General features: G+C 47.8%; 31 non-coding genes across 31 annotated transcripts; all 31 read left to right on the forward strand.

Annotated features, from left to right (window-relative positions):
* The first annotated feature begins 1,199 nt into the window (after positions 1–1,199).
* Positions 1,200–1,272, forward strand: Trnar-ucg (transfer RNA arginine (anticodon UCG)). Its single transcript has one exon. It is a non-coding gene; the product is annotated as a tRNA-Arg (tRNA).
* Positions 1,273–14,309: 13,037 nt separating this feature from the next.
* Positions 14,310–14,382, forward strand: Trnar-ucg (transfer RNA arginine (anticodon UCG)). The gene has a single exon. It is a non-coding gene; the product is annotated as a tRNA-Arg (tRNA).
* Positions 14,383–24,702: 10,320 nt separating this feature from the next.
* On the forward strand, positions 24,703–24,775 carry Trnar-ucg (transfer RNA arginine (anticodon UCG)). The gene has a single exon. It is a non-coding gene; the product is annotated as a tRNA-Arg (tRNA).
* A 452-nt stretch (positions 24,776–25,227) lies between these two features.
* Trnak-cuu (transfer RNA lysine (anticodon CUU)) lies at positions 25,228–25,300 on the forward strand. The gene has a single exon. It is a non-coding gene; the product is annotated as a tRNA-Lys (tRNA).
* An 891-nt stretch (positions 25,301–26,191) lies between these two features.
* On the forward strand, positions 26,192–26,264 carry Trnar-ucg (transfer RNA arginine (anticodon UCG)). The gene has a single exon. It is a non-coding gene; the product is annotated as a tRNA-Arg (tRNA).
* A 1,417-nt stretch (positions 26,265–27,681) lies between these two features.
* Trnar-ucg (transfer RNA arginine (anticodon UCG)) lies at positions 27,682–27,754 on the forward strand. Its single transcript has one exon. It is a non-coding gene; the product is annotated as a tRNA-Arg (tRNA).
* A 1,434-nt stretch (positions 27,755–29,188) lies between these two features.
* Trnar-ucg (transfer RNA arginine (anticodon UCG)) lies at positions 29,189–29,261 on the forward strand. Its single transcript has one exon. It is a non-coding gene; the product is annotated as a tRNA-Arg (tRNA).
* Positions 29,262–39,814: 10,553 nt separating this feature from the next.
* On the forward strand, positions 39,815–39,887 carry Trnak-cuu (transfer RNA lysine (anticodon CUU)). The gene has a single exon. It is a non-coding gene; the product is annotated as a tRNA-Lys (tRNA).
* A 919-nt stretch (positions 39,888–40,806) lies between these two features.
* On the forward strand, positions 40,807–40,879 carry Trnar-ucg (transfer RNA arginine (anticodon UCG)). The gene has a single exon. It is a non-coding gene; the product is annotated as a tRNA-Arg (tRNA).
* Positions 40,880–42,327: 1,448 nt separating this feature from the next.
* Trnar-ucg (transfer RNA arginine (anticodon UCG)) lies at positions 42,328–42,400 on the forward strand. The gene has a single exon. It is a non-coding gene; the product is annotated as a tRNA-Arg (tRNA).
* A 4,967-nt stretch (positions 42,401–47,367) lies between these two features.
* Positions 47,368–47,440, forward strand: Trnak-cuu (transfer RNA lysine (anticodon CUU)). Its single transcript has one exon. It is a non-coding gene; the product is annotated as a tRNA-Lys (tRNA).
* A 904-nt stretch (positions 47,441–48,344) lies between these two features.
* On the forward strand, positions 48,345–48,417 carry Trnar-ucg (transfer RNA arginine (anticodon UCG)). The gene has a single exon. It is a non-coding gene; the product is annotated as a tRNA-Arg (tRNA).
* A 1,420-nt stretch (positions 48,418–49,837) lies between these two features.
* Trnar-ucg (transfer RNA arginine (anticodon UCG)) lies at positions 49,838–49,910 on the forward strand. The gene has a single exon. It is a non-coding gene; the product is annotated as a tRNA-Arg (tRNA).
* Positions 49,911–51,363: 1,453 nt separating this feature from the next.
* On the forward strand, positions 51,364–51,436 carry Trnar-ucg (transfer RNA arginine (anticodon UCG)). Its single transcript has one exon. It is a non-coding gene; the product is annotated as a tRNA-Arg (tRNA).
* A 451-nt stretch (positions 51,437–51,887) lies between these two features.
* On the forward strand, positions 51,888–51,960 carry Trnak-cuu (transfer RNA lysine (anticodon CUU)). The gene has a single exon. It is a non-coding gene; the product is annotated as a tRNA-Lys (tRNA).
* Positions 51,961–52,876: 916 nt separating this feature from the next.
* Positions 52,877–52,949, forward strand: Trnar-ucg (transfer RNA arginine (anticodon UCG)). Its single transcript has one exon. It is a non-coding gene; the product is annotated as a tRNA-Arg (tRNA).
* A 1,467-nt stretch (positions 52,950–54,416) lies between these two features.
* On the forward strand, positions 54,417–54,489 carry Trnar-ucg (transfer RNA arginine (anticodon UCG)). The gene has a single exon. It is a non-coding gene; the product is annotated as a tRNA-Arg (tRNA).
* A 1,461-nt stretch (positions 54,490–55,950) lies between these two features.
* Positions 55,951–56,023, forward strand: Trnar-ucg (transfer RNA arginine (anticodon UCG)). The gene has a single exon. It is a non-coding gene; the product is annotated as a tRNA-Arg (tRNA).
* Positions 56,024–56,474: 451 nt separating this feature from the next.
* Trnak-cuu (transfer RNA lysine (anticodon CUU)) lies at positions 56,475–56,547 on the forward strand. Its single transcript has one exon. It is a non-coding gene; the product is annotated as a tRNA-Lys (tRNA).
* A 916-nt stretch (positions 56,548–57,463) lies between these two features.
* On the forward strand, positions 57,464–57,536 carry Trnar-ucg (transfer RNA arginine (anticodon UCG)). Its single transcript has one exon. It is a non-coding gene; the product is annotated as a tRNA-Arg (tRNA).
* A 1,439-nt stretch (positions 57,537–58,975) lies between these two features.
* On the forward strand, positions 58,976–59,048 carry Trnar-ucg (transfer RNA arginine (anticodon UCG)). The gene has a single exon. It is a non-coding gene; the product is annotated as a tRNA-Arg (tRNA).
* Positions 59,049–60,504: 1,456 nt separating this feature from the next.
* On the forward strand, positions 60,505–60,577 carry Trnar-ucg (transfer RNA arginine (anticodon UCG)). Its single transcript has one exon. It is a non-coding gene; the product is annotated as a tRNA-Arg (tRNA).
* Positions 60,578–61,028: 451 nt separating this feature from the next.
* Trnak-cuu (transfer RNA lysine (anticodon CUU)) lies at positions 61,029–61,101 on the forward strand. Its single transcript has one exon. It is a non-coding gene; the product is annotated as a tRNA-Lys (tRNA).
* Positions 61,102–63,497: 2,396 nt separating this feature from the next.
* Trnar-ucg (transfer RNA arginine (anticodon UCG)) lies at positions 63,498–63,570 on the forward strand. Its single transcript has one exon. It is a non-coding gene; the product is annotated as a tRNA-Arg (tRNA).
* A 1,527-nt stretch (positions 63,571–65,097) lies between these two features.
* On the forward strand, positions 65,098–65,170 carry Trnar-ucg (transfer RNA arginine (anticodon UCG)). The gene has a single exon. It is a non-coding gene; the product is annotated as a tRNA-Arg (tRNA).
* A 2,038-nt stretch (positions 65,171–67,208) lies between these two features.
* On the forward strand, positions 67,209–67,281 carry Trnak-cuu (transfer RNA lysine (anticodon CUU)). Its single transcript has one exon. It is a non-coding gene; the product is annotated as a tRNA-Lys (tRNA).
* Positions 67,282–87,217: 19,936 nt separating this feature from the next.
* Positions 87,218–87,290, forward strand: Trnar-ucg (transfer RNA arginine (anticodon UCG)). Its single transcript has one exon. It is a non-coding gene; the product is annotated as a tRNA-Arg (tRNA).
* A 25,457-nt stretch (positions 87,291–112,747) lies between these two features.
* On the forward strand, positions 112,748–112,820 carry Trnar-ucg (transfer RNA arginine (anticodon UCG)). The gene has a single exon. It is a non-coding gene; the product is annotated as a tRNA-Arg (tRNA).
* A 17,241-nt stretch (positions 112,821–130,061) lies between these two features.
* Trnat-agu (transfer RNA threonine (anticodon AGU)) lies at positions 130,062–130,133 on the forward strand. The gene has a single exon. It is a non-coding gene; the product is annotated as a tRNA-Thr (tRNA).
* A 5,509-nt stretch (positions 130,134–135,642) lies between these two features.
* Trnak-cuu (transfer RNA lysine (anticodon CUU)) lies at positions 135,643–135,715 on the forward strand. Its single transcript has one exon. It is a non-coding gene; the product is annotated as a tRNA-Lys (tRNA).
* A 1,238-nt stretch (positions 135,716–136,953) lies between these two features.
* On the forward strand, positions 136,954–137,026 carry Trnat-agu (transfer RNA threonine (anticodon AGU)). Its single transcript has one exon. It is a non-coding gene; the product is annotated as a tRNA-Thr (tRNA).
* Positions 137,027–142,557: the final 5,531 nt, after the last annotated feature.

Genomic DNA, 142,557 nt, shown 5'->3' on the forward strand with positions numbered 1-142,557 from the left:
GATTGCGGGAATCGAACGGTCACGAATATGCGACGGACCGCCCCAACAGTGGTGACACTTTGGGGGGCGATGCCTCTCCTGTCGACAGCAATACGAGACTGCTCTACAGGAACCCCGTGGAATTTCGGAGATCTAATACTCACATTACAATTATTCTTTTCTTACTTATTTAGGAAGATTCGTTTATATGCACGGAAGACGTGTTTCTTTTATGTTTGAATCTCCCATAAAAGAGGAGGAGAAGATTTGTTCCTTCATGCTGCGGAAGACTCCAGCACCATCCAGTTTATTTTCACATATGCAGTCTTCCTTGGACGTTGTGATGAGTTACTCACATTCTCGCAGAAGAGTTAATTTCTTTAATCCCCACATGCAATATAGTGTTTTAACCAACTATCCAAATGCATACTGAAGAGCATTAAACTGTCTCACGAATATTATTTAATATAAACGGTGACTTTTTTTATGGCTGAGAAGCCGAGCCGATGAAGGCAATTTTGGCGAGCGTGAGGACGGGCTAGAAGGGGTGGATGGAGGCCCGAAAAAAAAAAGGGTATGATTCCTGCTTTGGGTGCAGGAGGTCCCGGGTTCAAATCCCGGACAGGCCCTACTTTTCACTAAAAAAAAAAGTGGTAGTGCACTGCCTAAGCAAACCAGGGGTCGTGAGTTCCATCCTCACAGGAGGAAGACGAATTTTGGAAATCAGTTGCGCGTCATGGCCGTATAGCAAACAGTATCTGTGATGACGAACAATTAGCGACAGGCGTTTTATTAATAATTACTCTCAGATGTGATTAAGGCGAATGGCGCAGATAAAGCATTTGCCAAAGCGGTACAGCATAAGGTGGGACGAGGCAGTCAGAATTACATTTTATAGATTTTTTCTCACAAATCTCTGAGCCTCTCGCGGTCGTCCTCGTCGTCGTCGTCGTCATCGTCGTCGCGGCCGCCGCTTCTGCAGTAGTAGCAAATTGCCATCGTAGCAAATGCGGCGAGGGACACCCTGCCATCGATTCCGAATGCTCAAAGTGTGTGGTCTTGTTTTCCTGTCTATGTTTGGTCGGTCTCGTAAGATGTTGAATGTAACGAATGGGTGGGAAAGAGTAAGGGGCAACGGCTGTCTGGAACGAAAACACAATTCCTCAGGGGGTGTGAGCGTTTCGAGATGAGTCGTATATAAGTTATAGTTGGTCGTCAGTGACCGTGTGGCCTAATGGATAAGGTGTCGGACTTCGGATCCGAAGATTGCAGGTTCGAATCCTGTCACGGTCGTGTTTTTCCAGTTCTGAAAAAGAAACATACCGTTTTAATGTAGCAATTGAGCAGTACGAAACCGTCTGAATGTTGCTGTTGACCATTTTGTGCTTGCAGATGGTGTTGAGCTTGAAACACACACAACAAGACCGGCGTTAACTAGCGAAATGGTCGGCAGAGTGCCCTCACCGCGAGTTTTGACTGGCACTGGCACATCTAAAACAACGTCGGAAAGAAACTCGTTCGGCTTTTGAGTCACATCAAGTATGTGTGTTAATTTTGACGCCGGTAGCTCTGCAGATTGTCATGCAATTCCTTTACCTCTCAGAAATGATTATGAAATAAAAGTGAAGTACGTGACGAGTGTGACGTTAGGAAAACATTAGGCAGCATGGAGAGATTCTGTATGGGACCAACCAACTGTGTGATCTGCTACCCAGCAGGTATCCAACGAGGCAGCACGGCTTGCTCAGTCGGTAGAGCATGAGACTCTTGATCACAGGGTCGTGGGTTCGAGCCCTACGCTGGGTGGAACGGAATTTTTTTCCGCTGCAGATTTAAATTACCGATTTTCTGATTAACGTGATGTAATGGAAATAGCAACTTTAAAATTTGCCTACGTCTCCATCAGTCGCAAGAAAACTCTATTTGAAGGTGAAGGTGATTTTGTAGACATGTGTGAAAGTCATGTTCTGAAGTGCAGGTGGTTTTGTTTGTAGAGAACATCGGCTACGTGTCAGATGTGTAGCCAAGCAGTAATGGGTCGCCATAGCTGCAAATATTAGTCGAAAATATTAAGTGTTGTCAGCTGAAGTCTGATGATTCAGACGACCGTACGGACGAAGTACGCAAAAGTTCCGCTAGGCCGCGCCTCCTTAGCTCAGTGGCACAGTTCCGCTTCCGACGCCGTGCCGTGTGGATGTGCCTAGTCTTCCGCTCCGCCGTGGCGTTACGTTTAGTGGGATATCGTTTGTTTACGTGTAGTGTTGTACCTTTAGTGAGTTTTTCTCCGTCGTTGTTTCGTTCCTTGTGTTACTTTCTGTGTGTATTTCAGTGTTTTTTGTGTAGCGGTTTAGACCGCGTTGTTTTTGAAAATGTAGTCTCAGGTTATTTCTCGTCAGGCTACAGTTAGTTTTGCTTTTGACAAGTCCTCCCGCCATGTGCAACCTAGTTCCCTTGAGATTCATGTTTGGTTAGTAGATATCTTTGGCATTCATTCCGATCAGATGCACACTGCTTATTTTGATACTGAACTCTATGTTTTCTTTGTTAAATTTATGGACCCCCTTCAGGTTGATAAAATTATTTCCAAATTTGGTCATCAGGTTCTCTTTCGGCATCGGGATGATTCTGTCAGTACCGTACTGCTTTCAAATGCTTCCATTACGTACACCAGTGTTCGTGTTTACAACCTTCCGCCGGAGGTGGATAATGTGTATCTTAAGGAGGGTTTACTCAAGTATGGTGATGTTAAGAGTATTCGCCTTGAACGCTGGTCCAGCCAACATCGCCTGCAGTGTTACAGTGGTATTCATTCCATCGAAATGCACGTGGAGCAGAATATTCCCTCGCACCTGCAGATCGGTGGATTTCGTGTCCATGTAACATATAGTGGTCATGTTGGCACCTGTTTTTTGTGCAATGAGAGCGGCCACGTGCGTACCAACTGTCCGCGGAGGGTTTTTGTGTTAAAAATTTCTCTCGAACAGCGTCGCAAGTTAACGGTCGCTGACCTCGTTGCCGGTGGTTCTGCTCTTGGTGTCGAACAGTCCAGTGGTAGTAGCGCCCCGCCGCAGGTTTTGCACGCCCCTGACACAGAATTCCCTCCTTTGCGTGCCAATTCTGATGTTGTTCCGTCTGTTCCTCAGGTGGGTGTGCCGCTTTTGAATAATAAACGGCGTCGCGCACAAGATGGAAATAGTACGGATGAGGATCTCCCCAAGATGCCCCAATCCGAGAGACCGACATCCTCCGAGCCACAGAGTAGTGTAGATGCTCCCTGTTCCCCTGAAGTAGCTGTTCCGGTAGCGGCTGCTGACGCCCCTCCGGCTTCCGACGCGGCTTCTCTCGAGTCGGCTCGTTGGTCGGGCCTGTTGGCGCCGCCTTCCGAACCGACTTCGTTGTCACAACAAGTTGAGTCGCAACAACTTCCTGCTTCGCTGCCCCACACCTCTGCCAGCGGAGCTGCTCCGCTTCCATCCAACTTTGCAGCTCCAGTCCTTCCTGCTCACGTTTCGCCTCCGTGTAGTCCATGTTTGCCGGAAGCTAGTATTGGTGTAGACCAGTCCGTTTCGTCGGATGTTTCCCCCGCGACCCGGGACCCTGACTGTGGACCGGCGCGGGTGGTGTCGGATACAGAACTTGACCCTCCTACGTCACCGGCGGCTGCCGCTTCCTTGCCCGTCAGCCGACGCAAGTTGCGCGTTCAGCCGAACGTCAATGCTGTTCGTAAAAAACCGAAACGTAAGGGATCCGCGGAAGGGGGTAGCAGTCCTCTTCCCTCGGATGCCTCCGTCTCCCCTGCTATGGACTGTGATGTTGATGCGTCGGTGTAGGTGATTTCTTCTCTCGCTTTTCCCTCCATGGTTCAAGCATACACCTTTCTTACCTTAAATATTGACCGTATTGAGTCCGACGTTTGCATTGCCTCTTTGCGGCAGTTTCTCTACGACTCCTGTGCGGACGTAGTATTTTTGCAGGAAGTATTGTTCTCTGATCTCTCTCTCCCTGGATTTCAAACTGTTTTTAATGTCGCACCGGAAAATTCGACAGGAACTGCTCTTTTCTTTCGAGAAGGTATTCCTGTTACTGACATTGAATTCCTTGACTCTGGCCGTGGGATTGGTTGTCGTCTTTTTGATCTCTGCCTAGTTGTTTTGTATGCCCCCTCTGGTTCGGGTCGCACTGTGGCTCGATCGCGCTTTTATAGGGAAGAGCTTATTTATCTTTTGCGCAGGAGCCCTCGGAGTCTCCTGCTCGGAGGCGATTTTAATTGTGTTTTACGCCCCGAAGACCAATCCCCCATTTTTATTTATTGCCGAGATTTACATGACTTGGTTCGTACGATGCACCTGCGTGATGTTTGGGAACACAAATATCCCACCCTGGTGAAATTTACGTTTTTTACCGCATCCTCATGCAGTAGACTCGACAGATTCTACTTCTCTGATTTTTTATGTGATAACATTCCTTCTGTCGATGTTATTCCTACTAGTTTTTCTGACCATTGTGCTTTTACTGCAACTGTAAATCTTAGTCACCAACCTGCAAAACTTTATCGTTCCCAGTGGATGTTAAATGTTTCCCACCTTGCCGACAGTGCCATTGATGAAGTTGTAAGTGCCGTGTGGGAGCGATGTCTTCGCTCTATCCCGCGTTACCCCTCCTTGCTCGTTTGGTGGACTGCGTTTGCCAAGCCCAAGATTCGTCAGACTTAGATTTTTTACTGTGCCGCAAGGGCGCGTGATTTTAAGAAGACGTATGAATTTTACTACTCTGACCTGCGTGAACTGTATGACGCGGCGGGTCCTTCTCCTCTGCGGATCCATGATGTTCGTCGTATTAAAGCAAAGCTCTTGACCCTCAAACGACGACAGTTGGATGGTCTGCGAGTAAAGTCGAAACCTCACTCTCTTGTTGAAGGTGAACTGACTTCTTTGTACCACCTGCTGCGGCATCAGACTCGACGTCGTCGCACCTTCATCCCTTCTCTTACGGTGGATGATGGACGACAGCTTATTGCACAGGAGGATATGACTCGTGCTCTTCATCAGTATTACGCTAGTCTCTATTCTGCCGATGATTCTGGTGCGTCACTTTCTGATGATGTCCTTGAGGATCTTCCTGCGACGATCACGCCTGACGCGAACGGCGACTTTCTCCGGGAGTTCCAGGTAGATGATGTTTTCGGTTTTATTGCTCGCCCTCCGTCCGGTAAATCGCCGGGTCCAGACGGCCTGCCTAAAGAATTTTATCTCCGTTTTTGGCCTCTTTTGGGTGGCACTTTTACGCAGATTTGAAATGAGATTGTCAGGGGGATGGATGTGCCAGCCGATTTTAAAGTAGGGAAAATTGTTTTAATAACGAAGTCCACTGGTCGTTTATCTGCTGCCAATCTTCGTCCGCTCACATTGCTGAACTTTGATTACAAGACAGCTGCTAGAGCGTTCAATAGTCGATTGTCTTCTCTGCTTCGGTCTGTGATTGGGGCACATCAATGTTGTTTTCCTGGTAGATCTATTCTGACCCCTGTAGCCGAATATCAGGATGTTGTCTCGGTTGCGGCGGTTACAAACGTTCATTGTGCCTTTGCTTTCCTCGATTTTTACAAGGCTTTTGATCACGTCAGTCATGTGTTTTTAAATCGTGTTTTAGATACAATAGGTTTTAACGCTTCATCACGTGGTGTTCTTGGTAATTTGTATAGGGGAATAACTGCTCGGGTGTCAGTCAATGGGCAGCTGACGCCGCCCATTGCTATCCGCCGAGGGGTACCTCAGGGTAGTCCACTCTCTATGTCTCTATTCATATTGTCCCTGGAACCGCTGCTTCGGACTCTTGCTTTCAAGCTTCAGGGTATGACCCTCTCTGGTGGGAAGCTCACGGTTAAGGCGTACGCGGACGATGTCGTTGTTCTCCTCCGTCAACGTGATGATATCACATTGTTGAAAGGGGCAGTTGATGCATACTGTTGTGTCTCTGGATCGCGTCTCAATCAGGGTAAATGTATGTTCCTTGATATTCGAGGTTTAGCGATGCTGGTGTCCCTTGGGCCACTTTTGTCGATCGCCATACGTCATTGGGGATTAGCATTGTTCGGTGTCCTATAAAAATGGCGGCTCTTAATTGGAAATATGTCACCGAGAAGATACAGGGGGCTCTGATGGTCCATGAGCAGCGCTCTGCTACCATTTAGCAAAAAGTCAGAATTTTAGACACGTACGTGTTATGTAAAGCCTATTATGTAGGTCAGCTGTTCCCACTTCCCATTATGGTGGCGAAAAGGTTGCGCCAATTGTGTAGCAGGTTTATATGGAAGGGTCATCTATTCAAGTTGCGTTACGAGATTATGACGAAACCACGTATCTCCGGAGGCTTGGGCCTCACTGACATTACTCGCAAGGCATTTGCCTTGTACGTCCGCCGTACGAGTCTCATTGTTACGCAAGAAGTGACTTCAATTACATCCAGACTTTTTACTGTTCTGCGTCCGAAGAGCCTTGCTCCACCTGTCGACGTTGGTCGCCTCAATTTTAAGTTGAAACACGTCCGGGAATTTTATATTGCGGTTTGTTACCTCGGTGACGTCTTCTTGTGACGACCGGTGCCAACGACCAAGAGCTTGATTGCCCGTTGTGAGGGGCTGGCTGGTCCCAATCCAGTCGAACTGGCGTCTCCATCAGTGTCCTAGAGGAACGTCTGGAAGAATGTTAGTCTGCCGATCCACTCAATGGCTGTGGCGTCCACATGGTGTAGGGTAGTTAATGGTTTGGTCCCCACCAACGTACGACTGCACCGTATTGGTCTTTCTGACACGGACAACTGCACTCGGTGTGGTCTCCTGGACACACTTGAGCATCGATTCACCTGCAGTGGGCACCTTGCTAATTGGCTTTGGCTCAGGAAACAACTGGCTTTTGTCACTAGGACTGCCGAAACCGCTTATAACATTGAAATCATCGTACGGACCGATTCTTCCTTTTATCCGTGAACGAAGCTCAATACCGTTATGTGGTTGCTTGGACACTTCGTACATTTTGTCAATAGTTGTCATGAAGAGGATGAACACCTAACGTTTCGGCAGTACATCCTTACTGCTTACTGGAACCGATTGCGCTTGCCAAGAGTCCGTAAAGATTTTACAAATATGCTTAGCCTGACATTTGAAAGGGAGGGTGTTGGCTAAGGTCGCCTGTGTGAGCCGATTTCTTTTATACTGTAGCTGGTTTTGCCGCCTTTATGTAAAATTATTCTCTACACCAGAACTGAAGTTTACGTGGACCTTTAGGGCGAACAAGAAAAACAAAAGTAAGACCAAGAACCGAGACAGTAGGGGAAAGTACGACGCCGTTGTACAGGTGCCATTCGGAAACAGTACGGTGGAATCATCGTGGCCAGGCCTTGGGATTCGACCCCTGCCCGCTTTGTTTCCGCAGGCCTGAATCTGATTGCCACCCCTAACTTTTAACAATGGCACACGAAAACGAAACAAAAAAAATGGTAAAAAAAGAAACAAAAGGGGCAGAGCATTTGTCTTGTACACCACGGGTCTAAAAAAAATATAAAGAATAAGAAATAAATCAACAAACAAACAAAAAAGACAAGAGAAAAAAAAGGGAAAAAGAAGTGGTAGAGCACTGGTCTAATAAACCAGGGGTCGTGAGAAAAAAAAATGGATAAGGCATCGGTCTCCTAAACCGGGGATTGTGGGTTCGAGTCCCATAATAATAAAAGAAAGTGGTAGAGCACTGGTGTAGTAAACCAGGGGTCGTAAGTTCCATCCTCAGGGAAATAAGACGGATTTTGGAAATCAGTTTCGCGTCGTGGGTTCGAGCCCTACGCTGGGCGGAACGGAATTTTTGTACGCTGCAGATGTAAATTACCGATTTTCTGATTAACGTGATGTAATGGAAATAGCAACTTTAAAATTTGCCTACGTCTCCATCAGTGATTTTGTAGACATGTGTGAAAGTCATGTTCTGAAGTGCAGGTGGTTTTGTTTGGAGAGAACATCGGCGACGTGTCAGATGTGTAGCCAAGCAGTAATGGGTCGCTATAGCGGCTAATATTAGTCGAAAATATTAAGTGTTGTCAGCTGAAGTCTGATGATTCAGACGACCGTACGGACGAAGTACTCAGAAGTTCCGCTACGCCGCGATTCTTTAGCTCAGTGGGCGCAGTCAGCCGGCAGCGGCCTTGGCGGGCGGACGAGGGTTGTTTTCGCACTCGCCTGTGGCGGTCGCGTGTTGTTTGGTGAGTGTGCGCATTGCTACGTAGTTTTATTGTGGCGTGATGAATTGCATTCGACTATAATGGATCAACGTATACGGAAAGACACGTTGAAATTGAGTTTTGACCCTCATTATGCACGACCCAAATCCTTTGAGGTTGAGTTATTTATTAGAGACGTCATGAAAATAACTATTGATGATATGATTGGCATTCACCTGTCTATCGTCAGCAGTACGGTGTACCTCAAATTGTTGAATCCCGAGAAATGCGAGCAGGTCGTTCAATCTTGTGGAGGAGTGTTGAAGTTCAACCATTCTGACGGCAATGTTGGTGATGTCAGAATTTCGCTTGCTGGTCTCGGAGTGAAAACTGTTCGCATATTTGAATTACCCTTTGAAATTTCCGCTGACCAGATTAATGCCAAATTGAGGGAATATGGAACAGTCATCAGCAATACGGCAGAAAAGTGGTAGACCATGCATATTTTCCCAGTGCTAAACGGTGTCCGTCAGGTGAAGATAGATATGTTAAAGCACATTCCGTCCTACATCACAGTGTGTGGCTACAGGGCCATAGTGATTTATGACGGGCAGCCTAGAACTTGTGCGGGATGTGGGTCCACAGAACTTATCCGTGCTCAGTGTGTCCAATGACGCGTGGCGCAAATACCGGCCGGTGAGCGTGAGTTGCGCGGCCCGACATCTACGTTGCCATTATCATACGTCGCCGCCGCTCGGGCTAATGTCACCTCGGAACCTAGTTTATATGTTTCGCTAGAGGGTTTGCACGCAGTGAACGAAGGCGCTACACCAATGGAAGCGAACGATGTACCGAATGTTCCTTTTTCACACACCCAGAAGGAGGGCAATACTCACTCTCAGATGGGGCACCCACCGGACACCGAAAGTATTCCGGCGGGCGTACCGGTTCGAGACGACAAGTCCGACGTGGACCGGATGGAGTCGAACGAGATGGCTGGCCACCAGCCCCCGCGGTCTCCCAAATCTCAGAAGAAACGCCGGCTAGCACATCAAGGGGCAGAAGCAAAGGCGCCAATATTGGGTGAAAAGGCGAACCACGCCAGACAGAAACTGACTGAAGTAACTGTCCCATCGTCGTCGGCAACCAGCAAAACGGCAAAAAAATCTCGGACAGACGAATCGGACACTGATCACGGACGATCGCCCTCAGGGGACCCTGCGGTGGCCGATTCATTGGATCCGAACCCTATGCCTGAATGTTCCAAGCTCTCGGATTGCGATATGAACGCAGACAAGTTCGTGTGCGATTGGTCAGATGACGTTGAAGAGGGTGGTCGGGAAGAAGATTTAGTACGGGATCGGCGCGGTATAGAGAATCCGTCATCAGAAGCTCAAGCAGGTGTGTCCCACCAGCAACACACGGCTACCGCCGGCGTCGGTGCAGTGGCTGATGACGCGGACATCTTTTAGATGATGTTCGCCACATCAATAGTAGGCATATTGTCACCTACACCTCTGTTCTCATGACGTCCTTGCAAGCTTACCGCATTGCGACATTGAACATCAATAACATCAGTAGCCCACTCAACTTAAAAAACCTTCAAGATTTTCTCTATACCGCTGATATTGATCTCATTATGCTGCAGGAAGTGACCAATATCAACCTTGACCGTATCACAGGTTACAATGCCGTCGTTAATCCTGGAAATGGTACTGAACTAGGGACCGCGATCATGGCTAAGGAAGGGATAGTGATGTCACATATCGAACGCCTGGCGAATAGCAGAGGTATAGCGACTACTATCGATACTACCAGATTTATTAATCTCTACGCCCCTTCCGGTTCTGGGAGACGACGACAGAGAGCAGAGTTTTTTAAAGATGGCATTGTGCCACTTTTCACACCACCTTCAGACCAACTTATATTCGCTGGTGATTTTTATCTGTGTATTCAGTCCCAAAGACCAGACACTAAATTTCAATCCGTCCGCCGAGCTTCGCGCCATCATTGAAGAGTTAAATTTAATAGACACATGGGAGCATAGACACGGTCACAGGCCCGGATTCACATTCGTTGCTGGTCACTCAGCTAGCCGCGTCGATAGAATCTACGCATCAGCAAATATGAGTGAACATGTTTTGCAGGCAGAGCTATGGCCGACTGTCTTTACAGATCATGTGGCATATTTATGTACCGTCAATTTAGCCAAACAAGGGACGTACAGGGCAAGGGGACATGGAAACTAAATGTAGCGCGTTTAACAGAACCCGAGTGTCACACAGTCTTCCGCAACACGTGGGCAGAATGCGAACGAAAGTTTCCCGCATACGACTCTACCATTACGTGGTGGGTAAAATGTGCAAAACCCGCCTTAACAAAAGCGATGAAGAATTATTCCAGAGATCGATGTGCCTGGCAGAAGCAAACCCTGGAATTCTACTTTCAGTGTTTAAGGGATTTATATCGAGAAGATGCAACGGTAATAGCAAATCGTATGCATATTAAACGAATACAGGCTACGATTTTAACCCTCAAAAGGAAACAATTGGAAGGCTGTAAAGTCAGGACACGTCTGCAAAACGCCGTACAGGACGAAACGACATCAATGTATCATGTTATTCGCGAACAGAAAAGGGGGCACAGAAAGATATTGACAGAACTGCACACTACAGATGGTCGACACTTACACCACCAGCGCAACATACGAGACGAGATTTATAAACATTTCACAGCACAGTTAACGGAACACCCGGTGGATATAGCGGCGCAGCAAGCCCTCATGGCACGCCGTTTTGCGACATTGAGCACGGAAGAAGCAGACGGCCTCGCTGCAGTAATAACTGACGATGAAGTAGCGGACGCCATTCGAGGGAGCCCACAGAATAAATCGCCTGGCCCCGACGGATTACCGGCCGAGTTTTATAGAACTTTTCGACACAATTTAGTTCCAAAGATGACCATGGTCTGTAATGATATCCTAAACGCTGGAGATGATATCCTAAGGGAATACTGTGAGGGCATAGTGGTATTGGTCCCCAAAACCCCAGCGGGCAAGACAGTCGACAATCTCCGACCGATTACATTACTTAATATGGATTATAAGATATTCGCGCGGGTCATGATGCAGCGATTCAGTACGGTACTCAGTACTGTCACGGGGGCCTATCAAACGAGCGTTGGGAAAACTAGAAACATCCAGCAGACGTTAAGCGAATATAGAGATATCATAGCTACAGCCGCCGCTTGTGACATCCGATGCGCTCTAGTCTCGCTAGATTTTGAAAAAGCATTCGATAAAGTCAGTCACTCATATCTTCTGTGCGTGATGGCAGCAATGAATTTTCCACGGAAAGTTATTGACACTGTTACACTCCTGCTGAGAAACGGAACATCCAAGATCTGTCTCAACGGACAACTAAGTAACCTATTTCCATCACTAGGTCGGTCCGACAAGGTTGCCCGATGTCAATGGCTTTGTTTGCAGTTGCTCTTGAACCCTTGCTGTTCTCCCTGACGCAAGACCTTCCGAGATTACGTATACATGGCCAGAAGATTGTCTTCCAGGCATTTGCGGATGACGTCAGTTTCGTGGTGACGAAAGTTGAAGACTTAGAACGCGCGTTTCAGCTGATAAACACTTATGAAGCCGCCTCAGGAGCGAAAGTCAACTGTAAAAAGTCTGTCGTTATGGCACTTGGTAGGGGACTAGAACTTGTCAATAGCCGTTCACTAAAAAGGATGGCAACTTTTAAATGTCTCGGCATTGAATACACGCGCAGCATCCGCTGCACGGCTGCTCTTAACTATAGGAGATTGTTGGCACAAATTCGGGCCGGCATACGGCAACATCATTTGCGAAATCTCAACGCCATACAAAGAGTGCTTTTAGTCAATACTTACATCGTTTCAAAAGTCAATTATGTCGCGCAAATCCTCCCAATACCAAAGGTCATAGCACAACGCATGCTTGCGGCGCTTGGCCACTTTGTCAGTAGGGGACAAATTTTCAAAGTCGCATTTGAAACCTTGACGCTCCCCATGGGAAAGGGCGGCTTCAATCTGACTGATGTTTACCACAAAGCGAAAGCATTATATATCAGCAACGTGTATAAACAATGGCAACGAACAACACATTCCTTAACGGCCCTTCTTCTCCATGAAATCGCACCAGCCAGCATGACGCCTCCTGTCAACGTAAGTCACATCCCGACTGCATTATGCCACTTTAGTAATTTTTTCCTAGACTACAGCTATGTTCAATGCACCATACCTGAGAATGATCTTTACAGGGTCAGAGCTCTTTACAGCTGCCTGACGGACAGTAAATCGCGGAACAGAATAGAAGTAAAGTATAAAGACTGCAATTGGGCAAAGATCTGGGAAAACATTCACGACGCACACTTACCATCGCAGGTGCGGTCTACGTGGTACATGGCGGTCAATAGGATCATACCGACAAATTCAAAGCTACACATGATTCACTTGTCCGACACTCCGAATTGCGTTCACTGTACTTTACTAGATACCATTGAACATCGCTTTCTATGCGACGATGTGAAGGACATCTGGATTCTCTTTGCGCGGAAGCTCTCAAGTATGCTGCGTACTCCACCTAGGATGATTACTCCAGCTGGACTCCTCACTCCCGATGCCGTTCCATACCCCCCCCCCCCCCCTCAAAACGACGAGCAGTCAATTGGCTTCAAGGTCAGACGGTGTATTATATATTATCGGCGCCAGAAAAAAATAAAGAAGACTGTTGGTTATACCTACTAACTCAACACCAGAAACTTCAACGAATAGACAAATATAGAGAAAAGTATGCGTCTTTCCTACTCCGAACATTAACGTAGAGAGATATTCATCCAGGGCGACGTCTGCAGTACGAAACTACTGCTGGATGGCCCCTTCAGAATTATAATGGCCGCAATTAGGATCCGGATTGCGGGAATCGAACGGTCACGAATATGCGACGGACCGCCCAGACAGTGGTGACACTTTGGGGGGCGATGCATCTCCTGTCGACAGCAATACGAGACTGCTCTACAGGAACACCGTGGAATTTCGGAGATCTAATACTCACATTACAATTATTCTTTTCTTACTTATTTAGGAAGATTCGTTTATATGCACGGAAGACGTGATTCTTTTATGTTTCAATCTCCCATAAAAGAGGAGGAGAAGATTTGTTCCTTCATGCTGCGGAAGACTCCAGCACCCTCCAGTTTATTTTCACATATGCAGTCTTCCTTGGACGTTGTGATGAGTTACTCACATTCTCGCAGAAGAGTTAATTTGTTTAATCCCCACATGCAATATAGTGTTTTAACCAACTATCCAAATGCATACAGAAGAGCATTAAACTGTCACACGAATATTATTTAATATAAACGGTGACTTTTTTTATGGCGGAGAAGCCGAGCCGATGAAGGTAATTTTGGCGAGCGTGAGGACGGGCTAGAAGGGGTGGATGGAGGCCCGAAAAAAAAAAAGAGTATGATTAATGCTTTGGGTGCAGGAGGTCCCGGGTTCAAATCCCGGACAGCCCCTACTTTTCACTAAAAAAAAAAAAAAGTGGTAGTGCACTGCCTAAGCAAACCAGGGGGCGTGAGTTCCATCCTCACGGGAGGAAGACGAATTTTGGAAATCAGTTGCGCGTCAATTGCTATAGCAAACAGTATCTGTGATGAGGAACAATTAGCGACAGGCGTTTTATTAATAATTACTCTCAGATGTGATTAAGGCGAATGGCGCAGATAAAGAATTTGCCAAAGCGGTACGGCATAAGGTGGGACGAGTCAGTCTGAATTACATTTTATAGATGTATTTCTGACAAATCTCAGAGCCTCTCGTCGTCGTCGTCGTCGTCGTCGCCGCTTCTGCAGAAGTAGCAAATGGCCATCGTAGCAAATGCGGCGAGGGACACCCTGCCATCGATTCAGAATGCGCAAAGTGTGTGGTCTTGTTTTCCTGTCTATGTCTGGTCGGTCTCGTAAGAGGTTGAATGTAACGAATGGGTGGGAAAGAGTAAGGGGCAGCGGCTGTGTGGAACGAAAACACAATTCCTCAGGGGCGTGAGCGTTTCGAGATGAGTCGTATATAAGTTGTACTTGGTCGTCAATGACCGTGTGGCCTAATGGATAAGGCGTCGGACTTCGGGTCCGAAGATTGCAGGTTCGAATCCTGTCACGGTCGTGTTTTTCCAGTTCTGAAAAAGAAACAACCCGTTTAAATGTAGCAATTGAGCAGTACGAAACCGTCTGAATGTTGCTGTTGACCATTCTGTGCTTGGAGATGGTCTTGAGCCTGAAACACACACAACAAGACCGGTGTTACCTAGCGAAATGGTCGGCAGAGTGCCCTCACCGCGAGTTTTGACTGGCACTTGCACATCTAAAACAACGTCGGAAAGTAACTCGTTCGGCTTTTGAGTCACATCAAGTATGTGTGTTAATTTTGGCGCCTCTAGCTCTGCAGATTGTCATGCAATTCCTTTAACTCTCAGAAATAATTATGAAATAAAAGGGAAGTACGTGACGAGTGTGACGTTAGGAAAACATTAGAAAGCATGGAGAGAATCTGTATGGGACCACCCAACCCAAACGAGTACTGTGTGATCTGCTACACAGCCGGTTTTTAACGAGGCAGCACGACTAGCTCAGTCGGTAGTGCATGAAACTCTTATTCACACGGTCGTGGGTTCGAGCCCTACGCTGGGCGGAACGGAATTTTTTTCCGCTGCAGATTTAAATTACCGATTTTCTGATTAACGTGATGTAATGGAAATAGCAACTTTAAAATTTGCCTACGTCTCCATCAGTCGCAAGAAAACTGTATTTGAAGGAGAAGGTGATTTTGTAGACATGTGTGAAAGTCATATTCTGAAGTGCAGGTGGTTTTGTTTGGAGAGAACATCGGCTACGTGTCAGATGTGTAGCCAAGCAGTAATGGGTCGCCATAGCTGCAAATATTAGTCGAAAATATGAAGTGTTGTCAGCTGAAGTCTGATGATTCAGACGACCGTACGGACGAAGTACGCAAAAGTGCCGCTAGGCGGCGCCTGTTTAGCTCAGTGGTAGAGCATTGATCTAGTAAACCAGGGGTCGTGAGTTCCATCCTCACAGGAGGAAGACGAATTTTGGAAATCAGTTGCGCGTCATGGCCGTATAGCAAACAGTATCTGTGATGACGAACAATTAGCGACTGACGTTTTATTGAGAATTACTCTCAGATGTGATTAAGGCGAATGGCGCAGATAAAGCATTTGCCAAAGCAGTACGGGATAAGGTGGGACGAGGCAGTCTGAATTACATTTTCTAGACGTATTTCTCACAAATCTCAGAGCCTCTCGCGGTCGTCGTCGTCGTCGTCGTTCCATCCTCACAGGAGGAATACGAATTTTGGAAATCAGTTGCGCGTCATGGCCGTATAGCAAACAGTATCTATGATGACGAACAATTAGCGACAGACGTTTTATTAAGAATTACTCTCAGATGTGATTAAGGCGAATGGCGCAGATAAAGCATTTGCCAAAGCAGTACGGCATAAGGTGGGACGAGGCAGTCTGAATTACATTTTATAGATGTATTTCTCACAAATCTCAGAGCCTCTCGCGGTCGTCGTCGTCGTCGTCGTCGTCGTCAACGCCGCCGCCGCCGCTTCTGCAGAAGTAGCAAATGGCCATCGTGGCAAATGCGGCGAGGGACACCCTGCCATCGATTCCGAATGCGCAAAATGTGTGGTCTTGTTTTCCTGTCTATGTTTGGTCGGTCTCGTAAGAGGTTGATGTAACGAATGGGTGGGAAAGAGTAAGGGGCAGCGGCTGTGTGGAACGAAAACACAATTCCTCAGGGGCGTGAGCGTTTCGAGATGAGTCGTATATAAGTTGTACTTGGTCGTCAGTGACCGTGTGGCCTAATGGATAAGGCGTCGGGCTTCGGATCCGAAGTTTGCAGGTTCGAATACTGTCACGGTCGTGTTCTTCCAGTTCTGAGAAAGAAACATACCGTTTTAATGTAGCAATTGAGCAGTACGAAACCGTCTGAATGTTGCTGTTGACCATTGTGTGCTTGGAGATGGTCTTGAGCCTGAAACACACACAACAAGACCGGTGTTAACTAGCGAAATGGTCGGCTGAGTGCCCTCACCGCGAGTTTTGACTGGCACTTGCACATCTAAAACAACGTCGGAAAGTTACTCGTTCGGCTTTTGAGTCACATCAGGTATGTGTGTTAATTTTGACGCCGCTACCTCTGCATATTGTCATGCAATTCCTTTACCTCTCAGAAATGATTATGAAATAAAAGTGAAGTACGTGACGAGTGTGACGTTAGGAAAACATTAGGCAGCATGGAGAGATTCTTATGGGACCTCCCAACGCAAACGAGTACAGTGTGATCTGCTACCCAGCAGGTATCCAACGAGGCAGCACGGCTAGCTCAGTCGGTAGAGCATGAGACTCTTATTCACAGGGTCGTGGGTTCGAGACCTGCTCTGGGCGGAACGGAATTTTTTTCCGCTGCAGATGTAAATTACAGATTTTCTGTTTAACGTGATGTAATGTAAATAGCAACTTTAAAATTTGCCTACGTCTCCATCAGTCGCAAGAAAACTGTATTTGAAGGTGAAGGTGATTTTGTAGACATGTGTGAAAGTCATATTCTGAAGTGCAGGTGGTTTTGTTTGGAGAGAAATCCGCTACGTGTCAGATGTGTAGCCAAGCAGTAATGGGTCGCCATAGCTGCAAATATTAGTCGAAAATATGTTGTCAGCTGAAGTCTGATGATTCAGACGACCTTACGGACGAAGTACGCAAAAGTGCCGCTAGGCGGCGCCTGTTTAGCTCAGTGGTAGAGCATTGGTCTAGTAAACCAGGGGTCGTGAGTTCCATCCTCACAGGGGAAGACGAATCTTGGAAATCAGTTGCGAATCGTGGCCATATGGCAAACAGTATCTCTGGTGAGGAACAATTAGCGACAGGCGTATTATTAAGAATTACTCTCAGATGTGATTAAGGCAAATGGCGCAGATAAAGCATTTGCCAAAGCAGTACGGCCACCATCTTCGGCGTAACTCGAGAGGGTTGCGCTCTTCGATATTATTGTCGTTAATATCGAAGTGCTAGGAGTTTCAGTGATCGCTGCAGCTTCCGTTGGTCCCAGCCGCCGCTGCCGCCGCCGCCGCCGGTCTCCCGCCGACGCCGGTTGCCGCCATCGTATCCGGTTCCTGCCGCTGCTGCTGTTGCCGACCGCCGCCGACGCCGCCGCCGCCGCCGCCGGCGCCGGCGCCGCAACTGGTTCCTGCCGCCGCTGCCGCTGCTCGCCGCCGACGCCGCCGCCGGTTCCTGCCGCCGCCGCCGGTTTGCACCGCCGCCGCCGCCGCCGCCGCCGCCGCCGCCACCGCCGCCGGTCTCCCGCCGACGCCGCCGCAGGTTGCCGCCACCGTATCCGGTTCCTGCCGCTGCTGCTTTTGCCGACCGCCGCCGCCGCCGCCGCCGCCGCCGCCGCCGCTCCCTGCCCGTCTTTCGTTCTGTCGTCTCTGCTTACGTCTTACCCTTCCTCTTCGTCAGTCTCTTGTCCTTGTCCTTTGACTGTCCCCTGTTATTTTCCCTCTTTTCCCCTCTCCCACTTATCCTCTCACCATGACAACCCCCACAACTACCGCCACTACCACTGCAATCGTGTACACGTCCCCCTCACTTGCTGCCACCACCATCACGTGGTGTGCTCAATCACCGCCTCCCCCATATATTCCCCCCCTCCTCACTCTTCCCACCCCCGCTCCTTTTGTTGCTCCCTCCCCTGTTCCTACCCCCCATGCCTCACGTGACCCATTCCCTCCCCTCCCACATGTAACTCATGCCACCCCCGCCAGGGTTGTTGCCCGTCGGGCCACCACCCACGCTACAGCATCATCATCGTCATCACCATCACCATCACCATCGCCCTCGCCATCGCCAGTGCCAACCACTGCCACTGCATCTTCTGTGGCGCCAGCTCCAGCTCCAGCGCCAGCACCAGCACCACCACCAGTGCCTGCACCGCCGGTGGGACCTGCCATCTCCCGCCATCTCCCGGTCGTCCCCATCCCCCACACCTCTTCCCATCCCTCTCCCGCTGTGAAACGTCCCAGCGGCACCCCAGCCTCTTCTGCTCCCAAGAAGTCGCAGGCTCTCCCCCCTCCAACCCCCCAGGATGCCATGGATACCACCACACCTGCCCTATCTACTCCCTCCTCTACCTCCCCCTCCTACAGGTACCTCCTTTCTCACCCTGATCCCTCTCTCCTGGAGGCCCGCAATCTTACCCTTCTCCTCCGCCAGCACTTCCCCGGAGCCCCGATCTCCCTTCTCACCCCCTGTCGGAACTCCGTCCTGATCACATCCCCCAGCCCCACCCTCCACTCCGACATCCTCTCCCGCATTCCCCTCACCCGGTTTGGTCCCCATGCCTCCCTTGCCCCTGCTCCCTCCCCCTCCTCATCCCGACAACCCCAGCCGCCCCGTCGCCCACCGACCCTCACTGCCGTGATCACTCGGCTTAGCCCGATGATCACGGAGGAGGAGGTGTTGGCGGAGCTGAAGGCCCATCCGTATCTAGAGGTTCGAGCTGTCCGCCGGATTCACAATCCAGCTGGCCCCACCCGCCTCATGCGGGTGTTCTCCGAGCATGCTCCCTCCATAGACCTCCTCCTCAAGGAGGGTGCCCTCCTTTTCAACCGCCGTTATAAGGTCGACCCCTCCCGCTCCCTTCCACAGTCCATCCGCTGCCAGAGGTGCTTGCGCTATAATGCACATCCTACATCTGAGTGCCGCGAGGCCCCCGTCTGCCCGCACTGCAAAGAAGCACACTTCCTCCGACAGTGCCCCAACCTTCAGTCCCCCCCCTCCTGTAACACCTGTAACCTCCAACACCCAACCTACTCCCAAAAGTGCAAGGCCCGACCCCCTCCCTCCGCTCCTGAACTCACTGTCCCTGTCCGCCCCTTGGATGCCCCCAACCCTCCCGGCAATTCCCTCCGTCCCCCCCCCCCCCCACAGCTGAGGACATCATCCGCTTTGTAACCGTTGTCCTTCAGAACATCCACCCCTTTCAGCGCCCCCACACCCTCCAGCAGATATCCCTTGCCGCCCGTTCCGTCTTCCAGCTCAACACTTACGCCACCTACTCCCATAACCAGGCCCATTTTACCTTCTCCCATCTCGACACCCTCGTCTAAATTCCCACTATGGCGCGACAGCAACGTATCCAGTTTAACAACATCCGTTCCCTTCCTGTCAACAAGAATCTCCTTATGCATACCCTCACCACCCACCGCGTGGATGCCTTCCTCCTAAACGAAACATTTCTCCAGCCCCACCATACTGTCCATACCTCGCCCTACCTCCTTCACCGCTCTGACAACCCCCTCCCGATAGCGCGTGGCGGAGTTGCCATTGGCCACCATCGCCAGATCCCTGTTCGGCTCCAACCCCTCCTTCCCAACCCCACGGAACACCTGATCCTTAGTCTATTCTTCTCCGGCCTCACCGTTACCTGCGCCACCATCTTTGTCCGCCCCTCTGCCCCTATTCCTTTTGACTTCCTTTCCCACATCGACCGTACCTTCTCCTCCTACGTGATTGCCGCAGATCTCAATATCCATAGTCGCTCCGCCACCCAGTTACGGCGGTGGCATCGGTTCCTCGCCACCATCCAAGGAGATGTCCTTCCTCTTCCCCAACACACCCGCCCTGAATCCAATACCACACCCGATGTCGTCCTAGCCTCCCCCAACCTCCTTGGCCGCATAGCGGTGGACGTCCTCGACCCTATTGGCAGTGACCATCTCCCTGTCCTTCTTACCATATCAGACGGTCGTCGCCCCCGTCCCGATCATCGCCTTGACCCTCCCCCCAAGTATGTCCATGATTACTCCCGTGCCGACTGGAATGCATACCGGGATACCCTTACTACCCGAGTCGATAGCCACCCCCTCACCTACCACCGCCCACATGACATAACCCATGCCGCATCCTTTCTCCAGCAGACCTTGTCTGAGGCCGTGGAGGCCCACATCCCTACCGTCGCCATCCACCCGCACCGTCCCACTTTACCCCCACAGGCCGTCCTCCTCCTTCGAGAATCCCGTCGTCTCTACCGTGCTTCCTCCACACGCGTGACCGGGACACACTACAACGCCACCGGCAACTCCAGAGACACATCCGGAACTTGCTCGCGGCTAAGAAACGCCGGGACTGGCGACAGACATGCACCCGTCTTAATGCTACCCTACCTATTAACTTGTCCAAATACTGGTCAGCCTTCCGCCGCCTTACTGGATCAAACCCCCCCCCCCCTTACTATCCTCTCCTTCATAATGACAATCCCTTTCCTGACAACCTTAGTAAGGCCAACCATTTTGCCTCCTACCTCACCAATGTCTTTACCATCCCTGACGATCCCCAGTTCGATTATTCCCTCTTCCCCGATGTCCGCGATCGAACTGACACCTCTATCCCTCCACTAGCTCCTGGCTTCCAGTACTTGGACAACATTACACACACTGAACTCAATAACCCTATAACTACTCAAGACATCATCGATATACTCCGCACCAAACGCAACACTGCTCCTGGTCACGACCGTGTTACTTACCGTCACCTCCGTGAAGCTCCCGCCCCCTTCCTCTCCACCCTGGCCAGGCTGTACAATGTGGTCTTGTCCACCGGCTTCTACCCCGACCTGTGGAAAACCTCCCGGATCCTGATGTTCCTCAAATCCGATAAACCACCTTCCGCTCTCTCCTCCTACCGTCCTATAAGCCTTACCTCGGTCTTCAGCAAGGTCCTGGAATCCATTCTAACCCGCCGCATCCACCAGCATCTCCACCGGCACCGCTTCCTTCCCTCCACCCAATGTGGCTTTCGACCATCCTTCTCTGCCGATGACATTCTCCTTCACCTCACTCACCTCCTCTCCGAACAACTCAACTCCCGTCGCTCCGCCATATTCCTCTCCCTTGACCTTGAACGCGCCTATGACCGTGTGTGGCATTCTGGTCTCCTCTTCAAGCTCCAAACCTTTGCTCTTCCTATTAACTACGTCCGTCTGATCGCCTCCTTCATTTCCCACCGCCCTTCCTATGTCACTATCCACAACACTGATTCCTACACCTTCTACCCCTCTGCCGGTGTGCCCCAAGGTTCCGTCCTTTCCCCTCTTCTTTACCTTCTTTATACGGCGGACATGCCTCCGCCTGCACCCCCCCTTCACCTTCTCCAGTACGCCGATGACACCGCCTTCCTTGCCCTTGCCCCCACCCTGCAACGCTCCCATCACCTTCTCCAATCCCATCTGGACCGGTTCACCTCTTGGTGCAACCAGTAGTTGCTCAAGGTCAATCCTTCCAAGACCCAGGCAATCATCGTAGGCAAAACCACCCCTTCCTTCCGTCTCCTTGATTTCTATCTTACCATTTATGGCCGTCCTATTAACCTCACACCCACCCTCAAGTACCTTGGCGTCACCCTTGACCGTCGCCTCTCCTGGACCCCTCATCTCCGGACAATCCAAGCCAAGGCACACTCCCGACTCCACCTCCTGAAGCTCCTTAGTTCCTTTCTGGCCGCACATGGGGTCTGGACCCCTCCACCGTCCTCCACACCTATAAATCTCTCATCCGCCCTATCCTCTGTTATGCCCATCCCGCCTGGATCTCTGCCCCGCCTACCTTTTACAAATCCCTTCAAATCCTTGAACGGCATGCACTCCGCCTCGCCTATCGCATCCGCCTCCCTTCCCCCACGCGGCTCCTCTATGACCTCATCCCCTTCCCACACCTCCTCCTCTTCCTCCAACGGATACGGATCCTCTACACCTCCCGCAAGCTTGATCCTCCCCACCCGCTTGTCTCTTCCATCCTCTCCCACCCCAACCCACTGCCGCGCCTGTACTCCTGTATCCCACCTGCTCTCCATCTTCACACTCTCCACACCCTCTCCCAAGATGGCTTCCGCCGACTCCCCCTCCCGGATGATGCCCTCCTCCCCTCCATCTACCCCTCCTACCAACTTTGAGCCTTGCCTTCCCCTCTCCTCTCATTTTCCTGTGGGCACCCTCTCTCCCTTCTCTCCCTCCCTCTCTCACTCCTTCCATCCTTACCTCCCCTCCCCCTCTCCCTCGGCTTCCACCCCCCTCTTTTCGTTTTCTCCCCTCCTCCTCCCTGGCATCCTATCTCCCCCTCCCTCCTTCCCTCCCACTGTTTTATCCCTTGGCAGGCCCCCAGCTTTTCGCTGTGGACAGTGCCCCTGCAGCGCTGAAGCCCATCTCCGCAGTGTCCGTGTCTTTCGTCCCGTCTGTACCTCGAGTGTTTCTTCGTTTTCTGCTCCACCGTTCACCTGTGCTAGTGTTCTCTGTTCCGTGCTGTGCTGCCCGTTTTTTTTTTTTTTTTTTTTTTTTTTTTTTAAACTGAAACAGTGCTGCGTCGGTGAACGACTTCAATTCTTTTTATTCTCTGTTGTCTTCTGCTTTTTGTCCTCCATGTCTGTGTTTTGAGATTATGTCTTCCTGTTTTTATCTCTTGTATGTTTCTTGTGGCCGAAGAGCGGCATATTAGGCCGCTGCCGGCCTACCTTTGTAGGTATAAAATGACAATAAAGAAAAAAAAAAGTACGGCATAAGGTAAGACGAGACAGTCTGAATTACATTTTATAGATGTATTTCTGACAAATCTCAGGGCCTCTCGTCGTCGTCGTCGTCGTCGCCGCCGCTTCTGCAGAAGTAGCAAATGGCCATCGCTGCAAATGTGGCAAGGGAAACCCTGCCATCGATTCAGAATGCGCAAAGTGTGTGGTCTTGTTTTCCTGTCTATGTCTGGTCGGTCTCGTAAGAGGTTGAATGTAACGAATGGGTGGGAAAGAGTAAGGGGCACGGCTGTGTGGAACGAAAACACAATTCCTCAGGGGCGTGAGCGTTTCGAGATGAGTCGTATTTAAGTTGTACTTGGTCGTCAATGACCGTGTGGCCTAATGGATAAGGCGTCGGACTTCCGATCCGAATCCTGTCACAGTCGTGCTTTTCCAGTTCTGAAAAAGAAACATACCGTTTTAATGTAGCAATTGAGCAGTACGAAACCGTCTGAATGTTGCTGTTGACCATTCTGTGCTTGGAGATGGTCTTGAGCCTGAAACACACACAACAAGACCGGTGTTACCTAGCGAAATGGTCGGCAGAGTGCCCTCACCGCGAGTTTTGACTGGCACTTGCACATCTAAAACAACGTCGGAAAGTAACTCGTTCGTCTTTTGAGTCACATCAAGTATGTGTGTTAATTTTGACGCCGCTAACTCTGCAGATTGTCATGCAATTCCTTTACCTCTCAGAAATGATTATGAAATAAAAATGAAGTACGTGACGAGTGTGACGTTAGGAAAACATTAGGCAGCATGGAGAGATTCTGTATGGGACCACCCAACCCAAACGAGTACAGTGTGATCTGCTACCCAGCAGGTATCCAACGAGGCAGCACGGCTAGCTCAGTCGGTAGCGCATGAGACTCTTATTCACAGGGTCGTGGGTTCGAGCCCTACGCTGGGCGGAACGGAATTTTTTTCCGCTGCAGATGTAAATTACCGATTTTCTGATTAACATGATGTAATGGAAATAGCAACTTTAAAATTTGCCTACGTCTCCATCAGTCGCAAGAAAACTGTATTTGAAGGTGAAGGTGATTTTGTAGACATGTGTGAAAGTCATGTTCTGAAGTGCAGGTGGTTTTGTTTGGAGAGAACATCGGCTACGTGTTAGATGTGTAGCCAAGCAGTAATGGGTCGCCATAGCTGCAAATATTAGTCGAAAATATGAAGTGTTGTCAGCTGAAGTCTGATGATTCAGACGACCGTACGGACGAAGTACGAAAAAGTGCCGCTAGGCGACGCCTGTTTAGCTCAGTGGTAGAGCATTGGTCTAGTAAACCAGGGTTCGTGAGTTCCATCCTCACAGGAGGAAGACGAATCTTGGAAATCAGTTGGCATCGTGGCCGTATAGCAAACAGTATCTGTGATGAGGAACAATTAGCGACAGACGTACTATTAAGAATTCCTCTCAGATGTGATTAAGGCGAATGGCGCAGATAAAGCATTTGCCAAAGCAGTACGGCATAAGGTGGGACGAGGCAGTCTGAATTAAATTTTATAGATGTATTTTTCACAAATCTCAGAGCCTGTCGTCGTCGTCTTCGTCGTCGTCGTCGTCGTCGTCGTCGTCGTCGTCGTCGTCGTCGTCGCCGCCGCTTCTGCAGAAGTAGCAAATGTTCAACGTAGCAAATGCGGCGAGGGACACCCTGCCATCGATTCCGAATGCGCAAAGTGTGTGGTCTTGTTTTCCTGTCTATGATTGGTCGGTCTCGTAAGAGGTTGAATGTAACGAATGGGTGGGAAAGAGTAAGGGGCAGCGGCTGTGTGGAACGAAAACACAATTCCTCAGGGGCGTGAGCGTTTCGAGATGAGTTGTATATAAGTTGTACTTAGACGTCAGCGACCGTGTAGCCTAATGGATAAGGCGTCGGACTTCGGATCCGAAGATTGCAGGTTCGAATCCTGTCACGATCGTGTATTTCCAATTCTGAAAAAGAAACATACCGTTTTAATGTAGCAATTGATCAGTACGAAACCGTCTGAATGTTGCTGTTGACCATTCTGTGCTTGGAGATGGTCTTGAGCCTGAAACACACACAACAAGACCGGTGTTAACTAGCGAAATGGTCGGCAGAGTGCCCTCACCGCGAGTTTTGACTGGCACTTGCACATCTAAAACAACGTCGGAAAGTAACTCGTTCGGCTTTTGAGTCACATCAAGTATGTGTGTTAATTTTGACGCCGCTAACTCTGCAGATTGTCATGCAATTCCTTTACCACTCAGAAATGATTATGAAATAAAAGTGAAGTACGTGACGAGTGTGACGTTAGGAAAACATTAGGCAGCATGGAGATATACTGTATGGGACCACCCAACCCAAACGAGTACAGTGTGATCTGCTACCCAGCAGGTATCCAACGAGGCAGCACGGCTAGCTCAGTCGGTAGAGCATGAGACTCTTATTCACAGGGTCGTGGGTTCGAGCCCAACGCTGGGCGGAATGGAATTTGTTTCCGCTGCAGATGTAAATCACCGATTTTCTGATTAACGTGATGTAATGGAAATAGCAACTTTAAAAATTGCCTACGTCTCCATCAGTCACAAGAAAACTGTATTTGAAGGTGAAGGTGATTTTGTAGACATGTGTGAAAGTCATGTTCTGAAGTGGAGGTTGTTTTGTTTGCAGAGAACATCGGCTACGTGTCAGATGTGTAGCCAAGCAGTAATGGGTCGCCATAGCTGCAAATATTAGTCGAAAATATGAAGTGTTGTCAGCTGAAGTCCGATGATTCAGACGACCGTACGGACGAAGTACGCAAAAGTGCCGCTAGGCGGCGCCTGTTTAGCTCAATGGTAGAGCATTGGTCTAGTAAACCAGGGTTCGTGAGTTCCATCCTCACAGGAAGAAGACGAATCTTGGAAATCAGTTGCGCATCGTGGACGTATAGCAAACAGTATCTGTGATGAGGAACAATTAGCGACAGGCGTATTATTAAGAATTACTCTCAGATGTGATTAAGGCGAATGGCGCAGATAAAGCATTTGCCTAAGTAGTACGGCATAAGGTGGGCCGAGCAATCTGAATTACATTTTATAGATGTATTTCTCACAAATCTCAGAGCCTGTCGTCGTCCCCGCCGCCGCTTCTGCAGAAGTAGCAAATGGCCATCGTAGCAAATGCGGCGAGGGACACCCTGCCATCGATTCCGAATGCGCAAAGTGTGTGGTCTTGTTTTCTTGTCTATGTTTGGTCGGTCTCGTAAGAGGTTGAATGTAACGAATGGGTGGGAAAGAGTAAGGGGCAGCGGCTGTGTGGAACAAAAACACAATTCCTCAGGGGCGTGAGCGTTTCGAGATCAGTTGTATATAAGTTGTACTTAGACGTCAGGGGCCGTGTAGCCTAATGGATAAGGCGTCGGACTTCGGATCCGAAGATTGCAGGTTCGAATCCTGTCACGATCATGTTTTTCCAATTCTGAAAAAGAAACATACCGTTTTAATGTAGCAATTGATCAGTACGAAACCGTCTGAATGTAGCTGTTGACCATTCTGTGCTTGGAGATGGTCTTGAGCCTGAAACACACACAACAAGACCGGTGTTAACTAGCGAAATGGTCGGCAGAGTGCCCTCACCGCAAGTTTTGACTGGCACTTGCACATCTAAAACAACCTCGGAAAGTAACTCGTTCGGCTTTTGAGTCACATCAAGTATGTGTGTTAATTTTGACGCCGCTAACTATGCAGATTGTCATGCAATTCCTTTACCTCTCAGAAATGATTATGAAATAAAAGTGAAGTACGTGACAAGTGTGACGTTAGGAAAACATTAGGATGCATGGAGAGATTCTGTATGGGACCACCCAACCCAAACGAGTACTGTGTGATCTGCTACCCAGCAGGTATCCAACGAGGCAGCACGGCTAGCGCAGTCGGTAGAGCATGAGACTCTTATTCACAGGGACGTGGGTTCGAGCCCTACGCTGGGCGGAACGGAATTTTTTTCCACTGCAGATGTAAATTACCGATTTTCTGATTAACGTGATGTAATGGAAATAGCAACTTTAAAATTTGCCTACGTCTCCATCAGTCGCAAGAAAACTGTATTTGAAGGTGAAGGTGATTTTGTAGACATGTGTGATAGTCATGTTCTGAAGTGCAGGTGGTTTTGTTTGGAGAGAACATCGGCTAAGTGTCAGATGTGTAGCCAAGCAGGAATGGGTCGCCATAGCTGCAAATATTAGTCGAAAATATGAAGTGTTGTCAGCTGAAGTCTGATGATTCAGACGACCGTACGGACGAAGTACGCAAAAGTGCCGCTAGGCGGCGCATGTTTAGCTCAGTGGTAGAGCATTGGTCTAGTAAACCAGGGTTTGTGAGTTCCATCCTCACAGGAGGAAGACGAATCTTGGAAATCAGTTGCGCATCGTGGCCGTATAGCAAACAGTATCTCTGATGAGGAACAATTAGCGACAGACGTATATTATTAAGAATTACTCTCAGATGTGATTAAGGCGAATGGCGCAGATAAGCATTTGCCAAAGCAGTACGGCATAAGGTGGGACGAGGCAGTCTGAATTACATTTTATAGATGTATTTCTCACAAATCTCAGAGCCTGTCGTCGTCGCCGTCGCCGCTTCTGCAGAAATAGCAAATGGCTATCGTAGCAAATGCTTCGAGGGACACCCTGCCATCGATTCCGAATGCGCAAGGTGTCTGGTCTTGTTTTCCTGTCTATGTTTGGTCGGTCTCGTAAGAGGTTGAATGTAACGAATGGGTGGGAAAGATTAAGGGGCACGTCTGTGTGGAACGAAAAGACAATTCCTCAGGGGCGTGAGCGTTTCGAGATGAGTCGTATATAAGTTGTACTTGGTCGTCAGTGACCGTGTGGCCTAATGGATAAGGCGTCGGACTTCGGATCCGAAGATTGCAGGTTCGAATCCTGTCACTGTCGTGTTTTTTTAGTTCTGATAAAGGAACATACCGTTTTAATGTAGCAATTGAGCATTACGAAACCGTCTGAATGTTGCTGTTGACCATTCTGTGCTTGGAGATGGTCTTTAGCCTGAAACACACACAACAAGACCGGTGTTAACTAGCGAAATGGTCGGCAGAGTGCCCTCGCCGCGAGTTTTGACTGGCACTTGCACATCTAAAACAACGTCGGAAAGTAGCTCGTTCGGCTTTTGAGTCACATCAAGTATGTGTGTTAATTTTGACGACGCTAACTCTGCAGATTGTCATGCAATTCCTTTACCTCTCAGAAATGATTATGAAATAAAAGTGAAGTACGTGACGAGTGTGACGTTAGGAAAACATTAGGCAGCATGGAGAGATACTGTATGGGACCACCCAAACCAAACGAGTACAGTGTGATCTGCTACCCAGCAGGTACCCAACGAGGCAGCACGTCCAGCTCAGTCGGTAGAGCATGAGGCTCTTATTCACAGGGTCGTGGGTTCTAGCCCTACGCTGGGCGGAACGGAATTTTTTTCCGCTGCAGATGTCAATTACCGATTTTCTGATTAACATGTTATAATGGAAATAGCAACTTTAAAATTTGCCTACGTCTCCATCAGTCGCAAGAAAACTGTATTTGAAGGTGAAGGTGATTTTGTAGACATGTGTGAAAGTCATGTTCTGAAGTGCAGGTGGTTTTGTTTGGAGAGAACATCAGCTATGTGTCAGATGTGTAGCCAAGCAGTAATGGGTCGCCATAGCTGCAAATATTAGTCGAAAATATGAAGTGTTGTCAGCTGAAGTCTGATGATTCAGACGACCGTGCGGACAAAGTACGCAAAAGTGCCGCTAGGCGGCGCCTGTTTAGCTCAGTGGTAGAGCATTGGTCTAGTAAACCAGGGGTCGTGAGTTCCATCCTCAGAGGAGGAAGACGAATCTTGGAAATCAGTTGCGCGTCATGGCCGTATAGCAAACAGTATCTGTGATGAGGAACAATTAGCGACAGGCGTATTATTAAGAATTACTCTCAGATGTGATTAAGGCGAATGGCGCAGATAAAGCATTTGCCAAAGCAGTACGGCATAAGGTGGGACGAGGCAGTCTGAATTACATTTTATAGATGTATTTCTCACAAGTCTCAGAGCCTGTCGTCGTCGTCGTCGTCGTCGCCGCCGCCGCCGCCGCTTCTGCAGAAGTAGCAAATGGCCATCGTAGCAAATGCGGCGAGGGACACCCTGCCATCGATTCCGAATGCGCCAAGTGTGTGGTCTTGTTTTCCTGTCTATGTTTGGTCGGTCTCGTAAGAGGTTGAATGTAACGAATGGGTGGGAAAGATTAAGGGGCACGGCTGTGTGGAACGAAAACACAATTCCTCAGGGGCGTGAGCGTTTCGAGATGAGTCGTATATAAGTTGTACTTGGTCGTCAGTTACCGTGTGGCCTAATGAATAAGGCGTCGGACTTCGAATCCGAAGATTGCAGGTTCGAATCCTGTCACGGTCGTGTTTTTTTAGTTCTGATAAAGGAACATACCGTTTTAATGTAGCAATTGAGCATTACGAAACCGTCTGAATGTTGCTGTTGACCATTCTGTGCTTGGAGATGGTCTTTAGCCTGAAACACACACAACAAGACCGGTGTTAACTAGCGAAATGGTCGGCAGAGTGCCCTCACCGCGAGTTTTGACTGGCACTTGCACATCTAAAACAACGTCGGAAAGTAGCTCGTTCGGCGTTTGAGTCACATCAAGTATGTGTGTTATTTTTGACGCCGCTAACTCTGCAGATTCTCATGCAATTCCTTTACCTCTCAGTAATGATTATGAAATAAAAGTGAAGTACGTGACGAGTGTGACGTTAGGAAAACATTAGGCAGCATGGAGAGATACTGTATGGGACCACCCAAACCAAACGAGTACAGTGTGATCTGCTACCCAGCAGGAATCCAACGAGGCAGCACGTCCAGCTCAGTCGGTAGAGCATGAGGCTCTTATTCACAGGGTCGTGGGTTTAGCCCTATGCTGGGCGGAACGGAATTTTTTTCCGCTGCAGATGTAAATTACCGAATTTCTGATTAACGTGATGTAATGTAAATAGCAACTTTAAAATTTGCCTACGTCTCCATCAGTCGCAAGAAAACTGTATTTGAAGGTGAAGGTGATTTTGTAGACATGTGTGAAAGTCATGTTCTGAAGTGCAGGTGGTTTTGTTTGGAGAGAACATCGGCTACGTGTCAGATGTGTAGCCAAGCAGTAATGGGTCGCCATAGCTGCAAATATTAGTCGAAAATATGAAGTGTTGTCAACTGAAGTCTGATGATTCAGACGACCGTAAGGACGAAGTACGCAAAAGTGCCGCTAGGCGGCGCATGTTTAGCTCAGTGGTAGAGCATTTGTCTAGTAAACCAGGGGTCGTGAGTTCCATCCTCAGAGGAGGAAGACGAATCCTGGAAATCAGTTGCGCGTCATGGCCGTATAGCAAACAGTATCTGTGATGAGGAACAATTAGCGACAGGCGTATTATTAAGAATTACTCTCAGATGTGATTAAGGCGAATGGCGCAGATAAAGCATTTGCCAAAGCAGTACGGCACGTACACCAGTTCTTCGGCGTAACTCGAGAGGGTTGCGCCCCTCGATATTATTGTCGTTAATTTCGAAGTGCTAGGAGTTTCAGTGATCGCTGCAGCTGCCGTCGTCCCGAGCCTTTGCCGCCGTTGGTCCCAGCCGCCGCTGCCGCCGCCGCCGGTTCCCACCGCCGCCGCCGCCGGTTGCCGCCATCGTATCCGGTTCCTGCCGCTGCTGCTGTTGCCGACCGCCGCCGACGCCGCCGCCGCCGCCGCCGGCGCCGCATCTGGTTCCTGCCGCCGCTGCCGCTGCTCGCCGCCGACGCCGCCGCCGTTTCCCGCCGCCGCCGCCGGTTCCCGCCGCCGCCGCCGCCGCCGCCGCCGCCGCCGCCGCCGGTCTCCCGCCGACGTCGCCGCCGGTTGCCGCCACCGTATCCGGTTCCTGCCGCTGCTGCTGTTGCCGACCGCCGCCGCCGCCGCCGCCGCCGCTCCCTGCCCGTCTTTCTTTCTGTCGTCTCTGCTTACGTCTTACCCTTCCTCTTCGTCAGTCTCTTGTCCTTGTCCTTTGACTGTCCCCTGTTCTTTTTCCTCTTTTCCCCTCTCCCACTTATCCTCTCACCATGACAACCCCCACAACTACCGCCACTACCACTGCAATCGTGTACACGTCCCCCTCACTTGCTGCCGCCACCATCACGTGGTGTGCTCAATCACCGCCTCCCCCATATATTCCCCCCCTCCTCACTCTTCCCACCCCCGCTCCTTTTGTTGCTCCCTCCCCTGTTCCTACCCCCCATGCCTCACGTGACCCATTCCCTCCCCTCCCACATGTGACTCATGCCACCCCCGCCAGGGTTGTTGCCCGTCGGGCCACCACCCACGCCACACCATCATCATCGTCATCACCATCACCATCACCATCGCCCTCGCCATCGCCAGTGCCAACCACTGCCACTGCATCTTCTGTGGCGCCAGCTCCAGCCCCAGCGCCAGCACCAGCACCACCACCAGTGCCTGCACCGCCGGTGGGACCTGCCGTCTCCCGCCATCTCCCGGTCGTCCCCATCCCCCACACCTCTTCCCGTCCCTCTCCCGCTGTGAAACGTCCCAGCGGCACCCCAGCCTCTTCTGCTCCCAAGAAGTCGCAGACTCTCCCCCCTCCGACCCCTCAGGATGCCATGGATACCACCTCACCTTCCCTATCTACTCCCTCCTCTACCTCCCCCTCCTACAGGTACCTCCTTTCTCACCCTGATCCCTCTCTCCTGGAGGCCCGCAATCTTACCCTTCTCCTCCGCCAGCACTTCCCCGGAGCCCCGATCTCCCTTCTCACCACCCGTCGGGACTCCGTCCTGATCACATCCCCCAGCCCCACCCTCCACTCCGACATCCTCTCTCGCATTCCCCTCACCCGGTTTGGTCCCCATGCCTCCCTTGCCCCTGCTCCCCCCCCCTCCTCATTCCGACAACCCCAGCCGCCCCGTCGCCCACCGACCCTCACTGCCGTGATCACTCGGCTTAGCCCGATGATCACGGAGGAGGAGGTGTTGGCGGAGCTGAAGGCCCATCCCTATCTAGAGGTTCGAGCTGTCCGCCGGATTCACAATCCAGCCGGCCCCACCCGCCTCATGCGGGTGTTCTCCGAGCATGCTCCCTCCATAGACCTCCTCCTCAAGGAGGGTGCCCTCCTTTTCAACCGCCGTTATAAGGTCGACCCCTCCCGCTCCCCTCCACAGTCCATCCGCTGCCAGAGGTGCTTGCGCTATAATGCACATCCTACATCTGAGTGCCGCGAGGCCCCCGTCTGCCCGCACTGCAAAGAAGCACACTTCCTCCGGCAGTGCCCCAACCTTCAGTCCCCCCCCTCCTGTAACACCTGTAACCTCCAACACCCAACCTACTCCCAAAAGTGCAAGGCCAGACCCCCTCCCTCCGCTCCTGAACTCACTGTCCCTGTCCGCCCCTTGGATGCCCCCACCCCTCCCGGCAATTCCCTCCGTCCCCCCCCCACAGCTGAGGACATCATCCGCTTTGTAACCGTTGTCCTTCAGAACATCCACCCCTTTCAGCGCCCCCACACCCTCCAGCAGATATCCCTTGCCGCCCGTTCTGTCTTCCAGCTCAACACTTACGCCACCTACTCCCATAACCAGGCCCATTTTACCTTCTCCCGTCTCGACACCCTCGTCTAAATTCCCACTATGGCGCGACAGCAACGTATCCTGTTTAACAACATCCGTTCCCTTCCTGTCAACAAGAATCTCCTTATGCATACCCTCACCACCCACTGCGTGGATGCCTTCCTCCTAAACGAAACATTTCTCCAGCCCCACCATACTGTCCATACCTCGCCCTACCTCCTTCACCGCTCTGACAACCCCCTCCCGATAGCGCGTGGCGGAGTTGCCATTGGCCACCATCGCCAGATCCCTGTTCGGCTCCAACCCCTCCTTCCCAACCCCACGGAACACCTGATCCTTAGTCTATTCTTCCCCGGCCTCACCGTTACCTGCGCCACCATCTATGTCCGCCCCTCTGCCCCTATTCCTTTTGACTTCCTTTCCCACATCGACCGTACCTTCTCCTCCTACGTGATTGCCGCAGATCTCAATATCCATAGTCGCTCCGCCACCCAGTTACGGCGGTGGCATCGGTTCCTCGCCACCATCCAAGGAGATGTCCTTCCTCTTCCCCAACACACCCGCCCTGAATCCAATACCACACCCGATGTCGTCCTAGCCTCCCCCAACCTCCTTGGCCGCATAGCGGTGGACGTCCTCGACCCTATTGGCAGTGACCATCTCCCTGTCCTTCTTACCATATCAGACGGTCGTCGCCCCCGTCCCGATCCTCGCCTTGACCCTCCCCCCAAGTATGTCCATGATTACTCCCGTGCCGACTGGAATGCATACCGGGATACCCTTACTACCCGAGTCGATAGCCACCCCCTCACCTACCACCGCCCACATGACATAACCCATGCCGCATCCTTTCTCCAGCAGACCTTGTCTGAGGCCGTGGAGGCCCACATCCCTACCGTCGCCATCCACCCGCACCGTCCCACTTTACCCCACAGGCCGTCCTCCTCCTTCGAGAATCCCGTCGTCTCTACCGTGCCTTCCTCCACACGCGTGACCGGGACACACTACAACGCCACCGGCAACTCCAGAGACACATCCGGAACTTGCTCGCGGCTAAGAAACGCCGGGACTGGCGACAGACATGCACCCGTCTTAATGCTACCTACCCATTAACTCGTCCAAATACTGGTCAGCCTTCCGCCGCCTTACTGGATCAAACCCCCCCCCCCCCCTTACTATCCTCTCCTTCATAATGACAATCCCTTTCCTGACAACCTTAGTAAGGCCAACCATTTTGCCTCCTACCTCACCGATGTCTTTACCATCCCTGACGATCCCCAGTTCGATTATTCCCTCTTCCCCGATGTCCGCGATCGAACTGACACCTCTATCCCTCCACTAGCTCCTGGTTTCCAGTACTTGGACAACATTACACACACTGAACTCAATAACCCTATAACTACTCAAGACATCATCGATATACTCCGCACCAAACGCAACACTGCTCCTGGTCACGACCGTGTTACTTACCGTCACCTCCGTGAAGCTCCCGCCCCCTTCCTCTCCACCCTGGCCAGGCTGTACAATGTGGTCTTGTCCACCGGCTTCTACCCCGACCTGTGGAAAACCTCCCGGATCCTGATGTTCCTCAAACCCGATAAACCACCTTCCGCTGTCTCCTCCTACCGTCCTATAAGCCTTACCTCGGTCTTCAGCAAGGTCCTGGAATCCATTCTAACCCGCCGCATCCACCAGCATCTCCACCGGCACCGCTTCCTTCCCTCCACCCAATGTGGCTTTCGACCATCCTTCTCTGCCGATGACCTTCTCCTTCACCTCACTCACCTCCTCTCCGAACAACTCAACTCCCGTCGCTCCGCCATATTCCTCTCCCTTGACCTTGAACGCGCCTATGACCGAGTGTGGCATTCTGGTCTCCTCTTCAAGCTCCAAACCTTTGCTCTTCCTATTAACTACGTCCGTCTGATCGCCTCCTTCATTTCCCACCGCCCTTCCTATGTCACTATCCACAACACTGTTTCCTACACCTTCTACCCCTCTGCCGGTGTGCCCCAAGGTTCCGTCCTTTCCCCTCTTCTTTACCTTCTTTATACGGCGGACATGCCTCCACCTGCACCCCCCCTTCACCTTCTCCAGTACGCCGATGACACCGCCTTCCTTGCCCTTGCCCCCACCCTGCAACGCTCCCAACACCTTCTCCAATCCCATCTTGACCGGTTCACCTCTTGGTGTAACCAGTGGTTGCTCAAGGTCAATCCTTCCAAGACCCAGGCAATCATCGTAGGCAAAACCACCCCTTCCTTCCGTCTCCTTGATTTCTATCTTACCATTTATGGCCGTCCTATTAACCTCACACCCACCCTCAAGTACCTTGGCGTCACCCTTGACCGTCGCCTCTCCTGGACCCCTCATCTCCGGACAATCCAAGCCAAGGCACGCTCCCGACTCCACCTCCTGAAGCTCCTTTCTGGCCGCACATGGGGTCTGGACCCCTCCACCGTCCTCCACACCTATAAATCTCTCATCCGCCCTATCCTCTGTTATGCCCATCCCGCCTGGATCTCTGCCCCGCCTACCTTTCACAAATCCCTTCAAATCCTTGAACGGCATGCACTCCGCCTCGCCTATCGCATCCGCCTCCCTTCCCCCACGCGGCTCCTCTATGACCTTATCCCCTTCCCACACCTCCTCCTCTTCCTCCAACGGATACGGATCCTCTACACCTCCCGCAAGCTTGATCCTCCCCACCCGCTTGTCTCTTCCATCCTCTCCCACTCCAACCCACTGCCGCGCCTGTACTCCTGTATCCCACCTGCTCTCCATCTTCACACTCTCCACACCCTCTCCCAAGGTGGCTTCCGCCGACTCCCCCTCCCGGATGATGCCCTCCTCCCCTCCATCTACCCCTCCTACCAACTTTGAGCCTTGTCTTCCCCTCTCCTCTCATTTTCCTGTGGGCACCCTCTCTCCCTTCTCTCCCTCCCTCTCTCCCTCCTTCCATCCTTCCTCCCCTCCACCTCTCCCTGGGCTTCCACCCCCCTCTTTTCGTTTTCTCCCCTCCTCCTCCCTGGCATCCTATCTCCCCCTCCCTCCTTCCCTCCCCCTGTTTTTTCCCTTGGCAGGCCCCCAGCTTTTCGGTGTGGACAGTGCCCCTGCTAGCGCCGAAGCCCATCTCCGCAGTGTCTGTGTCTTTCGTCCCGTCTGTGCCTCGAGTGTTTCTTCGTTTTCTGCTCCACCGTTCACCTGTGCTAGTGTTCTCTGTTCCGTGCTGTGCTGACCGTTTTTTTTTTTTTTTTTTTAAACTGAAACAGTGCTGCGTCGGTGAACGACTTCAATTCTTTTTATTCTCTGTTGTCTTCTGATTTTTGTCCTCCATGTCTGTGTTTTGAGATTATGTCTTCCTGTTTTTATCTCTTGTATGTTTCTTGTGGCCGAAGAGCGGCATATTAGGCCGCTGCCGGCCTACCTTTGTAGGTATAAAATGACAATAAAGGAAAAAAAAAAAAAAAAAACAGTACGGCATAAGGTGGGCCGAGGCAGTCTAAATTACATTTTATAGATGTATTTCTCACAAATCTCAGAGCCTGTCGTCGTCGTCGTCGTCGTCGTCGTCGCCGCCGCCGCCGCTTCTGCAGAAGTAGCAAATGGTCATCGTAGCAAATGCGGTGAGGGACACCCTGCCATCGATTCCGAATGCGCAAAGTGTGTGGTCTTGTTTTCCTGTCTATGTTTGGTCGGTCTCGTAAGAGGTTGAATGTAACTAATGGGTTGGAAAGAGTAAGGGGCAGCGGCTGTGTGGAACGAAAACACAATTCCTCAGGGGCGTAGTCGTTTCGAGATGAGTCGTATATAAGTTGTCATTGGTCGTCAGTGACCGTGTGGCCTAATGGATAAGGCGTCGGTCATCGGATCCGAAGATTGCAGGTTCGAATCCTGGCACGATCGTGTTTTTCCAGTTCTGAAAAAGAAACATACCGTTTTAATGTAGCAACTGAGCAGTACAAAACCGTCTGAATGTTGCTGTTGACCATTTTGTGCTTGTAGATGGTCTTGAACCTGAAACACACACAACAAGACCGGTGTTAACTAGCGAAATGGTCGGCAGAGTGCCCTTACCACGAGTTTTGACTGGCACTTGCACATCTAAAACAACGTCGGAAAGTAACTCGTTCGGCTTTTGAGTCACATCAAGTATGTGTGTTAATTTTGACGCCGCTAGCTCAACAGATTGTCATGCAATTCCTTTGCCTCTCAGAAATGATTATGAAATAATAGTGAAGTACGTGACGAGTGTGACGTTAGGAAAACATTAGGCAGCATGGAGAGATACTGTATGGGACCACCCAACTCAAACGAGTACAGTGTGATCTGCTACCCAGCAGGTATCCAACGAGGCAGCACGGCTAGCTCAGTCGGTAGAGCATGAGACTCTTATTCACAGGGTCGTGGGTTCGAGCCCTAAGCTGGGCGTAACGGAATTTTTTTCCGCTGCAGATTAAAATTACCGATTTTCTGATTAACGTGATGTAAGGGAAATAGCAACTTTAAAATTTGCCTACGTCTCCATCAGTCGCAAGAAAACTGTATTTGAAGCTGAAGGTGATTTTGTAGACATGTGTGAAACTCATGTTCCGAAGTGCAGGTGGTTTTGTTTGGAGAGAACATCGGCTACGTGTCAGATGTGTAGCCAAGCAGTAATGGGTCGCCATAGCTGCAAATATTAGTCGAAAATATGAAGTGTTGTCAGCTGAACTCTGATGAGTCAGACGACCGTGCGGACAAAGTACGCAAAAGTGCCGCTAGGCGGCGCCTGTCTAGCTCAGTGGTAGAGCATTGGTCTAGTAAACCAGGGTTCGTGAGTTCCATTCTCACAGGAGGAAGACGAATCTGGGAAATCAGTTGCGCATCGTGGCCGTATAGCAAACAGTATCTGTGATGAGGAACAATTAGCGACAGGCGTATTATTAAGAATTACTCTCAGATAGGATTAAGGCGAATGGCGCAGATAAAGCATTTGCCAAAGCATTACGGCATAAGGTGGGACGAGGCAGTCTGAATTACATTTTATAGATGCATTTCTCACAAACCTCAGAGCCTCTCGCGGTCGTCGCCGCCGCCGCTTCTGCATAAGTAGCAAATGGCCATCGTAGCAAATGCGGCGAGGGACACCCTGCCATCGATTCCGAATGCGCAAAATGTGTGGTCGGTCTCGTGAGAGGTTGAATGTAACGAATGGGTGGGAAAGAGTAAGGGGCAGCGGCTGTGTGGAACGAAAACACAATTCCTCAGGGGCGTGGTCGTTTCGAGATGAGTCGTATATAAGTTGTACTTGGTCGTCAGTTACCGTGTGGCCTAATGGATAAGGCGTCGGACTACGGATCCGAAGATTGCACGTTCGAATCCTGTCACGGTCGTGTTCTCCCAGTTCTGAAAAAGAAACATACCGTTTTAATGTAGCAATTGATCAGTACGAAACCGTCTGAATGTTGCTGTTGACTATTCTATGCTTGGAGATGGTCTTTAGCCTGAAACACACACAACAAGACCGGTGTTAACTAGCGAAATGGTCGGCAGAGTGCCCTCACCGCGAGTTTTGACTGGTACTTCCACATCTAAAACAACGTCGGAAAGTAACTCGTTCGGCTTTTGAGTCACATCAAGTATGTGTGTTAATTTTGACGCCGCTAACTCTGCAGATTGTCATGCAATTCCTTTACCTCTCAAAAATGATTATGAAATAAAAGTGAAGTACGTGACGAGTGTGACGTTAGGAAAACATTAGGCAGCATGGAGAGATTCTGTATGGGACCACCCAACTTAAATGAGTACAATGTGATCTGCTACCCAGCAGGTATCCAACGAGGCAGCACGGCTAGCTCAGTCGGTAGAGCATGAGACTCTTATTAACAGGTTCGTGGGTTCGAGCCCTACGCTGGGCGGAACGGAATTTTTTTCCGCTGCAGATGTAAATTACCGATTTTCTGATTAACGTGATGTAAGGGAAATAGCAACTTTAAAATTTGCCTACGTCTCCATCAGTCACAAGAGAACTGTATTTGAAGGTGAAGGTGATTTTGTAGACATGTGTGAAACTCATGTTCTGAAGTGCAGGTGGTTTTGTTTGGAGAGAACATCGGCTACGTGTCAGATGTGTAGCGAAGCAGTAATGGGTCGCCATAGCTGCAAATATTAGTCGAAAATATGAAGTGTTGTCAGCTGAAGTGTGATGAGTCAGACGACCGTGCGGACAAAGTACGCAAAAGTGCCGCTAGGCGGCGCCTGTCTAGCTCAGTGGTAGAGCATTGGTCTAGTAAACCAGGGTTCGTGAGTTCCATTCTCACAGGAGAAAGACGAATCTGGGAAATCAGTTGCGCATCGTGGCCGTATAGCAAACAGTATCTGTGATAAGTACCAATTAGCGACAGGCGTATTATTAAGAATTACTCTCAGATGTGATTAAGGCGAATGGCGCAGATAAAGCATTTGCCAAAGCAGTATGGCATAAGGTGGGACGAGGCAGTCTGAATTACATTCTATAGATGTACTTCTCACAAATCTCAGAGCCTCTCGCGGTCGTCGTCGTCGTCGTCGTCGTCGTCGTCGTTGTCGTCGTCGTCGCTTCTGCAGAAGTAGCAAATGGCCATTGTAGCAAATGCGGCGAGGGACACCCTGCCATCGATTCCGAATGCTCAAAGTGTGTGGTCTTGTTTTCCTGTCTATGTTTGGTCGGTCTCGTAAGTGGTTGAATGTAACGAATGGGCGGGAAAGAGTAAGGGGCAGCGGCTGTGTGGAACGAAAACACAATTCCTCAGGGGCGTGAGCGTTTCGTAATGAGTTGTATATAAGTTGTACTTGGTCGTCAGTGACGGTGTGGCCTAATGGATAAGGCGTCGGTCTTCGGATCCGAAGATTGCAGGTTCTAATCCTGTCACGGTCGTGTTTTTACCAGTTCTGAAAAACAAACATACCGTTTTAATGTAGCAATTGAGCAGTACGAAAACGTCTGAATGTTGCTGTTGACCATTCTGTGCTTGGAGATGGTCTTTAGCCTGAAACACACACAACAAGACCGGTGTTAACTAGCGAAATGGTCGGCAGAGTGCCCTCACCGCGAGTTTTGACTGGTACTTGCACATCTAAAACAACGTCGGAAAGTAACTCGTTCGGCTTTTGAGTCACATCAAGTATGTGTGTTAATTTTGACGCCGCAAGCTCTGCAGATTGTCATGCAATTCCTTTACCTCTCAGAAATGATTATGAAATAAAAGTGAAGAACGTGACGAGTGTGACGTTAGGAAAACATTAGGCAGCATGGAGAGATACTGTATGGGACCACCCAACCCAAACGAGTACAGTGTGATCTGCTTCCCAGCAGGTATCCAACGAGGCAGCACGGCTAGCTCAGTCGGTAGAGCATGAGACGCTTATTCACAGGGTCGTGGGTTCGAGCCCTACGCTGGGCGGAACGGAATTTTTTTCCGCTGCAGATGTAAATTACCGATTTTCTGATTAACGTGATGTAATGGAAATAGCAACTTTAAAATTTGCCTACGTCTCCATCAGTCGCAAGAAAACTGTATTTGAAGGTGAAGGTGATTTTGTAGACATGTGTGAAACTCATGTTCTGAAGTGCAGGTGGTTTTGTTTGGAGAGAACATCGGCTACGTGTCAGATGTGTAGCCAAGCAGTAATGGGTCGCCATAGCTGCAAATATTAGTCGAAAATATGAAGTGTTGTCAGCTGAAGTCTGATGATTCAGACGACCGTACGGACGAAGTACGCAAAAGTGCCACTAGGCTGCGCCTGTTTAGCTCAGTGGTAGAGCATTGGTCTAGTAAACCAGGGTTCGTGAGTTCCATCCTCACAGGAGGAAGACGAATCTGGGAAATCAGTTGCGCATCGTGGCCGTATAGCAAACTGTATCTCTGATGAGGAACAATTAGCGACAGGCGTATTATTAAGAATTACTCTCAGATGTGATTAAAGCGAATGGCGCAGATAAAGCATTTGCCAAAGCAGTACGGCATAAGGTGGGACGAGGCAGTTTGAATTACATTCTATAGATGTACTTCTCACAAATCTCAGAGCTACTCGCGGTCGTCGTCGTCGTCGTCGTCGTCGTCGTCGCCGCCGCCGCTTCTGCAGAAGTAGCAAATTGCCATTGTAGCAAATGCGGCGAGGGACACCCTGCCATCGATTCCGAATGCTCAAAGTGTGTCGTCTTGTTTTCCTGTCTATGTTTGGTCGGTCTCGTAAGTGGTTGAATGTAACGAATGGGCGGGAAAGAGTAAGGGGCAGCGGCTGTGTGGAACGAAAACACAATTCCTCAGGGGCGTGAGCGTTTCGTAATGAGTCGTATATAAGTTGTACTTGGTCGTCAGTGACGGTGTGGCCTAATGGATAAGGCGTCGGTCTTCGGATCCGAAGATTGCAGGTTCGAATCCTGTCACGGTCGTGTTTTTACCAGTTCTGAAAAACAAACATACCGTTTTAATGTAGCAATTGAGCAGTACGAAAACGTCTGAATGTTGCTGTTGACCATTCTGTGTTTGGAGATGGTCTTTAGCCTGAAACACACACAACAAGACCGGTGTTAACTAGCGAAATGGTCGGCAGAGTGCCCTCACCGCGAGTTTTGACTGGTACTTGCACATCTAAAACAACGTCGGAAAGTAACTCGTTCGGCTTTTGAGTCACATCAAGTATGTGTGTTAATTTTGACGCCGCAAGCTCTGCAGATTGTCATGCAATTCCTTTACCTCTCAGAAATGATTATGAAATAAAAGTGAAGAACGTGACGAGTGTGACGTTAGGAAAACATTAGGCAGCATGGAGAGATACTGTATGGGACCACCCAACCCAAACGAGTACAGTGTGATCTGCTACCCAGCAGGTATCCAACGAGGCAGCACGGTTAGCTCAGTTGGTAGAGCATGAGACTCTTATTCACAGGGGCGTGGGTTCTAGCCCTACGCTGGGCGGAACGGAATTTTTTTCCGCTGCAGATGTAAATTACCGATTTTCTGATTAACGTGATGTAATGGAAATAGCAACTTTAAAATTTGCCTACGTCTCCATCAGTCGCAAGAAAACTGTATTTGAAGGTGAAGGTGATTTTGTAGACATGTGTGAAACTCATGTTCTGAAGTGCAGGTGGTATTGTTTGGAGAGAACATCAGCTACGTGTCAGATGTGTAGCCAAGCAGTAATGGGTCGCTATAGCTGCAAATATTAGTCGAAAATATGAAGTGTTGTCAGCTGAAGTCTGATGGTTCAGACGACCGTGCGGACGAAGTACGCAAAAGTGCCGCTAGGCGGCGCCTGTTTAGCTCAGTGGTAGAGCATTGGTCTAGTAAACCAGGGTTCGTGAGTTCCATCCTCACAGGAGGAAGACGAATCTGGGAAATCAGTTGTGCATCGTGGCCGTATAGCAAACAGTATCTGTGATGAGGAACCATTAGCGACAGGCGTATTATTAAGAATTACTCTCAGATGTGATTAAGGCGAATGGCGCAGATAAAGCATTTGCCAAAGCAGTACGGCATAAGGTGGGACGAGGCAGTTTGAATTACATTCTATAGATGTATTTCTCACAAATCTCAGAGCCACTCGCGGTCGTCGTCGTCGTCGTCGTCGCCGCCGCCGCCGCCGCCGCCGCTTCTGCAGAAGTAGCAAATTGCCATTGTAGCAAATGCGGCGAGGGACACCCTGCCATCGATTCCGAATGCTCAAAGTGTGTCGTCTTGTTTTCCTGTCTATGTTTGGTCGGTCTCGTAAGAGGTTGAATGTAACGAATGGGCGGGAAAGAGTAAGGGGCAGCGGCTGTGTGGAACGAAAACACAATGCCTCAGGGGCGTGAGCTTTTCGAGATGACTCGTATATAAGTTGTACTTGGTCTTCAGTGACCGTGTGGCCTAATGGATAAGGCGTCGGACTTCGGATCCGAAGATTGCAGGATCGAATCCTGTCACGGTCGTGTTTTTCAAGTTCTGAAAAACAAACATACCGTTTTAATGTAGCAATTGAGCAGTACGAAACCGTCTGAATGTTGCTGTTGACCATTCTGTGCTTGGAGATGGTCTTGAGCCTGAAACACACACAACAAGACCGGTGTTACCTTGCGAAATGGTCGGCAGAGTGCCCTCACCGCGAGTTTTGACTGGCACCTGCACATCTAAAACAACGTCGGAAAGTAACTCGTTCGGCTTTTGAGTCACATCAAGTATGTGTGTTAATTTTGACGCCGCAAGCTCTGCAGATTGTCATGCAATTCCTTTACCTCTCAGAAATGATTATGAAATAAAAGTGAAGAACGTGACGAGTGTGACGTTAGGAAAACATTAGGCAGCATGGAGAGATACTGTATGGGACCACCCAACCCAAACGAGTACAGTGTGATCTGCTACCCAGCAGGTATCCAGCGAGGCAGCACGGTTAGCTCAGTTGGTAGAGCATGAGACTCTTATTCACAGGGGCGTGGGTTCTAGCCCTACGCTGGGCGGAACGGAATTTTTTTCCGCTGCAGATGTAAATTACCGATTTTCTGATTAACGTGATGTAATGAAAATAGCAACTTTAAAATTTGCCTACGTCTCCATCAGTCGCAAGAAAACTGTATTTGAAGGTGAAGGTGATTTTGTAGACATGTGTGAAACTCATGTTCTGAAGTGCAGGTGGTTTTGTTTGGAGAGAACATCAGCTAGGTGTCAGATGTGTAGCCAAGCAGTAATGGATCGCCATAGCTGCAAATATTAGTCGAAAATATGAAGTGTTGTCAGCTGAAGTCTGATGATTCAGACGACCGTGCGGACAAAGTACGCAAAAGTGCCGCTAGGCGGCGCCTGTTTAGCTCAGTGGTAGAGCATTGGTCTAGTAAACCAGGGTTCGTGAGTTCCATCCTCACAGGAGGAAGACGAATCTGGGAAATCAGTTGTGCATCGTGGCCGTATAGCAAACAGTATCTGTGATGAGGAACCATTAGCGACAGGCGTATTATTAAGAATTACTCTCAGATGTGATTAAGGCGAATGGCGCAGATAAAGCATTTGCCAAAGCAGTATGGCATAAGGTGGGACGAGGCAGTCTGAATTACATTCTGTAGATGTACTTCTCACAAATCTCAGAGCCTCTCGCGGTTGTCGTCGTCGTCGCTTCTGCAGAAGTAGCAAATGGCCATTGTAGCAAATGCGGCGAGGGACACCCTGCCATCGATTCCGAATGCTCAAAGTGTGTGGTCTTGTTTTCCTGTCTATGTTTGGTCGGTCTCGAAAGAGGTTGAATGTAACGAATGGGCGGGAAAGAATAAGGGGCAGCGGCTGTGTGGAACGAAAACACAATTCCTCAGGGGCGTGGTCGTTTCGAGATGAGTCGTATATAAGTTGTACTTGGTCGTCAGTGACCGTGTGGCGTAATGGATAAGGCGTCGGACTTCGGATCCGAAGATTGCAGTTTCGAATCCTGTCACGGGCGTGTTTTTCCAGTTCTGAAAAACAAACATACCGTTTTAATGTAGCAATTGAGCAGTACGAAACCGTCTGAATGTTGCTGTTGACTATTCTGTGCTTGGAGATGGTCTTTAGCCTGAAACACAACACAACAAGACCGGTGTTAACTAGCGAAATGGTCGGCAGAGTGCCCTCACCGCGAGTTTTGACTGGTACTTGCACATCTAAAACAACGTCGGAAAGTAGCTCGTTCGGCTTTTGAGTCACATCAAGTATGTGTGTTAATTTTGACGCCGCTAACTCTGCAGATTGTCATGCAATTCCTTTACCTCTCAGAAATGATTATGAAATAAAAGTGAAGTACGTGACGAGTGTGACGTTAGGAAAACATTAGGCAGCATGGAGAGATACTGTATGGGACCACCCAAACCAAACGAGTACAGTGTGATCTACTACCCAGCAGGTATCCAACGAGGCAGCACGGCCAGCTCAGTCGGTAGAGCATGAGGCTCTTATTCACAGGGTCGTGGGTTCGAGCCCTACGCTGGGCGGAACGGAATTTTTTTCCGCTGCAAATGTAAATTACCGATTTTCTGATTAACATGTTGTAATGGAAATAGCAACTTTAAAATTTGCCTACGTCTCCATCAGTCGCAAGAAAACTGTATTTGAAGGTGAAGGTGATTTTGTAGACATGTGTGAAACTCATGTTCTGAAGTGCAGGTGGTTTTGTTTGGAGAGAACATCAGCTAGGTGTCAGATGTGTAGCCAAGCAGTAATGGATCGCCATAGCTGCAAATATTAGTCGAAAATATGAAGTGTTGTCAGCTGAAGTCTGATGATTCAGACGACCGTGCGGACAAAGTACGCAAAAGTGCCGCTAGGCGGCGCCTGTTTAGCTCAGTGGTAGAGCATTGGTCTAGTAAACCAGGGTTCGTGAGTTCCATCCTCACAGGAGGAAGACGAATCTGGGAAATCAGTTGTGCATCGTGGCCGTATAGCAAACAGTATCTGTGATGAGGAACCATTAGCGACAGGCGTATTATTAAGAATTACTCTCAGATGTGATTAAGGCGACTGGCGCAGATAAAGCATTTGCCAAAGCAGTATGGCATAAGGTGGGACGAGGCAGTCTGAATTACATTCTATAGATGTACTTCTCACAAATCTCAGAGCCTCTCGCGGTCGTCGTCGTCGTCGCTTCTGCAGAAGTAGCAAATGGCCATTGTAGCAAATGCGGCGAGGGACACCCTGCCATCGATTCCGAATGCTCAAAGTGTGTGGTCTTGTTTTCCTGTCTATGTTTGGTCGGTCTCGAAAGAGGTTGAATGTAACGAATGGGCGGGAAAGAATAAGGGGCAGCGGCTGTGTGGAACGAAAACACAATTCCTCAGGGGCGTGGTCGTTTCGAGATGAGTCGTATATAAGTTGTACTTGGTCGTCAGTGACCGTGTGGCGTAATGGATAAGGCGTCGGACTTCGGATCCGAAGATTGCAGTTTCGAATCCTGTCACGGTCGTGTTTTTCCAGTTCTGAAAAACAAACATACCGTTTTAATGTAGCAATTGAGCAGTACGAAACCGTCTGAATGTTGCTGTTGACTATTCTGTGCTTGGAGATGGTCTTTAGCCTGAAACACAACACAACAAGACCGGTGTTAACTAGCGAAATGGTCGGCAGAGTGCCCTCACCGCGAGTTTTGACTGGTACTTGCACATCTAAAACAACGTCGGAAAGTAGCTCGTTCGGCTTTTGAGTCACATCAAGTATGTGTGTTAATTTTGACGCCGCTAACTCTGCAGATTGTCATGCAATTCCTTTACCTCTCAGAAATGATTATGAAATAAAAGTGAAGTACGTGACGAGTGTGACGTTAGGAAAACATTAGGCAGCATGGAGAGATACTGTATGGGACCACACAAACCAAACGAGTACAGTGTGATCTACTACCCAGCAGGTATCCAACGAGGCAGCACGGCCAGCTCAGTCGGTAGAGCATGAGGCTCTTATTCACAGGGTCGTGGGTTCTAGCCCTACGCTGGGCGGAACGGAATTTTTTTCCGCTGCAGATGTAAATTACCGATTTTCTGATTAACATGTTGTAATGGAAATAGCAACTTTAAAATTTGCCTACGTCTCCATCAGTCGCAAGAAAACTGTATTTGAAGGTGAAGGTGATTTTGTAGACATGTGTGAAACTCATGTTCTGAAGTGCAGGTGGTTTTGTTTGGAGAGAACATCGGCTACGTGTCAGATGTGTAGCCAAGCAGTAATGGGTCGCCATAGCTGCAAATATTAGTCGAAAATATGAAGTGTTGTCAGCTGAAGTCTGATGATTCAGACGACCGTACGGACGAAGTACGCAAAAGTGCCACTAGGCTGCGCCTGTTTAGCTCAGTGGTAGAGCATTGGTCTAGTAAACCAGGGTTCGTGAGTTCCATCCTCACAGGAGGAAGACGAATCTGGGAAATCAGTTGCGCATCGTGGCCGTATAGCAAACAGTATCTCTGATGAGGATCCATTAGCGACAGGCGTATTATTAAGAATTACTCTCAGATGTGATTAAAGCGAATGGCGCAGATAAAGCATTTGCCAAAGCAGTACGGCATAAGGTGGGACGAGGCAGTCTGAATTACATTCTATAGATGTACTTCTCACAAATCTCAGAGCCTCTCGCGGTCGTCGTCGTCGTCGTCGTCGTCGTCGTCGTCGTTGTCGTCGTCGTCGCTTCTGCAGAAGTAGCAAATGGCCATTGTAGCAAATGCGGCGAGGGACACCCTGCCATCGATTCCGAATGCTCAAAGTGTTTGGTCTTGTTTTCCTGTCTATGTTTGGTCGGTCTCGTAAGAGGTTGAATGTAACGAATGGGCGGGAAAGAATAAGGGGCAGCGGCTGTGTGGAACGAAAACACAATTCCTCAGGGGCGTGGTCGTTTCGAGATGAGTCGTATATAAGTTGTACTTGGTCGTCAGTGACCGTGTGGCCTAATGGATAAGGCGTCTGACTTCGGATCCGAAGATTGCAGTTTCGAATCCTGTCACGGTCGTGTTTTTCCAGTTCTGAAAAACAAACATACCGTTTTAATGTAGCAATTGAGCAGTACGAAACCGTCTGAATGTTGCTGTTGACTATTCTGTGCTTGGAGATGGTCTTTAGCCTGAAACACAACACAACAAGACCGGTGTTAACTAGCGAAATGGTCGGCAGAGTGCCCTAACCGCGAGTTTTGACTGGTACTTGCACATCTAAAACAACGTCGGAAAGTAACTCGTTCGGCTTTTGAGTCACATCTAGTATGTGTGTTAATTTTGACGCCGCAAGCTCTGCAGATTGTCATGCAATTCCTTTACCTCTCAGAAATGATTATGAAATAAAAGTGAAGAACGTGACGAGTGTGACGTTAGGAAAACATTAGGCAGCATGGAGAGATACTGTATGGGACTACCCAACCCAAACGAGTACAGTGTGATCTGCTTCCCAGCAGGTATCCAACGAGGCAGCACGGCTAGCTCAGTCGGTAGAGCATGAGACGCTTATTCACAGGGTCGTGGGTTCGAGCCCTACGCTGGGCGGAACGGAATTTTTTTCCGCTGCAGATGTAAATTACCGATTTTCTGATTAACGTGATGTAATGGAAATAGCAACTTTAAAATTTGCCTACGTCTCCATCAGTCGCAAGAAAACTGTATTTGAAGGTGAAGGTGATTTTGTAGACATGTGTGAAACTCATGTTCTGAAGTGCAGGTGGTTTTGTTTGGAGAGAACATCGGCTACGTGTCAGATGTGTAGCCAAGCAGTAATGGGTCGACATAGCTGCAAATATTAGTCGAAAATATGAAGTGTTGTCAGCTGAAGTCTGATGATTCAGACGACCGTACGGACGAAGTACGCAAAAGTGCCACTAGGCTGCGCCTGTTTAGCTCAGTGGTAGAGCATTGGTCTAGTAAACCAGGGTTCGTGAGTTCCATCCTCACAGGAGGAAGACGAATCTGGGAAATCAGTTGCGCATCGTGGCCGTATAGCAAACTGTATCTCTGATGAGGAACAATTAGCGACAGGCGTATTATTAAGAATTACTCTCAGATGTGATTAAAGCGAATGGCGCAGATAAAGCATTTGCCAAAGCAGTACGGCATAAGGTGGGACGAGGCAGTTTGAATTACATTCTATAGATGTACTTCTCACAAATCTCATAGCCACTCGCGGTCGTCGTCGTCGTCGCCGCCGCCGCTTCTGCAGAAGTAGCAAATTGCCATTGTAGCAAATGCGGCGAGGGACACCCTGCCATCGATTCCGAATGCTCAAAGTGTGTCGTCTTGTTTTCCTGTCTATGTTTGGTCGGTCTCGTAAGAGGTTGAATGTAACGAATGGGCGGGAAAGAGTAAGGGGCAGCGGCTGTGTGGAACGAAAACACAATGCCTCAGGGGCGTGAGCTTTTCGAGATGACTCGTATATAAGTTGTACTTGGTCGTCAGTGATCGTGTGGCCTAATGGATAAGGCGTCGGACTTCGGATCCGAAGATTGCAGGATCGAATCCTGTCACGGTCGTGTTTTTCAAGTTCTGAAAAACAAACATACCGTTTTAATGTAGCAATTGAGCAGTACGAAACCGTCTGAATGTTGCTGTTGACCATTCTGTGCTTGGAGATGGTCTTGAGCCTGAAACACACACAACAAGACCGGTGTTACCTTGCGAAATGGTCGGCAGAGTGCCCTCACCGCGAGTTTTGACTGGCACCTGCACATCTAAAACAACGTCGGAAAGTAACTCGTTCGGCTTTTGAGTCACATCAAGTATGTGTGTTAATTTTGACGCCGCAAGCTCTGCAGATTGTCATGCAATTCCTTTACCTCTCAGAAATGATTATGAAATAAAAGTGAAGAACGTGACGAGTGTGACGTTAGGAAAACATTAGGCAGCATGGAGAGATACTGTATGGGACCACCCAACCCAAACGAGTACAGTGTGATCTGCTACCCAGCAGGTATCCAACGAGGCAGCACGGTTAGCTCAGTTGGTAGAGCATGAGACTCTTATTCACAGGGGCGTGGGTTCTAGCCCTACGCTGGGCGGAACGGAATTTTTTTCCGCTGCAGATGTAAATTACCGATTTTCTGATTAACGTGATGTAATGGAAATAGCAACTTTAAAATTTGCCTACGTCTCCATCAGTCGCAAGAAAACTGTATTTGAAGGTGAAGGTGATTTTGTAGACATGTGTGAAACTCATGTTCTGAAGTGCAGGTGGTTTTGTTTGGAGAGAACATCAGCTAGGTGTCAGATGTGTAGCCAAGCAGTAATGGATCGCCATAGCTGCAAATATTAGTCGAAAATATGAAGTGTTGTCAGCTGAAGTCTGATGATTCAGACGACCGTGCGGACAAAGTACGCAAAAGTGCCGCTAGGCGGCGCCTGTTTAGCTCAGTGGTAGAGCATTGGTCTAGTAAACCAGGGTTCGTGAGTTCCATCCTCACAGGAGGAAGACGAATCTGGGAAATCAGTTGTGCTTCGTGGCCGTATAGCAAACAGTATCTGTGATGAGGAACCATTAGCGACAGGCGTATTATTAAGAATTACTCTCAGATGTGATTAAGGCGAATGGCGCAGATAAAGCATTTGCCAAAGCAGTATGGCATAAGGTGGGACGAGGCAGTCTGAATTACATTCTATAGATGTACTTCTCACAAATCTCAGAGCCTCTCGCGGTCGTCGTCGTCGTCGCTTCTGCAGAAGTAGCAAATGGCCATTGTAGCAAATGCGGCGAGGGACACCCTGCCATCGATTCCGAATGCTCAAAGTGTGTCGTCTTGTTTTCCTGTCTATGTTTGGTCGGTCTCGTAAGAGGTTGAATGTAACGAATGGGCGGGAAAGAGTAAGGGGCAGCGGCTGTGTGGAACGAAAACACAATGCCTCAGGGGCGTGAGCTTTTCGAGATGACTCGTATATAAGTTGTACTTGGTCGTCAGTGACCGTGTGGCCTAATGGATAAGGCGTCGGACTTCGGATCCGAAGATTGCAGGATCGAATCCTGTCATGGTCGTGTTTTTCAAGTTCTGAAAAACAAACATACCGTTTTAATGTAGCAATTGAGCAGTACGAAAACGTCTGAATGTTGCTGTTGACCATTCTGTGCTTGGAGATGGTCTTTAGCCTGAAACACACACAACAAGACCGGTGTTAACTAGCGAAATGGCCGGCAGAGTGCCCTCACCGCGAGTTTTGACTGGTACTTGCACATCTAAAACAACGTCGGAAAGTAACTCGTTCGGCTTTTGAGTCACATCAAGTATGTGTGTTAATTTTGACGCCGCAAGCTCTGCAGATTGTCATGCAATTCCTTTACCTCTCAGAAATGATTATGAAATAAAAGTGAAGAACGTGACGAGTGTGACGTTAGGAAAACATTAGGCAGCATGGAGAGATACTGTATGGGACCACCCAACCCAAACGAGTACAGTGTGATCTGCTACCCAGCAGGTATCCAACGAGGCAGCACGGTTAGCTCAGTTGGTAGAGCATGAGACTCTTATTCACAGGGGCGTGGGTTCTAGCCCTACGCTGGGCGGAACGGAATTTTTTTCCGCTGCAGATGTAAATTACCGATTTTCTGATTAACGTGATGTAATGGAAATAGCAACTTTACAATTTGCCTACGTCTCCATCAGTCGCAAGAAAACTGTATTTGAAGGTGAAGGTGATTTTGTAGACATGTGTGAAACTCATGTTCTGAAGTGCAGGTGGTTTTGTTTGGAGAGAACATCAGCTACGTGTCAGATGTGTAGCGAAGCAGTAATGGGTCGCCATAGCTGCAAATATTAGTCGAAAATATGAAGTGTTGTCAGCTGAAGTCTGATGATTCAGACGACCGTGCGGACAAAGTACGCAAAAGTGCCGCTAGGCGGCGCCTGTTTAGCTCAGTGGTAGAGCATTGGTCTAGTAAACCAGGGTTCGTGAGTTCCATCCTCACAGGAGGAAGACGAATCTGGGAAATCAGTTGTGCATCGTGGCCGTATAGCAAACAGTATCTGTGATGAGGAACCATTAGCGACAGGCGTATTATTAAGAATTACTCTCAGATGTGATTAAGGCGAATGGCGCAGATAAAGCATTTGCCAAAGCAGTACGGCATAAGGTGGGACGAGGCAGTTTGAATTACATTCTATAGATGTATTTCTCACAAATCTCAGAGCCACTCGCGGTCGTCGTCGTCGTCGTCGTCGTCGCCGCCGCCGTCGCCGCCGCCGCCGCTTCTGCAGAAGTAGCAAATTGCCATTGTAGCAAATGCGGCGAGGGACACCCTGCAATCGATTCCGAATGCTCAAAGTGTGTCGTCTTGTTTTCCTGTCTATGTTTGGTCGGTCTCGTAAGAGGTTGAATGTAACGAATGGGCGGGAAAGAGTAAGGGGCAGCGGCTGTGTGGAACGAAAACACAATTCCTCAGGGGCGTGAGCGTTTCGAGATGACTCGTATATAGGTTGTACTTGGTCGTCAGTGACCGTGTGGCCTAATGGATAAGGCGTCGGACTTCGGATCCGAAGATTGCAGGTTCGAATCCTGTCACGGTCGTGTTTTCCAGTCCTGAAAAAGAAACATACCGTTTTAATGTAGCAATTGAGCAGTACGAAACCGTCTGAATGTTGCTGTTGACCATTCTGTGCTTGGAGATGGTCTTTAGCCTGAAACACACACAACAAGACCGGTGTTAACTAGCGACATGGTCGGCAGAGTGCCCTCACCGCGAGTTTTGACTGGTACTTGCACATCTAAAACAACGTCGGAAAGTAACTCGTTCGGCTTTTGAGTCACATCAAGTATGTGTGTTAATTTTGACGCCGCAAGCTCTGCAGATTGTCATGCAATTCCTTTACCTCTCAGAAATGATTATGAAATAAAAGTGAAGAACGTGACGAGTGTGACGTTAGGAAAACATTAGGCAGCATGGAGAGATACTGTATGGGACCACCCAACCCAAACGAGTACAGTGTGATCTGCTGCCCAGCAGGTATCCAACGAGGCAGCACGGCTAGCTCAGTCGGTAGAGCATGAGACTCTTATTCACAGGGTCGTGGGTTCGAGCCCTTCGCTGGGCGGAACGGAATTTTTTTTTGCTGCAGATGTAAATTACCGATTTTCTGATTAACGTGATGTAATGGAAATAGCAACTTTAAAATTTGCCTACGTCTCCATCAGTCGCAAGAAAACTGTATTTGAAGGTGAAGGTGATTTTGTAGACATGTGTGAAACTCATGTTCTGAAGTGCAGGTGGTTTTGTTTGGAGAGAACATCAGCTACGTGTCAGATGTGTAGCCCAGCAGTAATGGGTCGCCATAGCTGCAAATATTAGTCGAAAATATGAAGTGTTGTCAGCTGAAGTCTGATGATTCAGACGACCGTGCGGACAAAGTACGCAAAAGTGCCGCTAGGCGGCGCCTGTTTAGCTCAGTGGTAGAGCATTGGTCTAGTAAACCAGGGTTCGTGAGTTCCATCCTCACAGGAGGAAGACGAATCTGGGAAATCAGTTGTGCATCGTGGCCGTATAGCAAACAGTATCTGTGATGAGGAACAATTAGCGACAGGCGTATTATTAAGAATTACTCTCAGATGTGATTAAGGCGAATGGCGCAGATAAAGCATTTGCCAAAGCAGTACGGCATAAGGTGGGACGAGGCAGTTTGAATTACATTCTATAGATGTATTTCTCACAAATCTCAGAGCCACTCGCGGTCGTCGTCGTCGTCGTCGTCGTCGTCGTCGCCGCCGCTTCTGCAGAAGTAGCAAATTGCCATTGTAGCAAATGCGGCGAGGGACACCCTGCCATCGATTCCGAATGCTCAAAGTGTGTCGTCTTGTTTTCCTGTCTATGTTTGGTCGGTCTCGAAAGAGGTTGAATGTAACGAATGGGTGGGAAAGAGTAAGGGGCAGCGGCTGTGTGGAACGAAAACACAATTCCTCAGGGGCGTGAGCGTTTCGAGATGACTCGTATATAAGTTGTACTTGGTCGTCAGTGACCGTGTGGCCTAATGGATAAGGCGTCGGACTTCGGATCCGAAGATTGCAGGTTCGAATCCTGTCACGGTCGTGTTTTCCAGTCCTGAAAAAGAAACATACCGTTTTAATGTAGCAATTGAGCAGTACGAAACCGTCTGAATGTTGCTGTTGACCATTCTGTGCTTGGAGATGGTCTTTAGCCTGAAACACACACAACAAGACCGGTGTTAACTAGCGAAATGGTCGGCAGAGTGCCCTCACCGCGAGTTTTGACTGGTACTTGCACATCTAAAACAACGTCGGAAAGTAACTCGTTCGGCTTTTGAGTCACATCAAGTATGTGTGTTAATTTTGACGCCGCAAGCTCTGCAGATTGTCATGCAATTCCTTTACCTCTCAGAAATGATTATGAAATAAAAGTGAAGAACGTGACGAGTGTGACGTTAGGAAAACATTAGGCAGCATGGAGAGATACTGTATGGGACCACCCAACCCAAACGAGTACAGTGTGATCTGCTACCCAGCAGGTATCCAACGAGGCAGCACGGTTAGCTCAGTTGGTAGAGCATGAGACTCTTATTCACAGGGGCGTGGGTTCTAGCCCTACGCTGGGCGGAACGGAATTTTTTTCCGCTGCAGATGTAAATTAAAGATTTTCTGATTAAGGTGATGTAATGGAAATAGCAACTTTAAAATTTGCCTACGTCTCCATCAGTCGCAAGAAAACTGTATTTGAAGGTGAAGGTGATTTTGTAGACATGTGTGAAACTCATGTTCTGAAGTGCAGGTGGTTTTGTTTGGAGAGAACATCAGCTACGTGTCAGATGTGTAGCGAAGCAGTAATGGGTCGCCATAGCTGCAAATATTAGTCGAAAATATGAAGTGTTGTCAGCTGAAGTCTGATGATTCAGACGACCGTGCGGACAAAGTACGCAAAAGTGCCGCTAGGCGGCGCCTGTTTAGCTCAGTGGTAGAGCATTGGTCTAGTAAACCAGGGTTCGTGAGTTCCATCCTCACAGGAGGAAGACGAATCTGGGAAATCAGGTTTGCATCGTGGCCGTATAGCAAACAGTATCTGTGATGAGGAACCATTAGCGACAGGCGTATTATTAAGAATTACTCTCAGATGTGATTAAGGCGAATGGCGCAGATAAAGCATTTGCCAAAGCAGTACGGCATAAGGTGGGACGAGGCAGTTTGAATTACATTCTATAGATGTATTTCTCACAAATCTCAGAGCCACTCGCGGTCGTCGTCGTCGTCGTCGTCGTCGTCGTCGTCGTCGTCGTCGTCGTCGTCGTCGCCGCCGCCGCTTCTGCAGAAGTAGCAAATTGCCATTGTAGCAAATGCGGCGAGGGACACCCTGCCATCGATTCCGAATGCTCAAAGTGTGTCGTCTTGTTTTCCTGTCTATGTTTGGTCGGTCTCGTAAGAGGTTGAATGTAACGAATGGGCGGGAAAGAGTAAGGGGCAGCGGCTGTGTGGAACGAAAACACAATGCCTCAGGGGCGTGAGCTTTTCGAGATGACTCGTATATAAGTTGTACTTGGTCGTCAGTGACCGTGTGGCCTAATGGATAAGGCGTCGGACTTCGGATCCGAAGATTGCAGGTTCGAATCCTGTCACGGTCGTGTTTTCCAGTCCTGAAAAAGAAACATACCGTTTTAATGTAGCAATTGAGCAGTACGAAACCGTCTGAATGTTGCTGTTGACCATTCTGTGCTTGGAGATGGTCTTTAGCCTGAAACACACACAACAAGACCGGTGTTAACTAGCGAAATGGTCGGCAGAGTGCCCTCACCGCGAGTTTTGACTGGTACTTGCACATCTAAAACAACGTCGGAAAGTAACTCGTTCGGCTTTTGAGTCACATCAAGTATGTGTGTTAATTTTGACGCCGCAAGCTCTGCAGATTGTCATGCAATTCCTTTACCTCTCAGAAATGATTATGAAATAAAAGTGAAGAACGTGACGAGTGTGACGTTAGGAAAACATTAGGCAGCATGGAGAGATACTGTATGGGACCACCCAACCCAAACGAGTACAGTGTGATCTGCTACCCAGCAGGTATCCAACGAGGCAGCACGGTTAGTTCAGTTGGTAGAGCATGAGACTCTTATTCACAGGGGCGTGGGTTCTAGCCCTACGCTGGGCGGAACGGAATTTTTTTCCGCTGCAGATGTAAATTACCGATTTTCTGATTAACGTGATGTAATGGAAATAGCAACTTTAAAATTTGCCTACGTCTCCATCAGTCGCAAGAAAACTGTATTTGAAGGTGAAGGTGATTTTGTAGACATGTGTGAAACTCATGTTCTGAAGTGCAGGTGGTTTTGTTTGGAGAGAACATCAGCTACGTGTCAGATGTGTAGCCAAGCAGTAATGGGTCGCCATAGCTGCAAATATTAGTCGAAAATATGAAGTGTTGTCAGCTGAAGTCTGATGATTCAGACGACCGTGCGGACAAAGTACGCAAAAGTGCCGCTAGGCGGCGCCTGTTTAGCTCAGTGGTAGAGCATTGGTCTAGTAAACCAGGGTTCGTGAGTTCCATCCTCACAGGAGGAAGACGAATCTGGGAAATCAGTTGTGCATCGTGGCCGTATAGCAAACAGTATCTGTGATGAGGAACAATTAGCGACAGGCGTATTATTAAGAATTACTCTCAGATGTGATTAAGGCGAATGGCGCAGATAAAGCATTTGCCAAAGCAGTACGGCATAAGGTGGGACGAGGCAGTTTGAATTACATTCTATAGATGTATTTCTCACAAATCTCAGAGCCACTCGCGGTCGTCGTCGTCGTCGTCGTCGTCGTCGTCGTCGTCGTCGCCGCCGCCGCCGCCGCCGCTTCTGCAGAAGTAGCAAATTGCCGTTGTAGCAAATGCGGCGAGGGACACCCTGCCATCGATTCCGAATGCTCAAAGTGTGTCGTCTTGTTTTCCTGTCTATGTTTGGTCGGTCTCGTAAGAGGTTGAATGTAACGAATGGGCGGGAAAGAGTAAGGGGCAGCGGCTGTGTGGAACGAAAACACAATTCCTCAGGGGCGTGAGCGTTGCGAGATGACTCGTATATAGGTTGTACTTGGTCGTCAGTGACCGTGTGGCCTAATGGATAAGGCGTCGGACTTCGGATCCGAAGATTGCAGGTTCGAATCCTGTCACGGTCGTGTTTTCCAGTCCTGAAAAAGAAACATACCGTTTTAATGTAGCAATTGAGCAGTACGAAACCGTCTGAATGTTGCTGTTGACCATTCTGTGCTTGGAGATGGTCTTTAGCCTGAAACACACACAACAAGACCGGTGTTAACTAGCGAAATGGTCGGCAGAGTGCCCTCACCGCGAGTTTTGACTGGTACTTGCACATCTAAAACAACGTCGGAAAGTAACTCGTTCGGCTTTTGAGTCACATCAAGTATGTGTGTTAATTTTGACGCCGCAAGCTCTGCAGATTGTCATGCAATTCCTTTACCTCTCAGAAATGATTATGAAATAAAAGTGAAGAACGTGACGAGTGTGACGTTAGGAAAACATTAGGCAGCATGGAGAGATACTGTATGGGACCACCCAACCCAAACGAGTACAGTGTGATCTGCTGCCCAGCAGGTATCCAACGAGGCAGCACGGCTAGCTCAGTCGGTAGAGCATGAGACTCTTATTCACAGGGTCGTGGGTTCGAGCCCTTCGCTGGGCGGAACGGAATTTTTTTTTGCTGCAGATGTAAATTACCGATTTTCTGATTAACGTGATGTAATGGAAATAGCAACTTTAAAATTTGCCTACGTCTCCATCAGTCGCAAGAAAACTGTATTTGAAGGTGAAGGTGATATTGTAGACATGTGTGAAAGTCATGTTGTGAAGTGCAGGTGGTTTTGTTTGGAGAGAACATCGGCCACGTGTCAGATGTGTGGCCAAGCAGTAATGGGTCGCCATAGCTGCAAATATTAGTCGAAAATATGAAGTGTTGTCAGCTGAAGTCTGATGATTCAGACGACCGTACGGACGAAGTACACAAAAGTGCCACTAGGCGGCGCCTGTTTAGCTCAGTGGTAGAGCATTGGTCTAGTAAACCAGGGTTCGTGAGTTCCATCCTCACAGGAGGAAGACGAATCTGGGAAATCAGTTGCGCATCGTGGCCGTATAGCAAACAGTATCTGTGATGAGGAACCATTAGCGACAGGCGTATTATTAAGAATTACTCTCAGATGTGATTAAGGCGAATGGCGCAGATAAAGCATTTGCCAAAGCAGTACTGCATAAGGTGGGACGAGGCAGTTTGAATTACATTCTATAGATATATTTCTCACAAATCTCAGAGCCACTCGCGGTCGTCGTCGTCGTCGTCGCCGTCGTCGTCGCCGCCGCTTCTGCAGAAGTAGCAAATTGCCATTGTAGCAAATGCGGCGAGGGACACCCTGCCATCGATTCCGAATGCTCAAAGTGTGTGGTCTTGTTTTCCTGTCTATGTTTGGTCGGTCTCGTAAGAGGTTGAATGTAACGAATGGGCGGGAAAGAGTAAGGGGCAGCGGCTGTGTGGAACGAAAACACAATTCCTCAGGGGCGTGAGCGTTTCGTGATGAGTCGTATATAAGTTGTACTTGGTCGTCAGTGACCGTGTGGCCTAATGGATAAGGCGTCGGACTTCGGATCCGAAGATTGCAGGTTCGAATCCTGTCACGGTCGTGTTTTCCAGTTCTGAAAAAGAAACATACCGTTTTAATGTAGCAATTGAGCAGTACGAAAACGTCTGAATGTTGCTGTTGACCATTCTGTGCTTGGAGATGATCTTTAGCCTGAAACACACACAACAAGACCGGTGTTAACTAGCGAAAAGGTCGCAGAGTGCCCTCACCGCGAGTTTTGACTGGTACTTGCTCATCTAAAACAACGTCGGAAAGTAACTCGTTCGGCTTTTGAGTCACATCAAGTATGTGTGTTAATTTTGACGCCGCAAGCTCTGCAGATTGTCATGCAATTCCTTTACCTCTCAGAAATGATTATGAAATAAAAGTGAAGTACGTGACGAGTGTGACGTTAGGAAAACATTAGGCAGCATGGAGAGATACTGTATGGGACCACCCAACCCAAACGAGTACAGTGTGATCTGCTACCCAGCAGGTATCCAACGAGGCAGCACGCCTAGCTCAGTCGGTAGAGCATGAGACTCTTATTCAAAGGGTCGTGGGTTCGAGCCCTACGCTGGGCGGAACGGAATTTTTTTCCGCTGCAGATGTAAATTACCGTTTTTCTGATTAACGTGATGTAATGGAAATAGCAACTTTAAAATTTGCCTACGTCTCCATCAGTCGCAAGAAAACTGTATTTGAAGGTGAAGGTGATTTTGTAGACATGTGTGAAACTCATGTTCTGAAGTGCAGGTAGTTTTGTTTGGAGAGAACATCAGCTACGTGTCAGATGTGTAGCGAAGCAGTAATGGGTCGCCATAGCTGCAAATATTAGTCGAAAATATGAAGTGTTGTCAGCTGAAGTCTGATGATTCAGACGACCGTACGGACGAAGTACACAAAAGTGCCACTAGGCGGCGCCTGTTTAGCTCAGTGGTAGAGCATTGGTCTAGTAAACCAGGGTTCGTGAGTTCCATCCTCACAGGAGGAAGACGAATCTGGGAAATCAGTTGCGCATCGTGGCCGTATAGCAAACAGTATCTGTGATGAGGAACCATTAGCGACAGGCGTATTATTAAGAATTACTCTCAGATGTGATTAAGGCGAATGGCGCAGATAAAGCATTTGCCAAAGCAGTACTGCATAAGGTGGGACGAGGCAGTTTGAATTACATTCTATAGATATATTTCTCACAAATCTCAGAGCCACTCGCGGTCGTCGTCGTCGTCGTCGCCGTCGTCGTCGCCGCCGCTTCTGCAGAAGTAGCAAATTGCCATTGTAGCAAATGCGGCGAGGGACACCCTGCCATCGATTCCGAATGCTCAAAGTGTGTGGTCTTGTTTTCCTGTCTATGTTTGGTCGGTCTCGTAAGAGGTTGAATGTAACGAATGGGCGGGAAAGAGTAAGGGGCAGCGGCTGTGTGGAACGAAAACACAATTCCTCAGGGGCGTGATCGTTTCGTGATGAGTCGTATATAAGTTGTACTTGGTCGTCAGTGACCGTGTGGCCTAATGGATAAGGCGTCGGACTTCGGATCCGGAGATTGCAGGTTCGAATCCTGTCACGGTCGTGTTTTTCCAGTTCTGAAAAACAAACATACCGTTTTAATGTAGCAATTGAGCAGTACGAAAACGTCTGAATGTTGCTGTTGACCATTCTGTGCTTGGAGATGGTCTTTAGCCTGAAACACACACAACAAGACCGGTGTTAACTAGCGAAAAGGTCGGCAGAGTGCCCTCACCGCGAGTTTTGCCTGGTACTTGCTCATCTAAAACAACGTCGGAAAGTAACTCATTCGGCTTTTGAGTCACATCAAGTATGTGTGTTAATTTTGACGCCGCAAGCTATGCAGATTGTCATGCAATTCCTTTACCTCTCAGAAATGATTATGAAATAAAAGTGAAGAACGTGACGAGTGTGACGTTAGGAAAACATTAGGCAGCATGGAGAGATACTGTATGGGACCACCCAACCCAAACGAGAACAGTGTGATCTGCTGCCCAGCAGGTATCCAACGAGGCAGCACGGCTACCTCAGTCGGTAGAGCATGAGACTCTTATTCACAGGGTCGTGGGTTCGAGCCCTTCGCTGGGCGGAACGGAATTTTTTTCCGCTGCAGATGTAAATTACCGATTTTCTGATTAAGGTGATGTAATGGAAATAGCAACTTTAAAATTTGCCTACGTCTCCATCAGTCGCAAGAAAACTGTATTTGAAGGTGAAGGTGATTTTGTAGACATGTGTGAAACTCATGTTCTGAAGTGCAGGTAGTTTTGTTTGGAGAGATCATCAGCTACGTGTCAGATGTGTAGCGAAGCAGTAATGGGTCGCCATAGCTGCAAATATTAGTCGAAAATATGAAGTGTTGTCAGCTGAAGTCTGATGATTCAGACGACCGTACGGACGAAGTACACAAAAGTGCCACTAGGCGGCGCCTGTTTAGCTCAGTGGTAGAGCATTGGTCTAGTAAACCAGGGTTCGTGAGTTCCATCCTCACAGGAGGAAGACGAATCTGGGAAATCAGTTGCGCATCGTGGCCGTATAGCAAACAGTATCTGTGATGAGGAACCATTAGCGACAGGCGTATTATTAAGAATTACTCTCAGATGTGATTAAGGCGAATGGCGCAGATAAAGCATTTGCCAAAGCAGTACTGCATAAGGTGGGACGAGGCAGTTTGAATTACATTCTATAGATGTATTTCTCACAAATCTCAGAGCCACTCGCGGTCGTCGTCGTCGTCGTCTTCGTCGCCGTCGTCGTCGTCGTCGCCGCCGCCGCTTCTGCAGAAGTAGCAAATTGCCATTGTAGCAAATGCGGCGAGGGACACCCTGCCTTCGATTCCGAATGCTCAAAGTGTGTGGTCTTGTTTTCCAGTCTATGTTTGGTCGGTCTCGTAAGAGGTTGAATGTAACGAATGGGTGGGAAAGAGTAAGGGGCAGCGTCTGTGTGGAACGAAAACACAATGCCTCAGGGGCGTGAGCGTTTCGAGATGAGTCGTATATAAGTTGAACTTGGTCGTCAGTGACCGTGTGGCCTAATGGATAAGGCGTCGGACTTCGGATCCGAAGATTGCAGGTTCGAATCCTGTCACGGTCGCGTTTTTCCAGTTCTGAAAAAGAAACATACCGTTTTAATGTAGCAATTGAGCAGTACGAAACCGTCTGAATGTTGCTGTTGACCATTCTGTGCTTGGACACGGTCTTGAGCCTGAAACAAACACAACAAGACCGGTGTTAACTAGCGAAATGGTCGGCAGAGTGCCCTCACCTCGAGTTTTGACTGGCACTTGCACATCCAAAACAACGTCGGAAAGTAACTCGTTCGGCTTTTGAGTCACATCAGGTATGTGTGTTAATTTTGACGCCGCTAGCTCTGCAGATTGTCATGCAATTCCTTTACCTCTCAGAAATGATTATGAAATAAAAGTGAAGTACGTGACGAGTGTGACGTTAGGAAAACATTAGGCAGCATGGAGAGATCTGTATGGGACCACCCAACCCAAACGAATACAGAGTGATCTGCTACCCAGCAGGTACGTAACGACGCAGCACGGCTAGCTCAGTCGGTAGAGCATGAGACTCTTATTCACAGGATCGTGGGTTCGAGCCCTACGCTGGGCGGAACGGAATTTTTTTCCGCTGCAGATGTAAATTACCGATTTTCTGATTAAGGTGATGTAATGGAAATAGCAACTTTAAAATTTGCCTACGTCTCCATCAGTAGCAAGAAAACTGTATTTGAAGGTGAAGGTGATTTTGTAGACATGTGTGAAAGTCATGTTCTGAAGTGCAGGTGGTTTTGTTTAGAGAGAACATCGGCTAAGTGTCAGATGTGTAGCCAAGCAGGAATAGGTCGCCATAGCTGCAAATATTAGTCGAAAATATGAAGTGTTGTCAGCTGAAGTCTGATGATTCAGACGACCGTACGGACGAAGTACGCAAAAGTGCCGCTAGGCGGCGCCTGTTTAGCTCAGTGGTAGAGCATTGGTCTAGTAAACCAGGGTTCGTGAGTTCCATCCTCACAGGAGAAAGACGAATCTTGGAAATCAGTTGCGCATCGTGGCCGTATAGCAAACAGTATCTGTGATGAGGAACAATTAGCGACAGGCGTATTATTAAGAATTACTCTCAGATGGGATTAAGGCGAATGGCGCAGATAAAGCATTTGCCAAAGCAGTTCGGCATAAGGTGGGACGAGGCAGTCTGAATTACATTTTATAGATGTATTTCTCACAAATCTCAGAGCCTCTCGCGGTCGTCGCCGCCGCCGCTTCTGCAGAAGTAGCAAATGGCCATCGTAGCAAATGCGGCGAGGGACACCCTGCCATCGATTCCGAATGCGCAATGTGTGTGGTCTTGTTTTCCTGTCTATGTTTGGTCGGTCTCGTAAGAGGTTGAATGTAACGAATGGGTGGGAAAGAGTAAGGGGCAGCGTCTGTGTGGAACGAAAACACAATTCCTCAGGGGCGTGAGCGTTTCGAGATGAGTCGTATATAAGTTGAACTTGGTCGTCAGTGACCGTGTGACCTAATGGATAAGGCGTCGGACTTCGGATCCGAAGATTGCAGTTTCGAATCCTGTCACGGTCGTGTTTTTCCAGTTCTGAAAAAAAAAAACATACCGTTTTAATGTAGCAATTGAGCAGTACGAAACCGTCTGAATGTTGCTGTTGACCATTCTGTGCTTGGAGATGGGCTTTAGCCTGAAACACACACAACAAGACCGGTGTTAACTAGCGAAATGGTCGGCAGAGTGCCCTCACCGCGAGTTTTGACTGGTACTTGCACATCTAAAACAACGTCGGAAAGTAACTCGTTCGGCTTTTGAGTCACATCAAGTATGTGTGTTAATTTTGACGCCGCAAGCTCTGCAGATTGTCATGCAATTCCTTTACCTCTCAGAAATGATTATGAAATAAAAGTGAAGTACGTGACGAGTGTGACGTTAGGAAAACATTAGGCAGCATGGAGAGATTCTGTATGGTACCACCCAACCCAAACGAGTACAGTGTGATCTGCTACCCAGCAGGTATCCAACGAGGCAGCACGGCTAGCTCAGTCGGTAGAGCATGATACTCTTATTCACAGGGTCGTGGGATCGAGCCCTACGCTGGGCGGAACGGAATTCTTTTCCGCTGCAGATGTAAATTACCGATTTTCTGATTAACGTGATGTAATGGAAATAGCAACTTTAAAATTTGCGTACGTCTCCATCAGTCGCAAGAAAACTGTATTTGAAGGTGAAGGTGATTTTGTAGACATGTGTGAAACTCATGTTCTGAAGTGCAGGTGGTTTTGTTTGGAGAGAACATCGGCTACGTGTCAAATGTGTAGCCAAGCAGTAATGGGTCGCCATAGCTCCAAATATTAGTCGAAAATATGAAGTGTTGTCAGCTGAAGTCTGATGATTCAGACGACCGTACGGACGAATTACACAAAAGTGCCACTAGGCGGCGCCTGTTTAGCTCAGTGGTAGAGCATTGGTCTAGTAAACCAGGGTTCGTGAGTTCCATCCTCACAGGAGGAAGACGAATCTGGGAAATCAGTTGCGCATCGTGGCCGTATAGCAAACAGTATCTGTGATGAGGAACCATTAGCGACAGGCGTATTATTAAGAATTACTCTCAGATGTGATTAAGGCAAATGGCGCAGATAAAGCATTTGCCAAAGCAGTACGGCATAAGGTGGGACGAGGCAGTTTGAATTACATTCTATAGATGTATTTCTCACAAATCTCAGAGACTCTCGCGGTCGTCGTCGTCGCCACCGCCACATCTGCAGAAGTAGCAAATGGCCATTGTAGCAAATGCGGCGAGGGGCACACTGCCATCGATTCCGAATGCGCAAAGTGTGTGGTCTTATTTTACTGTCTATGTTTGGTCGGTCTCGTAAGAGGTTGAATGTAACGAATGGGTGGGAAAGAGTAAGGGGCAGCGGCTGTGTGGAACGAAAACACAATTCCTCAGGGGCGTGGTCGTTTCGAGATGAGTCGTATATAAGTTGTACTTTTTCGTCAGTGACCGTGTGGCCTAATGGATAAGGCGTCGGACTTCGGATCCGAAGATTGCAGGTTCGAATCCTGTCATGATCGTGTTTTTCCAGTTCTGAAAAAGAAACATACCGTTTTAATGTAGCAATTGAGCAGTACGAAACCGTCTGAATGTTGCTGTTGACCATTCTGTGCTTGGAGACGGTCTTGAGCCTGAAACACACACAACAAGACCGGTGTTAACTAGCGAAATGGTCGGCAGAGTGCCCTCACCGCGAGTTTTGACTGGCACTTGCACATCTAAAACAACGTCGGAAAGTAACTCGTTCGGCTTTTGAGTCACATCAAGTATGTGTGTTAATTTTGACGCCTCTAGCTCTGCAGATTGTCATGCAATTCCTTTACCTCTCAGAAATGATTATGAAATAAAAGTGAAGTACGTGACGAGTGTGACGTTAGGAAAACATTAGGCAGCATGGAGAGATTCTGTATGGGACCACCCAACCCAAACGAATACAGAGTGATCTGCTACCCAGCAGGTATCTAACGACGCAGCACGGCTAGCTCAGTCGGTAGAGCATGAGACTCTTTTTCACAGGATCGTGGGTTCAAGCCCTACGCTGGGCGGAACGGAATTTTTTTCCGCTGCAGATGTAAATTACCGATTTTCTGATTAAGGTGATGTAATGGAAATAGCAACTTTAAAATTTGCCTACGTCTCCATCAGTCGCAAGAAAACTGTATTTGAAGGTGAAGGTGATATTGTAGACATGTGTGAAAGTCATGTTCTGAAGTGCAGGTGGTTTTGTTTGGAGAGAACATCGGCCACGTGTCAGATGTGTGGCCAAGCATGAATGGGTTGCCATAGCTGCAAATATTAGTCGAAAATATGAAGTGTTGTCAACTGAAGTCTGATGATTCAGACGACCGTACGGACGAAGTACGCAACAGTGCCGCTAGGCGGCGCCTGTCTAGCTCAGTGGTAGAGCATTGGTCTAGTAAACCAGGGTTCGTGAGTTCCATCCTCACAGGAGGAAGACGAATCTCTGAAATCAGTTGCGCATCGTGGCCGTATAGCAAACAGTATCTGTGATGTGGAACAATTAGCGGCAGGCGTATTATTAAGAATTACTCTCAGATGTTATTAAGGCGAATGGCGCAGATGAAGCAATTGCCAAAGCAGTACGGCATAAGGTGGGACGAGGCAGTCTGAATTACATTTTATAGATGTATTTCTCACAAATCTCAGAGTCTCTCGCGGTCGTCGTCGTCGTCGTCGTCGTCGTCGTCGTCGTCTGTATTTCTCACAAATCTCAGAGTCTCTCGCGGTCGTCGTCGTCGTCGTCGTCGTCGTCGTCGTCGTCGCCGCCGCCGCCGCCGCCGCTTCTGCAGAAGTAGCAAATGGCCATCGTAGCAAATGCGGCGAGGGACACCCTGCAATCGATTCCGAATGCGCAAAGTGTGTGGTCTTGTTTTCCTGTCTATGTTTGGTCGGTCTCGTAAGTGGTTGAATGTAACGAATGGGTGGGAAAGAGTAAGGGTCAGCGGCTGTGTGGAACGAAAACTCAATTCCTCAGGGGCGTGATCGTTTCGAGATGAGTCGTATATAAGTTGAACTTGGTCGTCAGTGACCGTGTGGCCTAATGGATAAGGCGTCGTACTTCGGATGCGAAGGTTGCAGGTTCGAATCCTGTCACGGTCGTGTTTTTCCAGTTCTGAAAAAGAAACATACCGTTTTAATGTAGCAATTGAGCAGTACGAAACCGTCTGAATGTTGCTGTTGACCATTCTGTGCTTGGAGACGGTCTTGAGCCTGAAACACACACAACAAGACCGGTGTTAACTAGCGAAATGGTCGGCAGAGTGCCATCACCGCGAGTTTTGACTGGCACTTGCACATCTAAAACAATGTCTTAAAGTAACTCGTTCGGCTTTTGAGTCACATCAAGTATGTGTGTTAATTTTGACGCCTCTAGCTCTGCAGATTGTCATGCAATTCCTTTACCTCTCAGAAATGATTATGAAATAAAAGTGAAGTGCGTGACGAGTGTGACGTTAGGAAAACATTAGGCAGCATGGAGAGATTCTGTATGGGACCACCCAACCCAAACGAATACAGAGTGATCTGCTACCCAGCAGGTATCTAACGACGCAGCACGGCTAGCTCAGTCGGTAGAGTATGAGACTCTTATTCACAGTATCGTGGGTTCGAGCCCTACGCTGGGCGGAACGGAATTTTTTTCCGCTGCAGATGTAAATTACCGATTTTCTGATTAAGGTGATGTAATGGAAATAGCAACTTTAAAATTTGCCTACGTCTCCATCAGTCGCAAGAAAACTGTATTTGAAGGTGAAGGTGATATTGTAGACATGTGTGAAAGTCATGTTGTGAAGTGCAGGTGGTTTTGTTTGGAGAGAACATCGGCCACGTGTCAGATGTGTGGCCAAGCATGAATGGGTTGCCATAGCTGCAAATATTAGTCGAAAATATGAAGTGTTGTCAACTGAAGTCTGATGATTCAGACGACCGTACGGACGAAGTACGCAAAAGTGCCGCTAGGCGGCGCCTGTCTAGCTCAGTGGTAGAGCATTGGTCTAGTAAACCAGGGTTCGTGAGTTCCATCCTCACAGGAGGAAGACGAATCTCTGAAATCAGTTGCGCATCGTGGCCGTATAGCAAACAGTATCTGTGATGTGGAACAATTAGCGACAGGCGTATTATTAAGAATTACTCTCAGATGTTATTAAGGCGAATGGCGCAGATGAAGCATTTGCCAAAGCAGTACGGCATAAGGTGGGACGAGGCAGTCTGAATTACATTTTATAGATAAATTTCTCACAAATCTCAGAGTCTCTCGCGGTCGTCGTCGTCGTCGTCGTCGTCGTATGTATTTCTCACAAATCTCAGTCTCTCGCGGTCGTCGTCGTCGTCGTCGTCGTCGTCGTCGCCGCCGCCGCCGCCGCCGCCGCTTCTGCAGAAGTAGCAAATGGCCATCGTAGCAAATGCGGCGAGGGACACCCTGCCATCGATTCCGAATGCGCAAAGTGTGTGGTCTTGTTTTCCTGTCTATGTTTGGTCGGTCTCGTAAGTGGTTGAATGTAACGAATGGGTGGGAAAGAGTAAGGGGCAGCGGCTGTGTGGAACGAAAACACAATTCCTCAGGGGCGTGAGCGTTTCGAGATGAGTCGTATATAAGTTGAACTTCGTCGTCAGTGACCGTGTGGCCTAATGGATGAGGCGTCGGGCTTTGGATGCGTAGGTTGCAGGTTCGAATCCTGTCACGGTCGTGTTTTTCCAGTTCTGAAAAAGAAACATACCGTTTTAATGTAGCAATTGAGCAGTACGAAACCGTCTGAATGTTGCTGTTGACCATTCTGTGCTTGGAGACAGTCTTGAGCCTGAAACACACACAACAAGACCGGTGTTAACTAGCGAAATGGTCGGCAGAGTGCCCTCACCGCGAGTTTTGACTGGTACTTGCACATCTAAAACAACGTCGGAAAGTAACTCGTTCGGCTTTTGAGTCACATCAAGTATGTGTGTTAATTTTGACGCCGCTAGCTCTGCAGATTGTCATGCAATTCCTTTTACCCTCAGAAATGATTATGAAATAAAAGTGAAGTACGTGACGAGTGTGACGTTAGGAAAACATTAGGCAGCATGGAGAGATTCTGTATGGGACCACCCAACCCAAACGAGTACAGTGTGATCTGCTACCCAGCAGGTATCCAACGTGGCAGCACGGCTAGCTCAGTCGGTAGAGCATGAGACTCTTATTCACAGGGTCGTGGGTTCGAGCCCTACGCTGGGCGGAACGGAATTTTTTTCCGCTGCAGATGTAAATTACCGATTTTCTGATTAACGTGACGTAATGGAAATAGCAACTTTAAAAATTGCCTACGTCTCCATCAGTCGCAAGAAAACTTTATTTGAAGGTGAAGGTGATTTTGGAGACATGTGTGAAAGTCATGTTCTGAAGTGCAGGTGGTTTTGTTTGGAGAGAACATCGGCCACGTGTCAGATGTGTGGCCAAGCATGAATGGGTCGCCATAGCTGCAAATATTAGTCGAAAATATGAAGTGTTGTCAACTGAAGTCTGATGATTCAGACGACCGTACGGACGAAGTACGCAAAAGTGCCGCTAGGCGGCGCCTGTCTAGCTCAGTGGTAGAGCATTGGTCTAGTAAACCAGGGTTCGTGAGTTCCATCCTCACAGGAGGAAGACGAATCTCTGAAATCAGTTGCGCTTCGTGGCCGTATAGCAAACAGTATCTGTGATGAGGAATAATTAGCGACAGGCGTATTATTAAGAATTACTCTCAGATGTGATTAAGGCGAATGGGGCAGATGAAACATTTGCCAAAGCAGTACGGCATAAGGTGGGACGAGGCAGTCTGAATTACATTTTATAGATGTATTTCTCACAAATCTCAGAGTCTCTCGCGGTCGTCGTCGCCGACGCCGCCGCCGCCGCCGCCGCCGCCGCTTCTGCAGAAGTAGCAAATGGCCATCGTAGCAAATGCGGCGAGGGACACCCTGCCATCGATTCCGAATGCGCAAAGTGTGTGGTCTTGTTTACCTGTCTATGTTTGGTCGTTCTCGTAAGAGGTTGAATGTAACGAATGGGAGGGAAAGAGTAAGGGGCAGCGGCTGTGTGGAACGAAAACACAATTCCTCAGGGGCGTGAGCGTTTCGAGATGAGTCGTATTTAAGTTATACTTGTGCGTCAGTGACCGTGTGTCCTAATGGATAAGGCGTCGGACTTCTTATCCGAAGATTGCAGGTTCGAATCCTGTCACAGTCGAGTTTTTCCAGTTCTGAAAAAGAAACATACCGTTTTAATGTAGCAATTGAGCAGTACGAAACCGTCTGAATGTTGCTGTTGACACATTCTGTGCTTGGAGATGGTCTTGAGCCTGAAACACACACGACAAGACCGGTGTTAACTAGCGAAATGGTCTTCAGAGTGCCCTCACCGCGAGTTTTGACTGGCACTTGCACATCTAAAACAACGTCGGAAAGTAACTCGTTCGGCCTTTGAGTCACATCAAGTATGTGTGTTAAATTTGACGCCGCTAGCTCTGCAGATTGTCATGCAATTCCTTTACCTCTCAGAAATGATTATGAAATAAAAGTGAAGTACGTGACGAGTGTGACGTTAGGAAAACATTAGGCAGCATGGAGAGATTCTGTATGGGACCACCCAACCCAAACGAGTACAGTGTGATCTGCTACCCAGCAGGTATCCAACGAGGCAGCACGGCTAGCTCAGTCGGTTGAGCATGAGACTCTTATTCACAGGGTCGTGGGTACGAGCCCTACGCTGGGCGGAACGGAACTTTTTTCCGCTGCAGATGTAAATTACCGATTTTCTGATTAACGTGATGTAATGGAAATAGCAACTTTAAAATTTGCCTACGTCTCCATCAGTCGCAAGAAAACTGTATTTGAAGGTGAAGGTGATTTTGTAGACATGTGTGAAAGTCATGTTCTGAAGTGCAGGTGGTTTTGTTTGGAGAGAACATCGGCTACGTGTCAGATGTGTAGCCAAGCAGTAATGGGTCGCCATAGCTGCAAATATTAGTCGAAAATATGAAGTGTTGTCAGCTGAAGTCTGATGATTCAGACGACCGTACGGACGAAGTACGCAAAAGTTCCGCTAGGCCGCGCCTGTTTAGCTCAGTGGTATACGCAAACAGTATCTGTGATGACGAACAATTAGCGACAGGCGTTTTATTTAGAATTACTCTCAGATGTGATTAAGGCGAATGGCGCAGATAAAGCATTTGCCAAAGCGGTACGGCATAAGGTGGGACGAGGCAGTCTGAATTACATTTTGTAGATGTATTTCTCACAAATCGCTGAGCCTCTCGCGGTCGTCGTCGTCGTCGTCGTCGTCGTCGTCGCCGCCGCTTCTGCAGAAGTAGCAAATCGCCATCGTAGCAAATGCGGCGAGGGACACCCTGCCATCGATTCCGAATGCGCAAAGTGTGTGGTCTTGTTTTCCTGTCTATGTTTGGTCGGTCTCGTAAGAGGTTGAATGTAACGAATGGGTGGGAAAGAGTAAGGGGCAGCGGCTGTGTGGAACGAAAACACAATTCCTCAGGGGGTGTGAGTGTTTCGAGATGAGTCGTATATAAGTTATACTAGGTCGTCAGTGACCGTGTGGCCTAGTGTCGTGGGTTCGATCCCCACAAGGGATGGGCAATTTTTAGATTTCTCGCTTCGCGCGTCGGGCGACTAGGTCGTGCTCTTAGTTCCGCCTCTACCGTAGCGCAGCGTGTTTTCCTCCTGTCAGTTTAGTGCCGTGTTGGTCTCCGTGCGCGTCGCATCGCTGGTTGTCGGCTGGTGTTTGGTGTTCGTGCGGCCCTTCCTGTCGCGGCGTCGTCTCTCGCCGTGATGTCCACCATGGTTCCCACGAAAGTTCCGCGTACAGGTACAGTCAGTTTTACCTTTGACAAATCCACGCGTCACGTCCAGCCCAGTTCTTTGGAGATACATGACTGGTTAGTCGATACAGTTAAGGTCACTACTGATCAGGTGCATACCGCATATTTCGACAGCGAATTATATGTGTTTTTTGTTAAGTTTCTTGACCCGCTCCAGGTTGATAGGCTACTTTCTCGTCATGGTTCTCAGGTACCCTTTACGCACCGTGATGGTTCCACTAGTATGTTTCTCTTGGAAAATGCAGAAGTGATATATACGAATGTTCGGGTATTTAACCTTCCGCCCGAGGTTGACGACTCTTTTCTGAAGTCCGTTTTGCTTCCTTATGGGAACGTACGCCATATTCGAAAGGAACGCTGGTCTGCTCAGCACCGCTTACAGGTATATAGTGGTATTCGGTCGGTGGAAATGGTGGTCAAAAAACCTATTCCTTCTCACCTACAGGTATGTGGTTATAGGGTCCATATCACGTACAGTGGCCAGGAAGGAACATGTTATTATTGTAATGAAACTGGTCATTTCCGTACTAATTGTCCGCGGCGTGTGGTGGTATTAAAACCTACATACGAACAGCGTAAAAAATTGAATTTAGCTGATCTTCTCCCGCAAGGATCTCGGACTGAATCGCTCACTGTTACTGAGGGACGCAGTGATCCGTTGCCCGACCACGGCCGTGATTTTCCCCCGTTGTCCTTGAGTAGGGAGGTTGCTGCCCTTAATTCCGATGTTCCCGCGCTGATTTCTCACAACAAGCGTCGGCGAACACAGGATGATGCGGCTGATGAATCTTCCTTATTGGCTCGCCCTTCCGATGGGCCTCCGGTAAAGGACTCTCTTTCTCAGTCGGAAATCGTGGATGAGGAAGCCACAGGTGCTTTCACGCCTTTGCAGAAGCTCCCTGACACCTTATCTGACGTTGTTCCTGCTACCGCGGCAGCCTCTTCGGAGACGCCCGTGACGGAACCTGCTTCTGGTTGCCACGTGTCTTCTCCGGTGCTCTCTGACACTTCTCCTATTGACTCTGTTTCGCAACCCCCTTCTGGAATTTCTGTCGCCCCCTCTGGGTCACAGCCTCCTCCCATCAAACAAGTGATTGATTCTCCAGAGCCAGTGGATCCCGTTGTTATTCACCAACTGTCCCACCGTGAACCCATGTCTGCGGACGAGTGGGATGTAGAGGCCTCTCTCTCGCAATCTGACACGGAATGTCTACATGACGCTCCTACGCAGCCGAACGCTGCAGCGTCGGCACCGCGGAGCCGCAGTCGAATCCGTAAACAGCCACGGAGAGCCGCGTCACGGCCGAAGAAAAAGCAGTGGGAAGATGAGGGTTCTGTTTCGTAGTTTTTCTCTCTGTGGTTCAGCGCGTGTTTCTGGTATGATTACTTGTATGCTGCTCCGTCAGCTGACGGCTCTCTACCGATCTTTGTTTTTCTTTCTAGGTTGAAGTTCCATACAAGCATATACATTTCTTACTCTGAATATTAACAGAATATGTTCTGAGCTTCGGCTCGCCGCTTTGCGACAGTTTATCTATCAGTCTGGGGCAGATGTTGTTTTTTTACAGGAAGTCCTATTCGACCAGTTTTCCATTCCTGGGTTCTCGACGTTTTTTAATGTCGCTTCCGAACTTTCTACGGGCACTGCCTTGTTTTATAGAGAAGGCATTCCGTTGATGAATTTCGAAGTACTCGACAGTGGAAGGGGGATCGGGTGCACGTTTTATGATCTCAGTTTACTCCTTCTTTATGCCCCTTCTGGTTCGGGTTGTACTACCGCACGCTCGAGTTTCTAATAAGAAGAAGTCATTTACCTGCTTCGTAAATCCCCGACAAAGATAATTTTAGGTGGGGACTTCAATTGTGTTCTACGGCCGGTAGATCAGTCTCCTAATTTTAATTTCAGAGAAGAACTCGACGACCTTGTGCGCTCCTTGCACCTGCGTGACGTGTGGGTTTCTCGCTATCCTACACTTGTACGACATACCTACTTTACTCCCATGTCTAGCAGTCGCCTCGATCGCTTTTACCTTTCCGATTCCTTGTGTGGGCAACTTCTGGCTGTTGATGTGATACCAGCCTGTTTTACTGATCATTGCGCTGTAGCCGTTACGTTTAATTACGAGCGACAACCGGTAAAATTGTTTCGTCCTCCTTGGATGTTCAATATCGCGTATTTGCAAGATACAACCCTTGGTATCGTCCTGGAGGACATTTGGACTCGTTGTTCTCGTACTATGGACCGGTACCCGTCAATCGTGGCATGGTGGACACTGTATGCAAAACCACACATCCGTAGGGCTCTCATGCGTTTTGGGGCTGCGAAGGTGGCAGAAGATCGACGAACGCAAGAATTTTACTATTCTGTCTTACGTCAACTGTACGATAGTGCTACGCATGCTCCCCTCCGGGTTACTGATATACAGCGCATCAAAGCCAAATTGCTGCAGCTCAAACGCATTCAAATGGAGGGCCTGCGGACGAGGTCTCAACCACGTTCCCTTCTACAAGAGGAACTGACGTCACTCTACCATCTAGTCCGTTTACGGTCGCGCCGGAAACGTGGGTGCCTTGCCTCCCTCACAACCGCTGACGGCCGCGTGTTCACCTCTCACCGTGACATTTCTGACTTCGTTTACACCTATTTTACTGATCTGTACGATACTCATGTCCCGGCAGAAACCTCTCTTGACGACTTTACCTCCTTGCTGCCTCGCGTCGTCACTCCTCAATTAAACGACGCCTTTCTGCGTCCCTTTCAGAAGGATGACATATATGATGTTGTTGGAGGATTGCAGTCCCGCAAGTCGCCTGGATTAGATGGTATTCCTAAGGAGTTCTATGTTCAATTTTTGCCGCTCATTGGTGACACCTTAACGTCAATGGTAAATGAAGTGATGCGGGGAGTCTCACTTCCTGCTCCTTTTCAGGAAGGCAGAATGGTCCTCCTCCCGAAATCCACAGGTCGACCTGCAATTGATTCCCTCCGTCCTATTACTCTCCTTAACTTTGATTATAAACTTGTCGCTCGAGCAATTAATATCCGTCTCTCTAAGCTGCTCGATACCATTATTGCCGCCCACCAAAGCTGTGTGCCTGGACGCACGATACTGACTTCCGTTCTCGAATGTCGCGATGTAATCTCGGTGGCGGCTGCCGCTAATATCCCAGGGGCTTTGCTTTTTCTTGATTTCCAAAAAGCGTTCGATCGCGTCAGCCATGATTTTTTATCGAGAGTGCTCACCGCTGTCGGCTTTAGTAATGATGCTCGACAAGTCTTAACTAATCTTTTTACCGGTATCAGTGTCTCGGTGATTGTGAACGGTCACCCTACCCCCCGGATATCGATCAGACGGGGGTTACCCCAGGGAAGCCCCTTATCCATGTCACTTTTTGTTCTATCCTTAGAGCCCTTACTTCGCCATCTCACCATGCACTTACGTGGCTGGAATATATTGGGGGAAATTTTTGCAGTCCGTGCATACGCCGATGACGTCATGGTTTTAGTACGACATGCCGAGGACATACCGCGGCTTAAGGATACCTTGGATTCATATTGTGGTCTTGCTGGTGCTCGCATTAATGATCGCAAATGCACGTTCCTGCCGTTGAGAGGCTTTGATCATGTCGTCATTCCTTGGGCGACGGTTGTCGATCGCCATAAGACCTTGGGGATCATAGTGGTTCGTAATCCGATCAAAATGGCGGCACTAAATTGGCGTGAGGTTACGAGTCGTGTTCACGGGGCGATCCTTGAACATGACCGCCGTTCCCTTAGCCTCCTTCACAAGGCACGGGTTTTAGAGACCTATGTCTTCAGTAAAATATACTATGTTGCGCAGGTCTTCCCGCTTCCCGCGATGATGGCCCGCAGGCTGAAACAGCTGTCTAGTCGATTTCTGTGGCGCCGCCATGTCTTCCGTGTCCGGTATGAAGTTGTGGCCAGGCCTCGGAAGCTTGGAGGATTGGGTCTTTCAGATATCAAAGTGAAGACGTCCATCTTATTTGCCCGCCGCAATGTTTTAACCTGTACGCGGGCTCCGCATTCAGTCACCTCTCGTTTACTTTCCCGCCTCCGGCCGGCCAGTCTGACCCCTCCTGTTGATGTTGGACGCATTAATCCTAAATTGCGGCACATTCGTGAATACTTTGTACTTGTCGGTATTCTGGGTGCTGATATACTTTCTATGACGCATATTACTACCAACATGCTACAAATCCGTTGGGGTACAGCATGTTTCCCTTCTTCTGTTGAACTTGCTTCCCCGTCAACGTCATGGGAAACGGTCTGGTCTCATCTTAGTCTTCCCATTTTGCCGATGGAGATTGTTTCAACGTGGTATAAGGTCATTTACCGCGTGATACCTACTGGTGATCGTCTTTTTCGTATTGGCCTTCGTCCGACTGATCAGTGTGAGGAATGTCATCAAACTGACACCTTACTTCACAGGCTAGTTGCTTGCGGACGGGATCACTGGCTCTGGGTCCGCCGTCAATTAGCTTTTCTTACTAGAGGGCCTGAAACCTCATTCCCAGACGACATCTTCTTACATCCGGACATCTCTTATTTTCCTCAGACGAAAACGTACACGATTGTCTGGCTCTTGGGTTACTATGTCCATTACGTCATTGAAGGCGGTAATGACCCAGATCCCCGCGTTTTTCACCATTATTTGTCAACTGCGCATTGGAAATGGCAGCGGTTACCACAATACCGAACGCTTTTTGCGAATATGCTTTTTCTTGTGTTTAACCGTCAAGGTGTTGGTTAAGTTCCCCTGTGATTATTGTTTCTTCCCTGAGCTCGAGTCCCCTCCCTTGTTGTATTTTTTCGTAATTTTTTTTCTCTCTCTCTTTTGCATGTATATATATACACCCAAAATTCATACGGGTGGGGTAACGGGTTGGTCTTCCCCTTCAGAAGAAATGTTTTATTTGTGTTTCACCTAATTTTTTGATTTTCTTTTTGCAGCTAATATTAAATGATGATTTGACTATGGTTGTCTGAATTCTCGTGAAATATACCAAGTCAATCTGATAATAAAAAGAAAAAAAAATGGATAAGGCGTCGGACTTCAAATCCGAAGATTGCAGGTTCGAATCCTGTCACGGTCGGGTTTTTCCAGTTCTGAAAAAGAAACATACCGTTTTAATGTAGCAATTGTGCAGTACGAAACTGTCTGAATGTTGCTGTTGACCATTTTGTGCTAGGAGATGGTCTTGAGCTTGAAACACACACAACAAGACCGGGGTTAAGCAGCGAAATGGTCGGCAGAGTGCCCTCACCGCGAGGTTTGACTGGCACTTGCACATCTAAGACAACGTCCGAAAGTAACTCGTTCGGCTTTCGAGTCACGTCAAGTATGTGTGTTAATTTTGATGCCGCTAGCTCTGCAGATTGTCATGCAATTCCTTTACCTCTCAAAAATGATTATGAAATAAAAGTGAAGTACGTGACGAGTGTGACGTTAGGAAAACATTAGGCAGCATGGAGAGATTCTGTATGGGACCAACCAACCCAAACGAGTACTGTGTGATCTGCTACCCAGCAGGTATCCAACGAGGCAGCACGGCTAGCTCAGTCGGTAGAGCATGAGACTCTTAATCACAGGGTCGTGGGTGCGAACCATACACTGGGCGTAACTGAGTTTTTTTCCGCTGCAGATGTAAATTACCGATTTTCTGATTAACGTGATGTAATGGAAGTAGCAACTTTAAAATATGCCTAGGTCTCTATCAGTCGCAAGAAAACTGTATTTGAAGGTGAAGGTGATTTTGTAGACATGTGTGAAAATCATGTTCTGAAGTGCACGTGGTTTTGTTTGGAGAGAACATCGGCTACGTGTCAGATGTGTAGCCAAGCAGTAATGGGTCGCCACAGCTGCAAATATTAGTCGAAAATATGAAGTGTTGTCAGCTGAAGTCTGATGATTCAGACGACCGTACGGACGAAGTACGCAAAAGTTCCGCTAGGCCGCACCTCTTTAGCTCAGTGATGTCTGTGCTCAGCGCTGTGGCTGGCTTGTTTACTTCTGCGGGGTAAGTCGTTCGCTAGCAGCGGTTATTCTTGCGTGTGAGGAATGATGTTGATGAATCAGTGATGACACAAGCTATGAGGATAGATACTTTGAAGTTAACTTTCGATAATTCATTTGCTCGACCAACCTCTTTCGAAATCGAGGATTTCATCGAAGACGTGATGAAAATTGGAATCGATCAGGTTATTGGTATACATTTGTCGATTTTGTCTAGCATAGTTTATATCAAGATGAGAGATGCCGATTTTTGTGACAAAATAGTTGACTCCTTCAGTTCCGGTTTGAAGTTTAAGCATAGTGATGGCAATGTGGGTGTAGTTACTGTTTCCCACGCAGGGCTTTGACTTCGAACAATTCGCATTTTTGAACTACCCCTTGAGGTACCAGCCGATCTGATAAATGTTGCGATATCGCCATATGGCAGTGTTTTGAGTAACTTTGCTGAACGTTGGTCTCCGGCTCATAAATATCCGGTTTTGAATGGCGTCAGGCAGCTTAAAGTAGACTTGCAACGACATATTCCGTCGTACGTCACGGTTTGTGGGTACCGTGCGGTCGTAATGTATGATGGCCAACCTAGGACATGTGCTAGATGTAACTCGACGGGACATGTGCGTGCGGAATGTTTACAGCGTCGTGTACCTCAACTGCCAACCGGAGAGAGTGTTCGCCCTCCCGCAATGTCAACATTACCGGCATCGTACGTGTCGGTTGCTCGCGGTGAGCCGGCAAAACAACCGATTCGTGATCCACCTGCTGGACCCAGTCTCGCAGTTAATGTAGCATCACCGGACACTCCAGTCACGTTCGGGATGGCTGTTTCTGAAACCCATGACACTAACAGGACCAGTGATATGGTGGTAGAACAACCCATACAGGGTGCTGAGTTAACGGAGGTGTCCCTGGCTCCTGCTACCATGTCCGAACAAGTGACTGAAACGATGCCGAACTCTGACGCAGTAATACGCGGTAATAGATCTCCGAAGAAAAATAAAAAACGGAGCATGGCTCATCAAGGTGCGGAAGATACAGCACCGAGCTTGCGGGGAAAGGCAAAATTAATCTGCCAGAATTTAAAAGAAGGACCAGCTGACGCTGTCGCCTCGACTTCGCGCTCACGTAACGCACCACGATCTGACAACACCGTGTCGGAGCCGCCCGCGACGTCCGACAGCAGACAAGATGAGATGCCGATTCAGAACACTGAGCCACCGGATACGAATCCACCGTTTCCTGAACCAGTAGGCACCCTTTCCTCTCCTAATTGGGCAGACGAGTGTGAAACGAATAAAGATGATGTAGAGATGCAGGAGGATTCAACACCCGCGACTGGGTCCTTGCCCCCTCTCTCAGTAGTTGATGGAAGCAAAGTCCACGTTGCCATGGCTACTCAAACGACCTAAACTGTCAGCGCCTCCAATTGACAGCTAGCTGACGTATCCTAACGTCTACTCCTTTCGTACGGAACATCAATGACCACCTTGCAGGCCTACAAGATCATGACTCTCAATATCAATAAGATACGTAGCGATTTGAATCTGAAAAACTTACAAGACTTGTTATACGCAGCTGACATAGATATAGCAATGCTTCAGGAAGTGAGTGATATCGAGTTAGACCACATAGCCGGGTATAACGCGTTCATAAACCCTGGCAACGGTTTCGAACTTGGAACAGCATTACTCTTAAAAGAAGGGATCATTGCCAATTGTGAGGCAAAACTTGTGACCGGCAGAGGGATAGCAGTAACTGTCAATAACATCAGACTGATTAATATTTACGCACCTTCTGGGTCCAGTAATAGGCAACGCCGTGCAGAATTTTTCCGCCACGAGATCCTTCCCCTCTTCGGGACCAACTACACTGATGTCATTTTTGGCGGAGATTTCAATTGTGTGCTTAGTCAAATAGATCAAACTCCGCACTTTAATCGGTGTGTTGAATTAGAACAGATCATTCAAGAACTCCGCTCAACTGACACCTGGACGTCCACGCACGGAATGCAGTGGGTTTTACACATTTTACCAGTCATTCGGCAATTAGGTTAGATAGAATTTACATATCGTGTAATTTAAAGCAACACCTGCTACAGACCGAAATATGGCCTACTGTATATTCCGACCATGCTGCCTATATCTGTTCCGTCAACATGAAACAACAGGAAACCTACCGGAGTCGAGGGTTATGGAAGCTCAACATTGCACATTTGCAAGATACTGCATGTCGAGAAGCCTTCCTGTCCACTTGGACGGTCTGTGAACGTAAATTCAATTCCTACAACTCCGCGATCGAGTGGTGGCTCCAATGCGCCAAACCTCAAATTAGGAAAACTTTAATGATTTACTCCCGTCAGAAAAATCAGTGGCACAAACGGACGATGGAATTTTATTTTCAGTGTCTTCGGGAGTTACATAAATTTGACGCGACCGATATCCGCAATTTTGCACACATCAAAAGAATTCAGGCAAAAATTTTAACGCTGCAACGGAAACAGTTGGAAGGTTTTCAAGTTCGGGCGCGAGTTCCTACGACGGTGCAAGAAGAAGAGGCTGCCATGTATCACATGTTACGTGAAAGTCGACGAGGCCGTCGGAAAATCTTTACACAGATCCGAACCAGTACCGGTGCCATAGTTACTAAACAAAGTGCAATCTTGAGTGCGATTGAAGAGTACTATCGAGACCTGATGTCCAATAAAATAACAGATGTTACCGTGTTTGCGGATTTTACGACAAATTTATCACGGAGACTCGGCCCCACAGAGGCTAATCAGCTTATTACAGAGGTGACAGAAGATGAATTAACAGACATTATCCTACGGAGTCCGAAAAATAAATCTCCAGGTTCGGACGGCCTACCTGCAGAAGTATATCAAACCTTGTGGCCGCAGATGAAATCGAAGCTACTTGCAATATGTAACGAACTCATGAACCCATGTAACGTTATTCCGCAGGAATTTCGACAGGGAATTGTTGTTTTACTGCCCAAGACCCCGTGCAGTGACAACCCAACAAACTTGAGACCTCTCCCGTTGTTAAATAGTGATTATAAACTATTCGCCCGTGTCCTCAGCCAACGGCTCAAAAATGTCATGTCCACAATCACAGGACAGTATCAAACGAGTGTTGGTAGAAATAGATCTATTTACCACACGCTCACGGATTACAGAGATGTGATAGCCGTAGCGGAGGCCTGCAAATTAAAATGCGCCCTCTTAATGATAGACTTTGAAAAACCATTCGACAGAGTGAGCCACCGATTCCTTTTCCACGTCATGCGAGAATTGGGATTTCCGCACCAGTTCACTCAAGTAATCGACAATATGATCCGTAACAGTACTTCGCGAATCCAAATTAATGGTCGCCTCAGTGGTGCGATTGATATCGCGTGTTCGGTGAGGCAAGGCTGTACGATGTCGATGGCTCTCTTTGCCATCGCCATAGAACCTCTGCTTGCTACGCTAACTGAACGTTTGCAGGGATTGGAAATCAATAGACAGAAGATTGTGTGCTGTGCGTACGCAGATGATGTCGGCTTTCTTGTCGTGAACGCGCAAGAAGTGAGGTCCTCACTTGAAATACTTCAACGATATGCGGTGGCATCAGGGGCGAAGGTGAACTGGCAAAAATCTGGAATCATGAATGTCGGACGGGGAATACATATCCCCAACCATGCCAGATTACGGGAACTTACCAGTATACAGTGCTTAGGACTTGAGTTTCGCCGGAAGATACAGAATACCATTGCTGTAAATTATTGAGATTTATTCACAAGTTCAGGGCATGTGTACAACAGCATAGTATGAGGCAACTGAATGCTCTCCAAAAAGTTGAACTGGTCAACACCTATATCGCCTCCCCGGGTTCGATTCCCGGTACCGGAAGTGCGCGTTAAAAAAAAAAAAAGTGGTAGAGCACTGGTATAGTAAACCAGGGGTCGTTGTTATCTAAAAAAAATTGGTTAAGGTGTAAAAAAAATGGATAAGGCCTCGGACTTCGGATCTGAAGATTACAGGTAAAAAAAAGAAAAATAAAAAAAGAAAAAAGTGGTAGAGCACTGGTCTAGTAAACCAGGAGTCGTGAGTTAAATCCTCACAGGAGGAAGACGAATTTTGGAAATCAGTTGCGCGTCATGGCCGTATAGCAAACAGTATCTGTGATGAGAAACAATTAGCGACAGGCGTTTTATTAAGAATTACTCGCAGATGTGATTAAGGCGAATGGCGCAGATAAAGCATTTGCCAATGCTGTACGGCATAAGGTTGGACGAGGCAGTCTGAATTACATTTTATAGATGTATTTCTCACAAATCTCTGAGCCTCTCGCGGTCCTCGTCGTCATCGTCGTCGTCGTCGTCGTCATCGTCGCCGCCGCCGCCGCCGCTTCTGCAGAAGTAGCAAATGGCCATCGTAGCAAATGCGGCGAGGGACACCCTGCCATCGATTCCGAATGCGCAACGTGTGTGGTCTTGTTTTCCTGTCTATGTTTGGTCGGTCTCGTAAGAGGTTGAATGTAACGAATTGGTGGGAGAGAGGCAGGGGCAGCGGCTGTGTGGAACGAAAACACAATTCCTCAGGGGGTGTGAGCGTTTCGAGATGAGTCGTATATAAGTTATACTTGGTCGTCAGTGACCGTGTGGCGTAATGGACAAGGCGCCGGACTTCTTATCCGAAAATTGCAGGTTCGATTCCTGTCACGGTCGTGTTTTTCCATTTCTGAAAAACAAACATAGCGTTTTAATGTAGCAATTGTGCAATACGAAACCGTCTGAATGTTGCTGTTGATCATTTTGTGCTTGGAGATGGTCTTGAGCTTGAAACACACACACACAACAAGACCTGTGCCTCTTTAGCTCAGTGGTAGAGCACAGGTCTAGTAAATCAGGAGTCGTGAGTTCCATCCTCACAGGAGTAAAACGAATTTTGGAAATCAGTTGCGTTTTTTCTGGCTCTAGCTGCCGACGCGTACGGACGTGTCACCGTTGCTGCGTGTAGACAGTGTTTCGCCAGTGTTTACCTTTGCGTTTCGGTGTTTTTGAGTTTTGTGATTTTCTTCGTGTGTAACTCGTGTTTTTTCTGCCTCCTGTGTTCTGTTTTTGTGTTTTCTACCGACGATTATTTGTCGTTTGTGGAGTTTTCGGTAATTACCAGAATCTCCCCTTGATTACTGCATACCATGGCTACAACTGTGAGGAAGAATACGCTGGTTTTTGCCTTCGCTAAGGAAACACGACGTGTTCAGCCGACTGCTCTGGAAATTCATGATTGGCTTGATCAGGTACTTGGCATAAATTCTTATATGGTGCATACCACTCAGCTAGATACTGACAACTACTGTGTTTTCGTAAAGTTTTTGTATCCCGTTTCGGTCGATAAAATTATTGGAAAATTCGGGTATCATGTCGAATTTTTGCATAGAGACGGCACTACAAGTAAAGTGGCTATCAGGAGAGCTGATGCTCTTTATAGATCTGTGCGGGTGTTAAATTTACCTATCGAGATAGATAATGAGAAAATCAAGGTTGCCCTGTCTCAATATGGTGAGGTAAAGGATATAGTTAACGAACGTTGGTCGAAGCAATTTAAAATTCAGAGCTTCAATGGTATTCGTTCGGTAGAGATGGAAGTAAAGACGAATATCCCATCTCATATAACTGTTGACGGGCATAAAGCACACGTGATTTATACTGGTCAAACCCCTACGTGCCATATATGCAATGAATCGGGTCATTTAAGGCAGGACTGTCCCCGTCGTATCTTTGTACTAAAAACAAATTTAGTCCAACCCGCAAGATGACCTTGAGCGAAGTTTTGGCAACCGATAACACAGCCAAACAGGGTGAGGGTTCGGATCCTGTACCTAGTTCTGGAACTATTGCAGTTGATGGCAGTGATTTTCCACCCCTGGTAACACGCTTCAATTGTGATTCCTCTGCCCGTGAGTTAGACGTACTAACCAAAAAACGACCACTTGAACATACAGATTATCATTCTGATGATGACACCTCCCGACAATCTCCTGCTGTACGTAAACAGAAACCTGGCGATGAAAATCTGCATGTGCCCCAAAACGGAATGCAAGTGGATTTAATTGCAGTTTCTGATACATCTCGCTCACTGCCAGAAAATGCAACGGCAGCTGCCGACAGCTAGAAAGTAGAAGTCCCCCAAGCAGTGACAACTTGCCCAGCTGAAAACAGCGATAATCAGCTGTTTACCGACGGTAACTTCGCGAAAGCGGTAGAACAACAACACCACGACACCGCAACAGCACAGCAACCGGCACCAGAGTGTAAACAAGAGAAAGTGTTTACTCCTGAACCGGAAAATAAGCAAACACCGTCGCAAGCATCACAACAAACGAAGGTAGCATGTAAACAGCAGGCAGTGTTTACAAACCAGGTCTCTCTAGACACTGCTGCTGAAGCGGCCGCGTCGAGTGTTGCCACAACAAAATCAGGTCAGGGTTTTCACGGCGTCCACCACCGTACGCTAAAACCACAACCGAATCTTACTGTTTCTCGCACCCAAGCCAAACAAAAAGCGGAAAAGTCAGACGTAAAATCACAGAAAAAAATACGATATGAAATTGTCAGAGAAGGTGCTCCAGATGAGCCTCCTGACACACTCAATGTCGAACAGCCCCTCAGTAATAAGGTGCAGGATGACAATGGCAGACAAACTAACGTTTAGCGCCCGTGTTACTAGGACTGCTACCAAGTTCTGAATAACTGTAGTTCTAAACCGGATCTCAGCACTCCAAAAGTACAACAGTTTTTTTTTTTTTTTGACCAACTTTGTCGGTGGCCAATAGCAAGTTAGGGATGCAAGCATACTCTATCACAACGATCAATATAAATAAAATTCGAACCTCATTAAAGCTAGCTGCTCTCAAGGAATTTTTGTATGACTCTGGAACCGATATCGCTTTGCTACAGGAGGTTGTAACGACGGAATTTGTAATACCAGGATACACCGCAATTGTTAACGTATCTTGTCAAACACATACAGGAACAGCGGTTCTGCTCAGGGAAGGGATTCCCGTATCTCAAGTGGAGCGGTTGGAATCTGGAAGGGCAATTAGTATTAACGTTTTAGGTACCACATTGATTAACTTATACGCGCCCTCAGGAGATAGTAAGAGACAGGACAGGGCAGCATTTTATAAAGAGGAACTTATATATTTATTACGTCGAAACCAAAACAGTTTTATAATGGGCGGTGATTTTAACTGTGTGTTAAATCGTAAAGATCAACAACCACATATTAACGGTTCTTTGGAACTTAAACGCCTAGTAACCTACCTAAAACTTAGGGACGCATGGGAACTAAAATATCCAACGAAGGTTGAATATACGTACATAACACCGACTTCGCGCAGTAGAATAGACAGAATTTATGTTTCCCAAAACTTGGAAAGATGTCTACTAAATTCAGAAATCGTACCTGTATATTTTAGTGACCACTGCAGTATGAAGGAGTGCATTAATTTAGCTCCACAGCCGATTCAGATTTTTAGGAACCAGTGGCATCTAAACGTCTCTCTCTTAAAAGAGCAAGGTTTGGCAGACGCGGTATCGGATGCGTGGACCTTATGTCTGCGGTCGATCGAGAGGCACCCCACAGTATTAGACTGGTGGATTAAGGTTGCAAAGCCGAGACTGAGAAAAGTGTGTACCAGATACAGCAGAGAAAGAGCGTGGGAGTTAAAAAACAGTATGGAATTTTATTACAGTTTGTTGCGAGACCTCTATGAACAGGCAAACGTGTCAACCATTAGATTACAAGACATCAGACACACCAAAGCGAAATTACTCGCCATTAAAAGACAACAGATGGAAGGTTTAAAACTGAAGTCAAAGGCGAAGTCGGTGGTAGATGATGAAACAACATCCTTATATCATCTGCTTCGGCATGCAAAGAATAGGCGACGCACTGTTATTAGTGAACTTAAAACCCCCAATGGGACAACACTGACGTCTCAGAAGGAGATTCTAAATGCAGTATACCAGTACTACTATGCATTATATTCCTCCAGCCCACCTCACGAGGGGTCTCTGCAAGAGTTTCTCAGTGTTTTATCCCCACAATTGACAAGTTCTGAAAACGACGATATCCTTTCTGAAGTCAGTAACGAAGAGGTTCGTGAGACAATAACCAAGTCCCCGGTGAATAAATCTGCTGGACCCGACGGACTCCCTGTAGAATTTTACAGAAAGTTCTGGTTTTTAATTGGTGACACGTTTACATGCATTGTCAATGAGATTTTTAACGAGCAGACGATACCTGCAGATTTTAAAGACAGCAAAATTGTACTTTTACCGAAAAACAAAGGGACGAAAAGTTAAACAATTACCGCCCTATTTCCCTTTTAAACACTGACTACAAAATAGTATGCAGGATTTTAAAAAAGAGACTCTCACCTCTGACCGACAAATTAATTAGTCAACATCAGTCATGTGCAGCAAATAGAAGTATTTTCAATACGATTTCTGAATATAGAGACATCATCGCCTTAGCATCGGTTTCCATCAAATGTGCTTTACTTTTTATAGATTTTACTAAGGCTTTCGACTCGGTGAATCACCGCTTCCTATTTGAGGTACTGACAAAAATGGGACTCGTCCACAAAACAGTTAATGTTATAAAAACGTTGCTACTGGTCTGAACGCTAAATTAGCTGTCAACTGTCAGCTGACGCCGCAAATTCAAATAAACCGCGGCATCCCACAGGGAAGTCCCTTATCTATGTTTTTGTTTGTTGTGTCGTTAGAGCCCTTTTTAAGAAGTGTTCATGAAAGGTTAAAGGGCATAACTATAACTGGCAGGAAAACTGTAGTGAGAGCCTATGCTGACGATGTTGGTGTCGTCATAATAGGGCAAGATGATGTAATTCGACTAGGGGCCATTCTTCAAAACTACTGCCGCCCATCCGGTGCGACAACAAACGAAAATAAAAGTACAATCCTGGGAATGCGGGGTCTTGAACGGATACACATCGATCGGGCGAAGTCAGTTACCACCCATAAAACCCTGGGGACAATCCTGACGGCATGTCCAATGAGGATGACAGCCCTCAATTGGAAAGAGATATTAACAAAGATTCAAGGGGGACTTATTGAGAACTCACAACGACTTATGAACCAGGTTCAGAGGGTCAGGTTCATTAACTTATGCATTCTCTCAAAGGCATTCTATATGGCACAAGTTTTTCCCTTGCCGAAGTTGATAGCTCAGAAAATAATGTCGAGGGTTGCAAATTTCTTATGGAAGGGGGAAATCTTCAGGGTTAACCTAAGAACTGCGACTCTACATCCTAGAAATGGAGGCCTCGGACTGGTGGACATACGCAATAAAGCATCTGCGCTTTTCATAAAAAGGTCTTTAAACATATTTCACGCCAACCCCGGCAGTATTACTACACAATTGTTTAAATGTGTCCAACCAGAAAGCCTTCAACCACTGGCAGACGTACAACAAATTAACCCCCGCCTGCGATACGTTAGGATCTTGTACACAGAATTGAGCTATGTTAACGAGAAACTCAGAAATTCGCTGCAAATTACAGCCAGAGATATCATGAGACAAAGACAACAATATGAAGGACAAAATGAAATTGCCACGAAATATATGAGTCACAACTGGGATGCAATTTGGGAGAATATTAGTTTTAACGGGCTCAATTCACATGTGATAACGGCATGGTACAAAGCCGTCAATAATATTGTCAGCACCAACGAGCGGCTTTATAAAATTGGGAAAGCTGAAACCCCCTTATGTCAGAAATGTAAACAAGTTGACACTGTGATTCATAGATTTACGTGTGCTGGAAATCTCAACAACTGGCATTGGCTCAGGAAACGTCTTGCACTACTGCAACGAACGTCACCCAATTCCATTACGCCTATGGTGCTTTTCAGACCTGAAACTAAGTATTACCCCAAAACCAAACATAATGCATTACATTGGTTAATGGGACAGTTTGTCCATTACATTATCAATAAAATAGGTGGTGACGACGAAACTGAATTCAAGCTTTTTATGCAAATGGAGTACAGCAACATTAAGCAATATGCAGACCACAGGAAAATGTATGGAAACATGCTGATCATTTTATTCGAACGAATAGGTGTTGGTTAAAGCGCACAGTCTAACACTAAATCTACTATTATAGGAGTACTGCAGAGGTGAAGTATGAATCTACGTTCAAGATGAAGGAAATGTATCCTCTTTTATCCATTTTTGTTACGTCTGCAACCCAATAAGTGTCTCATAAATGCTCGATGTATATTCCAATATGATCACATGTTTAGTAACCGAATGTCTGTTGACAGAAAACTCGAATGACAGCTTTGCAATGGGATCTCACCCCCAGATGTCGTACAACCAGTGCTCCTTACCACAACAAAGAGAGCAGGCGAAAAATATACACGACTATACCCGCTTTTCTATAACAATTAAAATGCACTGAAGGAGCCATTCGGTGCGAGTGATGGTGGGGGCATCGTGGCCAGGCCTCGAGTTCTTTGACCCCTGCCCTCGTTGTCCCCGTCATGCGCCTACTGATATGCATCCTTATAAAAAACAATAAAAAGCGGTCCAAGGCGCCAGACTAAAAAATAAAAAAAAAATGGATCAGGCGTCGGACTTCGGATCTGAAGATTACAGGTTCGAATGCTGTCACGCTATATATATATAAAAAAAGTGGTAGAGCACTGGTCTAGTAAACCAGGAGTCGTGAGTTCCATCCTCACAGGAGGAAGACGAATTTTGGAAATCAGTTGCGCGTCATGGCCGTATAGCAAACAGTATCTGTGATGACGAACAATTAGCGACAGGCGTTTTATTAAGAATTACTCTCAGATGTGATTAAGGCGAATGGCGCAGATAAAGCATTTGCCAAAGCGGTACGGCATAAGGTGGGACGAGGCAGTCTGAATTACATTTTATAGATGTATTTCTCACAAATCTCTGAGCCTCTCGCGGTCGTCGTCGTCGTCGTCGTCGCCGCCGCCGCTTCTGCAGAAGTAGCAAATGGCCATCGTAGCAAATGCGGCGAGAGACACCCTGCCATCGATTCCGAATGCGCAAAGTGTGTGGTCTTGTTTTCCTGTCTATGTTTGGTCGGTCTCGTAAGAGGCTGAATGTAACGAATGGGTGGGAAAGAGTAAGGGGCAGCGGCTGTGTGGAACGAAAACACAATTCCTCAGGGGGTGTGAGCGTTTCGAGATGAGTCGTATATAAGTTATACTTGGTCGTCAATGACCGTGTGGCCTAATGGATAAGGCGTAGGACTTCGGATCCGGAGATTGCAGGTTCGAATCCTGTCACGGTCGTGTTTTTCCAGTTCTGAAAAAGAAACATACCGTTTTAATGTAGCAATTGTGCAGTACGAAACCGTCTGAATGTTGCTGTTTACCATTTGGTGCTTGGAGATGGTCTTGAGCTTGTAACACACACAACAAGACCGGTGTTAACTAGCGAAATGGTCGGCAGAGTGCCCTCACCGCGAGGTTTGACTGGCACTTGCACATCTAAAACAACGTCGGAAAGTAACTCGGCTTTTGAGTCACATCAAGTATGTGTGTTAATTTTGACGCCGCTAGCTCTGCAGATTGTCATGCAATTCCTTTACCTCTCAGAAATGATTATGAAATAAAAGTGAAGTACGTGACGAGTGTGACGTTAGGAAAACATTAGGCAGCATGGAGAGATTCTGTATGGGACCAACCAACCCAAACGAGTACTGTGTGATCTGCTACCCAGCAGGTACGCAACGAGGCAGCACGGCTAGCTCAGTCAGTAGTCAGCCAGCGGCTGCGCTGGAGGTCGGACGTGCCGTGCTGTGTGCTGTGCTGCGTTAGCTCCGCGTGGTAAGTGTCTGCTCTTGCTGCAACGCGTCGCTGTCTATAGTATTTGTGTAGACATGAAAAAGAATTAAGAGATGTCGCAACCGCAACGAAAAGATACTTTGAAATTCACGTTTGATCGCAACTTTGTCCGACCGAGGTCATTTGATGTTGAACAGTGGTTAGAGGATGATGTTAAAATAGGACTTGGTGATATTATCGGCATACATTTCTCGATTATGAACAGTGTGGTTTTCGTGAAACTTGCCAGTCCAGAATTGTGTGAAAGGATAGTTCGATCTTGTGGTGGCATTCTGAAATTTAAACATGCTGACGGAAATGTTGGGGAGGTTACCGTTGCCCATGCTGGTCTAGGTATTCGGACCGTGCGAGTCTTTGAACTTCCCTTTGAAATTACAAGTGACCAGATAAATGCAGTTATTGCTCCATACGGGAAAGTTTTGAGTAATATTGCCGAACGGTGGTCTGCTGCACACAAATTCCCTGTTTTGAATGGTGTGCGCCAATTAAAAGTCGAATTGCAGAAGCACATTCCGTCGTTTATAAACGTCTGCGGATATAGAGCTGTTGTGATGTATGATGACCAACCGAAAACGTGTGCTGTCTGTAATTTGCCAGGCCACGTTCGTGCAGAATGTGTTCAAAGGCGAGTGGCGCAACTGCCTGCCGGCGATGCCGTCAGGCCCCCTGCTATGTCAACGCTGCCCGTTACATATGTCGCCGTAGTGCGCGGTTTTGCAAGTGCCACTGCGCCCCCCGAAGTTACTACGAATACCGACCCACAAGCGACCGACCAACCGACCGACTCAGGTGTAGCATCTGTAGACACTCAACCCTCCTGCGAAGACATATCTGCTCCTGCCCTTGTCGCCGTGGAATCGCCCAATGAGGCAATGGATACGGACGCGACCTCAGTCGCTTCGGGTAGTGCTCCTCTGCATCGTGGAGCGTCTTTAGGAGGTATCAAAAGCGTATCAGGTGCACAGAAAACGGACTCGCAACCAGCCGTTTCTAGTGGTGCTCCTCCGAATCCTGCAGCTGCCTTAGGCACTGACCACAGCCCGTCAAGTGCAATGAAATCAGACCTGGCGTCAGTCACTTCGAGTAGTGCTACTTTGCAACCTGAGGCTTCTTCAGGTACCGTCCAAAGTCCACCACGAGACGCATCTCCCAAGAAATCTAAAAAACGGAGGATCGCGCGTCAAGGTGCAGAGCAGACTGCACCACAACTGCGTGAACAGGCGAAGCAAATAGGGGGCAAAATACGTCAATCTGCATCTGAGAACTTGCAGTGCAATCAGCAGTCACCTAACGAAGACCCTGTGTCCTTGGATAGTACCTCAGGTTCTGCCAGTTTGCCCTCCGATGACGTAGCAATTACCCGAACCGAAGATAAAAATCACCAGCAAACACCTGAATATAGTGCACCACTTAGTGACGAACCGATGACAGGGCTGTCGAATCCGTGGGCAGACGATGTCGACGACACTACAAAGGAGGACGCAATTATGGACACCACAGGAACCGTTACAGTCACCACGATGGCCACACCACGAGATGACGTCGTCTTGAATGTCATCGCCGCGACGGATACTGTCCCAGACACGGAGAAGCCGACTGATCCCTTCCCAAGTCATGAATATTTCTAGTCTGACCGGTTTTACTGACTTGTGTCCACATGTCTCTCGGGTCAGATTTCTTAATGTTTTTTTCGAAATGATATGTTGCCAGAGTTTTTCCTAATTACCCTCCCGTCTTGGCTAACGTAGTTCCGTTGCAGGCCTATAAGATCGCTACGCTGAACATCAATAAAATTTGTAGCCCATTTAATTTACAAAATTTGAAAGATTTATTGTATGCATCTGATGTGGACATTTTGTTTTTACAAGAAGTAACAAACATCAAACTTGACTTCATACAGGGGTATAATGCTATAGTCAATCCTGGAATTGGATGTGATTTGGGTACCGCATTTCTTTTCAAAGAGGGCGTCGTCATTACAGACGTAACAAAAGTGCCTAACGGCAGAGGCATTGCCGGCACGCTTTATAACACCAGGATTATTAATGTATATGCCCCATCTGGTTCCACCAATCGGTGCCAACGAGCACAGATTTTTAAAGAGGGAATTGTTCCTTTGTTTGGTGTACACTGCACCCATACCATCCTTGGAGGCGACTTTAACAGTGTCATACATGCCAAAGACCAAACTCCGAACTACAACAAATCGCCGGACCTGGAACGTATCGTCACCGACCTCCGTTTAACTGATTCGTGGGAGCAAAAGCACGGCGCGGCACCCGGCTTTACCCACCTCACTAATCATTCAGCGAGCCGGTTGGATCGAATATATGTCTCGCCCAATCTGAAACACCGCATCCTGCAGTCTGAAATTTGGCCAACCGTTTTTTCAGACCACGCTGCATATATATGCACATTAAATTTGGAACGACAAGGAACCTGTCGATATAAAGGTCCATGGAAACATAATGTTTCACACTTAAAAGATGCTGCCTGTCGAGAAGCCTTTCTCACCACTTGGAGAGCCTGCGAGACCAAACTCATCTCTTACCACTCGACTTTGGATTAGTGGCTCAAATGCGCCAAACCTCAGATCCGGAGATGTTTCATTAACTACTCCCGGGAGAAGAGCTTTTGGCGGAAAAGAACGATAGAATTTTACTTTCATTGTCTCCGAGAACTCTACCTGCAAGGTGCTCCATCTATTGGTAACCATGGGAGAATTAAAAAAATCCAGGCAAAAATACTGACATTAAGGCGACAACAGCTTGAAGGATACCAAATAAGGTCAAGAGCAGAGACTGTGGCGCAAAAAGAAGCCCCTTCGGTATATCATGTGATTCGTGAAACTAAACGAGGATTCCGCAAAATACTGACGGAGCTTAAAACTGATAATGGAACCACCTTGACAATGCACAACGAAATAAAAGCAGAGATACTAACCCATTTCGACAACTTGTTTTCACATAAAGAGGTAGACGAAAAAGCACAGGACGATTTACTGACCCACCTGCAAAGACGCGTTGGTAACGCGTACGCGGAAGCTCTAATAGCGGAGGCGACCGAAGACGATGTACACTATGCTGTCTATCAAAGTGCAAAAAATAAATCCCCTGGAGCTGACGGCATACCAGCAGAATTTTATCAAGTCCTCTGGGAACATATAAAACATAGAATTACATGCATCTGTAATGAACTTCTGAACCTCAATAAGGAGATACCGAAAGATTTTCGCGAAGGTATGATAGTGTTAATTGCAAAAAAATCGGCTGGCAAGAAAATTGGAAATTTGAGACCAATCACTCTGCTGAACAGTGACTATAAAATTTTTTCGCGGCTCTTAGCCCACAGACTTAAAAATGTAATGGCCAGCGTCACCGGCCCATATCAGTCTAGCGTGGGCAAGGGTAGGAAAATTCAGCAGACGCTGTCCGACTACCGCGACATAATTTCAATAGCAGAAGTATGTCGACTAAAATATGCCATCGTGTCGTTAGATTTCGATAAAGCCTTCGACAGGATCAGCCACTCCTACCTCCTGAAAACGATAGGCGCAATGGGTTTTCCGCCGAGATTCGTTGACCTCATACGACGTTTGGTAACGAATAACTCCTCCAGAATCATCATAAATGGACAGCCTAGCCGGCCAGTCGAGATCGTATGTTCCGTCAGGCAAGGTTGTCCGTTGTCCATGGCACTTTTTGCCATGGCCATCGAACCTTTGCTCGCTACCTTGACTCAGCGGTTACAAGGATTACAAATACGAGGAAACAAAATAATATGTAAAGCTTATGCGGACGATGTTGGGTTTCTCGTTATGAATGTAGCGGAAGTCGAGACGGCAATGCACATAATAGAAAAATACGAACGAGCGTCAGCCGCGAGGTTAAACAAAACCAAGTCCGGCATATTCAATATCGGACGTGGCATTGGCATGCGCACACACGGTCAGTTACGTGAGCTAACAGCCTTGAAGTGTCTCGGCATTGATTTCCGAAAAAATATACGTCAAACTATTGCGGCCAACTATAGACAAGTACTAACTACCATACGAGCTAGTGTACGGACACATAGTATTCGACAATTAAATGACATTCAGAGAGTGTCTTTAGCGAACGTCTCTATTACTTCCAAAGTCAATTATGTCGCCCAGATACTGACAATACCCGCCGGCATCGCCAAACAAATTATGTCAGCAATAGGCTATTTTGTGAGCCGTGGCCACATATTTAAAATCCAGTATGACACTCTGACGCTCGCCACTAATAATGGCGGCTTAAACTTAACGAATGTTACTAAAAAGTCGCAGGCTCTGTACATCTCCAATACGTTTCAACAATGGAGACAATCCGGCAGCTGTATCGCCGCACACTTGCTATCTGAAATAGCTCCAGATGACCTCTCTCCACCCATTAATGTGCAGCACATACCGAGCGGACTTTACCATTTACGATGGTTTTTAATAGAATATAGTTACCTACATTCAAGAATTCCGGAAAAAGACATGACAAACGTAAAAGAAATATATGGTAAATTGATGGGAGAAAAGAAGAACAACAAAATAGAACAAAACTATCCATGTCCTAACTGGAAAGTGATATGGGCAAATATTCATAACCGTAACTTAGCTACTCATCTGAAAGCAACATGGTACTTTGTTGTAAATAGGAAAGTTGCAACAAACTCGAAACTTCATACGATCCACTTAGCGGATTCGCCTTTGTGTGCAACGTGTAGTTTCATTGATAACGAAGAACATCGTTTCGTGTGTGACAAGGTTAAAGATATATGGCTGAATGTCCGACGAAAGCTGGCACTCATCCTTCGAACGTCACCTAACGCTATAACGCCTGCGGACTTTTTGACACCGGATGATGTACCCTTTCCTAACACGAAACGCAACGCAGTCAATTGGCTGAAAGCGGCAACGGTACATTACCTCTTCACGAAGGAAGAGAAAAGCCAAGTGGATTTTTGGATCTATCTGCTAACTGAGCATCACATATTACTGAAGACTAGTAAATACAAAGAAACATACGCCAATTTTTTAATCAAGACCTTGATGTAAAAGAATTAACAAGAAATATCTGCGGACACAGAAGACAAACGTAAGAGAGTGTTCACCACTAATAACTTACTTTACAATCGTGGAAAAAAAAAATTATTTTAGTTTTTACCGGAATTGCCGTTCTTTGAGTTCAACGTTTATTAATTTATTTTTCAAGAAGCCATTATAAATAGTTGCTTCTCACCGAATATGGTTTTTTTTAAGCATTTTCAGAGAGAAGAGGCAGTTTCGGAATGCCCTCTGACGTTTCTTTGTCAAGGAAGCCTATTTGCTTTAAGTGTGACAACAAAAAACAGCGATGAAGAAGGAAACAAACTGAACATAACTTCTGTTTCTACCTACTGAAGACTTCATTCTTTTTTCACATTATCAATAAGCCCAAAGAAGGGGTACATTAGTTTCTCCGCGATAAAGGGATTAACCTTGTCTCATCAGTTTATGGTTATGTACATGGCGTGAGAAGCCGACGCTGATGAAGGCGAATTATGGAGAGCGCAAGGATGGGCTAAAAGGGGTGATGGGAGGCCCAAAAAAAAAAAAAAAAATGGATAAGGCGTCGGACTTCGGATCCGGAGATTGCAGGTTCGAATCCTGTCACGGTCGTGTTTTTCCAGTTCTGAAAAAGAAACATACCGTTTTAATGTAGCAATTGTGCAGTACGAAACCGTCTGAATGTTGCTGTTGACCATTTGGTGCTTGGAGATGGTCTTGAGCTTGTAACACACACAACAAGACCGGTGTTAACTAGCGAAATGGTCGGCAGAGTGCCCTCACCGCGAGGTTTGACTGGCACTTGCACATCTAAAACAACGTCGGAAAGTAACTCGTTCGGCTTTTGAGTCACATCAAGTATGTGTGTTAATTTTGACGCCGCTAGCTCTGCAGATTGTCATGCAATTCCTTTACCTCTCAGAAATGATTATGAAATAAAAGTGAAGTACGTGACGAGTGTGACGTTAGGAAAACATTAGGCAGCATGGAGAGATTCTGGATGGGACCAACCAACCCAAACGAGTACTGTGTGATCTGCTACCCAGCAGGTACCCAACGAGGCAGCACGGCTAGCTCAGTCGGTAGTCAGCCAGCGGCTGCGCTGGAGGTCGGACGTGCCGTGCTGTGTGCTGTGCTGCGTTAGCTCCGCGTGGTAAGTGTCTGCTCTTGCTGCAACGCGTCGCTGTCTATAGTATTTGTCTAGACATGAAAAAGAATTAAGAGATGTCGCAACCGCAACGAAAAGATACTTTGAAATTCACGTTTGATCGCAACTTTGTCCGACCGAGGTCATTTGATGTTGAACAATGGTTAGAGGATGATGTTAAAATAGGACTTGGTGATATTATCGGCATACATTTCTCGATTATGAACAGTGTGGTTTTCGTGAAACTTGCCAGTCCAGAATTGTGCGAAAGGATAGTTCGATCTTGTGGTGGCATTCTGAAATTTAAACATGCTGACGGAAATGTTGGGGAGGTTACCGTTGCCCCTGCTGGTCTAGGTATTCGGACCGTGCGAGTCTTTGAACTTCCCTTTGAAATTACAAGTGACCAGATAAATGCAGTTATTGCTCCATACGGGAAAGTTTTGAGTAATATTGCCGAATGGTGGTCTGCTGCACACAAATTCCCTGTTTTGAATGGTGTGCGCCAATTAAAAGTCGAATTGCAGAAGCACATTCCGTCGTTTATAAACGTCTGCGGATATAGAGCTGTTGTGATGTATGATGACCAACCGAAAACGTGTGCTGTCTGCAATTTGCCAGGCCACGTTCGTGCAGAATGTGTTCAAAGGCGAGTGGCGCAACTGCCTGCCGGCGATGCCGTCAGGCCCCCTGCTATGTCAACGCTGCCCGTGACATATGTCGCCGTAGTGCGCGGTTTTGCAAGTGCCACTGCGCCCCCCGAAGTTACTACGAATACCGACCCACAAGCGACCGACCAACCGACCGACTCAGGTGTAGCATCTGTAGACACTCAACCCTCCTGCGAAGACAAATCTGCTCCTGCCCTTGTCGCCGTGGAATCGCCCAATGAGGCAATGGATACGGACGCGACCTCAGTCGCTTCGGGTAGTGCTCCTCTGCATCCTGGAGCTTCTTTAGGAGGTATCAAAAGCGTATCAGGTGCACAGAAAACGGACTCGCAACCAGCCGTTTCTAGTGGTGCTCCTCCGAATCCTGCAGCTGCCTTAGGCACTGACCACAGCCCGTCAAGTGCAATGAAATCAGACCTGGCGTCAGTCACTTCGAGTAGTGCTACTTTGCAACCTGAGGCTTCTTCAGGTACCGTCCAAAGTCCACCACGAGACGCATCTCCCAAGAAATCTAAAAAACGGAGGATCGCGCGTCAAGGTGCAGAGCAGACTGCACCACAACTGCGTGAACAGGCGAAGCAAATAGGGGGCAAAATACGTCAATCTGCATCTGAGAACTTGCAGTGCAATCAGCAGTCACCTAACGAAGACCCTGTGTCCTTGGATAGTACCTCAGGTTCTGCCAGTTTGCCCTCCGATGACGTAGCAATTACCCGAACCGAAGATAAAAATCACCAGCAAACACCTGAATATAGTGCACCACTTAGTGACGAACCGATGACAGGGCTGTCGAATCCGTGGGCAGACGATGTCGACGACACTACAAAGGAGGACGCAATTATGGACACCACAGGAACCGTTACAGTCACCACGATGGCCACACCACGAGATGACGTCGTCTTGAATGTCATCGCCGCGACGGATACTGTCCCAGACACGGAGAAGCCGACTGATCCCTTCCCAAGTCATGAATATTTCTAGTCTGACCGGTTTTACTGACTTGTGTCCACATGTCTCTCGGGTCAGATTTCTTAATGTTTTTTTCGAAATGATATGTTGCCAGAGTTTTTCCTAATTACCCTCCCGTCTTGGCTAACGTAGTTCCGTTGCAGGCCTATAAGATCGCTACGCTGAACATCAATAAAATTTGTAGCCCATTTAATTTACAAAATTTGAAAGATTTATTGTATGCATCTGATGTGGACATTTTGTTTTTACAAGAAGTAACAAACATCAAACTTGACTTCATACAGGGGTATAATGCTATAGTCAATCCTGGAATTGGATGTGATTTGGGTACCGCATTTCTTTTCAAAGAGGGCGTCGTCATTACAGACGTAACAAAAGTGCCTAACGGCAGAGGCATTGCCGGCACGCTTTATAACACCAGGATTATTAATGTATATGCCCCATCTGGTTCCACCAATCGGTGCCAACGAGCACAGATTTTTAAAGAGGGAATTGTTCCTTTGTTTGGTGTACACTGCACCCATACCATCCTTGGAGGCGACTTTAACAGTGTCATACATGCCAAAGACCAAACTCCGAACTACAACAAATCGCCGGACCTGGAACGTATCGTCACCGACCTCCGTTTAACTGATTCGTGGGAGCAAAAGCACGGCGCGGCACCCGGCTTTACCCACCTCACTAATCATTCAGCGAGCCGGTTGGATCGAATATATGTCTCGCCCAATCTGAAACACCGCATCCTGCAGTCTGAAATTTGGCCAACCGTTTTTTCAGACCACGCTGCATATATATGCACATTAAATTTGGAACGACAAGGAACCTGTCGATATAAAGGTCCATGGAAACATAATGTTTCACACTTAAAAGATGCTGCCTGTCGAGAAGCCTTTCTCACCACTTGGAGAGCCTGCGAGACCAAACTCATCTTTTACCACTCGACTTTGGATTAGTGGCTCAAATGCGCCAAACCTCAGATCCGGAGATGTTTCATTAACTACTCCCGGGAGAAGAGCTTTTGGCGGAAAAGAACGATAGAATTTTACTTTCATTGTCTCCGAGAACTCTACCTGCAAGGTCCTCCAGCTATTGGTAACCATGGGAGAATTAAAAAAATCCAGGCAAAAATACTGACATTAAGGCGATAACAGCTTGAAGGATACCAAATAAGGTCAAGAGCAGAGACTGTGGCGCAAAAAGAAGCCCCTTCGGTATATCATGTGATTCGTGAAACTAAACGAGGATTCCGCAAAATACTGACGGAGCCTAAAACTGATAATGGAACCACCTTGACAATGCACAACGAAATAAAAGCAGAGATACTAACCCATTTCGACAACTTGTTTTCACATAAAGAGGTAGACGAAAAAGCACAGGACGATTTACTGACCCACCTGCAAAGACGCGTTGGTAACGCGTATGCGGAAGCTCTAATAGCGGAGGCGACCGAAGACGATGTACACTATGCTGTCTATCAAAGTGCAAAAAATAAATCCCCTGGAGCTGACGGCATACCAGCAGAATTTTATCAAGTCTTCTGGGAACATATAAAACATAGAATTACATGCATCTGTAATGAACTTCTGAACCTCAATAAGGAGATACCGAAAGATTTTCGTGAAGGTATGATAGTGTTAATCGCAAAAAAATCGGCTGGCAAGAAAATTGGAAATTTGAGACCAATCACTCTGTTGAACAGTGACTATAAAATTTTTTCGCGGCTCTTAGCCCACAGACTTAAAAATGTAATGGCCAGCGTCACCGGCCCATATCAGTCTAGCGTGGGCAAAGATAGGAAAATTCAGCAGACGCTGTCCGACTACCGCGACATAATTTCAATAGCAGAAGTATGTCGACTAAAATGTGCCATCGTGTCGTTAGATTTCGATAAAGCCTTCGACAGGATCAGCCACTCCTACCTCCTGAAAACGATGGGCGCAATGGGTTTTCCGCCGAGATTCGTCGACCTCATACGACGTTTGGTAACGAATAACTCCTCCAGAATCATCATAAATGGACAGCCTAGCCGGCCAGTCGAGATCGCATGTTCCGTCAGGCAAGGTTGTCCGTTGTCCATGGCACTTTTTGCCATGGCCATCGAACCTTTGCTCGCTACCTTGACTCAGCGGTTACAAGGATTGCAAATACGAGGAAACAAAATAATATGTAAAGCTTATGTGGACGATGTTGGGTTTCTCGTTATGAATGTAGCGGAAGTCGAGACGGCAATGCACATAATAGAAAAATACGAACGAGCGTCAGCCGCGAGGTTAAACAAAACCAAGTCCGGCATATTCAATATCGGATGTGGCATTGGCATGCGCACACACGGTCAGTTACGTGAGCTAACAGCCTTGAAGTGTCTCGGCATTGATTTCCGAAAAAATATACGTCAAACTATTGCGGCCAACTATAGACAAGTACTAACTACCATACGAGCTAGTGTACGGACACATAGTATTCGACAATTAAATGAAATTCAGAGAGTGTCTTTAGCGAACGTCTCTATTACTTCCAAAGTCAATTATGTCGCCCAGATACTGACAATACCCGCCGGCATCGCCAAACAAATTATGTCAGCAATAGGCTATTTTGTGAGCCGTGGCCACATATTTAAAATCCAGTATGACACTCTGACGCTCGCCACTAATAATGGCGGCTTAAATTTAACGAATGTTACTAAAAAGTCGCAGGCTCTGTACATCTCCAATACGTTTCAACAATGGAGACAATCCGGCAGCTGTATCGCCGCACACTTGCTATCTGAAATAGCTCCAGATGACCTCTCTCCACCCATTAATGTGCAGCACATACCGAGCGGACTTTACCATTTACGATGGTTTTTAATAGAATATAGCTACCTACATTCAAGAATTCCGGAAAAAGACATGACAAACGTAAAAGAAATATATGGTAAATTGATGGGAGAAAAGAAGAACAACAAAATAGAACAAAACTATCCATGTCCTAACTGGAAAGTGATATGGGCAAATATTCATAACCGTAACTTAGCTACTCATCTGAAAGCAACATGGTACTTTGTTGTAAATAGGAAAGTTGCAACAAACTCGAAACTTCATACGATCCACTTAGCGGATTCGCCTTTGTGTGCAACGTGTAGTTTCATTGATAACGAAGAACATCGTTTCGTGTGTGACAAGGTTAAAGATATATGGCTGAATGTCCGACGAAAGCTGGCACTCATCCTTCGAACGTCACCTAACGCTATAACGCCTGCGGACTTTTTGACACCGGATGATGTACCCTTTCCTAACACGAAACGCAACGCAGTCAATTGGCTGAAAGCGGCAACGGTACATTACCTCTTCACGAAGGAAGAGAAAAGCCAAGTGGATTTTTGGATCTATCTGCTAACTGAGCATCACATATTACTGAAGACTAGTAAATACAAAGAAACATACGCCAATTTTTTAATCAAGACCTTGATGTAAAAGAATTAACAAGAAATATCTGCGGACACAGAAGACAAACGTAAGAGAGTGTTCACCACTACTAACTTACTTTACAATCGTGGAAAAAAAAATTGTTTTAGTTTTTACCGGAATTGCCGTTCTTTGAGTTCAACGTTTATTAATTTATTTTTCAAGAAGCCATTATAAATAGTTGCTTCTCACCGAATATGTTTTTTTAAGCATTTTCAGAGAGAAGAGGCAGTTTCGGAATGCCCTCTGACGTTTCTTTGTCAAGGAAGCCTATTTGCTTTAAGTGTGACAACAAAAAACAGCGATGAAGAAGGAAACAAACTGAACATAACTTCTGTTTCTACCTACTGAAGACTTCATTCTTTTTTCACATTATCAATAAGCCCAAAGAAGGGGTACATTAGTTTCTCCGCGATAAAGGGATTAACCTTGTCTCATCAGTTTATGGTTATGTACATGGCGTGAGAAGCCGACGCTGATGAAGGCGAATTATGGAGAGCGCAAGGATGGGCTAAAAGGGGTGATGGGAGGCCCAAAAAAAAAAAAAAAAAAGAAAAACAAACAAAAAAATGGATAAGGCGTCGGACTTCGTATCCGGAGATTGCAGGTTCGAATCCTGTCACGGTCGTGTTTTTCCAGTTCTGAAAAACAAACATACCGTTTTAATGTAGCAATTGTGCAGTACGAAACCGTCTGAATGTTGCTGTTGACCATTTGGTGCTTGGAGATGGTCTTGAGCTTGAAACACACACAACAAGACCGGTGTTAACTAGCGAAATGGTCGGCAGAGTGCCCTCACGGCGAGGTTTGACTGGCACTTGCACATCTAAAACAACGTCGGAAAGTAACTCGTTCGGCTTTTGAGTCACGTCAAGTATGTGTGTTAATTTTGACGCCGCTAGCTCTGCAGATTGTCATGCAATTCCTTACCTCTCAGAAATGATTATGAAATGAAAGTGAAGTACGTGACGAGTGTGACGTTAGGAAAACATTAGGCAGCATGGAGAGATTCTGGATGGGACCAACCAACCCAAACGAGTACAGTGTGATCTGCTACCCAGCAGGTATCCAACGAGGCAGCACGGCTACCTCACTCGGTAGAGCATGAGACTCTTAATCACAGGGTCGTTGGTTCGAGCCCTACGCTGGGCGGAACGGACTTTTTCTCCGCTGCAGATTTAAATTACCGATTTTCTGATTAACGTGATGTAATGGAAATAGCAACTTTAAAATATGCCTACGTCTCAACCAGTCGCAAGAAAACTGTATTTGAAGGTGAAGGTGATTTTGTAGACATGTGTGAAAGTCATGTTCTGAAGTGCAGGTGGTTTTATTTGGAGAGAACATCGGCTACGTGTCAGATGTGTAGATAAGCAGTAATGGGTCGCCATAGGTGCAAATATTAGTCGAAAATATGAAGTGTTGTCAGCTGAAGTCTGATGATTCAGACGACCGTACGGACGAAGTAAGCAAAAGTTCCGCTAGGCCGCGCCTCTTTAGCTCAGTGGTAGCGCACTTGTCTAGTAAACCAGGAGTCGTGAGTTCCATCCTCACAGGAGGAAGACGAATTTTGGAAATCAGTTGCGCGTCATGGCCGTATAGCAAACAGTATCTGTGGTGACGAACAATTAGCGAGAGGCGTTTTATTTAGAATTATTCTCAGATGTGATTAAGGCGAATGGCGCAGATAAAGCATTTGCCAAAGCGGTACGGCATACATTCTTCGGCGGACCTCGGAAGAGTTCCGCCCTTCGATACCTTGCAGAGTACTGCTACGTATCGAAGTGCTAGGGCTTCGCAGAAGTCGCAGTCGCAGTCGCAGTCGCAGTCGCAGTCGCAGTTCCGGAACCGCCAGCAGCAGCAGCAGCAGCAGCAGCAGTTTCCAGTGCCGCCAGTTTTGCAGTAGCAGTCGTCGCCGGACCCAGCCGCAGCTTCCGGACCCAGCCGCCGCCGCCGCCGCCGCCGCCGCAGCTTCCGGCCCCCGCCGCCGCCGCCGCCGCCGCCGCCGCCGCAGCTTCCGGCCCCCGCCGCCGCCGCCGCCGCCGCCGCCGCCAGGACCCAGTGCTTCGTCTTCCTCTCCTGCTTTCGTTGTCGTCGCTATTCTCGTCTTCGTCTTTGCCTTCATCCTTTCGCTCCTCGACGTCTCTCATCTGTCATCTGTAATCTGTTCCTGACTTTGTCCCTTGTCTGTCCCCATTCTTCTTTTCTGTGTTTCCAGTTTTCCTTACTGCCATCATGACCACCCCCACCACCACCGCCACTACCACCGCCATCGTCTATACGACGCCCTCCCTCGCTGCCACTACTCTTACTTGGTGTGCTCAGTCGCCCCCGTCCTACTATATCCCGCCCCTCCTCACCCTTCCCACCCCAGCTCCCTTTGTCGCCCCATCCCCTGCTCCTTCTCCCCAAGCCTCCACACACGACCCCTTTCCCCCACTCCCCCACACCACTCATGCGGCCCCTGCCAGGGTTGTGTCCCGTCGGGCTACGACCCATGCCGCACCATCGCCGGCGCCAGCACCACCACCTGCAGCAGCGCCACAACCAGCAGCAGCACCAACAGCAGCACCAACAGCAGCACCAGCACCAGCACCGACACCGGGACCTGCCGCTTCCCGTCATCTCCCCGTCACTCCTGTGCCCCACGCCTCCTCCCATCCTGTCCCCGCTGTTAAGCGTCCCAGTGGCACCCCCGCCTCCTCTGCACCCAAGAAGTCCCAGCATCTTCCCCCTCCCCCACCCCTAGATGCCATGGATGTCTCCCCTCCAGCCCCCTCTACTTCCTCTTCTAACTCCCCCTCCTACAAGTATCTCCTCTCCCGTCCTGATCCCTCTCTCCTGGAGGCCCGCAACCTGACCTTGCTCCTCCGCCAATACTTCCCTGCAGCCCCCATCTCCCTTCTTACCCCCCGTAGGGACTCTGTCTTGATCACCTCCCCAAGCCCTACCCTACACTCCGACATCCTCTCCCGAATTCCTCTCACCCGATTTGGACCTAATGCCTCCCTTGCCCCTGCTCCTTCCCCTTCCTCCCCCCGTCAACCCCAACCCCCACGTCGCCCGCCGACCCTCACCGCCGTGATCACTCGGCTTAGCCCGACGATCACGGAGGAAGAGGTGCTGGCGGAGTTGAAGGCCCACCCGTACCTGGAGGTGCGAGCTGTTCGCCGCATTTTCAACTCTGCGGGCCCCACTCGCCTTATGCGAGTTTTCTCCGAACACGCTCCCTCCATCGACCATCTCCTTAAGGAGGGTGCCCTCCTCTTCCACCGCCGGTATAAGGTTGACCCCTCCCGCTCCCCACCACAATCCATTCGCTGCCAGAGGTGTCTGCGTTATAACGCACACCCAACATCAGAGTGCCGCGAGGCCCCAGTCTGCCCGCATTGTAAGCAAGCGCACTTCCTCCGGCAGTGCCCCAACCTTCAGTCTCCTCCCTCCTGCAATACCTGCAACCTCCAACACCCTACCTACTCCCAGAAATGCAAGGCTCGACCTCCTCCATCCGCTCCTGAACTCACTGTTCCTCTCCGCCCTTTGGATGACCCCACCCCTCCTGGCAATTCCCTCCGTCCTCCCCCCACCGCAGAGGACATCATCAGGTTCGTCACAATAGTGCTCCAGAACGTCCATCCCTTTCAGCGTCCCCACACCCTCCACCAGATTTCCCTCGCTGCCCGTTCCGTGTTCCACCTCAACACCTACGCCACCTATTCCCACAACCAGGCCCATTTCACCTTCTCCCGTCTCGACACCCTCGTTTAAATTCCCATTATGGCACGACAGCACCGTATCCTGTTCAATAACATCCGCTCCCTTCCCACCAACAAGCACCTCCTCATGCATACCCTTACGACCCACCGTGTGGATGCCTTCCTTCTGAACGAAACCTTTCTTCAGCCCCACCACACCGTCCACACCTCGCCCTACCTCCTTCACCGGTCTGACAATCCACTCCAGATAGCGCGTGGCGGAGTTGCCATTGGCCACCACCGCCAGATCCCTGTCCGGCTCCAACCCCTCCTTCCTGACCCCACAGAACACTTGATCCTTAGTCTCTTCTTCCCCGGCCTTACCCTTACCTGTGCCACCATCTATGTCCGCCCCGCTGCACCTATTCCTTTCGACTTCCTTTCCTACATCGACCGTACCTTCTCCTCCTACGTGATCGCCGCCGACCTTAACATCCATAGTCGTTCTGCCGCCCAGTTACGGCGGTGGCATCGGTTCCTTGCCACCCTCCAAGGCGACGTCCTTCCAATTCCCCAACACACCCGCCCTGAATCCAATACCACTCCCGATGTCGTCCTAGCCTCCCCCACCCTGCTTGGCCGCATAGCGGTGGACGTCCTTGATCCCATTGGCAGTGACCATCTCCCTGTCCTCCTCACTGTATCAGACGGTCGTCGCCCCCGTCCCGACCCGCGCCATGACCCTCCCCCGAAATATGTCCATGACTACTCCCGTGCCAACTGGAATGCCTACCGGGACTCCCTTGCTCTCCAGGTCGATAGCCACCCCCTCACCTACCACCAACCTGATGACGTTACCCGTGCTGCCTCCTTTCTCCAGCAGACCTTGTCTGAGGCCGTGGAGGCCCACGTCCCTACCATTGCCATCCATCCGCACCGCCCCACCTTACCCCCACAGGCCGTCCTTCTCCTGCGTGAATCCCGCCGGCTCTACCGTGCCTTCCTTCACACACGTGACCAGGACACACTACGACGCCACCGGCAACTACAGCGACACATCAGGAACTTACTCACGGCAAAGAAACGCCGGGACTGGCGACAGACATGCACCCGTCTTAATGCCACCTTACCTATCAACTCGTCCAAGTACTGGTCAGCCTTCCGCCGCCTTACCGGATCTAAACCCTCTCCCTACTACCCTCTCCTTCATGATGACCACCCCTTCCCTGATGCCCTTAGTAAGGCCAACCATTTCGCCTCCTACCTCTCCGATATCCTTACCATCCCTGACGATCCCCAGTTCGATTATTCCCTCTTTCCTGATGTCCGTGATCGAACTGATACCTCTGTCCCCCCGCTTGCTCCTGGCTTCCAGTACTTGGACAACATCACACACACAGAACTAAATACCCCAATCACCACTCAAGATATCATTGCTACACTTCGCCCTAAACGCAACACTGCTCCCGGTCACGATCGTGTTACTTACCGTCACCTCCGTGAAGCTCCTGCCTCCTTCCTCTCCACATTGGCCAGGCTCTACAATGTGGTCCTGTCCACCGGCTACTACCCCGACCTGTGGAAAACCTCCCGGATCCTGATGTTCCTCAAGCCCGACAAACCGCCTTCCGCTGTCTCCTCCTACCGTCCCATCAGCCTTACCTCGGTCTTCAGCAAGGTCCTGGAATCCATTCTTACCCGCCGCCTACACAAGCACCTTCACCAACACCGCCTCCTCCCCCCTACCCAATGTGGCTTTCGGCCGTCCTTCTCAGCCGATGACCTCCTCCTTCACCTCACTCACCTCCTCTCCGAACAACTCAATTCCCGTCGTTCCGCCATCTTCCTTTCCCTCGACCTCGAACGCGCATATGACCGTGTGTGGCATTCCGGTCTCCTTTTCAAGCTCCAAACCTTTGCTCTTCCTCTCAACTATGTCCGTCTGGTCGCTTCCTTCCTTTCCCACCGTCCTTCCTATGTCACCATCCACAACACTGATTCCTACACCTTCTACCCCTCCGCCGGTGTGCCCCAAGGTTCCGTCCTTTCCCCTCTTCTCTACCTCCTTTACACGGCAGACATGCCTCCACCTGCACCTCCCCTACACCTTCTCCAGTACGCCGATGACACTGCCTTCCTTGCCCTCGCTCCCACCCTGCAACGCTCCCAGCACCTTCTCCGATCCTATCTTGACCGGTTCACCACTTGGTGTAACCAGTGGTTGCTCAAGGTCAATCCTTCCAAGACCCAGGCGATCATTGTAGGCAAAACCACTCGTTCCTTCCGTCTCCTTGATTTCTATCTTACTATTTATGGCCGTCCCATCACCCTCACACCTACTCTCAAGTACCTTGGTGTCACCCTCGACCGTCGCCTCTCCTGGAACCCACATCTCCGGACGATCCAAGCCAAGGCACGCTCCCGCCTCCGCCTCCTTAAGCTCCTTTCTGGCCGTACATGGGGTCTGGACCCTTCCACCATCCTCTACACCTACAAGTCCCTCATCCGTCCTATCCTTTGCTATGCTCATCCCGCCTGGATCTCTGCCCCTCCTACCTTCTACTAGTCCATTCAGATCCTAGAACGCCATGCGCTCCGCCTCGCCTATCGCATCCGTCTCCCTTCCCCCACGCGGATCCTCTATGACCTGATTCCCTTCCCGCACCTCCTCCTTTTCCTCGAACGGTTACGGATCCTCTACACCTCCCGCAAGCTTGATCCTCCACACCCTCTTGTCTCTCCCATCCTCTCCCACCCCAACCCGCTGCCGCGCCTGCATTCCTATATCCCACCTGCTCTCCATCTTTACACCCTCCACACCCTCTCCCTCGGTGGCTTCCGTCAACTCCCCCTCCCTGATGATGCCCTCCTCCCCTCCATCTACCCCTCCTACCAACTTTGAGCCTTACCTTCCCTCTCCTCTCCTTTTCCTGTAGGCACCCTCTCTCCCTTCTCTCCCTCCCTCCCCTCCCCTTTCTCCTTGGGCTTCCACTCCCCCTACCCTCCCCCTTCTCCTCCATCCCTCTCCTCCACTGGCATCTTCCCCTCCCCCTCTCTCTCCTCTTCCCCACACCTTTTCCCCTTGGCAGGCCACGACTCTGCTGTCTTCCATCAGTTACTTTCATCGTCCTACGCCGAAGACCATCGCATGTGTTTGTGCCTCGACTCTCCTGCAGTGTGTTTGTGTTTCGTCGTTTGTGCTCCGCTGGTTCACGTGTGGCCATCTGCCATCTGCGTTTGTGCACCGTGTTTCTCCGCTTTTATCCATTGTGCTACGCACGTGACCGACTCCGTTTTAACTCTGTTTTGTCTACTGTTTGTACCCCGCCGTCTTGATTGTTTTTATATCTCACTCATCTCTGTTCTGTGTATACTCTGAGGCCGAAGAGCGGCATACTTGGTCCGCTGCCGGCCTACCTGTTTATCACAGGTATTAAAATCACAATAAAGGAAAAAAAAAAAAAAAAAGGTACGGCATAAGGCGGGACGAGGCAGTCTGAACTACATTTTATAGATGTATTTCTCACAAATCTCTGAGCCTCTCGCGGTCGTCGTCGTCGTCGTCGTCGTCGTCGTCGTCGCCGCCGTTTCTGCAGAGGTAGCAAATGGCCATCGTAGCAAATGCGGCGAGGGACACCCTGCCTTCGATTCCGAATGCACAAAGAGTGTGGTCTTGTTTGCCAGTCTATATTTGGTCGGTCTCGTAAGAGGTTGAATGTAACGAATGGGTGGGATAGAGCAAGGGGCAGTGGCTGTGTGGAACGGAAACACAATTCCTCAGGGGGTGTGAGCGTTTCGAGATGAGTCGTATATAAGTTATACTTGGTCGTCAGTGACCGTGTGGCCTAATATACAGTTCCGCTTCAGACGCCGTGCAGTGTGGACGTGCCTAGTCTTCCGCTCCGCCGTAGCGTTACGTATAGTGGGATATCGTTTGTTTACGTGTAGTGTTGTACCTTCTGTAAGTTTTTCTCCATCGTTGTTTCGTTCGTTGTGTTACTTTCTGTGTGTATTTCAGTGTTTTTTGTGTAGCGGTTTAGACCGCGTAGTTTTTGAAAATGTCGTCTCAGGTTATTCCTCGTCAATCTACAGTTAGTTTTGCTTTCGACAAGTCCATCCGCCATGTGCAACCTAGTTCCCTTGAGATTCATGATTGCTTAGTAGATACCTTTGGCATTAATTCGTATCAGGTGCACACTGCATATTTTGATACCGAACTCTATGTTTACTTTGTTAAATTTATGGACCCCCTTCAGGTTGATAAAATTATTTCCAAATTTGGTCATCAGGTTCTCTTTCGGCATCGGGATGATTCTGTCAGTACCGTACTGCTTTCAAATGCTTCCATTACGTACACCAGTGTTCGTGTTTACAACCTTCCGCCGGAGGTGGATAATGTGTATCTTAAGGAAGGTTTACTCAAGTATGGTGATGTTAAGAGTATTCGCCTTGAACGCTGGTCCAGCCAACATCGCCTGCAGTGTTACAGTGGCATTCGTTCCGTCGAAATGCACGTGAAGCAGAATATACCCTCGCACCTGCAGATCGGTGGATATCGTGTCCATGTAACATATAGTGGTCAGGTTGGCACCTGTTTCTTGTGTAATGAGAGTGGCCACGTGCGTACCAACTGTCCGCGGAGGGTTTTTGTGTTAAAAAATTCTCTCGAACAGCGTCGCAAGTTAACGGTCGCTGACCTCGTTGCAGGTGGTTCTGCTCTTGGTGTCGAACAGTCCAGTGGTAGTAGCGCCAAGCCGCAGGTTGTGCACGCCCCTGACACAGAATTTCCTCCTTTACGTGCCAAATCTGATGTTGTTCAGTCTGTTCCTCAGGTGGGTGTGCCGCTTTTGAATAATAAACGGTGTCGCGCACAAGATGGAAATAGTACGGATGAGGATCTCCCCGAGATGCCCCAATCCGAGAGACCGACATCCTCCGAGCCACAGAGTAGTGTAGATGCTCCCTGTTCCCCTGAAGTAGCTGTTCCGGTAGCGGCTGCTGACGCCCCTCCGGCTTCCGACACGGCTTCTCTCGAGTCGGCTCGTCGGTCGGGCCTGTTGGCGCCGCCTTCCGAACCGACTTCGTTGTCACAACAAGTTGAGTCGCAACAACTTCCTGCCTCGCTGCCCCACACCTCTGCCAGCGGAGCTGCTCCGCTTCCTTCCAACTTTGCAGTTTCTGAGCTTCCTGCTCACGTTTCGCCTCCGTGTACTCCATGTTTGCCGGAAGCTAATACTGGTGTAGACCAGTCCGTTTCGTCGGCTGTTTCCCCCGCGACCCCGGACTCTGACTGTGGACCGGCGCGGGTGTTGTCAGATACAGAACTTGACCCTCCTACGTCATCGGCGGCTGCCGCTTCCTTGCCCGTCAGCCGACGCAAATTACGCGTTCAGCCGAACGTTACTGCTGTTCGTAAAAAACCAAAACGTAAGGGATCCGCGGAAGGGGGTAGCAGTCCCCTTCCCTCGAATGCCTCCGTCTCCCCTGCTATGGACTGTGATGTTGATGCGTCGGTGTAGGTGATTTCTTCCCTCGCTTTTCTCTCCATGGTTCAAGCATACACCTTTCTTACCTTAAATGTTAACCGTATTGAGTCCGACGTTCGCATTGCCTCTTTGCGGCAGTTTCTTTACGACTCCTGTGCGGACGTAGTATTTTTGCAGGAAGTATTGTTTTCTGATCTCTCTCTACCTGGATTTCAAACTGTTTTCAATGTCGCACCGGAGAATTCAACAGGAACTGCTCTTTTCTTTCGAGAAGGTATTCCTATTACTGACATTGAATTCCTTGACTCTGGCCGTGGGATTGGTTGTCGTCTTTTTGATCTCCACCTAGTTGTTTTGTATGCCCCCTCTGGTTCGGGTCGCACTGTGGCTCGATCGCGCTTTTATAAGGAAGAGTTTATTTGTCTTTTACGCAAGAGTCCTCGGAGTCTCCTGCTCGGAGGCGATTTTAATTGTGTTTTACGCCCTGAAGAAAAGTCCTCCAATTTTAATTATTGCCGAGATTTACATGACTTGGTTCGTACGATGCACCTGCGTGATGTTTGGGAACACAAATATCCAACCCTGGTGAAATTTACGTATTTTACCGCGTCCTCATGCATTAGACTCGACAGATTCTACTTCTCTGATTTTTTATGTGATAACATTCTTTCTGTCGATGTTATTCCTACTAGTTTTTCTGACCATTGTGCTTTTACTGCAACTGTAAATCTTAGTCACCAACCAGCAAAACTTTATCGTTCCCAGTGGATGTTAAATGTTTCCCACCTTGCCGACAGTGCCATTGATGAAGTTGTAAGTGCCGTGTGGGAGCGACGTCTTCGCTCCGTCCCGCGTTACCCCTCCTTGCTCGTTTGGTGGACTGCGTTTGCCAAGCCCAAGATTCGTCAGACTTTGGTTTTTTACTGTGCCGCAAGGGCGCGTGATTTTAAGAACACGTATGAATTTTACGACTCTGTCCTGCGTGAACTGTATGACGCGGCGGATCCTTCTCCTCTGCGGATCCATGATGTTCGTCGTATTAAAGACAAGCTCTTGACCCTCCAACGACGACAGTTGGATGGTCTGCGAGTAAAGTCGAAACCTCACTCTCTTGTTGAAGGTGAACTGACTTCTTTGTACCACCTGCTGCGGCATCAGACTCGAAGTCGTCGCTCCTTCATCTCTTCTCTTATGGTGGATGATGGACGACAGCTTATTGCACAGGAGGAAATGACTCGTGCTCTTCATCAGTATTACGCTAGTCTCTATTCTGCCGATGATTCTGGTGCGTCACTTTCTGATGATGTCCTTGAGGATCTTCCTGCGACGATCACGCCTGACGCGAACGGCGACTTTCTCCGGGAGTTCCAGGTAGATGATGTTTTTGATTTTATTGCTCACTCTCCGTCCGGTAAATCGCCGGGTCCAGACGGCCTGCCTAAAGAATTTTATCTCCGTTTTTGGCCTCTTTTTGGTGGCACTTTTACGCAGAATTTAAATGAGATTGTCAGGGGGATGGATGTGCCTGCCGATTCTAAAGTAGGGAAAATTGTTTTAACTGCGAAGTCCACTGGTCGTTTATCTACTGCCAATCTTCGTCCGCTCACATTGCTGAACTTTGATTACAAGACAGCTGCTAGAGCACTCAATAGTCGATTGTCTTCACTGCTTCGGGGTGTGATTGATGCACATCAATGTTGTTTTCCTGGTAGATCTATTCTGACCCCAGTAGCCGAATATCGGGATGTTGTCTCGGTTGCGGCGGTTACAAACGTTCATTGTGCCTTTGCTTTCCTCGATTTTTATAAGGCTTTTGACCACGTCAGTCATGTGTTTTTAGATCATGTTTTAGATACAATAGGTTTTAACGCTTCATCACGTGGTGTTCTTGGTAATTTGTATAGGGGAATAACTGCTCGGGTGTCAGTCAATGGGCAGCTGACGCCGCCCTTTGCTATCCGCCGAGGGGTACCTCAGGGTAGTCCGCTCTCTATGTCTCTATTCATATTGTCCCTGGAACCGCTGCTTCGGACTCTTGCCTTCAAGCTTCAGGGTATGACCCTCTCTGGTGGGAAGCTCACTGTTAAGGCGTACGCGGACGATGTCGTTGTTCTCCTCCGTCAACGTGATGATATTACATTGTTGAAAGGGGCGGTTGATGCATACTGTTGTGTCTCTGGAGCGCGTCTCAATCAGGGTAAATGTAAGTTCCTTGATATTCGAGGGTTTCGCGATGCTGACGTCCCTTGGGCCACTTTTGTCGATCGCCATACGTCATTGGGGATTAGCATTGATCGGTGTCCCATAAAAATGGCGGCTCTTAATTGGAAATCTGTCACCGAGAAGATACAGGGGGCTCTGATGGTCCATGAGCAGCGCTCTGCTACCATTTTGCAAAAAATCAGAATTTTAGACATATACGTGTTATGTAAAGCCTATTATGTTGCTCAGCTGTTCCCCTTCCCATTATGGTGGCGAAACGGTTGCTCCAATTGTCTAGCAGGTTTATATGGAAGGGTCATCTATTCAAGTTGCGTTACGAGGTTATGACGAAACCGCGTATCTCCGGAGGCTTGGGCCTCACTGACATTACTCGCAAGGCATCTGCCTTGTACGTCCGCCGTACGACTCTAATTGTTACGCAAGAAGTGACTTCAATTACATCCAGACTTTATACTGTTGTGCGTCCGAAGAGCCTTGCTCCACCTGTCGACGTCGGTCGCCTCAATTTTAAGTTGAAACACGTCCGGGAATTTTATATTGCGGTTAGTTACCTCGGTGACGTCTTCTTGCGACGACCGGTGCCAACGACCAAGAGCTTGAGTGCCCGTTGGGAGGGGCTGGCCGGTCCCAATCCAATCGAACTGGCGTCTCCATCAGTGTCCTGGAAGAACGTCTGGAAGAATGTTAGTCGGCCGATCCACACTATGGCTGTGGCGTCCACGTGGTGTAGGGTAGTTAATGGTTTGTTCCCCACCAACGTACGACTGCACCGTATTGGTCTTTCTGAGACGGACAACTGCACTCGGTGTGGTCTCCTGGACACACTTGAGCATCGATTCATCTGCAGTGGGCACCTTGCTAATTGGATTTGGCTCAGGAAACAACTGGCTTTTGTCACTAGGACTGCCGAAACGGCTTATACCATTGACATCATCGTACGGCCCGATTCTTCCTTTTATCCGCGAACGAAGCTCAATACCGTTATGTGGTTGCTTGGACACTTCGTACATTTTGTTATTAGTTGTCATGAAGAGGATGAACACCTAACGTTTCGACAGTACATTCTTACTGCTTACTGGAACAGATTGCGCATGCCAGGACTCCGTGAAGATTTGGGAAATATGCTTAGCCTGACATTAGAAAGGGAGGGTGTTGGCTAAGGTCGCCTGTGTTAGCCGATTTCCTATATACTGTTTCTGGATTTGCCACCTTTCTGTAAACTACTTTTCTAAACCTGGACTGAAGTTTTCGTGGATATTTAAGACGAACAAGAAAAACAAACGTGAGACCAAGAACCGAGACAGTAGGGGAAAGTACGACGCCGTAGTACAGGTGACATTCGGAAACAGGACGGTGGAGTCATCGTGGCCAGGCCTCGGGTTTCGACCCCTGCCCGCTTTGTTTCCGCAGGCCTGAATCTGAGTGTCACCCCTAAATTTTAAACAATGGCATATCAAGTAATACACAAAAAAAGAAAGGAAAAATAAATTGAAACAACAAGAAAAAGATAGTAAACAAAGAAAACAAAAAAAGTGGTAGAGAATTGGTCTAATAAACCATGGGTCGTAAGTTCCATCCTCACAGGAAAAAGATAAATTTTATAAATAAGTTGGGCGTTAAAAAAAGAAAAAAAAACGTGGTAGGGCACTGGTCTAGTAAAACAGGGGTCCTAAGATCCATCCCCACTAGAGGGAGACGAATTTCGGAAATCAGTTGCGCGTCGTGGCCGTATAGCAAACAGTATCTGTGATGACGAACAATTAGCGACAAGCGTTATATTAAGAATTACTCTCAGATGTGATTAAGGCGAATGGCGCAGATAAAGCATTTGCCAAAGCGGTACAGAATAAGGTGGGACGAGGCAGTCTGAATTACATTTTATAGATGTATTTCTCACATATCTCAGAGCCCCTCGGGGTCGTCGTCGTCGTCGTCGACGACGACGACGTCGTCGCCGCCGCCGCTTCTGCAGAAGTAGCAAATGGCCATCGTAGCAAATGCGGCGAGGGACGCCCTGCCTTCGATTCCGAATGCACAAAGTGTGTGGTCTTATTTCCCAGTCTATATTTGTTCGGTCGCGTAAGAGGTTGAATGTAACGAATGGGTGGGAAAGAGCAAGGGGCAGCGGCTGTGTAGAACGAAAACACAAATCCTCAGGGGTGTGAGCGTTACGAGATGAGTCGTATGTACGTTGTACTTGGTCGTCAGTGGCCGTGTGGCCTAATAGATAAGGCGTTGGACTTCGGATCCGAAGATTGCAGGTTCGAATCCTGTCACGGTCGTGTTTTCCCAGTTCTGAAAAAGAAACATACCGTTTTAATGTAGCAATTGATCAGTACGAAACCGTCTGAATGTTGGTGTTGACCATTTTCTGCTTGGAGATGGTCTTGAGCTTGAAACACACAAAACAAGACCGTTGTTAACTAGCGAAATGGTCGGCAGAGTGCCGTCACCGCGAGTTTTGTCTGGCACTTGCACATCTAAATCAACGTCGGAAAGTAACTCGTTCAGCTTTGAGTCACATCAAGTATGTGTGTTAATTTTGACGCCGCTAGCTCAACAGATTGTCAAGCAATTCCTTTACCTCTCAGAAATGATTATGAAATAAAAGTGAAGTACGTGACGATAGTGACGTTAGGAAAACATTAGGCAGGATGGAGGCTTTCTGTATGGGACCAACCAACCCAAACGAGTACTGTGTGATATGCTACCCAGCAGGTATCCAGCGAGTTATCACGGCTTGCACAGTCGGTAGAGCGTGAGACTCTTAATCACAGGGTCGTGGGTTCGAGCCCTACGCTGGGCGGAACGGAATTTTTTTCCGGTGCAGATGTAAATTACCGTTTTTCTGATTAACGTGATGTAATGGAAATAGCAACTTTAAAATTTGCCTACGTCGCCATCAGTCGCAAGAAACTGTATTTGAAGGTGAAGGTGATTTTGTAGACATGTATGAAAGTCATGTTCTGAAGTGCAAGTGGTTTTGTTTGGAGAGAACATCGGCTACGTGTCAGATGTGTAGCCAAGCAGTAATGGGTCGCCATAGCTGCAAATATTAGTTGAAAATATGAAGTGTTCTCACCTGAAGTCTGATGATTCAGACGACCGTACGGATAAAGTACGCAAAAGTGCAACTAGGCCGCGCCTCTTTAGCTCAGTGGTAGAGCACTGGTCTAACTAACCAGGGGTCGTGAGTTCCATCCTTACAGGAGGAAGACGAATTTGGAAATGAGATGCGCGTCGTGGCTGTATAGCAAACAGTATCTGTGATGACGAACAATTAGCGACAGGCGTTTTATTAAGAATTACTCTCAGATGTGATTAAGGCGAATGGCGCAGATAAAGCATTTGCCAAAGCTGTACGGCATAAGGTTGGACGAGGCAGTCTGAATTAAATTTTATACATGTATTTCTCACAAATCTCAGAGCTTCTCGCGGTCGTCGTCGTCGTCGCCGCCGCCGTTTCTGCAGAAGTAGCAAATGGCCATCGTAGCAAATGCGGCGAGGGACGCCCTGCCTTCGATTCCGAATGCACAAAGTGTGTGGTCTTGTTTGCCAGTCTATATTTGGTCGGTCTCGTAAGAGGTTGAATGTAACGAATGGGTGGGATAGAGCAAGGGGCAGTGGCTGTGTGGAACGAAAACACAATTCCTCATGGGGTGTGAGCGTTTCGAGATGAGTCGTATATAAGTTAAACTTGGTCGTCAGTGACCGTGTGACATAATAGATAAGGCGTAGGTCTTCGGATCCGAAGATTGCAGGTTCGAATCCTGTCACGGTTGTGTTTTTCCAGTTCTGAAAAAGAAACATACCGTTTTAATGTAGCAATTGAGCAGTACGAAACGGTCTGAATGTTGGTGTTGACCATTTTCTGCTTGGAGATGGTCTTGAGCTTGAAACACACACAACAAGACCGGTGTTAACTAGCGAAATGGTCGGCAGAGTGCCGTCACCGCGAGTTTTGACTGGCACTTGCACATCTAAAACAACGTCGGAAAGTAACTCGTTCAGCTTTTGAGTCACATCATTTATGTGTGTTAATTTTGACGCCGCTAGCTCTGCAGATTGTCATGCAATTCCTTTACCTCTCAGAAATGATTATGAAATATAAGTGAAGTACGTGACGAGTGTGACGTTAGGAAAACATTAGGCAGCATGGAGGGATTCTGTATGGGACCAACCAAACCAAACGAGTACTGTGTAATCTGCTACCCAGCAGGTATCCAACGAGTTATCACGGCTAGCACAGTCGGTAGAGCATGAGACTCTTAATCACAGGGTCGTGGGTTCGAGCCCTACGCTGGGCGGAAAGGAATTTTTTTCCGCTGCAGATGTAAATTACCGTTTTTCTGATTCACGTGATGTAATGGAAAAAGCAACTTTAAAATTTGCCTACGTCTCCATCAGTCACAAGAAACTATATTTGAAGGTGAAGGTGATTTTCTAGACATGTGTGAAAGTCATGTTCTGAAGTGCAAGTGGTTTTGTTTGGAGAGAACATCGTCTACGTGTCAGATGTGTAGCCAAGAAGTGATGGGTCGCCATAGCTGCAAATATTAGTTGAAAATATGAAGTGTTGTCAGCTGAAGTCTGATGATTCAGACGACCGTACGGACGAAGTACGCAAAACTGCCGCTAGGCCCCGCCTCTTTAGCTCAGTGGTAGAGCACTGGTCTAGTATAACAGGGGTCGTGAGTTCCATCATCACAGGAGGAAGACGAATTTTGGAAATCAGTTGCGCGTCGTGGCCGTATAGCAAACAGTATCTGTGATGACGAACAATTAGCGACAGGCGTTTTATTAAGAATTACTCTCTGATGTGATTAAGGCGAATGGCGCAGATAAAGCATTTGCCAAAGCGGTACGGCATAAGGTGGGACGAGGCAGTCTCAATTACATTTTATAAATGTATTTCTCACACTCTCAGAGCCTCTCGCGGTCGTCGTCGTCGTCGCCGCCGCCGCCGCCACCGCCGCCGCCGCCGTTTCTGCAGAAGTAGCAAATGGCCATCGTAGCAAATGCGGCAAGGGACACCCTGCCTTCGATTCCGAATCCACAAAGTGTGTGGTCTTGTTTGCCAGTCTATATTTGGTCGGTCTCGTAAGAGGTTGAATGTAACGAATGGGTGGGATAGAGCAAGGTGCAGCGGCTGTGTGGAACGAAAACACAATTCCTCAGGGGGTGTGAGCGTTTCGAGATGAGTTGTATATAAGTTATAATTGGTCGTCAGTGACGGTGTGGCCTAATTGATTCTGTTTTCTGGCTCTAGCTGCCGACGCGTACGGACGTGTCACCGTTGCTGCGTGTAGACAGTGTTTCGCCAGTGTTTACCTTTGCGTTTCGGTGTTTTTGAGTTTTGTGATTTTCTTCGTGTGTAACTCGTGTTTTTTCTGCCTCCTGTGTTCTGTTTTTGTGTTTTCTACCGACGATGATTTGTTGTTTGTGGAGTTTTCGGTAATTACCAGAATCTCCCCTTGATTACTGCATACCATGGCTACAACTGTGAGGAAGAATACGCTGGTTTTTGCCTTCGCTAAGGAAACACGACGTGTTCAGCCGACTGCTCTGGAAATTCATGATTGGCTTGATCAGGTACTTGGCATAAATTCTTATATGGTGCATACCACTCAGCTAGATACTGACAACTACTGTGTTTTCGTAAAGTTTTTGTATCCCGTTTCGGTCGATAAAATTATTGGAAAATTCGGGTATCATGTCGAATTTTTGCATAGAGACGGCACTACAAGTAAAGTGGCTATCAGGAGAGCTGATGCTCTTTATAGATCTGTGCGGGTGTTAAATTTACCTATCGAGATAGATAATGAGAAAATCAAGGTTGCCCTGTCTCAATATGGTGAGGTAAAGGATATAGTTAACGAACGTTGGTCGAAGCAATTTAAAATTCAGAGCTTCAATGGTATTCGTTCGGTAGAGATGGAAGTAAAGACGAATATCCCATCTCATATAACTGTTGACGGGCATGAAGCACACGTGATATATACTGGTCAAACCCCTACGTGCCATATATGCAATGAATCGGGTCATTTAAGGCAGGACTGTCTGCGTCGTGTCTTTGTTCTAAAAACACATTTAGTCCAACGCCGCAAGATGACCTTGAGCGAAGTTTTGGCAACCGATAACACAGCCAAACAGCGTGAGGGTTCGGATTCTGTACCTAGTACTGGAACTATTGCTGTTGATGGCAGTGATTTTCCACCCCTGGTAACACGCTTCAATTGTGATTCCTCTGCCCGTGAGTTAGACGTACTAACCAAGAAACGACCACATGAACAAAAAAATGGGTTAAACGGCTCTGAGCACTATGCGACTTAACGTCTGAGGTCATCAGTCGCCTAGAACTTAGAACTAATTAAACCTAACTAACCTAAGGACATCACACACATCCATGCCCGAGGCAGGATTCGAACCTGCGACCGTAGCAGTCGCACGGTTCCGGACTGAGCGCCTAGAACCGCGAGACCACCGCGGCCGGCCCCACATGAACATACAGATGATCATTCTCATGATGACACCTCCCGACAATCTCCTGCTGTACGTAAACAGAAAGCTGGCGATGAAAATTTGCATGTGCCCCAAGACGGAATGCAAGTAGATTTAATTGCAGTTTCTGATACATCTCGCTCACTGCCAGAAAATGCAACGGCAGCTGCCGACAGCGAGAAAGTAGAAGTCCCCCAAGCAGTGACAACTTGCCCAGCTCTAAACAGCGATAATCAGCTGTTTACCGACGGGAAGTTCGCGGAAGCGGTAGAACAACAACAACGCGACACCGCAACAGCGCAGCAACCGGCACCAGAGTGTAAACAGGTGAAAGTGTTTACTCCTGAACCGGAAAATAAGCAAACACCGTCGCAAGCGTCACAACAACCGAAGGTAGCATGTAAACAGCAGGCAGTGTTTACAAACCAGGTCTCTCTAGACACTGCTGCTGAAGCGGCCGCGTCGAGTGTTGCCACAACAAAATCAGGTCAGGGTTTTCAAGGCGTCCACCGCCGTACGCTAAAACCACAACCGAATCTTACTGTTTCTCGCACCCAAGCCAAACAAAAAGCGGACAAGTCGGACGCAAAATCACAGAAAAATATACGATATGAAATTGTCAGAGAAGGTGCTCCAGATGAGCCTCCTGACACACTCAATGTCGACCAGCCCCTCAGTACTAAGGTGCGGGATGACAATGGCAGACAAACTAACGTTTAGCGACCGTGTTACTAGGACTGCTACCAAGTTCTGAATGACTGTAGTTCTAAACCGGATTTCAGCATACCAAAAGTACAACAGTTTTTTGACCAACATTGTCGGTGGCCAGTAGCAAGTTAGAGATGCAAGCATACTCTATCACAACGATCAATATAAATAAAATTCGAACGTCATTAAAGTTAGCTGCTCTCAAGGAATTTTTGTATGTCTCTGGAACCGATATCGCTTTGCTACAGGAGGTTGTAACGACGGAATTTGTAATACCAGGATACACCGCAATTGTTAACGTATCTTTTGACACACATACAGGAACAGCGGTTCTGCTCAGGGAAGGGATTCCCGTATCTCAATTGGAGCGGTTAGAATCTGGAAGGGCAATTAGTATTAACGTTTTAGGTACCACATTGATTAACTTATACGCGCCCTCAGGAAATAGTAATAGACAGGACAGGGCAGCATTTTATAAAGAGGTACTTATATATTTATTACGTCGACACCCAAACAGTTTTATAATGGGCGGTGATTTTAACTGTGTGTTAAATGGTAAAGATCAACAACCACATTTTAACGGTTCTTTAGAACTTAAACGCCTAGTAACCCACCTAAAACTAAAGGACGCATGGGAACTAAAATATCCAACGAAGGTTGAATATACGTATATAACACAGACTTCGCGCAGTAGAATAGACAGAATCTATGTTTCCCAAAACTTGGAAAGATGTCTACTAAATTCAGAAATCGTACCTGTATATTTTAGTGACCACTGCAGTATAAAGGCGTGCATTAATTTAGCTCCACAGCCGATTCAGATTTTTAGGAACCAGTGGCATCTAAATGTCTCTCTCTTAAAAGAGCAAGATTTGGCAGACGCGGTATCGGATGCGTGGACCTTATGTCTGCGGTCGATCGAGAGGCACCCCACAGTATTAGACTGGTGGATTAAGGTTGCAAAGCCGAGACTGAGAAAAGTGTGTATCAGATACAGCAGAGAAAGAGCGTGGGAGTTAAAAAACAGTATGGAATTTTATTACAGTTTGTTGCGAGACCTCTATGAACAGGCAAACGTGTCAACCATTAGATTACAAGACATCAGACACACCAAAGCGAAATTACTCGCCATTAAAAGACAACAGATGGAAGGTTTAAAACTGAAGTCAAAGGCGAAGTCGGTGGTAGATGATGAAACAACATCCTTATATCATCTGCTTCGGCATGCAAAGAATAGGCGACGCACTGTTATTAGTTAACTTAAAACCCCCAATGGGACAACACTGACGTCTCAGAAGGAGATTCTAAATGCAGTATACCAGTACTACTATGCATTATATTCCTCCAGCCCACCTCACGAGGGGTCTCTGCAAGAGTTTCTCAGTGTTTTATCACCACAATTGACAAGTTCTGAAAACGACGATATCCTTTCTGAAGTCAGTAACGAAGAGGTTCGTGAGACAATAACCAAGTCCCCGGTGAATAAATCTGCTGGACCCGACGGACTCCATGTAGAATTTTACAGAAAGTTCTGGTTTTTAATTGGTGACACGTTTACATGCATTGTCAATGAGATTTTTAACGAGCAGACGATACCTGCAGATTTTAAAGACAGCAAAATTGTACTTCTACCGAAAAACAAAGGGACGAAAAGTTTAAACAATTACCGCCCTATTTCACTTTTAAACTCTGACTACAAAATAGTATGCAGGATTTTAAACAAGAGACTTTCCCCTCTGACCGACAAATTAATTAGTCAACATCAGTCATGTGCAGCAAATAGAAGTATTTTCAATACGATTTCTGAATATAGAGACATCATCGCCTTAGCATCGGTTTCCATCAAATGTGCTTTACTTTTTATAGATTTTACTAAGGCTTTCGACTCGGTGAATCACCGCTTCCTATTTGAGGTACTGACAAAAATGGGACTCGTCCACAAAACAGTTAATGTTATAAAAACGTTGCTACTGGTCTGAACGCTAAATTAGCTGTCAACTGTCAGCTGACGCCGCAAATTCAAATAAACCGCGGCATCCCACAGGGAAGTCCCTTATCTATGTTTTTGTTTGTTGTGTCGTTAGAGCCCTTTTTAAGAAGTGTTCATGAAAGGTTAAAGGGCATAACTATAACTGGCAGGAAAACTGTAGTGAGAGCCTATGCTGACGATGTTGGTGTCGTCATAATAGGGCAAGATGATGTAATTCGACTAGGGGCCATTCTTCAAAACTACTGCCGCCCATCCGGTGCGACAACAAACGAAAATAAAAGTACAATCCTGGGAATGCGGGGTCTTGAACGGATACACAGCGATTGGGCGAAGTCAGTTACCACCCATAAAACCCTGGGGACAATCCTGACGGCATGTCCAATGAGGATGACAGCCCTCAATTGGAAAGAGGTTTTAACAAAGATTCAAGGGGGACTTATTGAGAACTCAAAACGACTTATGAACCAGGTTCAGAGGGTCAGGTTCATTAACTTATGCATTCTCTCAAAGGTATTCTATATGGCACAAGTTTTTCCCTTGCCGAAGTTGATAGCTCAGAAAATAATGTCGAGGGTTGCAAATTTCTTATGGAAGGGGGAAATCGTCAGGGTTAACCTAAGAACTGCGACTTTACATCCTAGAAATGGAGGCCTCGGACTGGTAGACATACGCAATAAAGCTTCTGCGCTTTTCATAAAAAGGTCTTTAAACATATTTCACGCCAACCCCGGCAGTATTACTACACAATTGTTTAAATGTGTCCAACCAGAAAGCCTTCAACCACCGGCAGACGTACAAAAAATTAACCCCCGACTGCGATACGTTAGGATCTTGTACACAGAATTGAGCTATGTTAACGAGAAACTCAGAACTTCACTGCACATTACAGCCAGAGATATCATGAGACAAAGACAACAATATGAAGGACAAAATAAAATTGCCACGAAATATATGAGTCACAACTGGGATGCAATTTGGGAGAATATTAGTTTTAACGGGCTCAATTCAGATGTGGTAACGGCATGGTACAAAGGCGTCAATAATATTGTCAGCACCAACGAGCGGCTTTATAAAATTGGGAAAGCTGAAACCCCGTTATGTCAGAAATGTAAACTAGTTGACACTGTGATTCATAGATTTATGTGTGCTGGAAATCTCAACAATTGGCATTGGCTCAGGAAAAGTCTTGCACTACTGCAACGAACGTCATCCAATTCTATTACTCCTATGGTGCTTTTCAGACCTGAAACTAAATATTACCCGAAAACCACAAATAATGCAATACACTGGTTAATGGGACAGTTTGTCCATTACATTATCAATAAAATAGGTGGTGACGACGAAACGGAATTCAAGCTTTTTATGCAGATGGAGTACAGCAACATTCAGCAACATGCAGACCACAGGAAAATGTATGGAAACATGTTGATCATTTTATTCGAACGAATAGGCGTTGGTTAAAGCGCTCAGTCTAACACTAAATGTACTATTTTAGGGGTAATGAAGAAGTGAAGTCGGAATCTACGTTCAAGATGAAGGAAATGCCTCTTCTTTTATCCATTCATGTTACGTCTGCCCCCCAATAAGTGTCTCATAAATGCTCGCTGTATATTGCAGTATAATCACATGTTTCTTACTCGAATGTCTGTTGACTGAAAACGCGAATGACGGCGTTGCAATGGGATCTCACCCCCAGATGTCGTACAACCAGCGCTCCTTACCACAATAAAGAGAGCAGGCGAAAAATATACACGACTATACCCGCTTTTCTATAACAATTAAAATGCACTGAAGGAGCCATTCGGTGGGAGTGATGGTGGGGGCGTCGTGGCCAGGCCTCGAGTTCTTTGACCCCTGCCCTCGTTGTCCCCGTCATGCGCCTCCTGATATGCATCCTTATAAAAAACAATTAAAAGCGGTCCAAGGCGCCAAAAAAAAAGTGGTTAAGGAGAAAAAAAATAGATAAGGCGTCGGACTTCGGATCTGAAGATTACAGGTTCGAATGCTGTCACGCTCGTGTTTTGTCAGTTCTGAAAAAGAAACATACCGTTTTAATGTAGCAATAAAAAAAAATAGATAAGGCGTTGGACTTCGGATCCGAAGATTGCAGGTTCGAATCGTGTCACGGTCGTGTTTTTCCATTTCTGAAAAAGAAACATACCGTTTTAATGTAGTAATTGAGCAGTACGAAACCGTCTGAATGTTGCTGTTGACCATTTTCTGCTTGGAGATGGTCTTGACCTTGAAACACACACAACAAGACCGGTGTTAACTAGCGAAATGGTCGGAGAGTGCCGTCACCGCGAGTTTTGACTGGCACTTGCACATCTAAAACAACGTCGGAAAGTAACTCGTTCAGCTTTTGAGTCACATCAAGTATGTGTGTTAATTTTGACGCTGCTAGCTCTGCAGATTGTCATGCAACTCCTTTACCTCTCAGAAATGATTATGAAATAAAAGTGAAGTACGTGACGAGTGTGACATTAGGAAAACATTAGGCAGCATGGAGGGAATCTGTATGGGAGCAACCAACCCAAACGACTACTGTGTGATCTGCTACCCAGCAGGTATCCAACGAGTTAGCACGGCTAGCTCAGTCGGTAGAGCATGAGACTCTTAATCACAGTCTTGGGTTCGAGCCCTACGCTGGGCGGAACGGAATTTTTTTCCGCTGCAGATTTAAATTACCGTTTTTCTGATTAACGTGATGTAATGGAAATAGCAACTTTAAAATATGCCTACGTCTCAACCAGTCGCAAGAAAACTGTATTTGAAGGTGAAGGTGATTTTGTAGACATGTGTGAAAGTCATGTTCTGAAGTGCAGGTGGTTTTATTTGGAGAGAACATCGGCTACGTGTCAGATGTGTAGATAAGCAGTAATGGGTCGCCATAGGTGCAAATATTAGTCGAAAATATGAAGTGTTGTCAGCTGAAGTCTGATGATTCAGACGACCGTACGGACGAAGTAAGCAAAAGTTCCGCTAGGCCGCGCCTCTTTAGCTCAGTGGTAGCGCACTTGTCTAGTAAACCAGGAGTCGTGAGTTCCATCCTCACAGGAGGAAGACGAATTTTGGAAATCAGTTGCGCGTCATGGCCGTATAGCAAACAGTATCTGTGGTGACGAACAATTAGCGAGAGGCGTTTTATTTAGAATTATTCTCAGATGTGATTAAGGCGAATGGCGCAGATAAAGCATTTGCCAAAGCGGTACGGCATAAGGCGGGACGAGGCAGTCTGAACTACATTTTATAGATGTATTTCTCACAAATCTCTGAGCCTCTCGCGGTCGTCGTCGTCGTCGTCGTCGTCGTCGTCGTCGTCGCCGCCGTTTCTGCAGAGGTAGCAAATGGCCATCGTAGCAAATGCGGCGAGGGACACCCTGCCTTCGATTCCGAATGCACAAAGAGTGTGGTCTTGTTTGCCAGTCTATATTTGGTCGGTCTCGTAAGAGGTTGAATGTAACGAATGGGTGGGATAGAGCAAGGTGCAGCGGCTGTGTGGAACGAAAACACAATTCCTCAGGGGGTGTGAGCGTTTCGAGATGAGTTGTATATAAGTTATAATTGGTCGTCAGTGACGGTGTGGCCTAATTGATTCTGTTTTCTGGCTCTAGCTGCCGACGCGTACGGACGTGTCACCGTTGCTGCGTGTAGACAGTGTTTCGCCAGTGTTTACCTTTGCGTTTCGGTGTTTTTGAGTTTTGTGATTTTCTTCGTGTGTAACTCGTGTTTTTTCTGCCTCCTGTGTTCTGTTTTTGTGTTTTCTACCGACGATGATTTGTTGTTTGTGGAGTTTTCGGTAATTACCAGAATCTCCCCTTGATTACTGCATACCATGGCTACAACTGTGAGGAAGAATACGCTGGTTTTTGCCTTCGCTAAGGAAACACGACGTGTTCAGCCGACTGCTCTGGAAATTCATGATTGGCTTGATCAGGTACTTGGCATAAATTCTTATATGGTGCATACCACTCAGCTAGATACTGACAACTACTGTGTTTTCGTAAAGTTTTTGTATCCCGTTTCGGTCGATAAAATTATTGGAAAATTCGGGTATCATGTCGAATTTTTGCATAGAGACGGCACTACAAGTAAAGTGGCTATCAGGAGAGCTGATGCTCTTTATAGATCTGTGCGGGTGTTAAATTTACCTATCGAGATAGATAATGAGAAAATCAAGGTTGCCCTGTCTCAATATGGTGAGGTAAAGGATATAGTTAACGAACGTTGGTCGAAGCAATTTAAAATTCAGAGCTTCAATGGTATTCGTTCGGTAGAGATGGAAGTAAAGACGAATATCCCATCTCATATAACTGTTGACGGGCATAAAGCACACGTGATTTATACTGGTCAAACCCCTACGTGCCATATATGCAATGAATCGGGTCATTTAAGGCAGGACTGTCTGCGTCGTGTCTTTGTTCTAAAAACACATTTAGTCCAACGCCGCAAGATGACCTTGAGCGAAGTTTTGGCAACCGATAACACGGCCAAACAGGGTGAGGGTTCGGATCCTGTACTTAGTACTGGAACTATTGCTGTTGAAGGCAGTGATTTTCCACCCCTGGTAACACGCTTCAATTGTGATTCCTCTGCCCGTGAGTTAGACGTACTAACCAAGAAACGACCACATGAACATACAGATGGTCATTCTCATGATGACACCTCCCGACAATCTCCTGCTGTACGTAAACAGAAAGCTGGCGATGAAAATTTGCATGTGCCCCAAGACGGAATGCAAGTAGATTTAATTGCAGTTTCTGATACATCTCGCTCACTGCCAGAAAATGCAACGGCAGCTGCCGACAGCGAGAAAGTAGATGTCCCCCAAGCAGTGACAACTTGCCCAGCTGTAAACAGCGATAATCAGCTGTTTACCGACGGGAAGGTTGCGGAAGCGGTAGAACAACAACAACGCGACACCGCAACAGCGCAGCAACCGGCACCAGAGTGTAAACAGGTGAAAGTGTTTACTCCTGAACCGGAAAATAAGCAAACACCGTCGCAAGCGTCACAACAACCGAAGGTAGCATGTAAACAGCAGGCAGTGTTTACAAACCAGGTCTCTCTAGACACTGCTGCTGAAGCGGCCGCGTCGAGTGTTGCCACAACAAAATCAGGTCAGGGTTTTCAAGGCGTCCACCGCCGTACGCTAAAACCACAACCGAATCTTACTGTTTCTCGCACCCAAGCCAAACAAAAAGCGGACAAGTCGGACGCAAAATCACAGAAAAATATACGATATGAAATTGTCAGAGAAGGTGCTCCAGATGAGCCTCCTGACACACTCAATGTCGACCAGCCCCTCAGTACTAAGGTGCGGGATGACAATGGCATACAAACTAACGTTTAGCGACCGTGTTACTAGGACTGCTACCAAGTTCTGAATGACTGTAGTTCTAAACCGGATTTCAGCATACCAAAAGTACAACAGTTTTTTGACCAACATTGTCGGTGGCCAGTAGCAAGTTAGAGATGCAAGCATACTCTATCACAACGATCAATATAAATAAAATTCGAACGTCATTAAAGTTAGCTGCTCTCAAGGAATTTTTGTATGTCTCTGGAACCGATATCGCTTTGCTACAGGAGGTTGTAACGACGGAATTTGTAATACCAGGATACACCGCAATTGTTAACGTATCTTGTGACACACATACAGGAACAGCGGTTCTGCTCAGGGAAGGGATTCCCGTATCTCAATTGGAGCGGTTGGAATCTGGAAGGGCAAATAGTATTAACGTTTTAGGTACCACATTGATTAACTTATACGCGCCCTCAGGAAATAGTAATAGACAGGACAGGGCAGCATTTTATAAAGATGTACTTATATATTTATTACGTCGACACCCAAACAGTTTTATAATGGGCGGTGATTTTAACTGTGTGTTAAATCGTAAAGATCAACAACCACATTTTAACGGTTCTTTAGAACTTAAACGCCTAGTAACCAACCTAAAACTAAAGGACGCATGGGAACTAAAATATCCAACGAAGGTTGAATATACGTATATAACACAGACTTCGCGCAGTAGAATAGACAGAATCTATGCTTCCCAAAACTTGGAAAGATGTCTACTAAATTTAGAAATCGTACCTGTATATTTTAGTGACCACTGCAGTATGAAGGCGTGCATTAATTTAGCTCCACAGCCGATTCAGATTTTTAGGAACCAGTGGCATCTAAATGTCTCTCTCTTAAAAGAGCAAGATTTGGCAGACGCGGTATCGGATGCGTGGACCTTATGTCTGCGGTCGATCGAGAGGCACCCCACAGTATTAGACTGGTGGATTAAGGTTGCAAAGCCGAGACTGAGAAAAGTGTGTATCAGATACAGCAGAGAAAGAGCGTGGGAGTTAAAAAACAGTATGGAATTTTATTACAGTTTGTTGCGAGACCTCTATGAACAGGCAAACGTGTCAACCATTAGATTACAAGACATCAGACACACCAAAGCGAAATTACTCGAAATTAAAAGACAACAGATGGAAGATTTAAAACTGAAGTCAAATGCGAAGTCGGTGGTAGATGATGAAACAACATCCTTATATCATCTGCTTCGGCATGCAAAGAATAGGCGACGCACTGTTATTAGTGAACTTAAAACCCCCAATGGGACAACACTGACGTCTCAGAAGGAGATTCTAAATGCAGTATACCAGTACTACTATGCATTATATTCCTCCAGCCCACCTCACGAGGGGTCTCTGCAAGAGTTTCTCAGTGTTTTATCCCCACAATTGACAAGTTCTGAAAACGACGATATCCTTTCTGAAGTCAGTAACGAAGAGGTTCGTGAGACAATAACCAAGTCCCCGGTGAATAAATCTGCTGGACCCGACGGACTCCCTGTAGAATTTTACAGAAAGTTCTGGTTTTTAATTGGTGACACGTTTACATGCATTGTCAATGAGATTTATAACGAGCAGACGATACCTGCAGATTTTAAAGACAGCAAAATTGTACTTCTACCGAAAAACAAAGGGACGAAAAGTTTAAACAATTACCGCCCTATTTCACTTTTAAACTCTGACTACAAAATAGTATGCAGGATTTTAAACAAGAGACTTTCCCCTCTGACCGACAAATTAATTAGTCAACATCAGTCATGTGCAGCAAATAGAAGTATTTTCAATACGATTTCTGAATATAGAGACATCATCGCCTTAGCATCGGTTTCCATCAAATGTGCTTTACTTTTTATAGATTTTACTAAGGCTTTCGACTCGGTGAATCACCGCTTCCTATTTGAGGTACTGACAAAAATGGGACTCGTCCACAAAACAGTTAATGTTATAAAAACGTTGCTACTGGTCTGAACGCTAAATTAGCTGTCAACTGTCAGCTGACGCCGCAAATTCAAATAAACCGCGGCATCCCACAGGAAAGTCCCTTATCTATGTTTTTGTTTGTTGTGTCGTTAGAGCCCTTCTTAAGAAGTGTTCATGAAAGGTTAAAGGGCATAACTATAACTGGCAGGAAAACTGTAGTGAGAGCCTATGCTGACGATGTTGGTGTCGTCATAAGAGGGCAAGATGATGTAATTCGACTAGGGGCCATTCTTCAAAACTACTGCCGCGCATCGGGTGCGACAGCAAACTAAAATAAAAGTACAATCCTGGGAATGCGGGGTCTTGAACGGATACACAGCGATTGGGCGAAGTCAGTTACCACCCATAAAACCCTGGGGACAATCCTGACGGCATGTCCAATGAGGATGACAGCCCTCAATTGGAAAGAGGTTTTAACAACGATTCAAGGGGGACTTATTGAGAACTCAAAACGACTTATGAACCAGGTTCAGAGGGTCAGGTTCATTAACTTATGCATTCTCTCAAAGGTATTCTATATGGCACAAGTTTTTCCCTTGCCGAAGTTGATAGCTCAGAAAATAATGTCGAGGGTTGCAAATTTCTTATGGAAGGGGGAAATCGTCAGGGTTAACCTAAGAACTGCGACTTTACATCCTAGAAATAGAGGCCTCGGACTGGTAGACATACGCAATAAAGCTTCTGCGCTTTTCATAAAAAGGTCTTTAAACATATTTCATGCCAACCCCGGCAGTATTACTACACAATTGTTTAAATGTGTCCAACCAGAAAGCCTTCAACCACCGGCAGACGTACAAAAAATTAACCCCCGACTGCGATACGTTAGGATCTTGTACACAGAATTGAGCTATGTTAACGAGAAACTCAGAACTTCACTGCACATTACAGCCAGAGATATCATGAGACAAAGACAACAATATGAAGGACAAAATAAAATTGCCACGAAATATATGAGTCACAACTGGGATGCAATTTGGGAGAATATTAGTTTTAACGGGCTCAATTCAGATGTGGTAACGGCATGGTACAAAGCCGTCAATAATATTGTCAGCACCAACGAGCGGCTTTATAAAATTGGGAAAGCTGAAACCCCGTTATGTCAGAAATGTAAACTAGTTGACACTGTGATTCATAGATTTATGTGTGCTGGAAATCTCAACAATTGGCATTGGCTCAGGAAAAGTATTGCACTACTGCAACGAACGTCATCCAATTCTATTACTCCTATGGTGCTTTTCAGACCTGAAACTAAATATTACCCGAAAACCACAAATAATGCAATACACTGGTTAATGGGACAGTTTGTCCATTACATTATCAATAAAATAGGTGGTGACGACGAAACGGAATTCAAGCTTTTTATGCAGATGGAGTACAGCAACATTCAGCAACATGCAGACCACAGGAAAATGTATGGAAACATGTTGATCATTTTATTCGAACGAATAGGCGTTGGTTAAAGCGCTCAGTCTAACACTAAATGTACTATTTTAGGGGTAATGAAGAAGTGAAGTCGGAATCTACGTTCAAGATGAAGGAAATGCCTCTTCTTTTATCCATTCATGTTACGTCTGCCCCCCAATAAGTGTCTCATAAATGCTCGCTGTATATTGCAGTATAATCACATGTTTCTTACTCGAATGTCTGTTGACTGAAAACGCGAATGACGGCTTTGCAATGGGATCTCACCCCCAGATGTCGTACAACCAGTGCTCCTTACCACAATAAAGAGAGCAGGCGAAAAATATACACGACTATACCCGCTTTTCTATAACAATTAAAATGCACTGAAGGAGCCATTCGGTGGGAGTGATGGTTAGGGCATCGTGGCCAGGCCTCGAGTTCTTTGACCCCTGCCCTCGTTGTCCCCGTCATGCGCCTCCTGATATGCATCCTTATAAAAAACAATAAAAAGCGGTCCAAGGCGCCAAAAAAAAGGTGGTTAAGGAGAAAAAAAATAGATAAGGCGTCGGACTTCGGATCTGAAGATTACAGGTTCGAATGCTGTCACGCTCGTGTTTTGTCAGTTCTGAAAAAGAAACATACTGTTTTAATGTAGCAATAAAAAAAAATAGATAAGGCGTTGGACTTCGGATCCGAAGATTGCAGGTTCGAATCGTGTCACGGTCGTGTTTTTCCATTTCTGAAGAAGAAACATACCGTTTTAATGTAGTAATTGAGCAGTACGAAACCGTCTGAATGTTGCTGTTGACCATTTTCTGCTTGGAGATGGTCTTGACCTTGAAACACACACAACAAGACCGGTGTTAACTAACGAAATGGTCGGCAGAGTGCCGTCACCGCGAGTTTTGACTGGCACTTGCACATCTAAAACAACGTCGGAAAGTAACTCGTTCAGCTTTTGAGTCACATCAAGTATGTGTGTTAATTTTGACGCCGCAAGCTCTGCAGATTGTCATGCAACTCCTTTAACTCTCAGAAATGATTACGAAATAAAAGTGAAGTACGTGACGAGTGTGACGTTAGGAAAACATTAGGCAGCATGGAGGGAATCTGTATGGGAGCAACCAACCCAAACGAGTACTGTGTGATCTGCTACCCAGCAGGTATCCAACGAGTTAGCACGGCTAGCTCAGTCGGTAGAGCATGAGACTCTTAATCACAGAGTCTTGGGTTCGAGCCCTACGCTGGGCGGAACGGAATTTTTTTCCGCTGCAGATGTAAATTACCGTTTTTCTGATTAACGTGATGTAATGGAAATAGCAACTTTAAAATTTGCCTACGTCTCCATCAGTCGCAAGAAACTGTATTTGAAGGTGAAGGTGATTTTGTAGACATGTGTAAAAGTCATGTTCTGAAGTGCAAGTGGTTTTGTTTGGAGAGAACATCGGCTATGTGTCAGATGTGTAGCCAAGCAGTAATGGGTCGCCATAGGTGCAAATATTAGTTGAAAATATGAAGTGTTGTCAGCTGAAGTCTGATGATTCAGACGACCGTACGGACGAAGTACACAAACTTGCCGCTAGGCGGCGCCTCTTTAGCTCAGTGGTAGAGCACTGGTCTAGTAAACCAGGGGTCGTGAGTTCCATTCTCACAGGAGGAAGACGAATCTTGGATATCAGTTGCGCGTCGTTGCCGTATAGCAACAGTATCTGTGACGACGAACAATTAGCGACACTCGTTTTAATAAGAATTACTCTCAGATGTGATTAAGGCGAATGGCGCAGATAAAGCATTTGCCAAAGCGGTACGGCGTAAGGTGGGACGAGGCAGTCTGAATTACATTTTATAGATGTATTTCTCACAAATCTCAGAGCCTCTCGCGGTCGTCGTCGTCGTCGTCGTCGTCGTCGTCGCCGTTTCTGCAGAAGTAGCAAATGGCCATCGTAGCAAATGCGGCGAGGGACACCCTGCCTTCGATTCCGAATGCACAAAGTGTGTGGTCTTGTTTGCCAGTCTATATTTGGTCGGTCTCGTAAGAGGTTGAATGTAACGAATGGGTGGGATAGAGCAAGGGGCAGCGGCTGTGTGGAACGAAAACACAATTCCTCAGGGGGTGTGAGCGTTTCGAGATGAGTCGTATATAAGTTATACTTCGTCGTCAGTGACGGTGTGGCCTAATAGATAAGGCGTTGGACTTCGGATCCGAAGATTTGCAGGTTCGAATCCTGTCACAGTTGTGTTTTTTCCAGTTCTGAAAAAGAAACATACCGTTTTAATGTAGCAATTGAGCAGTACGAAACCTTCTGAATGTTGCTGTGTACCATTTTGTGCTTGGTGATGGTCTTGAGCTTGAAACACACACAACAAGACCGGTGTTAACTAGCGAAATGGTCGGCAGAGTGCCGTCACCGCGAGTTTTGACTGGCACTTGCACATCTAAAACAACGTCGGAAAGTAACTCGTTCAGCTTTTGAGTCACATCAAGTATGTGTGTTAATTTTGACGCTGCTAGCTCTGCAGATTGTCATGCAACTCCTTTAACTCTCAGAAATGATTACGAAATAAAAGTGAAGTACGTGACGAGTGTGACGTTAGGAAAACATTAGGCAGCATGGAGGGAATCTGTATGGGAGCAACCAACCCAAACGAGTACTGTGTGATCTGCTAGCCAGCAGGTATCCAACTAGTTAGCACGGCTAGCTCAGTCGGTAGAGCATGAGACTCTTAATCACAGAGTCTTGGGTTCGAGCCCTACGCTGGGCGGAACGGAATTTTTTTCCGCTGCAGATGTAAATTACCGTTTTTCTGATTCACGTGATGTAATGGAAATAGCAACTTTAAAATTTACCTACGACACCATCAGTCGCAAGAAACTGTATTTGAAGGTGATTTTGTAGACATGTGTGAAAGTCATGTTCTGAAGTGCAAGTGGTTTTGTTTGGAGAGAACATCGGCTATGTGTCAGATGTGTAGCCAAGCAGTAATGGGTCGCCATAGGTGCAAATATTAGTTGAAAATATGAAGTGTTGTCAGCTGAAGCCTGATGATTCAGACGACCGTACGGACGAAGTTCACAAAATTGCCGCTAGGCCGCGCCTCTTTAGCTCAGTGGTAGAGCACTGGACTAGTAAACCAGGAGTCGTGAGTTCCATTCTCACAGGAGGAAGACGAATTTTGGAAATCAGTTGCGCGTCGTGGCCGTATAGCAAACAGTATCTGTGATGATGAACAATTAGCGACAGGCGTATTATTAAGAATTACTCTCAGATGTGATTAAGGCGAATGGCGCAGATAAAGCATTTGCCAAAGTGGTACCTCATAAGGTGGGACTAGGCAGTCTGAATTACATTTTATAGATGTATTTATCACAAATATCAGAGCCTCTCGCGGTCGTCGTCGTCGCCGCCGTTTCTGCAGAGGTAGCAAATGGCCATCGTAGCAAATGCGGCGAGGGACACCCTGCCTTCGATTCCGAATGCACAAAGTGTGTGGTCTTCTTTGCCAGTCTATATTTGGTCGGTCTCGTAAGAGGTTGAATGTAACGAATGGGTGGGATAGAGCAAGGGGCAGCGGCTGTGTGGAACGAAAACACAATTCCTCAGGGGGTGTGAGCGTTTCGAGATGAGTCGTATATAAGTTATACTTCGTCGTCAGTGACGGTGTGGGCTAATAGATAAGGCGTTGGACTTCGGATCCGAAGATTTGCAGGTTCGAATCCTGTCACAGTTGTGTTTTTTCCAGTTCTGAAAAAGAAACATACCGTTTTAATGTAGCAATTGAGCAGTACGAAACCTTCTGAATGTTGCTGTGTACCATTTTGTGCTTGGAGATGGTCTTGAGCTTGAAACACACACAACAAGACCGGTGTTAACTAGCGAAATGGTCGGCAGAGTGCCGTCACCGCGAGTTTTGACTGGCACTTGCACATCTAAAACAACGTCGGAAAGTAACTCGTTCAGCTTTTGAGTCACATCAAGTATGTGTGTTAATTTTGACGCTGCTAGCTCTGCAGATTGTCATGCAACTCCTTTAACTCTCAGAAATGATTACGAAATAAAAGTGAAGTACGTGACGAGTGTGACGTTAGGAAAACATTAGGCAGCATGGAGGGAATCTGTATGGGAGCAACCAACCCAAACGAGTACTGTGTGATCTGCTAGCCAGCAGGTATCCAACTAGTTAGCACGGCTAGCTCAGTCGGTAGAGCATGAGACTCTTAATCACAGAGTCTTGGGTTCGAGCCCTACGCTGGGCGGAACGGAATTTTTTTCCGCTGCAGATGTAAATTACCGTTTTTCTGATTCACGTGATGTAATGGAAATAGCAACTTTAAAATTTACCTACGACACCATCAGTCGCAAGAAACTGTATTTGAAGGTGATTTTGTAGACATGTGTGAAAGTCATGTTCTGAAGTGCAAGTGGTTTTGTTTGGAGAGAACATCGGCTATGTGTCAGATGTGTAGCCAAGCAGTAATGGGTCGCCATAGGTGCAAATATTAGTTGAAAATATGAAGTGTTGTCAGCTGAAGCCTGATGATTCAGACGACCGTACGGACGAAGTTCACAAAATTGCCGCTAGGCCGCGCCTCTTTAGCTCAGTGGTAGAGCACTGGACTAGTAAACCAGGAGTCGTGAGTTCCATTCTCACAGGAGGAAGACGAATTTTGGAAATCAGTTGCGCGTCGTGGCCGTATAGCAAACAGTATCTGTGATGATGAACAATTAGCGACAGGCGTATTATTAAGAATTACTCTCAGATGTGATTAAGGCGAATGGCGCAGATAAAGCATTTGCCAAAGTGGTACCTCATAAGGTGGGACTAGGCAGTCTGAATTACATTTTATAGATGTATTTATCACAAATATCAGAGCCTCTCGCGGTCGTCGTCGTCGCCGCCGTTTCTGCAGAAGTAGCAAATGGCCATCGTAGCAAATGCGGCGAGGGACACCCTGCCTTCGATTCCGAATGCACAAAGTGTGTGGTCTTCTTTGCCAGTCTATATTTGGTCGGTCTCGTAAGAGGTTGAATGTAACGAATGGGTGGGATAGAGCAAGGGGCAGCGGCTGTGTGGAACGAAAACACAATTCCTCAGGGGGTGTGAGCGTTTCGAGATGAGTCGTATATAAGTTATACTTCGTCGTCAGTGACGGTGTGGCCTAATAGATAAGGCGTTGGACTTCGGATCCGAAGATTTGCAGGTTCGAATCCTGTCACAGTTGTGTTTTTTCCAGTTCTGAAAAAGAAACATACCGTTTTAATGTAGCAATTGAGCAGTACGAAACCTTCTGAATGTTGCTGTGTACCATTTTGTGCTTGGAGATGGTCTTGAGCTTGAAACACACACAACAAGACCGGTGTTAACTAGCGAAATGGTCGGCAGAGTGCCGTCACCGCGAGTTTTGACTGGCACTTGCACATCTAAAACAGCGTCGGAAAGTAACTCGTTCAGCTTTTGAGTCACATCAAGTATGTGTGTTAATTTTGACGCTGCTAGCTCTGCAGATTGTCATGCAACTCCTTTACCTCTCAGAAATGATTATAAAATAAAAGTGAAGTACGTGACGAGTGTGACGTTAGGAAAACATTAGGCAGCATGGAGGGATTCTGTATGAGACCAACTAACCCAAACGAGTACTGTGTGATCTGCTACCCAGCAGGTATGCAACGAGTTATCACGGCTAGCTCAGTCGGTAGAGCATGATACTCTTAATCACAGGGTCGTGGGTTTGAGCCCTACGCTGGGCGGAACGTAATTTTTTTCCGCTGCAGATGTAAATTACCGTTTTTCTGATTAACGTGATGTAATGGAAATAGCAACTTTGAAATTTGCCTACGACACCATCAGTCGCAAGAAACTGTATTTGAAGGTGATTTTGTAGACATGTGTGAAAGTCAAGTTCGGAAGTGCAAGTGGTTTTGTTTGGAGAGAACATCGGCTACGTGTCAGATGTGTAGCCAAGCAGTAATGGGTCGACATAGCTGCAAATATTAGATGAAAATATGAAGTGTTGTCAGCTGAAGTCTGATGATTCTGACGACCGTACAGCCGAAGTACGCAAAATTGCCGTTAGGCCGCGCCTCTTTAGCTCAGTGGTAGAGCACGGGTCTAGTAAACCAGGGGTCGTGAGTTCCATCCTCACAGGAGAAAGACGAGTTTTGGAAATCAGTTGCGCGTCGTGGCCGTATAGCAAACAGTATCTGTGATGACGAACAATTAGCGACAGGCGTTTTATTAAGAATTACTCTCAGATGTGATTACGGCGAATGGCGCAGATAAAGCATTTGCCAAAGCGGTACGGCATAAGGTGGGACGAGGTAGTCTGAATTACATTTTATAGATGTATTTCTCACAAATCTCAGAGCCTCTCGCGGTCGTCGTCGGCGTCGCCGCCGCCGTTTCTGCAGAAGTGGCAAATGGCCAACGTAGCAAATGCGGCGAGGGACACCCTGCCTTCGATTCCGAATGCACAAAGTGTGTGGTCTTGTTTGCCATTCTATATTTGGTCGATCTCGTAAGAGGTTGAATGTAACGAATTGGTGGGATAGAGCAAGGGGCAGCGCCAGTGTGGAACGAAAACACAATTCCACAGGGGGTGTGAGCGTTTCGAGATGAGTCGTATAATAGTTATACTTGTTCGTCAGTGACGGTGTGGTCTAATAGATAAGGTGTTGGACTTCGGATGCGAAGGTTGCAGGTTCGAATAGTGTCATGATCGTGTTTTTCCAGTTCTGAAAAAGAAACATACCGTTTTAATGTAGCAATTGAGCAGTACGAAAACGTCTGAATGTTGCTGTTGACCATTTTCTGCTTGGAGATGGTCTTGACCTTGAAACACACACAACAAGACCGGAGTTAACTAGCGAAATGGTCGGCAGAGTGCCGTCACCGCGAGTTTTGACTGGCACTTGCACATCTAAAACAACGTCGGAAAGTAACTCGTTCAGCTTTTGAGTCACATCAATATGTGTGTTAATTTTGACGCCGCTAGCTCTGCAGATTGTCATGCAACTCCTTTACCTCTCAGAAATGATTATGAAATAAAAGTGAAGTACGTGACGAGTGTGACGTTAGGAAAACATTAGGCAGCATGGAGGGATTCTGTATGGGACCAACCAACCCAAACGAGTACTGTGTGATCTGCTACCCAGCAGGTATCCAACGAGTTAGCACGGCTAGCTCAGTCGGTAGAGCATGAGACTCTTAATCACAGGGTCTTGGGTTCGAGCCCTACGCTTTGCGGAACGGAATTTTTTTCCGCTGCACATTTAAATTACCGTTTTTCTGATTAACGCGATGTAACGGAAATAGCAACTTTAAAATTTGCCTACGTCTCCATCAGTCGCAAGGAACTGTATTTGAAAGTGAAGGTGATTTTGTAGACATGTGTGAAAGTCATGTTCTGAAGTGCAAGTGGTTTTGTTTGGAGAGAACATCGGCTACGTGTCAGATGTGTAGCCAAGCAGTAATGGGTCGCCATAGCTGCAAATATTAGTTGAAAATATGAAGTGTTTTCAGCTGAAGTCTGATGATTCAGACGACCGTACGGCCGAAGTACGCAAAAGTGCCGCTAGGCCGCGCCTCTTTAGCTCAGTGGTAGAGCAATGGTCTAGTAAACCAGGGGTCGTGTGTTCTATCCTTACAGGAGGAAGACGAATTTTGGAAATCAGTTGCGCGTCGTGGCCGTATAGCAAACAGTATCTGTGATGACGAACAATTAGCGACAGGCGTTTTATTAAGAATTACTCTCAGATGTGATTAAGGCGAATGGCGCAGATAAAGCATTTGCCAAAGCGGTACGGCATAAGGTGGGACGAGGCAGTCTGAATTACATTTTATAGATGTATTTCTCACAAATCTCAGAGCCTCTCGCGGTCGTCGTCGTCGTCGTCGTAATGGAGTGCACAATGGTGCTCGAGATGTGTTTGTTACCTCAGGTGCTGTATGATTGTCGACAAGCAGTGAAAACGGAGCAATTTGTGACTGCTCTTTCAATTTAAGACGTTAAAAACAGACGGAATTTGCATTTGTAACCTTTGGAACCTTTGTGTATATGAACGTGCCCGCGCCTTTGTACTCTGCTCCCTTCACCGCTACAAACCAACCAACCATCGTGTCCGTGCGCATCAGAGTCGCAAAGAATGGGGAATAGCGCAGTTCGGTCGTGCATGGGGCGTAGCTCAGTTGGTGGAGCGTTCGCTTCACATGTGAAAGGTGCAGGGTTCAAGCCGCGGCTTAACCTCATTGAAGTCTAGAGGCTGGACAACACGTTCGTCTTACTCAGAGCGGTGTCCGAACTCTATTTTCGACGTTATACGTGCCACTTTCATTGTGGACAACTACGATTCGATACAGAATATACGAAACCTGAAAGACACCCTAACGGATACATAGAGAGTAATGTTTGTCTGCTGAATAATGGGAGTGCATGGGTCTGTGTCGTATATATTGCTGTATGTAGCACCATTAGTCTTCGGGGGGCGGGCGTAGCTCAGATGGTAGAGCGCTCGCTTAGTATGCGAGAGGTACTGGGATCAATACCCAGTGCCTGCAGAATTTTTAACACACCTACATGCGCACCTTGCAATGCTAGTGGAATAATTCACAGCCAGCAGATGTGTCTAGGAAGATACAAGCGAATGATTAGCATCCACAATTGGCAAGCGTGCTGTTATTAGTGCGCGGGAAGCACCCTCCTCCCACGCCTTCACTTAATTTAGAAACAGTGCAAGTGTTCCCGTAAGATTCTCAAGCCTATGTCGGAAAGATCTGCCTTGCGCCGAGTTCACATAAATCCCACTGCACATTCCTATTCTTTGCGTGCAGTCGGCTGCTACTGGTGTTGCTAGTTGTGACTGCTGACAACAGATGCCGTAGCAATCAATTCATGGAGTGAGTTGTATGTTTTGCGATAGTCTGTCTCTGACAAGTAAGAACAGGTGACATAGGTGCGAACACAGGAAGCTTGCAGACCCTCGCTGCCTGCAGACACCGAGCATCCACACTAGAAGGGCGGCCTAAGCCGTAGGCGAAATGTGCTCATTCGCTTTGGCGCGACGTCGAATTATAAATAATGCTGTCACTAGCGTGAGCGTCGTCGAAAGTCGGAGAAGTCGGCTGCGTGGGTGAGTGCCTAGTTTGGGGAGCGTTTCGTAGTATGCGCAGTGCAATGGAGACGCGGAAACTTGTTGTGGCCCAGTGTTTTGCAGTTGGACGACAAGATTGGTACACAGTAGTAAAGAGCGAGGCACTGAGTTGGCATGAATAATGGAGTGCACAATGGGGCTCGAGATGTGTTTGTTACCTCAGGTGCTGTATGATTGTCGACAAGGAGTGAAAACGGAGCAATTTGTGACGGCTCTTTCAATTTAAGACGTTAAAAACAGACGGAATTTGCATTTGTAATACCAGAGCATCGAAACTCCTTGGAACTTTTGTGTATATGAACGTGTCCGCGCCTTTGTACTCTGCTCCCTTCAGCGCTACAAACCAACCAACCATCGTGTCCGTGCGCATCAGAGTCGCAAAGTATGGGGAATAGCCAATTTGGTCGTGCATGGGGCGTAGCTCAGTTGGCAATTCGGCCTTTGGCTGTGGAGCGGTGCGGTACGTCCCGGCCGCTCCGTGTCGCGTTTCCGGGTGTGTTGTTGTTTACCGCGCCGGCGCGCTAGTGTTACGTATTGCCGTCATGTTCCTGACACACGATGGCTCTTTCGTATCGGAAAGCCACGATCAAGCTGCAGTTCGACACTACGTACTCTAGACCCAAGGCCCACGAAGTTCAGCGTTTTTTACGCGATGTGATACATGTTGATCCTAACGAGCTGATCGGTATCCACTTATCTATTGTCTCCAGCGTCGTATATCTTAAGTTCACTGACGACGAAGCATGTGACAAACTTCTCAGACGCTCGACGGCAGGTTATCGGTTCTGCCACTCAGACGGAAACGTGGGTGTGGTGACGCTTGAACGTGCTGGATTGGGAATCCAAAATATGCGCGTGTTTGAGCTCCCTTTTGAAGTTCCAGCAGATTAGGTCACCCTTGCTCTTCGACCCTATGGAACAGTTCTCGGCCACACGGCCGAAAAATGGAAGACCTTCGACACCTACCCTGTCCTTAACGGGGTGCGACAAGTCCGTATTGACCTGCATCGCCATATTCCTTCGTATCTCACGATCGCTGGTTGCAGGGCAATAATTATTGACGACGGTCAGCCGAGAACCTGCTCCGGTTGTGGACAGACGGGACACATGCGTACCGAATGCCTGCAACGCCGTCTCGTGCAGACACCCTCGACCGACCAGATTCGTCCGTCGACACCGACCTCTCTGCCGATTACGTATGTTGCGGCGGCGAGACGGGAGACGCCAGCTGTATATGACGACCCCACTGTATTGGTGCGAGCTTTGGAGGACCCTGCAGTAGCTTCCACGGAGCCCCAAGCGTCTTTCAGTGCTGATGCTACTGATGTCCTTTCGTCGGACCCCGGCGCACCGTCACAACGGCTCGCCGACGGTGCGATGGAAGTTGATGCACAGGATGCAGCGTCCTCCCCTTGCCCTACGTCGGAAACAGAGGCGCGGCAGCGTAAGCAGAAATCACCCAAGCGTCATAAGAAGCGGCGCAAGACAACCGACGACGTAGAACAGCCCGAGGCGGCACCGCTGGATGACGAGGTGCCTCAACCGCTCCACCGCGCCGACACATGCGACCCTACCGTCTCACACGGTTCGACGTCTTCTCCCACTACCGCTGGGCCTGGACCACATGGGGATGCGGGAGATCACCGCAGCTCCGACACCGGGGATGCACCCTTGCCTCCGTCTGCCTCTCGAGATCCAGTGGTGTCAACGTCCCTGGGCGACTGGGCGCAGGAGATGGAGTTGCAGGATGCGTTACAGGACCAAGACGATGTACCGATGCCGATGGCAGCGTCTACGCGGCCGGCGACAGACGCCTAGGGCAGCATGAGCACCTCTCGTCGCTGCCTTGCACTTCGCAAGACCGGCGCTCCACGTCACGACTACTGCCCTCCTGTCATACCATGGTCACCTCCCGAGACTTGATGGACCAGGCATACCGCCTCGCCACGATCAATGTCAATGGCATTACATCTGATGTCAAGACCCGTATGCTGAAGGATACGTTACGCGCTGCGGATCTGGACGTTGTTTTCCTTCAAGAAGTCCGATCAGGACTCTGTCTCGATGCCTACGGATATGACGCCTACACTATGCCTGCAGATGTGGGCGGCGGAGGTACGGCGGGAAGGGATAATGGCCACTGATGTCTCCTATTTACCGTCGGCCCGGGGGGTCGCACTCACGATTGGTACAGTACGTCTGGTGAACTTATATGCTCCTTCAGGCACCGGCAAAAGGAGAGAACGGCGCACCTTTTTTGCCGAAGATATAGCCCCGCTCTTCCAGGGCACTACCGACCACTTGGTAGTAGGCTGCGATTTTAATTGTGTGCTCCGCCCATCCGACCAGGAGCCACACTATACCACCTGCCCGGCACTCCAGGCACTTGTACAGGACTTGGCCTTGTTGGACACCTGGATCATCCAACACGGCGACCGTCGAGCACACACCTACTTTACTAGTCACTCTGCGAGCCGTTTGGATCGAGTCTACGTCACCCGCGGCCTACGATCGGCCGTTGTCGACGCTGAGATGTGGCCGGCAGCGTTCACGGATCACCTCGCATATGTGTGTACTCTCACCCTTCCCCACCAGCGCGTCCGCCGAAGTAGGGGTCCGTGGCGCCTCAATGTGGCCCTTCTTGATGAGATAAATTGCAGACGCGCAGTCGAGTCCACATGGAGCAATTGCCACCGGCGTTTACCCGCCTACCGTTCTGTACTTCAATGGTGGTTACGGTGTGCAAAACCCGCACTGTGCCGAACATTAGTCAGCTATGGACGCGACCAAGCGCGCTGGTATACTGCGACTACTGATTTCTACTATACTGCTCTCCGCGAACTGGCTGTATAACCGCCGTCGCCTGAGTACAACGCGTCAAGGCACAATTGCTTCGTATCAACGCCGTACGTCTTGCGGGTGTGCGGGTGCGAGCGAGGACGACTGATGATGTTCGTGGTGAACGACCTTCCCTCCACCATATCATTCAAGAACGCAGAAGACGCAAGAGGCATCTCATTACCGAGACGGAGGATGGGCGACGCGTTGACGCACAAATGGATATCGTCCGAGAGGTCACACAGTCATATAAACTTCTTTACGAGAGGGAGTCCCACATGAATGTAGGGGTCAGGGAAGTCCTATCTGACCTACCAGTCTCTCGGAACCTACAAGATGATGCTACGCTCTTGTCGGCGGTGACTTTGGAAGAACTGCGAGAGGCTCTGCTGCGTGGCTCTCCCAACAGAACGCCTGGCCCTGACGGCCTCCCTCTTGAATTTTACAAGCGGTTCTTTGATCTCATGGGCCCAATGTGGGTCAGGATGTACAGTGAACTCCTGGACGCCGATTTTCAGGTACCATCTGACTTTACTGAGGGTCTCTTGATCCCTGTGCCCAAACCCGGCGGAGGCCGTCGCCCTCTTGATTTTCGCCCGTTGACAATGCTAAACACTGACTATAAGCTGTTGACACGCATGCTCCGTGAGAGGCTCAAACCTTCGGTAATGGCGGCCATTCACACTGATCAAACCTGCCTCAGGGGCGACACTAATGTGTTTACGACTTTAAGCACCTATAGAGACGTGGTGGCGCTCATGCAAACTTGCCGCCTCCAAGGCGCTCTTGTTGCGCTGGACTTCGACCATGCTTTCGACCGCGTTAACCATGGTTTCCTGCGTGCTGTTATGGAACACATCGGTGTCCCGCGTCTGACGACGTCTGTTGTGCTTCGATTGATCCATGGGGCTGTCACGAGGATTATGATCAACAGCTGTCGGTCCGCCCCCGTCCGTGTCAACAGGTCCGTCCGGCAGGGTTGTCCTCTTTCTGCCATGCTCTTCGCCGTTGCCCTCGAACCAGCTCTTCACGGACTACGGCGACGCTTGGAAGGACTTACCCTCCGTTCTGTAACCTTTTCGATGTGGTGCATACGCCGACGATGTGATGTTCTTAGCACGGTCTGGTGACGAAATACACACGGCGTTTTCCTGGCTCCACCAGTATGGGGCGGTGGCAGGCAGTGTGCTCAACCTTCGGAAATCACGCTACATGGAGGTAGGACCAGGAATGCCTGCAGGTCTGGCCGTACCTCTGACAAAGGTCCCGATGCTCAAGTGTTTAGGGATATCACTCCATCGACAAATACAACGCACGGTGGCCTTTACGTATCGTATGGTCTTACGACGACTCTGTTTAGAGGCTCGTCTCAATAAATTCAGATCATTGAACATTTTGCAACGCGCCCAATACGTCAATGTGTACATGGCTTCTCACCTTAACCATTACGCCCATGTACTGCCGATAACGGACACGATGGCTTCCAGGATACAGGCAGTGTTTGGACACGTGGTGAACGATGGTGCTGTTTTCAAGATCCGTTTTGTTACGCTTACTTTACCCTTCGACAAAGGCGGTGTTGGACTCACTCACGTCAAGCACAGAGCGCTGGCACTGTATCTCCGTTCCATGAGGCGACTCTGGCTTTCACCAACAGCCAGTCTCCCCGGCATACTGATTGAAGAAGTGGCCCCACGTACGCTGTACCCACCGGTACCAGTTGGACATTTATCGCCCTCGCTGTCACATATTACAACGTTTTTCGTAGAGCATAGCTATGTGTTGCGGGTTATATCGGAGACACGGAATCCGACAGCGAAGACTTATTATAGTGCTCTCCAGCACTAGACTCCGGATAACGACATTGTACGGCGCCACCCTACGGTCGACTGGCCGCGGTTTGGCGAGCCATCCACGCGCCGTTCCTGTCTACTTTCGTGCGGTCGACGTGGTATGTGGTCGTTAACGAGAAACTTCCAACCCGACAACGGCTGCATGCCATTCACCTAATTGACGACCCTGTGTGCCCTCGTTGCACGACGTTAGACACGGACGAACATAGACTGAACTGTGAGTGCTGGAAACTGATCCGCCAGATCC

Source organism: Schistocerca gregaria, chromosome 10, assembly GCF_023897955.1.
Source record: "Schistocerca gregaria isolate iqSchGreg1 chromosome 10, iqSchGreg1.2, whole genome shotgun sequence".
In the NCBI taxonomy this organism is placed as follows: domain Eukaryota; kingdom Metazoa; phylum Arthropoda; class Insecta; order Orthoptera; family Acrididae; genus Schistocerca; species Schistocerca gregaria.